The sequence below is a fragment of the Gymnogyps californianus genome, chromosome 22 (assembly GCF_018139145.2).
Source record: "Gymnogyps californianus isolate 813 chromosome 22, ASM1813914v2, whole genome shotgun sequence".
Lineage (NCBI taxonomy): Eukaryota > Metazoa > Chordata > Aves > Accipitriformes > Cathartidae > Gymnogyps > Gymnogyps californianus.
In genome coordinates, this window is record NC_059492.1 from 64193 (window position 1) to 207226 (window position 143034).

The following is a 143034-nucleotide window of genomic DNA, read 5'->3' on the forward strand; positions in this document are numbered from 1 at the left end:
TTGGAGTTGGCACTGATAACTTTCTGCTCAATAGGAAGCTATGATCACAGATTCCCAGTGAACAACCTCATGGAGTTAGTGAATTAATTCTTTTTATAATTAAAAAGATTCTGGGACCACAGAAGTTGTCTAGACATAAGGAACAAAAGAGTTTCTGCCTGGCATGGGTGAAGCTTTTCTGTGTAAAAGATAAGAACTTTACAAGTTTGCCTAAGACCGCTGGATAAATTGCCACATGAATGCAGGCTTATTGCAAATGCCTGTCTTCTCCAATGTAACTCGCAGTGCGTCTGTCTACCTGTTCTGACATGAACGTAGGGATGGGTGCACTTAAAATTCGCTGTCAAAAGCAGCAATTCAAAATGCAGGTTGTTTGGAGGTACCACGTGTCCTTGTAGTATGGCTAACGACCAAAATACAGTGTTGCAGCCTTGCCTCTCCCTTTGGAGCATAGCTTCCTACTTCCTTCTGTCAAGCTCCCAAATTATGGGTCATTTTAAAACTATGACTTTGAATAAGTTTGCATTTCTTGTATACTGTTCATATAAACTCTGCTGCAAACTTGCCACCAAAGAACTCAACAAAATCATACAAAATTACCTTTATACACCTACTGTGTTTAAGCTGTGTACTAAAGTTCTTCAGTGTTCAGCTTTCCTATTAAAAAAAATAATCCTGCCACTTGTTGTATAAACAAATCTGCATATTAAGCATGAATTTTGTGACAATTGTAGTTCTGTAATCCCACAGAACAGTTGTGTGTGAAACTTAATTCCTCGAAGGTATTCTGCTCTTACCAAATAGGAGTTACTGCATGTGTGTAAATTACCACCACTATACACAGGACAAGCTTTTACAAATTTCATTTCTGAAGTATTTTATCGATCCTTTTGAGTAGGCTGCTGCTGTTAACTTAAATTACTGCTATTTCCATAGGCTTGAATATAATGCAGGACGGGATAAAGAGACAGATGTTGTTTCTGTCTGTCAGATATGGAGACAGGTCCTGCGATATTCTTCAGTCCAAGAATTGTATTTAGAAAGTAGTGACTGGGTTTTCCTCAGTGGTCGTACATGAGCATCTTGGAGGAGTTTTCCTCTGGTGGTGTGGCATCCTGTGCACTACTGGGATTTTTAATGCTGTGTTCTCAAGTTGTATTCATATTTCTGTTGAAAGATACCAACGTTGCACTGGTCTGTCAGCTACTTCCTAGTTATAGAAATAACGTCTTACCCATTTCACGTACCAACAGTATGTTTCAGTCTTTGAACTCCACTTCTTTATCATCTACAAAATGCACTACCATCTCAGCGAGCTAATAGGTGTTACACCATCAAAACTATACAGTTTGAATCCACATCCTGATCCTGATTTCTTCTTGGGCTTGTTTGTCTGATCTTTCTAATTGCCTAGCACTGGTGGGTATCGGGGAAGGAGGCCACAAAAGGGTAAAGGTCTGAAGTTTTTAGAGTTTTTACTGTCTATTTCTGTTTTCATGTCATTGAGTAGGCCATCATTTTTCCTTCCAAGTGCTACCAGAACTTGTCTTACACTGAAAATGTAACATTTCCAGCTTCTTGCTTTCAAACATATGGGAGAAGCATTTTGTTCTGCAGTAAAGGAACACAGTCACGTTGACTTCCTAAAAAAGGATTCTTACTGTAAACAGTAGATAACTGAGAAAACGTAGGTGCGAGTTCATAATCATGGTATGTTGCTTCCATTTTTTAAATTATTGTCCTCAGGTGTATGGATTTCATAGGAAAACAACATGTTTATTGGTTGTGCATGCCTAAATTCCCCAAGGCTGTGGGCTGCCCTGCCATGTTCCCACGGGTAGTAAAAAACTGTAAATACCATTACAAAGAGAGACCACCTAGGCTGACTTCTGTACTCCTGGCAGGGCTCTCGGCAGGGCTCTCAGCAGAGCCAACAGGTTAGTTCAGTGTCTTCACTTGTCCGTTGGTTTCTGGCTGTCTTTGTTCATGCAAGATCTTTGAATTTTATGATGCTGATAAAGCCTTGTGACTCTATTTCACAAATTCTGCAGCTTGGCTGCAGTGAATTATTTGAGGGAAATTCAGTTTCCAGTTAAGTCCTAGCATGTCTTGTCAAGAATCTGAGCATGGTTATGGCAGAGAGCAGGGAAGGCTTAAATGAAACCACCTTGCCTTTGTCTGGCCCTGTCCTGTTCTCCCCTCTCTCCCCTAAAGTTTACAGCTGGTGCCCTTGAGCCCTTCTGCTCTCCTGAGTCCCCACAGCAGTATTCCCCCATTTTTTTTCCCTGTGCCCACATGAATTTGGAGGGGGTGAGAGTGGGATAGGAGAGCTGTTGCTCTTTGAAAATGTCTTAAGATTTACAATTATAGGGAAGAAGGTAGGTAAGGGATTAGTCAGGATGCAGTACAGTGCCAGGGAGGGATCTGGTTTGGCCAGCTTCGATGAATTGCTAGAGCTTCCTCTAGGCAAGGAGAAAAGTGACAGCCGGTAACAGAGCTCACTGAGAGGAGCACTGCCTTGTCTTTCGTGGCAGTTTGCAGGTGTAGCATTTCTTCTGGGGGGACATACCAGCTTACAGAAAAGATAAGGCTGGTTTTTAATTTATTTGACAGGTCATGCTGCTAAATAGTTACAAATGGTAACCGATAGAAAATGAGAAAATTAAGTTGGCATTATTTTATTAAAAATCAATGATTAAAAATCCACAAACAAGTTCTGTTATACTTTAGACCGGTAGAAGTAAGATGAATGACTGACACTAAAATGCTATCTCAAGAATTGGCTAAAAAGGAGCATTCATTAACACACTCTTACTGCGTCTCTATCAAGTTACACGTACGTTGTGCTCTGCATGGTATGTGTCCCCGGTACTGCTGTGGCAAGCTCTGTGGATTTCAGCAGCAGCTATGCTGTCTTTACTTAACATTACAGATACCAAATATGAAGAGAGTGTTTTGACTCTAAATAAATATCTGATTCCTTGTAGGGCTCTGTAACTTTATATTTCCCAAAACATTTTCAGTTTATTCTGGTTCAGAAAGGAGGGGACCTGCTTACCTTCAGAATGAACTGGGTTAGGCAAAAACCATGACAAGAAAGGCTTAGAGTATTTTAACACTGATGAGTTCTCCTTGCTACAACACCGTGTCAATGGGTGAGCACAGGAAGTGGGAGAGGGAGACAAGGGGGCTGGTGCTCTGCTTTTGATGGCGGTGCTGATACAAGTCAGCTTCAAATGCTCACAGAGATAAGTGAGGCAGTAAATGTCTCATTGCTACCAAAAGGAGTCTCTGCTTCTCCTCTGTTCCCAGCTGTGATCTCCTGCTGTTTCCTTTGTGCCGGCCCCGGCACTTCTGTGAATTTATTTAACTCCTTGAAACATTAGAAAACAAGCCCAGCAACAGTAACATACAATTGGGTACCTTTCTACCATTAACAGTGCAAAGAAATAGGGCTGCAACTCAAAGATACAAATTATTAATGCTATTGAGGCTACAGTTAACGTGAGAGATTTGTATCCCATTTGGATGCCCTTGCATCCTTGCTCAGGCCTGCTGTTCGCTTGAAGTATGGTGGCATATCTCATTACCCCAATTTCTCAAACTCCCTATCCCAGTCCTCTAAGCAGGCTTCCCCTCTTCTGTACTCTGATGCCTGTACTCCTGTTTTCTTCCTGTGCTGTAATCCATCTTGTCTTCCTTTACAAAAGTAAACTCAGGCTTCGTCTCCCTACTCAGAAGTGCAGGTCCTGCCCTTCGCTTACTCAGTGAGAACAGAATCGCCAAAAAATAACAGCTCAGACTCTGGAATCACAGCCTTCCTAACGTGAACAAGCCTGGCTGTGCTTTGCAACGGGCCCTCTACCCCCAGTTTCTTCCACTATAAGCTATCTTGGTCCTTCACATGAGTAAATTACTGTTGTGTACCAAGTTATTGCTATCTCAGCTCATCTCCGGGGATGGTCTGTAGCAGCTGCTTGTCTCTGTGGCAGATCTCTGGTGACTGGACCAGGAGGGGCCAATTACCTTGAATTCTTCTCTGTTTTTAAAAAGGAAAGAACCCACATTCTGGGAATTCCCCTGCAGCAGTATCTGTCTGTCTGCAATAGGGAGTCCCAGAGCAAGCAGCCAAATTACTTTATGGAACATGTGTTGTGCCAACCTGCTTTATTTTAAAAAGGACTTAACAGAGCTTACTCTAGTAGAATTAGAGTCAACGATACTGCATTGCAAGGAGAAAAAAAAGCAGCAGTTAGGAGACAGTCAAGGGACTTCTTGCAATATACACCAGGGGAGAAAACCAGTCAAATACTAGTTCAGTCAGTATTAATTTTTGCACTTCCCTTCTCTTAGTGTGGCTGTGAAAGGATTTGGACAAGTACTAGTGAGGCTTTATACGCATTATTGTGCACAGTCTGGGTAACTTGTACTGAAGAAAAATAATTTAAACATCTTGTGTACGGACTGCGGTACCTGGGGAATGAAAAGTCTAGTGGATGAAGAAAAACTAACGGTCCTTGGCTTGGTCAGCAAATGCACGCTGAGGAGGAGTGCCTCTCCTGTCTTCCCCTCACGTAACATAGAGAAGTTGTGTGAGCTTACAGAGAGCATTGCACAGCGCAAATCAACAGGAACACTGTACTGGAAATCAGAGAAAAAAGTTGCAAATTATTAGAGCAGTTCTGGAAGAACTTTTCTGTAGAAGCAGTGAGGAAAGAGACCTCTGTGAGCTTGTGAAAGGATGGAACAGAGATGACCGGCCTCGGTAGAAAAAATTGCATCCATCCAATAATAAAGGAACGCCCTTCAAGCTGTATGCTAAAGCAACAGGGAGGAGTCAGGAGTTTTCTCTTTTGCATTTTAGGTCACTAAGAAACTCTGCTTATCCAAGCAGGCCTTCTGCTGAAATTCTTAGTTTTACTGGGGAGCAGGGAGGGCAGGAGGGAGTATGAACAGGGAAGCAGCACCACTGTGTTTGGGAAAGGTAATTCAGCTCTAGCATGTAAGTTCTTGTGCAATACTGGGAAGAGTGGCAGATGTAAATGGATGCAGACAAGGATTGCTGAGTAATAGCAGCAGGAACCAGCAGAAACTATCAAATAGCAACGACTGGTGGAAAATTTCCTAATGTTATCAGATGGAGCCAGCTGAAAAGTATTTGGGAGAGGTGGAGTTGGAGATAGGGCAGGATTTCAGATCCGTGCGGGGTAAACAATGCAGCATGAAAAAGATATTTTGATTCCATAGGATCTGAAATGGATGAGGCTTCTTATCAATTTCAGCACGAGATGTACTTGTGTCAGAATAATACCCAGAAAACACTGAGTGGAAGAAGGGATTCCAGATTTATAGTTACAGGAGGAGCAAAACTAGGCAAAGATGAAAATGTACAGCTACTGTACACCTCTCATCTGTGATGAGCACAAGTTGCTGCATGGCACTGCTGGCACAAGCGTCAGTACTGCCCAGGAGTCCTCAGGAGCACAGCAGGATAAGTGTTGCTAAACAGTACAGACAGTAGGATGAGTTTTCTCTGGAGCCTTGCGCACCTCTTCCTTCAGAAGGGAGGGTGTTGTGTCATGTTCCTGCAGGACATACACCATGCTCCAGTCACTGAACTCATTTGTCCCTAGGGGTATAATGACCCTGCTTTTCCCCAGCCTATTTCCTTTGGGTTGGCAACGTTATACCAGGTCACCTGCTGGATCTTTGGGACTGTGAGAAAACCTGATTAATTAACCTGATTAATGCCTGTGCCCTGATGCCAGGCCCAGAAGAAGTGCAATTCCAACTATGCTTTCCTTGATGGTCTGGTTAACAGTATGTTGTGGATTTGGAGCTGATGCAGAAGGGAGTAAGGCACCCTTTCTCTCTGGAGTTCACTTGCCAGACCTGTGAGAACGGGCTCCCCATGGTCACAGAATTGTTTAGGTTGGAAGAGAGCTCTTGAGATCATCTCCCTCGCCCCTACCTGCTGCTCAAGCAGGATCAGTGAGAGCAGGTTGCCCAGGACCATGTCCAGACGGCTTCTGGATGTCTCCAAAGATGGAATATCTCCACAACCTCTCTGGACAACCTGTCCCAGTGTTTGACCAGTTTCACAGTAGAAAAGTGTTTTGTGTTCAGACGGCATTTCATGTTTTTTAATTTGTGCCCATTGCCTCTTGTCCTGCCAGTGGGCACTGCTGAGAAGAGTCTGGCTCCCCCGTCTTCATTCTCTCACATTATTTACACACATTGATAAGGTCCCCCTGAACCTTCTCTTCTCCAGGCTGAACAGACTCAGCTCTCTCAGCCTTTCCTCATATGAAAGATGCTGCAGTCCCTTCATTATCTTCATGGCCCTTCACTGGACTCGCTGCAGTAGCTCCATGTCTCCCTTGTACTGGGGAGCCCAGCACAGGAGGGCGCCAGGTGTGACCTCACCAGTGCTGAGTAGAAGGGAAGGATCACCTCCCTCGACCTGCTGGCAACAGAGATCCCCATAGATATAACTCCCTTTCACTATGGCTGAGCTCAGGATCCCTCCCATGCACGTGTACTAACAACTCTCCAGACATCAATGGGCTGACATCAAGTTTTACTGCACTTTCTAGAGTATCCTTGGTCCAAAACTCACCACTTTCTGGGTTAAGTTTGCAGCCAATAACATGCTGCTCCTGTTGGGCAGGGGTGGGGGCTGTCATAGTCTTCCTGCCCAAGCAGGGACACCTCTGCACCCTACAGAACTGGTACCCAATATTGCTCCTGAGCACAGACTACAAGATCGCTGTGAACGCTATCTCAGTGACCTCGCTCTGTGCTAGGCAACATGATTCCTCCTGACCAGACCTAGGTGGTCCCAGGTTGGAGCATCTTGGACAGCTGATTCACAACTTGCTCCACTTAGTACGTAGTGCCAGTCTGTGCTTTGCCTTGTAGCAAAGACATTTGATAGGGAGGGATGACAGCTACGCCATGGGGAAACTGCAAGAGTTTGCCTTTGAGCTCCACTATGTGAGGTTCCTATGGACACTACATGCTGCTAGAAAGTGCTTGGGCAAGTTCAGAAGTGTATTGACCTCAGATCAGGTTCACTTGGGAATTGTATTAACTTTGCCCTTGCCCAACCAATTCTACTCCATTGCTATCAAGCCACTCCTCTGCCTCTTCTGGAGGGAGAAGATGGGGCTAGTGTTCCACAAGCTGGGCCTGTTGGTGTACACTGTCAATGTTCTCTATCTGCTTCAGGATGTAGGAGACCCGGTGCATGTGGAGGCCCACAAAAAAAAATCTCAGTGTCCTCCTCCATGTTGGTCAAGCTGTGTCCTCATGGTTGGAGTCAGGTGGAGACAAACTTTTTCCTGGCTGTACTGCACATCACTGAGTGGGCCCTGGCCTACTGCTGTTTCTGAGTACCTATGTGATCCCCTCTTGCTGAGTCGAAGTGGAGGCTGGGGTGCCAGAATGGCTGCACAGATGGGACAGAACTCCTAAAGGGTCTTTCCCTTTGGAGGGATCACTGTTCACCTGGTCTTGTTCATGCTCTGCCCCAGCCTTGCAGCCCTGGCCAGCCTCCAGAAGAAATATTTATTTGTTGTGATCACAGCTACAGTTGGGTTTCTGAGTGGGCCTTGAGTCTCACTCTGGAGAGCAGGGAAACCATGGCTGCTCTGCATCACAGCTCAGTGTTAATGAAAATTTGCAACTGGCCTGTGCCGGCTGAGGAGAGCTCAGGATGCGAAGTATAGAATTACAAGAGTAAATATTTATCCATGCTCATGAGGTGACCCAGCCAAACTGGGGCACCCCGAATGTGCATTTACACAGGGTTCTTATACCCTTCAAATGTTCAGGTACAACATGATTTGACTCATCACTAACACCCACGGTACCGATCACTAATCATAGTAAAACTTTGCAAAGCAACTGTATTTCTGCAGCATTCTTGCTGCTTGTCTATTGATCCAGACATCCTTGGAGTCAGTCTTGCTAGAGTTACTTATCTCCAGACGGTACTGGGATACTATGCCAGACAATGCTGGGAGAGTTTCAAGGGTTGTCCAGGGGTATCCTTTATCCTTCATGGACAGCTCTAAGCCGCCAAGAAGCAAAATCCTTATTTCCAGGGCTAGGCTGTCCTTTAGGTTGTTTTACTTAAGCATGAACGATACCAAAGTCTCCAGTAAAATTCCACTACCTCATCACATTGCAGTGAACTAATGTACATATTAACAAAGTTAATACACTTTCATACTATAAAGACTGACATAATAGTTAGGGAAGGGAATTTCCGTCACATCAGTCCCTACATCTTTGCACCTGAGCATCAGGAGAGGCTTCTGTGCAGTGTAAGGCATCCAGCACGAACACGCTGGCGGGTGCCCTCCTTGCCTGCCGCCGATGCCTCCCAATACCACCAGCAGCTCCTGACAGCTCTCCTCCACCTTGTCAGAGTGCCCGCAGGAGCCGCGGGTCCACCAGGGCCAGCCCGGGGAGTCTCCTCGCCAGGCCTCCCCTCACACGACGCCTTCCCAGGAGCAGACTTGGACCAGTCCAGCGGGCATCTGACCGGGACGTCGACCGGGACGTCAACCGGGGCGGTCGCCCTACCCTCTCCCGCTACTCCCCGGGGAGAGGAGCCCGCCCCGCACCCGGCAGCTCCTGCGGGGAGGCCGCCCTGGCCGCGCTGCCCTGCTCTGCCCTGCCCTCTCCGCGGCGGGGCTCCCTGCGCCGGCGCTGCCCGAGGCGGCGGAGGAGCCCCGCGCCAGCAGGGGCCGGCGCCCCCCCGCCGCTGCCCGGCCCCCCGCCGCTGCCCGGCCCCCCGCCGCTGCCCGGCCCCCCGCCGCTGCCCGGCCCCCCGCCGCTGCCCGGCGCCGCCCGCCTCCCCTCAGGACCCGGCCCGGCCCCGCCCTTCCCGCGGCTCCTCCGGGCGCCAGGCGGCGCCGCAGCGCGGGCGGCGGAAGGAAGCGCGGGAGCGGCGCGGGGCCATGGCGCTGCCCGGCGAGCTGTGGGCAGAGCTGCCGGCCGAGAAGCGCATCTTCTGCTCCGTGCTGCTCTTCTCCTGGGCCGTCTACCTCTGGGAGGCCTTCCTGGCGCACCGGCAGGTCGGCGGGGGCTCCGGCGGGGACAGGCGCCTCCGGGCCGGGGGCTGTGCCGGGCCCGGCCTGGCCTCACGTGGGGGGCGGCGGGCGGCGGTCCGGGCGCGTGAGCGGCGCAGCCCCGCGGCGGGGCCGAGGCCGAGCGGCGCGGGGGCCGGCTTAGCCTGTCGCCTGCGTGGGGAGGGCTTGGCCCTCTCCGGCCGAGGCAGCGGGGCTGGGGCGCGGTGTCAGCCCTGCTCGCCCGCGACCTGTCGGTGGAAGTGGTTTGCCGCCGGCAGGCTGCGAGAGCGGCCTGAGAGGGGGAAGGGGCTTGCCGCGTCCGTCAGCGCACCCCGTGTGGGCGTTCGGAGCCGGATGGCAAAGCTCTCGGCAGCTCTGCCGAGCGGGGTCCTGCCCCACCGGGGGCCTGCGTCTGCTCACGCTTGCCCCTTCGCTGGCGCACGGCTGATCTTCTGTGGACCGGCTGCGCTCCCTCAGATGAGCCAAGGCACTGTACCTCGCTTCTTTTAGCGGGGTGGTGGGGACGCTCGCCGTCCCGTCGGTGAGTTAGGTGTGTTCACAGACGGATCTGAAAAGTGCGGGTGCGGTGAGGTAACCAGCAGCCCGGCACCCATGCAGCAGCTCGATCCTCCTCCCCTGGGACAGGTGAGAGAGCAGGAAGAGCAAAAATGAGAAAACTCAGGGGTCGAAGTAAAGACAGTTTAATAAGTGAAGGAAAGGGGGAAAAACCCCCACAAGTGCTGCAAAGGCAATTGCTCACCACCTCCCACATGCAGGCCAATGCCCGGCCAATCTCCAAGTAACAGCCACCTTGGAAGTCGAACCCTCTACCCCTCCTCTTTCATCTTCCTCTACTTCAATTTTTATTGCTGAGCATAACATACAGCATGGAATATCCCTTTGGTCAGCTCAGGTCAGCTGTCATGGCTGTGTCGCCTTCCAGCCTCTTGTCTACCCCCAGCCTGCTCACTGGGGAAGAGAGAGAGAAAGCCTTGACGCTGTTTAGCAGAAGCCAGCACACTGGTGTGTTATCAACGCTGCTTTGGCCACAAATGCAAAGCATACCACCATGCAGACTGCTATGAAAAAATTAACTCCATCCCAGCCAGACCCAGCACAGCTGGGGCAAACTCTGCCAGGAGGGCAGGAAGCAATGCTGCGTACTCTTGTGAGCCCTTAGATCAGCTAAGCCATCTGCGAGACTGCAGCCCAATAATCCGGTCAGAGGAAGAATGTATTTTGAAGTGACAAAGGGTAGGAGCTTTTCCTTTGAGAAGGGATGAATATACTGAAACAAGATAAGGCAGTGGATGGAATAAGGACTTTTAGTCTTTAAAAATTTTGAAGTGGTGAGTTCTCTACCAAAAATGAAATAACACCTCATTTATGCAGCCACATCATAGATATGTTTTCTGGTGAAGTTGCATGGTTTGCATGGGAGGATCTGGTGTTTAGTTTCAAACTCTGCATAGTCATTATTGTGGTGCAGTAAGTCATATCCGGTGGAAAAATGAGTTTGTGTGATCTTTATACAGTGACTATATTGGAAATGAATTAATAAGTAGGCAACTCAGTTTCTGGTTATAACAATAATTATGCTTCAGTTTTATATTTGGAACTTGATAGAAAACAGGAATTTAGGAATATTTGTTATTTTGTGGTTTGTTTTTTTTTAAACTTTCTGTGGTGCCCATGGGATCATGTTATGTGTTACTTTTAAATCTTATTTATCTCCTTAAAAATATTGGATGTAGACTTCAAGTTTCTTTTTCAATTTTTCAGAGACGGGTGTATAGAACAACAACACATGTACCACAGGAATTAGGACAGATCATGGATTCAGAAACATTTGAAAAATCTCGTCTGTATCAGCTGGACAAAAGTACTTTCAGCTTTTGGTCAGGCCTGTATTCAGAGGTTGAGGGCACTGTAAGTACCTAAGCTGCTCTAGCATTCATATGATACTTTTCATGTACTTAAACTGTGAAATACTTTGATTCTTAGTGGTCCTGCGCAGCTGCACTGTTGACATTCTGGCGTCTTACGTCAAACACTGAAATTTGGAAGGCCTAGGATTCTGTGTTTCTTGTTTGTGACTGTATTTGCCATATAAAAAGAAGGAATTATTCAGCACATAATTTCTCTATGCAGTGCTGAGTCATACTGCACAACTAAAACATATATTATTATGTTTTAGTGGCACAGCTGACCTATTATGGTTTCCACTGCCAAATAATTAAGCAACATTAGGGTTATTTTAAATTGTTACAAATACAGACCTTTTTCTGTGTTTAGAGGGATGCAACTACTTTCATTTTTAGATAAAATTTAAGTAGAAGGTAGAAAGAAAAGCCTGTGAGAACAGGAAGAGTACCAATGGATATTTCTTAAGTGTAAGAACAATTACACTGGGCAAGTAATGTTCGCATATATGAAAAAACAGAGCCATTGAGTTAGAACAAAGTATTTACATGTGTGATATACAAACAGTCTTAAGAGAAACCTTTTCTGACCTGCTGCTGAAATGCAGTACTCATCAGTAGCACAACTGGGTCAAAAGGAATCCAGAAATGCCTGGCATTGCAAGATATAATTAGAGTATGATGTACTACATGATGAACTTAAGGAAGCAAAAAGGTCAATTATAAAAGATAATGAAAATAGTATTGTAAAATAGTGTAAGTCATGTAACTGTATAAGTATGATGTGAAACCAGTACTTAAGAATTGTGACTCCTCTTAACTTTTGCATTTCCTGATCTCTCTTGTGCAGCCTAACCTGTACATTGTTTCATTTTGTATGAACTTGTAAAAATGTTGTTATACATGTGTCAGTATAGCTGTTATTCTTCTTGTTGGGCTTTTTGGTACGTTGAGTAGAACTCAAGGCAATTTTTGTGTGAATTTGAAAAGCTTCTGTTTTTGACTGACTTTAGAGGCAGTATTTCATTTCAAAAATGAAGCTATCCTCCAACTGTGGATTAGTGGACAGGGTGAGATGGTACCACCTAGCAAGTGCAACAAGTCAAAAGGTTCTGAAGCTTTATCTCGATTTCAAGAGCTTTAGCCAAAACAGCTTGCCTTGGTTTTTTTAAGGAAAATATACATGACTGGAATGAGCCTCTTTTGTCACTGAATTTAGTGCCCTGCTAAACAAAAAGAGCCGTATCCGCAGTCTGTGCTTATCTTCACCCAGGCCTACTATTGTTATGGTCCCCCACAACATTCTAGCTGCTAAACTGGAGAGACATGGGTTTGACAGATGGACTGTTAGATGGATAAAGAACTGGCTGGATGGCTGCATCCAAAGACTTGTAGCCAATGGCTCAATGTCCAAGTGGAAACCAGTGGTGTCCCTCAAGGGTCCATGCTTGGACGAATACTGTTTAATATCTTCATCAATAACATAGACAGTGGGACTGACGCCAGGCTCAGTGGTGGAGTTGATACGCAGGAGGGAAGGGATGCCATCCAGGGTGACCTTGCACAGGCCCACTCCTCAAGCATGTCAAACTTCACGAAGTTCAAGAAGGCCAAGCGCAAGGTCCTGCACCTGGGTCGGGGCAACCCCCAGTATCAATACAGGCTGGGGGTTGAATGGATTGAGAGCAGCCCTGCTGAGAAGGACTTGGGGGTACTGGTGGACGAAAAACTGGACATGAGCCGGCAACGTGTGCTCGCAGCCCAGAAAGCCAACCGTATCCTGGGCCACATCAAAAGAAGCATGGCCATCAGGTGGAGGGAGGTGATTCTACCCCTCTACTCTGCTCTAGTGAGACCCCACCTGGAGTAGTGCATCCAGCTCTGGGGTCCCCAGTACGAGAAAGACATGGGCCTGTCAGAGCAGGTCCAGAGGAGGGCCACAAAAACAGTCAGAGGGCTGTAACACCTCTCCTGTGAAGAAAGACTGAGAAAGTTGGGGTTGTTCAGCCTGGAGAACAAAGGCTCTGGGGAGACCTTCTTGTGGCTGTTCCGTACTTAAAGGAGGCTTATAAAAAAGACGGGGAGAGGCTGTTTACCAAGGCCTGTAGTGACAGGACAAGGGGCAACGGTTCCAAACTGAAAGAGGGTAGGTTTAGATTGGACATAAGGAAGAAATTTTTTACGATGAGGGTGGTGAGGCACTGGAACAGGTTGCCCAGAGAGGTTGTGGATGCCCCATCATTGGAAGTGTTCAAGATCAGGTTGGATGGGGCTTTGAGCAACCTGGTCTAGTGGAAGATGTCTCTGCTTATGGGAGGGGGGTTGGACCAGATGATCTTTAAAGGTCCCTTCTGACCCAAACCATTCTGTGATTATGCCTGTGTAGGAGAAGCACAGCCTTTGCTTTCTCTCATGACCTTTTCTTTCTGTTCTGTGTCTGTTACTCTAATAACAGGTCCACAATGATTTTGGCAGCTGATGGATCTGTTAAAGAAATTACTGCATCCAGCTGTCTTACACAACTGAGCCACAAAACCCAGACTATGCTGGTGCTTCCTAAGCAGCAGTCAAAAACAGTTTCTAAGTCAAGCATCTTAGCTTATATGTTGTTCCACTGTTTCAGCTGTGATGGTGATAAACAGGTGGGAAACAGATGTGTCTCAAATTGCTGCTATCGAATTGATTGTGGTGCTCTGCTTTTTGTGTTGCAGTGACACTGATGAACAAAAGCCAAGGAAAAAAACATGGAATGTGTGAGTTAAAGCTCCCAGCTAATTAATCGAGCACTGGCCTGAATAAGCAGGTCTCAGAGCAGTCAGCTGAGATACTGTATGCCCATATTCTACTAATATCATCAGTCGTTTTGATCTTCTGAACAAGAAGTTAGTGTTCCCGCTTGGGCTTGATGGGTTGTGGTCTTCGGATTCTGTATCCCAGAACTTCTTGAGTTTGGAATTGGGAGTGAGCTGTCCCAGGAGGGTTGCTAATGGGCCTGCGAGCTATTAGATGTCCAAGCTTTGCCTGCATTCGCAGATTTGCTACAGAGGTTGCAGAGCTTTGTGGAAGCAAGGTAACGCTTGCAAGTCCAGTGGCTTCTACGTGTCATTTCTTCATTATGGCTCCATTAATATCAGTTTTGCTTAGCTAGAGCTAAATAATCTACAGCCATATAGTACCCCTGATACCCAGTCACCCCTGCAGCAAGGTTTCTTCATCGAGTTCTGCAGATCATTTTACCTTACTTCTCTTGGTGCTGAGCATTGGCTGGGCACTTCCTTCTTTGCAGCATTGCTATGGACTTTTGAAAGGCTGCCGTTTGTAGAGTTTCCTTAATGAATTTTATGTTAAAGTCGCAAAATTTGTGTTTGTGGTTGAACACTCAGGTCCCATCTGGAATGATGTAAGGGAAGGATATCACAGCCAGCTGTGAGTTTTGGAACATCTCCACAGCTAGTCCTCTCTGCTGCCCTTGTGTTTAGAATTACTGTCCTTTCAAATTGTGTTCCTTGTTAACACTTCTTATCTTCCCTTCTCCCTAGGAAAGCACACCCTCAGGTTTCTCTGAGTATTTTGTTCCTGCAAAGGGAAAATTACACTTGAATCGAAATCCTGCCCCGCCCCCCACCCCCCAATACATTGTCATCCCAGGACAAGAGGTTTCCTTGGAAAATTGAGAGTTGGAAAACATCCTTATGGTACCTTTTAAAGATCAGAAAAAAATCTAGGTAATAGCACTTTCCCAGCTGCACTAACTGGTCTAAAAAAATAGACGATCTTGGAGGCATATAAAGCTGTTTCTGGTCAGTAATGTCAACTATACACTGAAAAGATAATACAAGCTTGGAATAACGTTCAGAGCTGAATTAGCAGCTGGACCACTTTAAGTGATAAAGTAGTCATTACCTTTGGAGTAGTCCAAATGGTAGGGACAGAGAACTAGGGTGATTATTTTTTGAGGTAATAGCTTGTGAAACATTGAGAACTTACAGCTGTGTACCACGGACTTAGCAGAGACACTGAGTATCCAGCTCACTCTAATCTTCTCCCATCTGCTGCTGCTAGCACCTCTAGACTTGATACGCATCTTCTTAGATTTTGAGAACTTACTTTCAATTGTACTGAAGTCTGCTGGCTTCACTTCAGACTTGAAGAAGAGCTTGTGTTTCCAAAAAAAACCTGCCTGCTTGTTCCACTTACTGTGATCAACCTAATTAAAAAAAAAAAAAAAAAGCCATAATGTACAAACCTGTTCCTGCATACCCTTATGCTGTCATGGCTACAGCGTATTTCCTAATAGGGAAAATACCTCTAGTCTGAAGGCTGCAGCAATGCTATGGTTGTAACTAAGACCATTATTGCTCGTTAGATTTCAGACAGCTTCTTCATACATTCCTCATTCCCAAGGCGAATTGTATGAGATTCAACAAGGCTCAGTGCTGGGTCCTGCACTTGGGTCACAACAACCCCATGCAACGCTACAGGCTTGGGGAAGGGTGGCTGGAAAGCTGCCCGGCGGAAAAGGACCTGGGGGTGTTGGTCGACAGTCGGCTGAACATGAGCCGGCAGAGTGCCCAGGTGGCCAAGAAGGCCAATACCATCCTGGCTTGTATCAGAAATAGCGTGGCCAGCAGGACTAGGGATGTGATCATCCCCCTGTACTTGGCCCTGGTGAGGCCGCACCTTGAATACTGTGTTCAGTTTTGGGCCCCTCACTACAAGAAAGACACTGAGGTGCTGGAGTGTGTCCAAAGAAGGGCAACAAAGCTGGTGAAGGGTCTGGAGAACAAGTCTTATGAGGAGCGGCTGAGGGAACTGGGGTTGTTTAGTCTGGAGGAAAGGAGGCTGAGGGGAGACCTTCTCGCTCTCTACAGCTACCTGAAAGGAGGCTGTAGCGAGGTGGGGGTTGGTCTCTTTTCCCAGGTAACAAGTGATAGGATGAGAGGAAATGGGCTCAAGTTGTGCCAGGGGAGGTTTAGATTGGATATAGGGAAAAATTTCTTCACCGAAAGGGTTGTCAAGCATTGGAACAGGCTGCCGAGGGAAGTGGTGGAGTCACCATCCCTGGAGGTATTGAAAAGACATGTAGATGTGGCACTTAGGGACATGGTTTAGTGGTGGACTTGGCAGTGTTAGGTTAATGGTTGGACTTGATGATCTTAAAGGTCTTTTCCAACCTAAATGATTCTGTGATTCTATTCTACAATCAAGCTGATACCCCTGATGTGTAGGGTACATGCAGCTTCTTCTCTACGTGTATGTGATGATGAGTTATTGCTCCTTTCTGTGATGTTGAGCTGTGTCTTTCCGTTTCTCAGAATCTGTCCTGAGATTATCAGATTCCAGCAGAGCTGAAGTGAGGTGGCCTCTACTCTCTGGGTTTGCCACTTCCTTAGAGGGTAAACTGCATCCTTTTTTGGCTTTGGGAGCTGCCTGAACTTGAAAGAGGCTGTCATGGCCAAAGTTGATGAAATTGGATGAGTTTTGCAACATTTGGCTTTTAGTAGGTAGAAGTATGATTCATTAACCTAGCAAGTTAATTGAAGGGGAGATGCTGTGTTAGAATTACTAGTATGGTTTGATTTATTTCAGCCATTAATTATGTGGGTTTCTTTTTAACTAATAAGTAGTATCAACATCATGCTAATAGCCGTCTTTGTTCAGGGATTGGTACTTCTGGGATTTCCAGCTCTGAAACTTACAGGTAGCCTGCAAAGGAGAAACAAGCTTGCTTTGGTCCTTTTCATCTCCTGCTGACACTCAAAATGCACCCTGATAGTTAGGTTATAAGAGTAAGCCTTTTAAAAATAAATAAGTAAATAAAACCCTGGTACTGTCCATACTGGAAGGCTGCCTACTTGAAAACTGATTTTTATATGTATAGTGATGCATCACTTGCTAAGAAAGTAAATGTGAAGCATTTGGAAGTCAAGCTGTTTAACAAACACTACCAGCCCCTGCCTTGAACTACAGTTAGCACTTGCTTCAGTAGCTCTGTCTCAAGCATTTCTTTGATGATGGTGTGTCCCAAGTATTCCACTCCCTGTTCCTTGGCAACCTGTATGGCAGGAGGCATTGCAAGGCAGGCACAAGGAGGAGAGTGTGAAGCTTTCTTAAAATGGTTGAAGCAGCACTAACACTGAAAGTGAAATTACAGCCTTACTCTGAATGCCTTTCTCTCAGTAGGGAATGCAGGCGAGATTGTCCCAGTCCAGTCAAGTTGCTGAATCTCGCATACCCCTCCTGGAGATGGTATGTTATATGACCATAAGGCAAATGAGTTTTAAGGTCTTCTGAAAAATATACCTTATGTCTGAGCCAATATAGCACCAAAGTCTACAGTAAATAGGCTTGGAAATATGCTAGTATTTCCCAGGCAAAAAAAAAAAAAAAAAAAAAAGCTTGACCTGATCTCTACTTCTGTAAAGTAAAAATGAACCATTGCCAGATATTCCAGACTTTCTTTATTCACTGCTAAGATCAGAGGGGGACAAAAAGCCTAATTATAAAACTTTTCTCATTCACCCTTAAAAGGTCCTTATCATGCTGAAATTTTAGTAGAATAAGATTACAGTCTATTTCATATTGCCTCTGTGGTATGCGTTTTTGTTTTCAAGATGATTCTCCTCTGTGGAGGAATTCCTTTTCTCTGGAATCTGTCTGGTCAGATCTCTGGTCGTGCTGGGTTTGGACCAGAATATGAGGTAAGCAGTCTTCAAATTTTAGTGAAAATATTTGGTCCATGAACTATACTGTTACAATAATTTTTATTTTTAAGCTTGCATTTAGTTAAAGTGGGATTTAGCTACAGGTACAATATGGTAAAAATAACAGATATTTTCTGGTGAACACAATGATTGGGTGAGTCTGAGAACTGATGACAGTATGTGACTTTTAAATTAGCTTACTAATTAAAATAGCCTTGTATGTTAAAAACATACAAGTCTCAAAGCTACTTGAGTCAAATGAGGTGGTGGGTTGGGTTTTTGGGGCCTTTTTTTTGGGTGTTGTCTTTTTACTAATCCTAGATGTGATCTTCCTGCACAGTAAAAGGGTAAGAAATTTGAGGCTACTGTTTATGTTGTCTTTGTGCTTTGGATGAGGCGTCTATCCAAATTCTTGTCCCAAATCCTTAGTTTTTATTTAAATCTTTCATCAGTGTATTTTTTTAATTTCTTTAACATAGTAAGCTATTCCCATGATCAGTAATCTAATTATCACAAACATGTTATTTCTGTGAATTTATCTAGCTTCATCTTCTAACCAGTTTCAGTTAAACCACTGACATAAAATCCATTTTTAACACCTGCAATATTAATGTTAGTACAGGTCAGTAAATATCAGATTTTTTTTGGTTTTTTGTAGATTGTTCAGTCATTGGTATTTCTGCTGCTTGCAACACTCTTCAGTGCAGTGACCGGTCTCCCGTGGAGTTTATATAACACGTTTGTCATAGAAGAGAAACATGGCTTCAATCAACAGGTATTACAGATAGCACTTATACTGACCTAACATCTTCAGAAGGTTTGGTTGGTTAGGTGGACTGGTGTGTCCATATCTGTGCCAAAGATCATTAGTTTTAGGAACATTTGTACTCGCACTGCATAAAAATAAGAGCAGTGACAGTTTGTGACCGTTGCAGAAGTACCCATGCCGCACCAGAATGTCTCTGCGTGAGCCCATGCCTCTGAGCAAAGAGAGGTGTGTATTCTAGCAGTGGAACAAAGAACATTTCATACCTCAGCTGTTCATTTTTGGATGGACTGTCCTTTGCCCTTCATATGCCCTTCCTGAGAAGTCTGGATCACTGCTTGACAGGGGCAGTTCTGATTCATGGACACTGAACAGATGAAACAAAAATGAGAAATTACTTTCCTCCTCATTTTGTTTCACTTATTGATTTCTCCTATCAGCCTTTACTAAATTAGAGCATTCAGCTCTTCATTTGTACTTCTGTTAGGTACTCACTTAATATCAGCCCTGGCTTTCTTAATTTCTCTCACCAACTCAGTTTAACCTGTTTCAGTATCAGTTTCTCATGAGATCAGATTTTCCTTTTGGGAGAGGAACCTCAATCTGGGACACATCGTTAGCCATTTCATGCCAGAGCATAAGACTTGTTTTCTGCTTTTGGACCCAGCCAGTGTTGTCTACAGTACTTTCTGTTCCAAGTCTACTAGGAAGTTTTTTTTTATAGTGGAATGAAATTTGGATGGGTGGCAGATGTGGGATAGAGATGTTTGGCTCATTTTAATAAGGATAGAGATGCTCTGGTATTTGCCAGTTTCATCTTCCAATTTTTGTGGAGGCAGGAAGACTGAGCTAGACCTAAAGAAATGGAATCAGTTTGTTTCTAAACTCATTATATTCCTGGTAAATTGATAAATTGATGTTTGTTATTCCTTTTTATAAAACAAGTGAAAAAATAAGTGAGAAAAAAGCTCTAAATGCAATGATCCAGTTTTCACCCTCTCTCAATCATCTTTAAAACAGAAGTGCATAGGTCCTGACACATCCTGTATTATTTTGGTTCACGTCAATTATTTAGTGGCATACTATTTGCTTTCCAGGGAAGCCCAACTATGAAAATTCTCACTGCACAGTTTTGCCTTGACATCTGTGTGTCTTCCTGCAAACTGCAAGGCTTGTTTGGTTCCCCTCCCCCCGCCCCCGATGTTTGGATGCTGTGCCAATGGCGGCTCCTGCTTCAGTCTTTGGGAAGAAAATCTGAAGATTGTTCTAGTTAGTCACAAGCCTTGAGCTTGTGACCAACTCAGAACTCTTTTTATACTCCATTTAGCTCTCTGGTCCTATGAAAAAACCTTGTGCTTCTAAGAACGTACATGTAACTTCTAACAATCACTTTTTTCTCTCACCAGCAAGTAAATACTCGTCGTCAGAATGATGGCACATGTGGCCATTCATATCCTAGGTGATTCTGAGCCATAGTCCTGGAGATCCTCTTCCCTTCTGCAGACTTCACAGGGAGCATACTGGCAGGCTAACATCCTGCTCCTATCGAGGGAGGAAGGAGTGTTCCCATGTTTCCAGAGCATGAGTCAAGCAATCTTTTCTTCAGCGAAATACCTGTTTGCTGTATTTTGTTTGTTCTCTGGCTATCACTTCTGTTCTGTAGTCCTCAAAAATTGTAAGGGCTGGCGAAGTCCTAATTCTTGCAATGTGCTTATGCCCTGGCCTAGCCTAGACATTCTTTTGATATTCAGAATCATTAAATATGGATCAAAAGCTATCTTCACTGTTGTCTCTCATGTCAATCCTGAGTAGTCGCACCAGGCCTGCACCTTGATTGTCTTTCCTACCTTAGTGAGGAGTAAGTTCCATCTTGGTGCCACATCTGCAAGCCCTTTATGTCCAGGACACAAAAGTCTAAAGACTGTCAGTATTGGGACTTGTAAAGCACTAGAATTAGAGCAAACTGGCAGACTAGCTGATGGATGGAGAGCTTGACTTGATCAGGCCTTGATCAGGCCCTGCTTCTGTGCAGAAGCAGCAGAGAGTCAAATACTCAACTTAGCAGCTTGGGCTTCTTTAAAACTGTCTTGAGAGCTTGCAGAATCCATGTGGTTTCTTTGTATGCTTTAGGGAGGGTAAGGAGGATTCTGGGTGTATCCTCCAAACATTTTCTCCTTGGAGCTGTGCTCTCTGGGTGCTTCACTGTTGTCAATGCAAGCATTGTGCCTAATCAAATGAGAAAAGGAAGACTTGGCACTGACATCTGTGGGTGCGGTTAAGTGCTTGATTGAGCTACCTGCATGATGTCTTTTACAAGGTTTTTTTCACCGCAGTGGTCCTCATGCCAAGAACTGAAGGCTGAGCCCAGCTCCAATCCAATTTGAGGTACCAAATGTCTTACAAACACAGTCAAATCTCCATCTTTCATTTCAGACTGGTGGGGTAGGTCCTTTAGTGAAATTCACACCTGGTACCAGCCCAGACTTTGGAATTTCTAGCAATGATTCTCAAATGATCTTCAGATAGACTCTTCCTTCCATGGGAGTGGCTTGCTGAAAATGAGGACTTCTCTTAAGTCACATCTGCCTTAGAAAGCAGGAAAGAGGTGGGGCAAAGATGAAAGACACCATGCAATTTTATAGCTCTACTCCTCCTAGATAGTGGAGCTGGAAGTAAAGAAAGAGTTAAAATGAAAACTTGAGCTAAGTGGATCTTAGCTGACATGTTTCAGAAAGCCCAGTGGAAACAGCGCTGGCAGCACGCTTCTGTTAAGAGTTCTTCTAGATTTTATTAAGTGACTGTTTGTTCAGCTGTTTACTAAGCTAAAAAATGAAAAAGCTATATAACAGGCCTTTTTCTGGCTGAGCTGAGGAAGTCCTAAAGGAGGAACACACTGTTGTGTATTTTGTTTTCTCTCTCCTGGCTTGTACCAGTTTAAGAGTCTTGATCAAATGGAAACAATTTTTCCTTTGTCCAGGATGACCCAGAGAGTTTCCTTCATGCTTCTCCGTACCATTTTCAGGAAGGGAGCACTGCTTAGTGTGAATGAGAGCCACAAGTCTTGCTTTTCTAGTTACAGAACTGCTTTGCTGGAAAAGGTAGCCCACACTACCTGGGAATATTAAAGGCAGGCAAGGAACAGTGTCTTCTGGAGTGCTCCATTTTTGTGGGCATGTGTCTATACAGTTGTGTTACTGCTGACATTAACGGTTGCTTGGCAAGAATATATCACCAGAGTGTGTGACCAGAGTGAATATGTCTACATAAAGAATAGTCTAAAATTGTGGGTTTATGTCTGATTTGTGTTTCCGATAGTCATGGAAGTCTGAGGCATCTATCCAAATTCTTGCCCCAAATCCTTAGTTTTTATTTAAATCTGTTTCACCAGTATTTTTTTTCTTTCCAGATGAGTTCTATATCTTTAATGTAGTATGGGCTTTTTAATACACCCTTGTTGGGAAGGATCTTTACATAATAACCCCCTCACTTCTATGCATTGCAGATAGCTGTAAGTACTGAAGTAACAATTCCTGAAAGAGCTAGTTGGGTGTCTAGTCATGTTGCAGAGTCACTAGATCAGATTCATTCAGGTAGAGGTCTTTGAAATTTCTATAGCTTCTGTTAAAGTTACGCTAATTTTAAAATCCAAGACAGCTACATGAGTAGTAACTGCATGTCAGTGGAAGCTTGGAGTAAAATGCCCAATATATATCTAAAAATCTTTAATAGGACATCTATGTATTTCCAGTTAAGACAATCAGCTTAATGGTAACTGAAAGTTAAGATGAATGGAGGCAACTGTTCAAAGACAAAATATTTTACAGTAGCTATGTTTCTTTAAGAGTTTCAGTTTCCTATTCTCTAGAAGTCCCATAATGTCTAGGATATAGATTGGTAAAGGAATTAAGGGACAAATAAGTTAAATTTTTCTTTCCTCCTTTAATGAAGTATATATGTGCAACACAAAATAAGGGTTTGGGTCAGATCTTACTAAGGAAGAGTGCATCTGCATGGGCTTGGAGTCCGTGCAGATGTAAAGAGCCACGGCTACCAGGAGAGGAGGTGAAAAAGTTCTTCCACCTTTTCTTAACTGACTCTGATTTCCTCCTTATCACATTGGTATTGCTGTTTTGCGATTTGTCTTATTTTGTTTCTCTGCATCCACTGAAGGGATCAGTTCATTAACCACTGTAGCACATCAATATTTACATTGAAAATATCACTGATATCCTTTCTTTACAGACACTGGGATTTTTTTTTAAGGATGCTATCAAGAAGTTTATCGTGACTCAGTGTATTCTGTTGCCAGTGACATCCCTTCTGCTTTACATTATTAAAATAGGAGGAGACTACTTCTTCATCTATGCCTGGCTCTTCACATTAGTTGTTTCCTTGGTGAGTATGAGAATGTGTTTGGGTTTCTTCCAAATGCTAGCTTACTTGCATGGCTCAGTGTGCTGAGGTTTGAAAACGTAACTGAAAGGAAATGGAGAAAAATCTAAATCTCCTGGAAATTTTAGTGTCTACAAAGTTTAACAGTGTGTCTTGCTCTCAGTGTACTTGTTCAGGAATAATAGCTCATATTAATTGTCCACAATAATATGATATCTTATATTTTATCTATTTAATACTGGAGTGTCTTCATCAACTGAAAAATAAACATTCAAAAAGCTTTAGAATAGATACTGGAAATACAGCACTATGTGGTGATAGGTTTTCCTTTTTCTTAAATATAGAAAGGGCACAAGGACAACTGCCAGCAGTTTGGCAAGACAAGGCAGAATGGGCTTTAGTCAGTAATGTTTCCATTGGGCTTTTCTTACAGGTTATCAAACACCAATTCTCAATTGCATTGCTTTGTATTGAGACGAGTAGCAGTAGATGAAATTTTCCATTTCTGGTTCTGCTTATCTAGCTGCTTTTATACATGGAATTGGTAACTGACATTTTTAGGGCTTATATTAAAAGGATCTTTTTGTATACATCATAAGGATTTGATGTTTTCTATTACTACTATAAGATCTGAGGTCTGTATTTTATTTTTTTTCTGTTTCAATATAGTGCTCTACTGTCTTTTTGCTCAATATACTAACCATTGCTCACCCAAGGAAGAAATCACAGAAGTAGTTGTATATATTCATTCATTTTTAGATTAAAAAAGCACCTTAACAAGTAAAAGAATTAACGTTACAGTAATGTAATAAAGCCTGCTACGTTAGCCTAACAATAAATTTGGGTCAATCAATCCCTAATTCTCGTGTCAAGTTCAGGCTTTCTGGTTGAACTGGAGTGCATCATCAAGCAAATTTTTAGGAATAGCTGGTAGGAAATCATGATTCTTTTCTTTCTTAAGCTTCTCTTTCATGACATAAGTAAGTGTTGCTTTTTATTTTTTTCTTTTCCTTCTCCCCACTGCTTCTAGATTCAGATCACTTTTATAGCTTTCTTGGACTTTCAGTTTGTCAGCTTCCTTTCTAAAGCGCAGGCATTGGCTGGCCACATTTGTACAAAAATGTGATCATAATGCTACGTGGGAGGCCATTGCAATTAACGGAGGAAAATCTGATTTCCTGCTTATATATCCAATAGCTGCACTGATTTTCTTGGACATGGCAACATGGAAGGAATTGTGGCTCAGTTTAAATAATGACGGCAAAGTCTTTTCATAATCCTGTTTTTATGGGATACAGATCTCATTATCTGAATTGTATTTGTTGCTTACTTGATTTTTGATTCATTGATGCCTAACATGGAACTAAAGTAAAACCGGTGTGGATTAGTGGATTTCTGTATGGCCACTAATTCTGGCATAGTGCAGTTACAAGCGATGCATTTCTGAGGAACTCGATGACAATAGTATAGTAGCAGAAGTGCCCCACTTAGGTGGTAAGTCTAGCTTACGATTGCTACTTTGAGTTCTTTCAAGCTTTTGTTTGTTTGTTGTCTTAATTATACAGTGTTTCCTGTTTTGTTGTGCTGGCTCCTACTTTCTGTAGTCCAGGTGTCCTTATGCTCTGACATCTTCCCTTTTTTTGTCTCTGAATGTATTCTGAAATATCACAGTGTTAGGTCTCAAAAATGTCAGTTCACATGTATTGAAATGACTGTTACAGAAAGATTTGTGCGTACTGATCAGTGCTTCTTAAAGAATTGTTCTTTTTCTGTCAAGCTTTGATCAGCAGTATACTCTTAAATCATAATTCAGCATTTGAGCTACTGCTCTGTCAACCTGAGTGAAACAGTCCATACTTACAGATTATTCTAGTGTAGCCTTATTATTTGCAAAATCGGGGAGATATTAGTTCCTCATGTATTCCGGTTCATATTTTAAGTCTTTAGTCTTAAAGGCTTTAAAGACTTGCTTTTTCATAGAAGGATTAAGTTGAAATTTTAAAAGAACTGTAGTTTCAGGATTGAAAGAAGATACAGGATTTTCTGAAATGGCCTGCTCTCATTTGTATACTGAAAGTGAAAATTTTTTTCCTTGGCTTCCTTTATACCAGTCATTGACTGCTTTTATTCTTGCCATCTTTTCTTTAAAATATGTATTGTAAAAAACGTTGTATGATCTGATAGGAGAAACTTTCTGAATGTCCATTTTATAGTCTTTATCAAGCAAGTTTAGTAGAAAGAAGAGATGTAGGTGAGTAGTACCTAACACTGAATTTCAAGGTGAGAACCAGAAGATACTCAGCTGATACCACATTTCTTTCTCTGTCGCTTTCCTATCACAAACTAGTATTTTATTTTTGCTTTGCCTGCTCCTTCCAATTGAGATGTCCATGTAGATTTTTTTCCCCGAGATTTTACAGATACTTTAGAAACTGATAAAACAGGGCTTGTCCTATCTTTTACACAACAAAAGCTAGAAAATAAAACGTGTTGTGTCAGAGCTACAGACTTTGGTACTGAAAGATTATGTAGCAAGGCCCAGTGGCTCACTTTTTTCCCCCTGCTCCCTCTCTCTTCTGTTTTTTTCCTGAGGATTAAGTGCATGCCCTGACAATTGATGCTTTTCTGGTGTCTTGCAATGTCACTGCAGCTTTACAGGGTGTTGATCATGGTTTGAGGCCTTAATGTGTAGGTTTGAACAGTCTTTGACATGCAAAATAACCTTAAGAGGTGTTAGATTTACCCTTTAGAGTTCGATTTAGGGAAAAATTCCAGTTGTAATCACATTCCATAACTCTGTAATTATAGTTAGTTGCATCCTTCTACCAGTCTGTTATGCCTGCTGATATCAAGGGATTACACAAAGATCAGAGATAAAAACTTAAAATTAGTCCACACATACTAGTTGGTCTGAGATGCTTCTCTGGACTGAAATAGACAGCTGATTTCTGCTTTATAAAATACCTTCCTACACTTGCTGCAAAATATCTGCAGAGGTTTAAACCCTTGCCTTAACAGTTCCAGTAACGAAAATAACTTTTATTTTCTAGTGTTTTTTCATATTGATGCCCTCATTTGCTATGACTTTGGAAAAGTCACTTTCCCTAGTTTTAGGTTTCATTGGACTTTTTCAACAGTGCAGATACTTTCAAAAGTCAAGGAACTTGTTTTCAGTGGAAGAAAAACTGTCAAGGTAACTTCGAAGTTAATGTTGATGTCCATTTGCCTCTCATGTCCTGTTCCTTTTTCGCTAACCAGAATTTAAACTTTTCTCCAGTCCTTTTCTTTAAAATAAATAAATCAAAATCACTTCGTGAAGGTCCAGAGCGTGAGGGAAGGGAGTTCAGCTTTCCTTCCCATCACAGTGTTATTCCAATCTGGGATTTCTCATCTGGGCTGCATCTGCTGCCAGTTTGAAGAGATCCAGGTGCATTGTAGTGATTTTTGGAACATAGCTGTTAATTGTTGTGGACCAGAGGCATCAGGCAGTTCCTTAGCCCTGCGTACAACTAGGAGAAGGGGAAGAAAATAGGGGACATGAAATTTCTTTCCTGTTTTATACTGTGGCTTTGCAAGTTAGCAGGAATTTGAAGAAGCGGCACTATCTCCTGGTTCAGTTGGCTCTGCTGCTCATTATGAAACACTTCAGAGCTTTCCAGTATCGGTGAAGTGGGTGGAAGTGACAGCCTGTCACTGATAAGACCACTGCTCCCAGCTGTGATAGTGGCTTTGCCTTGCGTGGTTTGATGAACCGTCAGAGCAAAAGCACTGTTTATGCTAATTCTGTTGAGGACTGTAGATTGTAGATTAACCTCCCCCCACCCCTATCTTGCTGTTGAATTGCCGTCAACAGACGTAAGTAGTTGTCTTCCTAGATGGGATGACCCATAGAGAGCCTTGCTATAGATCATACTTCATACAGGACTCTGCTTTATCAAGTGTTTTTTCTGAAATTGTGCCCGCTTTTTGTACCTACTCATGCTCCACCTTTAGTACTAAACACACATTTGTATGCCTTGTTTTTAATATCTGTATATGTTTGCAGGTGCTTGTTACCATCTATGCAGACTACATTGCACCTTTGTTTGATAAATTCATTCCGCTTCCTGAGGGAGAGCTCAAGCAACAAATTGAAATCATGGCAAAGAGCATTGACTTCCCATTGACTAAGGTGTATGTTGTTGAAGGTGAGATTTTTTTAATACAAAGACCTTGTAATTTTGAATTTGTGGATTTTTAGCTTTGATTGTGGATGCTGTAGTAGGGCAATTGCTTATATTCCTCAGCTACTGTAATACTTGTCAATGTCTGTACCATTTTCCTTTCTTTGCCTTGAGGTCAGAAAAGTGAAGCTGAATGTACAGCCTTAACTCAGCATCTTGTTGGAAGCATTGTATTGGCTCTGTGGAATGGAAATACATAGCACAGTCAGAAATGGAAGCAGCAATCAAGATTCCAATTTTAGAACTTTAAACAAGAGGGAAAAGTTTTTTTTATCTTTTCTAGTCTCAGTTTAGCATTAATTGTCTCAAAGTCCTTGGTGAAACAATTGAAAAAGTTATGAAAGTTAAAAACACTTATTCCTTCTTAGAGTGTTCACATGGACAGTTTCGTATGGTATGGCTGGATGGACTCATACCTTCTACTTGAGACTGTAATTTTTTCACTTTCTAGTAATGAATTTCTTGTCCTCTTTTCTTAGGTCATGGAATATAACATGGAGCATGCCAGCTGCCATGTCACTTCCTCTCCATTTCCGTGTTCATGGAGCACTTCACTGTTTGACATTTCCACTGTTAACTCATTTTGCTCCCTTCTGAACTTGATTTCAGGGACTTTACCAAATTTTGTTTTGGTTTTGTGCCCCACCTGTGAGGATCAGAGGTGTTTTTATTGCCTTGTGAAAGCAGTATGAGATGGCATAAAGAGCTGAAATGGTGGAATTTTGCTGTAAGAGAGGGTCATGAAGGCTTTATCTAGCCTGGAAGCTGTGGCTTTCAGAACTTTGGGCTGGCCAAATCCAGCCAGCGCTCTGCCTCAGTGCAGCCAGGAACTACTATTGGTATACTTGGGGCCCAAGAAACTCCTCTCTTTCCTAGCAAAGTTGAAGCTTTTCAAGCTTGAGAGTCAGTACAGAGGCTTGCCAAATAGGTTTTTCCCATATGCATTGCTGGCTGGATCCTAGCTTTTAACCATGGTGAAAGTCCTATGGGCCAGTTGTTGGTGCTCTGACAGCTGTGTAGTGTACTACTGCATTGGCTTCTTCAGCATGTCTGCGTTTAGTGGCAGTGATCTGCAGTGGAGGGAGGCTGCCAAACCCCCATTTTCTTTCCTGGCATCCTTAAGAGTGTTGAGCCAGCACCATTCCCTTCTGACATGGGGGACTGGATGTGTAAACATCTTATTGCCAGTGTTTTTCTGCGTTCTGTCTTGGCTATTCCCACTCCAGAACTGACTTGTGAGTAACACGTGCAACGAAGTCCTTTAATTTCAGGGTTCATTCTGTAACAGGCAGATTACAAAGGTTCCTTCTCTACCAACACATAGTGGAGGATGAAGTTTTTTATGATACACATATGAAAGGGAGCATTGCTACCCTGTGGCTGTTCAGATTTCTTCACTGAGAAGGGACTGGATGCTGAGGCTTCATACTCTGACCAGCCTCTTCCTCTGTTGATCTGTTTTGGTTTGGTGCTAAAGGTTACTACGACCATACCATGGGTTGGCTTGCAGTGGAACAAGGGATACTTTGTGCCCTAAGGAGTTTATGCAGCTCATACATTTATAGTGAGAGTTGAAGGCAAACGCCTTCAAGTTGAAGTATCTTACCTTTTGCTGCAAAAACCAGAGCAATCCACCTCTTCTCTGACAGACCTCTTTCAGTCCTGATGTTGCAACAGCTCCTGTCTGTAGGCAAAAATAGGCAAAGTTTTAACAGCTGCTTTGATCTAGACAGCTTTTTAATCAACTGAAACGGTCCATGTTCCATGGAAAGAGATGAGTTTCTTGGCCCAAAGTATATTGATAGTAGAAACAGTCCATGATTCACCTGATCTAGATAAAAGTAGCTGTAAAAAATTGTCTATTTCAAACAAAAATAATTTTGAGGGACTGCCCGATATCCGTAGTTCAGCTCTTCATCTTCTCCTTATCCATTTCTAACATCTTCATCCTTATCTGTTTTGAATCATCTTTGCTGGCACACTGAAAAAATTCTAAATGTATTCATTACAGGTTCTTTGCCAGGAGGGCAGCACATGTTCTATGCAGAATGCTCTTTCCACTCTGAACCTGAAATTGCAATAGAAATTGCTTTTCTTCTGGATATTAGATCTTCACATGACTGCTCTTACGTTTTTAGTGATTTTAGTGATTACATGTTACAGAGGAAAAAAATTATTTCTCTGTTGGAGTCAGTAAATGAGATCATCATTACTTAGATCATTTTAAAATATGCTTCAGCCTGCAAACTGATTTGCTTGAGTTTGTCTACTGTTCATTTGGGGACTTTGAGAATTCCTGTGGAATCTGTTCTATGTAATGTTGCATAGTCTTCAGTACATGGGATTATTCAGGTCATGCTCTTTAATGTAAATTTTCCCCATCAGGTTCTAAGCGTTCTTCTCATAGCAATGCTTATTTCTATGGATTCTTCAAGAATAAGCGGATAGTACTCTTTGACACCCTCCTGGAAGATTATTCTGCATTGAACAAAGAGCCAGCAGAAGGAGAAGATGGTGAGAATGAAGAGACAAAGTCTAAAACCAAAGTGAGTTTTCGTTGTGTTATTTACATTAACTTCGTGGTGAGATATTCCCTTGCGTTTTCTGAATGTATTTTAAAGGTCCTGAGTGAGATGCTAAAACCCCAAACCTAACAATTTCAACACCAAAGTATCCCTGAGCTGCTAACTGAATTTCTGGGGCTATGTGAGTGGTGCAGGTAGCACCAAAGAGACTGCAGAAATCCACGGGGGCTTTAGCAAAATATTGGTTCCCTGCATGTCAAAAATATACCACCTTTGTAATTGTTTGAATAAGGGACCTGTTCAGGGTTTTAGCTCCTGTTCCTTCTCTTGGGACTGCCACACCGAAGCTTCCCTTTGAAGGAAATGCTTTTGACTATCAGCGTGTCATTTGTGTGTCTTTTACTACACGCAAGAATTTTGGTGCAAGAGGCACACGTGTGCGCACACACATAGAGATTCCACACGTGCATCCTCCCCTGCCCTGGTCAAGAACAGGATGATGGCCTTTCATTGTCCTTTCCAGTGATGTGCAGCTGCACATCAAGAGTATGCTGTAACAGCTTTTGTGGCTTCAGGAGAGTGTAGGAATGGTTAAAACTGATGGAATACTTTCTGAAGAGCCTGAAGGAGTGATTTTGAGAAGAAAGAATTGCCTCGTGCAGCTTAGGGCTAGGCCAATGTACAGATTGTTGTTCAGCCCAGCTTCTGTTTCTTGTAACCGTGTTGGTGGTGGAATTCTCTTCATCCACGGTTTGGTATGGCATGCTACAGAAGTGGGTGATGAGAGGAGGGGATTTTGAGCTCACCTGCTCTAGTCATAATAAGAATCATTTGTTCCATTTCAACAGGTTCTTCAGCTATGTTCTCAGTACACAAGCCCACATGCTTGCTTCTGACTTGCTAATGTACCTTTGAAGGTACAGATGTCCATCTTTCCTAATGATAGCTTTTGTTGCGGAGGACAGGGATGTTATCATGTGTTTTTTAAAGGAACAGTAGTGCCTTGGGAGGGAGGCTACGTGTTGAGTGTTGAAGGACTTTGATCTCAGTTCTCTGTTGAAAGTCTGTGGCTCTGAATGTCTGCTTCCATTGTAATGCCTTTTCTTGAGTAAAGAAACAGGATGAGATCAAGGGATGGTAGGAGAGTTTGGAAGGCAAATCTTACAGCGTTCTTCCAGGTTTGCATAGGCACGTCTGCATACATAGAAATAAGAGAACATCACCTCATGGTAGAAATCTTGTTGAACTTAGAAGTTTATAAGAAATTATATGTGTGTATCTGCTGGTAGAAGGGAATGGCCTGATCTAGGGACACTTAAGTGACCTAGGAAAAAACAAACTAATAAGTAAGAAATTTATTCTGTTGTGTTCAGTCATACCTGATATTACTTCTGCTTTGTTATTCCGTCAGAATAAGAAACAAGGATGTAAAAATGAAGAAGTTCTGGCTGTACTTGGTCATGAATTGGGTCACTGGAAACTAGGCCACACTGTCAAAAATATTATCATCAGCCAGGTAAGTTATGATAAACTTGTGGTTTTCCTAGAGCATTCTGTAATTATTGCTGTTTCCAAATGCCTGCTTCCAGATCTGTAAGTGTACATTCATACAACACACTTATGCTCTGCGACCAAAAGTTGGTTTGGTTTTGTTGGTGGGTTTTTTTGTATCTATAGTGAACATGCATTAGCCATTCTGTCCCCTCCTTGCTCCATCTGGTTGGTAGAAAGCGTCTAAGAAAGCGTGTCTGCTGCTGTTGTCCCAAAATCAGGGTTCTTTTACCCGGTGCACAATAATCCAGTCTCACACACAGAGCCGAGATATTTATTTCATGTTTGCACGAAGATGGGTGCTAGGTGGCAGTTCCACAAAGCTAGCACACCCAGTTAACACACAGTGGACATTTTATACTGTTTCACCTTTCGTTATCAGGACAATACTGTTTACATGTAATCTTTCAAGATTCTTATTGGCGCCTGTAGTCCTCGGTTTCATTTAAAGGTACAGAGTTTCCTTTTTCTACCACGCATGCTTAGAGAGGAAGGGGCTTCTGTGAGTAAGGGGCTTCTAGCTTTGTGGGTGTGATTCTAAGTATTCTAATGAGACAGTTTGTTAGAGGGTAACTTAACTCCACAATACTGCTGAGTCTGTTTCAAAGTTATCTAAGTAATGTTGATTAACTACTGTCTGTTTGCATCTTCCTCCAAGATGCACCAAATATACCAGCCTTCAGAACATCCTGAAGTGATCAGCCGTCCTTTTGTAATCCTCTATATACATACAAGATAAGATTACTATAGGCATGACAGCTTACGCATTAAACTGCCATTTTAATTCATCTCAGCAGCCTTCTGAAGTTGGGACACATTTTTCTTGCTCTGTAACACTTCTTCCTTGTCTGTTTGAATCTCGGGGCCTTCTCTGAAGGTCTGTTTCCATCACTGTGCTAGGGATAGGATTGCATGTATCCTGTCTCCCACCCTGCATTTTTTTAGGTGTTTGTCATTATCTCTGAGAAAGCTATGTGTCTGAGAGTTTCTGTCAGTCTTGTTCCTTGGAGAGCTGAGAAGGAATGCGATTGAGGATTATGAAATCTGACACAGGAGGGCATTCTTGCTTATTTATATTGTATTCTCATACCTTGTGCATTCATTATTGGTAAATAACTTTATTGTGCCATTCTTGGTGCATGCCCAAACGGGAGTGAACACTGAAGCAATCTCTAGAGATTGCCGAACCTCCTCGCCTTTGAAGAAAAGGAGCCTAATGGTCTCTTTATTCATGCATATGCCTCTAGGCATTGCGCAATACAAGGGAATTCCTCCCCCAAACCTTCCACTTCAAATTCTTTTATTTGCAAGGCACAGCTATGTGCCTTCTGTTAAATTACTATCAGCAGTCTACTCTATGCTTTGGTGTAGATCTATCTTGTTCCAGGTATCACTCACCCTTCTTTTCTCCAAGTTCCCAGCCTTTTCTTTTTGTTGTTTCTCTTAGCTGCCCTTCTATGCACCTTCTGTAACTCCATCATGTCTTTCTTGAGATATGTGCACCATTCCAGGAATGCTCTTCTCTTCCTTTTCTAAGGCTGTTCACAAGCTTTTCAGGCTGTAAACATCACTATCAAGCTCCTGTTTAAGAAAATATCTTTCCGTTTCCATACTGGCTTTTTCTTATCCATGCAACTGAACACTTCAGTGAGGTCCTTCTCGCTTTCTGCTTTAAGGCAATTACCTTCTAACTTGTGACATCAGTGTTGATCCCTACTAACTAGCAACTATTATGATGCTTTTGCCACTCTGCTAACTCATGTAACTTTTGTCTTTGGAGCCACTTTCTAGATACTGTTATTTTGCTGTAATAGGTAGATTTTATCTTCACTTCCAGAAAGTTTCACAAATTCTTCTGCAATGTCTTCTACTTTTTCTGTTGATTGTTTGCTGTCACAGCCATCCCTCTTTTTTCTGTCCCGTGTGTTTCAATAACAAACAATATTCTGGCACCTTCCCAAACAGCCACTTGAATGGATTGAAAAGGTACTAATCACCTTCTCTAGAAAACCTGATAGGGCATGGTCCTGCCTCTTGCCTCTGAAAAGCCAGGCACGCACAGTGCTTGTACACAGTGATGCACGGCTTAGATGGAACTGTAGATTGTTTCCAGGAATAGTAGTATGACAGGGCACAGACACATTTCATTTGATCTTAAACTTTTTGGAACCTGTGCTTAATTCCAAGGAGATGGATTCTACCCTGTACTCCCTCCTTACTTACCTTGTCTTCTTGCCTCTTCATCTTCCTTCACTACTTAGAGGGGTTTTTTTAGCTCACTGACAGAAAATAGTGTTTCTTTACTACCTGTATTTACAGAAAGCAGGTAAAGGCCAGCTGTTTGTTCCTCTTTGTGTATTAGTTCTAAAGTAACCTATTTAGGGTTTTTCAGTGGCGTTTCTATGCAAGTCTGTAATATGAATAGGCCACGTTTTAGACTTAGGTGGAAAACACATCTTAATCATGAATGTTTTTTCCTTTCTCTAGATGAATTCCTTCCTCTGCTTCTTCTTGTTTGCTGTGTTAATTGGTCAAAAAGAACTCTTTGCTGCATTTGGTTTCTATGACACCCAGCCTACCCTGATAGGCTTGATGATTATTTTCCAGTTCATTTTTTCACCTTACAATGAGGTAAATTGTTTTCAAGACACAGATGCTGAAGTATCATCCTATTTAAATAATTATTTTACTTTGACTGGGGGGGGGGGAAGTTTGAAGTTTCTAGGGGCTCTATCTGGTATCTCATTTTAATAAGTAGGCTTAGTGCTCCATGTTCGGTAAGACTCCCAGTTTCAGGTGTGGCCTGGATAAACCTTAGTGAGATCATTCTACAGCCACAGTGATGTGTGGGATGTGGGAAGGTAGATACAGTAGTATTTACTGATACTGTAAGGAACTTGCAGATAGCTGAATTTTAAAATAATTTTTAATGTATTTCTCTCCACAGGTTCTCTCATTTTGTTTGACTGTATTAAGCCGACGATTTGAGTTTCAAGCAGATGCATTTGCCAAGGAACTTGGGAAAGCTAAAGACCTATATTCTGCTTTGATCAAGCTAAACAAAGATAATTTAGGATTCCCTGTTTCTGACTGGATCTTTTCAATGTGGCATTACTCCCATCCGCCCCTTTTAGAAAGACTTCAGGCCTTGAAAGATGCAAAGCAAGAGTGACAGGAATCATTGTTGGTTCAGAGACAGTGCTTCCATCTCAGAAGCAAAGTTCAGAGCTGCTTTTTAATTTCTTTTTAAAAATGGATAATGCCAATTAAGTGCAATGTTAACAGCACCACAGATCTGAGACTCCTGAAACAGGTATTAAATTATAAATGACTTTTTTTAACAAAAACAAAACTGTGGAACTTAATTTAGAAAAAGTACTGGGTGAAGACCTTCCTCACACACACACTGGCTTTTATCTCCGTATCATAGTATAGACTTGTAAAGGGAGGAAAACAAAAGTATAGACTTCAAAGCACCTGTTTCTTCAGTTTGTGTATGCCTTGAACATTGCTTTTGATCCTTTTCCCGTTCTCAGTGTTCTTTGAACCTTCCCAGTCTCAACCCTCTTCACAATGAAGAGGGTTTGAGTGACTGGGTGTCTTGTATAATAATACTTGTAGTCGCCAGTCACTGTTCTGTGTTTTAAAAAGCTGAATGCAAGTACAGGCCTTTCTCCTGGATTCATGTCTGTCGTAATTGAAAATGCTACTTAATAAAACCTCCTTTCTCTGAAGTGTGGGAAGAAGGATGAATTACAGCTGAGGAAATGTACCATGGCTTCCTTGAAAATGAACACTAGTTGGTATTTAGTAGCATTATAGTGGAATTAGGCTCCTCCTTTTCTCCACTGTGCTGCTGGGGGTGTGGAAGGATTTTATGGAGAATCAGAACAGGACCCACATGTTAAGAGAAAGTTGCTAATTCTCTCTTCTCCCTTTTGCCTGTGAGGAGAATGGTTAACAGCTTTTCCACACCTCAGTTCCTCCATTTCTGTTGTCCTTTGCCTAAATTTTTTGAGTATATAGAAGTGTCCAGTTGTTCAGACAGTGTATCAGAGCCGAACTTTCTGAGGGGGTTTGTCCTCCGATCCATGGAGGGTTTTCCATTAATATGAATCCAGCTGAAATAGCAGTGCTGGAATACTTAGAAAATATTCCTCATCGTTGTTCTGATATAAACAGCCCAAGACACAGTTTGTTCATATAGGTTAGTGAAGGACAAAGTGAATAATTGCGGAAATGGCTTCTGCATTGATTATCTCAGATTTTTCTGATGAAAAGTGGAATTAAATTTACTTTTGTTCAAATAAAGATAAAAGTTAAATATATGTTCGTATGTGCCATACAAATGTTTTGGACCAGACAATGCACATACTTCATATATAAATCAGATTTTATATCTGTGGTAAATTAAAAAGTTCTGCTGAGCTCTGTACAAAGGGAGAAGAAGTCGAAGCAAATTCTCATTGTTTCAAATGTCAGGGTATTCTCAGAGACTTTACTGTTAGCTTAAATTTGCTTTTCTGATCGTAGGGAAAAATGCCTTATAAGATGATGGGCATGATGATGTCTCAGGTGCAACAAGATACCAGATGTTGCTGGAAGCCCTTTGTATGCCTTATTCTAATTGTGTTTATACCCTAGCAAATATGAAGCTAAACTATAGATATGGACTTAGGAGACAGTTTCACAAATATGGGGAGCCTATATTTGTCATGTTAACTGCATTTAATAAATGGCCCTTAAAAGGATTAAATTGAATCTGTCAATTCAGAAGAGTAAATAAATGTGTCACGTTTTGAGTTTGAGATGTTGGTTGGTGTAAACCTATGGAAAACAGGTTAAATGTGCTCTGAGAAAACCGTTTGTCTCACCCACTAGGTAAAACTTCAAAATTAATTTTGTGGCTATTTCGGATATTTGGCTAAACACAAACAAAAGGAGAGTAAAGTAGGATAATGAAGGAAATGCCAGTTCCTATGGAAGCATGAAATACTTGAAATATGTAGGCTTACAGGCAAAGATAGTGTTATGGCAGTTGCCTGTTGCTTCCTTTTCTTCCCTGTCACTGTTGGAGTTGATCTCTGCAGTTCTCCCAGCTGGATTTCGTCATCTAACTCCTCTGAACAAGGGTTCAGAGTTGGTTTCAGTCTGCTCCAGTCGCTTCTCAGCACTGCCATTGTTTGTCAGCGTGTGCTGTTGACCTTCTGCCTGTCCACATACTGCTATGCAGACATCCGCAATGCATCAGCTACACATTGCAGACCTTCTGGAGCCTCTAGTTTGTTCCTGTGTTCCTGAGAATGGTCGAAATCACACCTAAATCTTTCTGTGCAGCTGCTGCCTTCCCACGTATCTAAATCCTACAGTGTCTACACAGCCCCATGACCAGCCAGTACAAACCAGCTTGATGACAAGGTATGTCTACTAGGATCAGCCGCATGTCCTTTCTGATTAATGACCAGTTTTGAGGAGAGGCAAGAAAATTAGCAAGAGTGGGCTTTTGTTTTCTGTTACCTTTAGCTAATGATGTTCAAATATTCAAGGCGAGGGAACCCAGAGCAGAACATCTCTGGCAGTACACTCCACACAGGCATTCATGGGGATGGTGGGCACTGATCAGCAGTGTTCTGCCCAAAGGCTGATAGCTCCAGCTTCCCGTTCCCTGCCTCACCAGCTTTTTCTGGTGGTGTAAGCAGAAGCTTGAGAGAGGACATGGCAAGGAGAAGTCCAGCCCAGACCTTGGAAGGAGACAGGACGACTAAAATTGGAATACTTTATGGAAATAGGCACAAACATCTCCCTTTCGGCAGTCTTGGCACACTTCAAGGGGCTCCATGAGTTGTGCTGTGGACATACGTATGTCCACACAGGACTGCTATGGCGACAGGGCTTCTCACTTCTCTTGGTCGCCAACAGGTCCTGCCGCTTTGTATCTGGATCGGATGTGTAGGCAGGGAAACTGTGGAAGAGATGCATGCATAGGTAAATTTCTCTGATCGTATGAAAATGAACTGATGTGCGTTGTTTCACCTTGCTACAGTGATCTAATGGAGGCACTTGGGAGGCTTGCGGGACACAGATCTGATGACGAGCTCTGCGAGGCCAGGCAAGTAACTGGGGGCTCCCCTGGAATGTGCCTGAGATAAAAATAATAATCTGTGAACTCAAGGCAACCGTTATGTCTGTAGGAACAGCAAGGGCTACAGCAGGCAGGCAGTGCCGGCAGTGAGACTGAGACATGGTTCTCGTGGCCTCCATCTTTGGGCGTCCTGCCCCGATCCCGGGAGACGCGGGTTTGAGGTGGTCTCGCAGCCGGTGTTCCGCTTCTGCTTCTTCGCCGGCTGAGCCGCTCTTCAGCGGGCGATCTCCTTCCTCCTGCCGGGCTGGAGTTCCCCTTGCTGCAACCCGGGACCGCGGGCCGTTGCCCCGTGTGCGCGCACGGCCGGGGACAGCGGCAGCGCCACCGGCCCTGCGAGCGGAGGCGGCCCGGACCCGCCTGCGCACGCGCGGCTGCGGCCGGCACGAGCGCCCCAGTGCGCGCGCGCCGCGGCCCGGAGGTGACGTCCGGAGGCGGTGCCGGCAGCCTGCTCGCGGCCTCCTTTGTGCGGGGCGGCGCGGCGCGGCCGGGGCGATGCTGTCGGGGGGGAAGAAGGCCGCGGAGGCGGCGGCGGGCGGCGAGGGCGGGCCTGAGGCGCCGGTGCCTCCGCCGGCCGCCGCGGGGGCCCTGGGCTCCTCTGCCGAGAGCGGCGGTGCTGCGGAGCGTACTCCCCGCAAGAAGGAGCCGCCGCGGGCCTCGCCCCCGGGCGGTCTGTCCGAGCCGCCGGCCGCCGGTGCCGCCCCTGCGCCCGGCGCCGAAACCACTGGCATCGCCGAGACCCCCGAGGGTCGCAGGACCAGCCGCCGCAAGCGGGCCAAAGTAGGTGTGGGGGGGCTCGGGCGACGGGCCCGGCCCCGCCGGACCCCGCTGGCCTGGAGTCGCGGCCGGAGTGGGGGGGGGTCCGGCGGGCGCCGCGGCCCCGGGCGGGACGTGCTCCGGCCGTGGGGCTGCCGGGCCCCGCCCCTGCTCGGGGCAGCTGGCGCCGCCCGGGCGGCCCCCTGGGAAGGGGCCGGTGGGGCGGGCGGCAGGCCGGGCGCCCCCGGGACCGCGCTCTGCCTGGGGGGCGCGGGGCTGAGCAGGTTCCCCGGCCTGGTCGGGCTTTACCGGGCGGCGCTGGTGTGTGGGGAGCGGGTGCTGCCCCGGGGAGGCGAGTCCTCCGGCGGGATAACATGCAGACGTGCAGGAAGCTAATGCGGATTAAGGTCTCCTATTGTTACAGCTCACCTTCATAAGGTCTGGGAAGAACTCCTGCACTCTCACAAAGGAGAGCAGTCTGCAACAGTCCTCGGAACTTTGTAGGGCTTCCTGGTCAGATACCGAGCAGTACAAAAAAAAAAACAACCAGACTAGCGTTGCACCCGAGTTCTTATGATCTTACATTTTCATGAGCGCATTCATGTTGTTACTAGAGGTATGTGGATGCAGCTTCTCTTGAGGCTTATGTGTATGGAGTGATGCTGGTATTGCAAGGTTATAAAGGTGATGGCTTCACTCAGTCCACTGTTCTTCAGCTCCCCTCAGTTGGTGTTGGAGAGTTGAGCTAATGCTGTGTTAAGGGTGAGATTTAGCAATGAAATCTAAAGGCCATAAACAGCTGCCAGTAATTTGGGCCTGTGGTATGTAATTCTCATATGTTATTCTCAACATGTCTGAACATTAGCTTTTTTTTGTGAAACTTTTTCTTGGAAACCTTGTTGCAGAAGACTTTGAACGTCTTGGTTGTGCCTGGAGCTGGGTGAGTTTGATATGGAAGCTGAAATTACTTTTAGGAACTCTGTTGTACTGTAGCTGTGGCATTGAATGCCTTGCTCTTCAGAGCTCTTGCCTCACGTCATAGCTGGACCGGTCCTTTGCATATAGGAACTGTTGGGTAGGTCAGTCTGGTGCATCTTTTAAACTGAAAGAGGGTAGATGTAGATTGGACATAAGGAAGAAATTTTTTATGATGAGGGTGGTGAGGCACTGGAACAGGTTGCCCAGAGAAGTTGTGGGTGCCCCATCATTGGAAGTGTTCAAGGCCAGGTTGGATGGGGCTTTGAGCAACCTGGTCTAGTGGAAGGTGTCCCTGCCTATGGAAGGGGAGTTGGACCAGATGATCTTTAAAGGTCCCTTCCAACCCAAACCGTTCTGTGATTCTGTGATCTTCAGAGGCAGCATACCTGGGTTTTACTTGCTTTATAGTGGTCTATTAACAAGTAGAAATTAGTGCACTATCTGTGGGTTGTATTTTGGTGATGTTTCTCTGCATTGATAATGCCCGTTTGCTAAGGGTGTTAATCTCTTTTAACACAGTATATCCCCATGATCACTCCCGGCTAGCACAAGGTCGCCTTACTGTGAATGTTTGTGGTGTGAACTCAGTTGGGGAGGGTATCCAGGTTAAAAATAAACCTAGGGAAAAGCTTAGTTTTTTATTGGACTTGATTGTTCTCTGAAAGTTGTGCGAGCTCAAGGAGGATGGGAGACTTCAGAGGGTCTTATGGCAGAACTGGTTTGTGTTAGTTTCAAATACCTGTGATACTATACTTATGATGCTGTGGGTTCATTGTAACTTGCTTCAGAGTGGGAGTTCACAAAAGATCCTGGTGGTGCAACATTTGCTCAACAGTGTGAAACACAGAATGTGCTGGACAGGATAGAATGTAAATATTTGAAAGATAGCAGATGGTGGTGTGTGTTAGTGTTTTACTGAATTTAGGCTTTCCTATACATGGGCTTCCCAATGCTACTTTGAAACGTGCCCATTGTTGCCCTTTCTTAATGACTGAACTTCGAATGTGAAAGATTTGTCATTCTTTTGATGAGAAATGCAGAGTTGCTTTTGTCATCTCATGGTAGAAGCTGACCTGTAGGCTGTTGGAGGTACACTGCTGCTTTCTTTTTATTTTTCCTATGGCTGCATATTGTGAGAAGTGCTTTTTTTCCTTTCCCATAGGTAGGGACATTCAATAGCAATTGGAATTCTTACTTTGGAAGAAAGCTTGGTTTATTAAACAGTATGAGATGCATCCCTTCTAAGTTATTTCTTGGGGTTTCCGTGTTACTTTAAGTTGGAGCGAGTCTTTTTAGCTGATATTATTTATTTTTACTGGAGAACAGAACAAAACACACATGGCAATGAAGATTTTTTTGGGTCTTATGTTGAGCCACTAGTGTGACCATACTGGAGAGGCGGCAAATGTGATCCTCTGTACCAGGGCAAGATTTCCAGTAAACAGGAGACTATCTGTGCAAGATACGTCTCTGTACAGGACACGGTTGGGATTTCCTCAGGAAATCTTGTGTACAGTTCTGGTCACCCATGTTTGACAGATAAATTCAAGTTGCAGCATATGGATTGGACACAGAGGCAATTTGTTGTCCCTGAGTTTGGTAGGGAGGTGAAGGAAGGGAAGAAAACTAGAGAGGTTAAATGATGATATAACAAATACACATAAACTGGACTCAGTATGAGTAGAAAGTTCCTACTATTGGACAGTTGGGTGCTGAAGACATTTTTTTTTAGTGGAGGTAAAAACACGTGAAACTTGTTAAGCTGTTGAAGATATTATAACGTGGTAGCTGTAATAAGACTCTGGACAAGGTAACTCAGGCCTTTTCTTTGAGCTGTAAGCAATTTTGTTGCTTGCAATGTTCGTTTTAGTAGTGAGACTTACAGACATCTTCAATGTGTTTATACTCTTGTGCTTTTTACAGGTGGAGTATAGAGAGATGGATGAGAGTCTTGCAAATCTGTCAGAAGATGAGTATTACTCTGAAGAAGAGAGAAATGCTAAAGCTGAGAAAGAGAAAAAACTACCACTACCACCTCCACCAGCTCCTGCAGAAGAAGAGAATGAAAGCGAGCCGGAGGAGCCATCTGGTGAGTAAAGAGAGACCTTCTCCTCTGACACTACTTACCTGTTTTATTGCCAGAAGTTAAGCGGGGTCAGGTGCAGCATCATGAATCCTGTGTCTGGTTTTGATCTGATTTTGAATGATTGCTCTACAGTGTTTTCTTTGCTGGCCCCATATGTGGAAGGAGGGGAAAAATGCAGAAGAGCAGCCTGATAAAACATGGGAATATGCATGATCTAATTCCAAACTAAGCCAAACTTCTCATGCTAGATTCTCTTGATCCTTATTGACTTGTCTTTGGAAGCTTATTGATCAGGATAGACTCTTTGGCACTTAGCTGCCACACCTGCTCGTGTACCAACATTCACTTATTCCTCTGAGAGAAAAGAGGTTAGATTTGCTGGGGGGATTGCTATGCAGGAGAAGAGATTTAATATACAGTGATTCCTGTGGCTTTAAACTATGACTGTGATCTTAAGTTCTGGTTGGATAGTGTTTGCTTAAACTTCAGTGCTTTCCTCATTACCTTTGACAGAGTTGTACAGCTTCAGTTTACATGGAAAGTTTTTTGGTCAGTCTTGTTCAGGAAGCAGCTTTTGAAATTTATGGTATTAGCAGTACCCTATCCATTCTTTACCTCTGTTGTGTTTACAGCTACCACCATTAGTTAGGTCTGATGTTGGTGTATCACTCTACTATCTACAAAATCATGCTTTTGCAAAGTTTAGCTGTCGGAGAGATTTCATGAGATGATGTGTGTGCTAGTTGGTTTTAGACAATAGCTGAAATCTAGTGGTTGAACTTTTGCTGGTTCATCACTGATGTGAATAACTGTTAGTCTTCAGTTTTACTGCTCTTAACTGGCTTCTTTTTGGCTGGCAGGTTTGAGAATGTAGACAATAGGACTGATGTCAGTTTGGGGATACTTACCTTTGGTTTCAGAAAATATATTAAAAGCCACCGTTGTGTTTTATCTCTTAGGATTTGCCCCCATAATCCCTCCTCAGTTGTGGCTGTTGGCTCCTGGCTTGATACAGGAATAATATAGCTCATACGCTTGACTGAAATATTTGCAATGATAAAAATCCTCCATGCCCCTAGTTGTAGTTGATCTATGAAAAATGGAATTTTAATAGGTGTAGTTAAGCAAGTATCTTAAGTTTACTATTTAATTTAGCTTAGACTTTGGGTTTAATCCTTGAGACCCCATATCAATACACTTTTGATATTTCTCTGATACCATTTTGTGCCTCTAAGAATGATTATTGAAATCAGTTTGAGGCATAATCAGTGAAGTACAGTGTTTTATCCCATGAAGGAAGAAATGTAGAAGATAGGCAGTGATAGACTCGTGCTATTTTATACACACAAGAGTCGGTTAAGCAGATACTCTGCAAGCATTATATTTAGTCATCTAAATGCAACCAATTTTAAGACAGGCTATATCTAGCTGCCTAGAAGTAAGTGGATTTCAGGTCATCATATCCTTTCTCCATTCCTAGAAATCCTGTGATATGCATGAAGCAGTGATGTAGGAAGATGACAGATTTTCAGTTGTCACTCCATAGCTAGTCTTGCTGTATTTTTAAAGGCTTCTGAAACTATATACATTGGTGGATCTCTCTATCTTTGTCTTTATTAATGCAGACGTCAAGAGCGTCAGGTCATCTTATGCTGGCTGTTAAAGCGCATTGAAACTTCTAATTCAAACAATCGTTAGCAGGAAGAGGCATGGAGTCTGCTGTGTATAGCAGCAGTGTTTATACTTGAGGTTTTCTCTCTATGTCACTTCTTTGAAGCAAAAATATAAGTGTTCAATAAGAAATATTAAATGGGACAGTAATAGTAGAGCAGGATTGCACATTAAAAATTTAACAAAATACAAAAAGTTAGCTTGTGTATTACTGTTAATTTATTCTCATTGCAGACCTTAATAATTTCCTTTGTATGTTTAAAGCCTGCAAAAAAACCCCATAGGTAACGCAGTAGAGGTGTAAAGCTGTGATGTTACAGGTTATGACCTTTAGTGTTGAAAAGCCTAATTGTGCAAACTTAAAAATCTAATAGTGACAGTAGCTGGTATTTCATTAGTCTGTCCTTACAGACAGTTTACAGTAGAAGGAGGTCATTAAGTTTCACACTTTAGGTGACAGCGAAATGCTGGTCTTATTTGGGGTGGGTTCCATTAATGTGTTCAGCTGAGGGGAATTCCGGATGTTTTGGCTATGCAGATTGTAATAGTCTGGATTTGCAAGATTTACTGCATGTTATTGCAGAGCAGTTTTAAAAGGCATAACAGTATTTCATGATTAAGATAATTTCCCTAAAGTATCCCTCCTCTTTTTTACTTGAGAAATATTGTCTGATAGCAAAAAGCTTCCAAACTCAGTGCTGAATGACATTTGTGTTCTTGTTTGCCAATATCCCTTTTGAAATTAAGGAGCTTGCTTCTTTCATTTTTCTCCTCTAAGGATCTTTTTTGTTTGCCCTCACCAAACTGGGTTTTCGGTTTTATAGCCTGAAGATTTTCTTTACCAGCTCCTGTCTTTTTAGTTTTGTCAGTATTCTTACTTTGTGGTAATCTTAGGTTTCTAGCTGCTGTTTTCCAAGGAAGTGTGAGACTGCATATGATCCAGACTAACGTCAAGTGAATAGTCAAACTTAGTGGTGCTCTGTCTCTGTCTTTCATCTGACTTGTCAGTTTTCCTAATTAAATTTAGTACTCGGTGGTAATCTTGTGCGGCTATTCTTTATTTTAAGACAGTAGATGATTGTATGAAGTGGAGCCCTTTGTAGACCTTCTTCCTTATTGCTCTTCAGCTCATGGTGCGTTATTCTGTTGCTTTGAGACTTTCAGCGGATTCTGCTCTTGCACATGTTGTATTCAGCTGCAATAATTTTACGTTAACATGGATCAGCAGTTTGCTTGCTGCTTTGTTCCTTTGCAGCTGGAACATGACTTTCTTATGGGGAAGGAGAGGGAATCTGCACTAGCAGGCCTTGTTTCCACACTTCTGTACTCAGTCTGGATAGCGTTTAGAATTGTGTCCAAGCAAGCAGTAATAGTGATGCTTTTCTTTGATCTAATATTGAAAATGGTTTAGCTGTTATTAACAGAAGAGGAAAATACTGATTTCTTTTTGTAAGTAAACTGAGAGCAATTTTGTCCCCTCTACTCATTGTCAGTGCCTAATTCAGGGATAATAAATGCCACAGGCTGGTGTCAGCATTTTTTCAATTTCTTAACTTACGGAAGGCACAAGTGTAACTTTGCCTGCAAATTAATGGCCTATGCTGGAGTGTAAATATTAATGTTTGAGTTGTGTTAGTCTCTCCCAGGATGGAATCAGGTCTTGTAATGTTCCCAGCAAAATAAAGTACTTACAGTGTAGGTGAAGTGAGGAATTTTCTCTTGCTGTTGCAGACATATTAGTTCAAAGAATCCCGACTTTGGGACTTCTGAGGCCTGTCAAAATATAATTATTTCTCACAGTCTTTCTTGTGAGTTTCTGAACTTCCCTGCTGGTAGACTGATTATATAAAAGTACTGACTATTGATCCTTTCCTGTAGCCGAATGAAAATGTCTGTCTTGTTTCAGTTCCTGTTTTTTCTTAGCTGTAGATGTGTAATGTTAAACATTGCAGATGTTAATCCAGGTTATCGAAGTATGAAAACATTTGGTTCACTTTCGGTGCCTTGCTTTAGGTGTTAAATTTGTAGTTCAGATGAAATTCTTTTAAGTTAGTGTGTGCCCTAAGAGCCTCAAATTACATTCTGGCAAAATTGTGCGCCCAATCCCAAACTCTAAAGAGTAACCTTAACAACTGTGTGTTCAGCCTCAGGTTAGGCCTTACTTTTACGTGTTTGGAGATGACACCTTGAGCAGTTGTGCTCTAGGCAGTGACTGTTCCATTTGCTACCTTGACCTCAGCAGTTTGTTTCAGTGGGGGTTTGTTTGGACTTTAGAAAATACCCAGTTTGCTGACTATTGAAGCACTTGGTTGAAGGAACCTTGGTACAGGAGCAGCTAGCCGAACAGCGCTCGGCCGTCTCTGTAGAGTTCCACGGCTTCCTGCTCTCTGGAGGTGACAAGACTTCAGGCAAACATCTGACTGTGGAAGAATATCACTTAGAAGCTAAACTCGGAGCTAGCGTCTCCTGTGAAGATTAGCAGTGTGTGAGGTGACCTATATTAGCTTTGTTCCTGCAGACATCACAGCTGTATTCATCTCTGTTCTAGACATGCTGTGTTCCTGGTTGTGTTGTAGTCCTGTCAAGGCTGCTATTTAGGACTTACATGCAGGCTAAGGTAATTTTGAGACTTCTTCAGATCTTTCAGATGAGTGCTTTGCCTTTCCTCATGTTTCCAGCCCTGGATATGTTGAAAGACCGATGTCTTTCAGTGCTGGGTATTGATCACATTACTGATCAATGGTATTGACATGTACTTGGCTTCAAAGGTGGTCTTAGTGTGTTAGAACATTGTTGGTGTATCAGGGGCGCTGAAGCCAAAATAAGTGGTCCAAGCCTTTCAAAAAAAGTTCCGTCATCAAGCTTCAAGGAAGGGTTTATGGCAAAAAAAAGAATAGGCTCTCTTGAAAGTAAGAGGCTTTTCAGAATGGTTCAAACTATCCCCTTGCATATGGGGAGACTCGGGAGTACCAAGGGCAAGATTATCAAATTCTTATGGTTTGAGATCCATAGAATCTGATGGTATCCATCCACCAGATCTTGGCAGTAAGAAACGTAATCTTATTATTCAAATCCTAGCCATTAATGAAGTTGATCATAAGTATTTAGCCACCAGGAATGCTACATATTGTGTACTTCTTTATTTCCCATAAAGTCTGATGTAAAGCGTTCCAGCAACATGGATAACACTTTAGAAGACCACAGAGTTTGGTGGCCTGAACCTAGGTTCCAGAAGATGGGATTCTCAGAAAATGGGTTTAGTTAGTTGGTGAAATTTAATACCTAAAACGCCAACTGCCGGGCCTTTATGTCCAGTATGGTTTAACTTATGGAGTAAGGTCCCTGAGTTCTCCTCTTTCCTTCCACAGGGCAAGCAGGAGGACTTCAAGACGACAATTCTGGAGGGTATGGAGACGGCCAAGCATCAGGTGAGGGTGGCGTTTGATGCTTGCCACTTAGTAGCAAGAGCCGCCAAGTTAGGGATTGATGCTTGCAAGTGCGCATGGGTGTGGTTGTCCAGAACTTAGCAAGAGATACAGGAGTTGTTTACCCACCTGTTAAAAAAGTGAGGGGTATTTTCAAACTTCAGTTGAGGTCTGTACCAACTGTGGAAAAGGACGCTAACCTATGTTGAAATGCCTCAGGCCGATCTCTCATTCCCTCCACTCCTCTCCATGTTCAGAGGAGTCCAAACGTGCAAAAAGATATTTCTTACCTAGCCAGTTTCTACCACCTAGAATGACACAGAAAGCCCTGGGCTTCAGCACAGTAGACCTTTTTTCTAATTTGCTGAAGAAACATAGCGTGGAGTACCTTTTTGCTCCTTTATTTTTGTTTTTTCTTTTGAAAGGGTTTGTATTTGAGCTGTGTGCCAGTGGTTAGCCCAGGAGATTTATATGTTGTGGAGATTCATAGTCTGCTTCTCAGTGGACTGGATTGTGAATTGCATTTGCCATTTGATCTAAGTACTGATGCTAGCAGTATGCACTTATTGCTTAATTCCCAGAATTGGTGTCTTTACTCTTAAGTACTTAGAGTGCTACTGAAAATCTTCGTCCAACTCTGCAACTTTCGCTCTCACTTGACGATTGAGGATTAGGGTTTTAAGCAAAGGAGTCGAAGGCTCCAGAACCTATTCTGTACCTCCAAGTTGCTCTTTTTGAAGCAAATAAAACTTCAAGATATTCATCTGAGAGTGGATCCTTGCTGTTTTAAGTAAAGGAGTCTAGTTATGTTTTGGATCTTACCACTTCCACAGAATTTCTGACTATGATAGATTGTGCGCTTAAGGATGCATTGCCTATTTCATTTTTAGGCAGGCATTGGCTGTTTGGAAATTCTGCATATTTTGCGTTTTACATATAAGCTGAGGGTGTGCTTTAGCAATTGTCTGATTCAGCAGCCAAATAACTTTCCTTCAGAGTGTTTTTCATCTGCAGATGTTTCAGTAAGTCTTTAAATGAGCAGCATACCTCAAGATTCCTTCTGTGGGGAAGAAGACAGAACTTCAGCACATTAGTTGCTGATGCTGAATGTCAGGAATTGGCAAGTGTGTGCGCGAATGTGTGTGGAGATGAGAATCCAGTCTAGGCAGACCCATTCCTACAGTCATTAAAGAGTTGCCTGCCCCAAGGAAAGCGTGTATAGTTCTGAACTGGTACTCCCTTTAATGTGCTGCTTTCATGAAACACAAGCAATAAGGATGTGGGATGGGGGGGATTTAATCAGCCTGAAATTGATTTAACTTTGAGCTGTGTAGTTGCAGGAGTAAATTTAAGGACATTTAGTTCTTATAAGATCTTCCGGTGGTTGGGCCAAATAAAATGATATCTTTGCTAATAATAGCTAGGCTTTTTCTAAATCCTGGTGTCAAACCTGTTGTGGGGTTTTGGTTTTTTTTTTTGTTTGGGTTTTTTTTTTTCCCTCTTAAATACCAGTACTCATCCGGAGCTATTTTGATATTTTAGTTTTAAAGTTTGGGTATTTCCACAAAAGACATGTGGCCTTAAAAAAACCAACAACAAAAAACCCCCACCTTGGAGTTCTTTCCGAGGCTGTTAGGAGCACCAGTTTCTCTGGCTTTCAATTTGAAGAAATAAATCGCAAAGCTTTTCAAGAAACTGGCGAGTTGCCTTAAATCCACGTGTCTGAGAGTTTCCTGGTAGTTGATCGCTGCATGGCAGTCAACGCTTTTTAGCAAATATCTGGAGAAGGCACACTCATTTTTAGCATAAGCCTGTAAGAGGGAGTCAGGTTCAGCATTTCAAATCTTTGTTTAATTGGCCATTCTCTGAAAATTGTGCTGCTGAGCTTTTTGCTAACACTTGATGATCTAGAACCTTAATTAAGCTTTGTTAACATTAATAAAGTATCAGAGAATTGGTAACTTTGGTTTGATTTATATGCACAGTTTTACAGAGTTCATAGTTTAGCATATACATTCATATGTAGATGTTTGCACAGTTGGTCCATTGTTAGACTGAAGGACAACAAAAGGGCTGGAGGATATTTATTACTGGAGAAGCTGACGTTCTAGCAGAGCTAAGGGTTTCTATTCCATAGCTGAATATTACTGTCAAGAAGCATTGTGGGTGTGTCAACTTTTACTATTGCTAATTTCAATTTACTTTCTTGCAGTGCTCTGTAACCTCTGTTACTAATTTCCTCTTGTAAAATTCCTGTAAATGATTTTAGACAGTTTTCTTTACCTTGAGTCATCACACAGTTAGATCTTCTAATCTTTGCTTGTGAATTAATTTTTTTAGCTTCACAACCGTTTCCTTGCTTAAATTTTTTTCTTCGCCTTTGGGATGTAAACATGCTTGGAAGTTAAAGGTGTGTGTGGTAGCACCAGAATTGAAAGAAGAGAATTCCTCTCCCCAGTACAGTGACATGTGTACCTCTGCACATGAACTTCAAACTTTCAAACAGTTGTCTTGGTTAGTGTAACGCACTGCAAGCTTATATTTTCTTTGATATTTATTATAATCTTTTGAACAATTCCAGTTTCAGCAAATGATCTTAATCTTACTGCGTTACTTGTGGTTTTTTCCCCCTTGGGATGTATTGGCTTATATCTGTCCAGATTGAATGTCCTCTCCTCTGTCTGTCCTGATCTTAAGTCACTTCCTAGGACATATGAGATTTATATTGTTCTTGCTGTATTTCACATCTCAGTATTTCATTTTGCTCGCTGTGCCTGCAAGATTTGCTTTCTGCACTCTACTTGCGCTGTAGCACTTTATGCAGCTGTGTCTTGGTTTGTTACTTTATATATAGTATAACATTCAAATGAGCTTGAGGAATGTAGGGTAAATAACTGTATTATTACTTCATTGCCAGTGTTTGAATTGATAGAACTACAGGTGCCTTTATGAATGAAGTCTTTCCATAGAGAAAATGTCTCCTGTATATTTTCAACATTAGTCTTGTACATGTGGAGCATTTAAAAGGAAAAGTCAGAAATCTGTGGTTGTTGATTGTAGGCAGCACTTGGGGAGGGGACACAGGAAAAGCATAAGTAGGATTGTATTTCATTGCACTGCCTGTTGTGAATATATAAAATACGCAAAAAGAGAGGTTAAGATGGGTTCCTCTAGCTTGAGGAGTTCAGTGCAAATGAAACCTTGAAAAGCAGGTGAGAGGGGACTGTAGGCATTGTGCTTGTATCTTATAGATCTTTTGGCTTTGAACGGGTTCCAAAATGTTTTTCCTATTCTGGTAGAAACTGGAAACCACACAAATGAAGGACGGCATCTAAAGCAGTTATGTTTTATTGATATTATATATATGTTATATATAATATATATAGTATTATATATTATATTGATCTGTGCTCCTGCCCTCCTTATTTTTCAGGGTTTTTTTGGTTTGGTTTGGTTTTTTCCCCCTGTAGTATAGCTTTTTCATTAACCCTACATGATACCTGTAATTCAAAGAACTGTTGACTTGGGACCCTGCATGTCTTGCAGAAGTAAATAAAAGGACTAAATGAAAGTATGACATGAAATTGGCCACCATATCATCTCATGGCTAGATGCACTGGCTAGGAAGGGTGTGTAAAAATACTTATTTAGCAGTTCCTTTTGCAGTGCCTGTAGACAACATGTCTTTTTATTGTAGGTGTGGAGGGTGCAGCTTTCCAGAGTAGACTTCCACATGACCGTATGACATCTCAAGAAGCTGCCTGCTTCCCTGATATAATCAGTGGGCCACAGCAGACTCAGAAGGTGTTTCTGTACATCAGGAACCGCACCGTAAGTTTATTGTAAAAGTATTGATGAAAAAAGGGTAGGACGTTTGTGTATCTTGCAAAGACTTTTCGCAGTTACCATGTCTAACAGTTGGTAGATTTTTTGGTTTTGAGATGGTGGGGTTTCATTCCTGGCATCCTGTCATGCTGTAAGTTGCTAAGGAAGGTGTTATCCAGTTCTTGATTGAGGCAATGCTGTGAGGCAGCATAAAGAATCTGTAGTATATTTACAATATCCAAAACACAGTCGTAACAACCATCAAAACTATATGATTCAGCTAATACAGCTTTTAAAAAGTAAACAAACAGAAAGCTGGTGCAAATGTTCTATTACTTGATCTCAGCTTAAAGAAGTATCTGTAGAATACTTAAAAATAATATTCAGTCAAATACATTGTTGCTTAGAATAAGGCAAACCTCTCAGCTTTTATTTTTTTTACTTTCCTTAGCATTCAGTTGCTGTAATATTGAGACATCAAGCCAGTCATGTGGCTTATTCTCAGAACAGAATAGTTACTGTGCCAGCTTTGATTTCATAAAAGAAATTGTAATGTTGAAATGAAACTCTGCTTCTGAATGTTTGTAGCATTTCTGCCCAATTCAAGACTTCCATGCAACTTAAAATATAGAAAGAAGGGGCAATATTCAAATAATTCATTGGGGAGTTCATTCACTTGAGTTCAGGCAAACATGCCTGAAGTTTAAACCTTAATAAAATTTAAACAGTAGTATTGTGTTTTGCAGATGATACTTTTAAATTGTGACAATGCTTTTAGGTTCCTCAGCACAGAAACAGGGTTCAGGGCTTTCTCGTGTACTTAGAAAAGAGTGTTTTAGAAAACTTAAGTCATGTTAGAAAAATTAACAGTAGGAAAGCAAGAAATATTTTGAAAATTGCTTTGTTACCATAGTTAAGAGAGAAAACACCTTATGCACCGTTCAATTTTTTTCATAGACTTAAGATGATCAAGGCACGTCACAGTGTATTAACCATGGTAGCATCCAATGCTTAATAACTTAAAGAAGTTATTTGAAATTTGTGCATGGTGGACATCTTCATGCTAAGAGCGTGACTTTTGCTATTCCTGTGAAATGTTGCTTTAATTAACCTAAACTGTAACTTTTGGGAAGTCATGAGATGCGTAAAAACAGACCAAGGCAAGCCAAAAAGTTTGAAAAACATTTTGCTCAAAATCTATAGTGAGTAATCCTTTTACAAACACATTAGAAGCAGAAAAGCCTTCCACTGAAATGAATAAATGACTGGGATTTAAAGAAGTGCTTGTAAGGGGTATTTGCAGGGCTGCACTAGAAAAGCTGCATTGCTGGTCTTTGGTCCTTATTCGCTATGGAGGAAACTTAGAGAAGTTCCTAAGCAGGAATCCTTTTCCGAGGAAGACTTGTGAGAGGATCTCCTCCAGTCAGGGTAGCAAAGGTTATAGAACAGCAGATGAAGCAAATGGTAATATAAACCCAGTGCTCAGCAGAGCTCTGGAAGAGCTGTGAAATGCAGTGTGCATCCTCTTACTTATAGCTGGCACAGTACCAAGGGATTTGAAAATACTGAAGAGGGCATGAACACCCAGAGTTCCCGGAGGTTAGAGGAGTGTCCTGGTTTTGGCTGGGATAGAGTTAATTGTCTTCCTAGTAGCTGGTACAGTGCTGTGTTTGGGATTTAGTGTGAGAATAATGTTGATAACACGCTGATGTGTTAGTTGTTGCTAAGTAGCGCTTCTCTTAAGTCAAGGAGTTTTCAGTTTCCCATGCTCTGCTAGCAAGCAGGTGTACAAGAAGCTGGGAGGGAGCATAGCCAGGGCAGCTGACCCCAACTAGCCAAAGGGCTATTCCATACCATGGAACGTCATGCCCAGTATATAAATGGGGGGGAGTTGGCTGGGAGGGGTGGATTGCTGCTCGGGGATCGGTCAGCAGATGATGAGCAATTGTATTGTGCATCACTGTTTGTTTTTTGGGTTTTTTTCTTTTTTTTTTTCTTACCCCCCCTTCTTTTTTTTGCTATATTCCTTTTCATTACTATTATTATATTTCATTATTATTATTGTTAGTACTGTATTTCACTTTAGTTATTAAACTGTTCTTATCTCAACCTACGAGTTTTACCTTTTTTCCCCGATTCTCCTCCCTATCCCAGTGGGAGCAGGGCAGGGAGTGAGGGAGCGGCTGTGTGGTGCTTAGCCGCTGCTGGGGTTAAACCACGACAAGGAGTTAGACTAGTAAGTCTGATATTTCCAATTAGCCTGGTAACAAATGGGGTCAAGAATTGAATGAATGACCTGGTAAGTAAAAACATATTTTGGAAGGCTCACAGTAGCTTTTATAAAGGGAAGTCATTCTTTACAGTCCATCTGAGTTCTTCAAAGGACTCATGAGAAGGCGAACAAAGGCGATCCACTTCATGTGATCTTCTACCTGAATCCCCCTCACCCCAAAACAAAAAAACCCCACAACCAACCAATGAAAAAAAAAAACAACCAAAAAACCAAAACAGTAAAAGGTCTTGCTAAATTACTGTTGGTTAAAGTAGATAATGAAAATGTACAAAGCAGAATGTAGGATAAACGATCTGTTGTGGCAGTGCAGGGCGGTTGTGGTTTGAAGCCTTTAAAAATCTTCTAAGGCCTGCACTGTTCTGTGTATTCGTAGAGGGTCTAAAAATCAGAATTTGTAAAGAAATGGTCGTTTGTTGCACATACCAAGTTATTTTAGGTAGTAAAATGAGGACTACAAAAACTACAAAAGATGAAGACTCTTATGAGTAACTGGCTGATAACATAGCAGATGAAATTAATATTAAATAAAAGAAAACTAATGTGAATAATGGAAGTAATTGTATATATGCATACATAGAGATTTATATATAAAAATATAGATTATGGGCTTTACAGTCTTCCCGCTGAGAATGGCATCTTAGCATTACAGTACATAGTACCACAAAATGGTTAGTTTCACACTCAGAAACTATCAGAAAGAACATTATTAAAAATTACTTGCTAAATGAGTAGAAGAAAGTACTATGCTAAAGATGAACTTTGCCTCAAATGGCCTCTCAAATTATATGGAAATTCTTTCTTAATCTTTCCTATTCATTATGCTTATATGATTTCCACTTTAATTTGGTGTCTGTGAGGAGCTATGAAGTTCAGTAGTGCAATTGTAGTGAAATACCCAAATAAATGACTTAACTCTGGAAAGTAAAATGGCGTGGAGATGCTGTGTATGACCTAGATCTAGGCATTGAACAGTAAAATGTTATTTATTAACTATTGCCATCCATGCCATGAAGTCATAGTTCTCTTGGGAAAACAGGTGTGATTCTATTATCCTGTGTTTTTTTCCTAGCATGAAGTGACATAATTAATACTGCACAGGCAGCTCTTCCTGCTTGGTTTTTGAACTGTAACTGTCCTCTAAATGTTCTTTCTTGTATATACGGGGCCAGTGTAGTCCATGGTAGTGTCTTATATCAGTGAAGATGGATTAGATGATTAAAGGTCTGAGATAAATAAACTTCATAAGATGACAAGTACTTCTGTACCTTTTACAAAAACAATGTGAAATTTGATGCCAAAAAGTCAGATGCTGGCTGATGTTGCATGCCCAATTAAAATATCACACATATCACACTTGCCATGCAGATGAAAGGAAAGGTGTACATATAAGCATTCTGGCGCTTCCATTTCGTAGCTTTTGTTCTTCCAGTGTATGTTTTCTTGTATGTGTGATTAGGAGATTGCTAACTTGATGCATCTCCACTTAGTTGAAACGGTGTAGGAAGTTAAAATGGACTGTGTTGCACCTTAAAGAACACTGGAAGGCTAAGTTCAGTGCAGCTTGGATAGCACTGCCAAAGTTTAACTCGTTAAGAGGGTTTCATCTCCTAACAGTATTTGGTAACAAACACGCAGATGGAAAACACCTCTTTTGTATTGCTTAATATAATGTGTCTTCTTATAATGTGTCTTGTGTTTAAATACAGCTGCAGCTCTGGTTGGATAACCCTAAGATTCAGTTGACATTTGAGGCAACTATCCAACAATTAGAAGCACCTTATAATAGTAAGTCAAGTCTTTTACTGCCAAAACCATACTGTACGTATCGTTACTATTCTTTTTCAGTTTTGGTTGGGGAAAAGCTGCTCAGAATCAAGAGAGGACTTCAGATGGGTCCTTTTGTTAGTGGAGTTCCATGAGCGTTCGTGTACAGAACGGGATATTGCAGTATGCTCATGTTTCAGATTTGTTAGAGTTCATTTGTCTGGTAAAGAAATATATCCCTAGCAGAATTCAAAAAAGCTGATAAAAAGATGGGTTGTTACAGAAGTTTCCTGCAAGTGAATTCACATGCAGCTTTTAAGGTTTGCTACAACTTCATGGTGGTTTGCAACTGTGAGATTTTCTTAATCATAATGTTTCTGGGAGGCATTAAAAAATTGCATAAGACTTGAACAGACTGGCTGTCATGAAAGAAGGCAGTAAAAGAGCGAGGAGTTACTGCTTGCAAATGTAGGCCATTCCACCCTTCTCAAAAAAGATCCCAGTAAAATGGAAAAGGGTGGAGGGGAGCCATAAAGAAAAAGTAATTAAAGAAGAAAATAATGCTGAAATGAACGCAGATACACTGTCAAGTATTGCAAAGTAGTGAATTACTCTGTTTATAAAAATGAGAATTCAGTGCTCCAGTAATGGATTGGCTTAATACTGGCAAATCGCATTACAGTTCTGTGTAAAGATCTCTGGATTTCTGCAGTCAATTTCAGAAAAGGTGTTCTTCCACGCTAGATAAATAGAAGCATTTAATGTCCTGTACAGCTTTTCAGACAGTATTCAAAACTGTAGTATAGCATGGAAAACAGCTTGTGGTTTCCAGAAAAATTTAACCTCAGCCTTCTTCAAGAAGATGGATTCTTCAGTAGAGCAGCTGGGGGTGCAGAAAGGGATGTGTTCAGTGTGACTTTTCTGGGTTGTTGCTGTGATACATTTGCTTGTGAATATGTTTTCAGTACATACGTGCTGCCGAACTTACAGAATAATTTTAAAACATTACAATTTTTTAGGTGATACGGTGCTTGTTCACAGAGTACACAGCTATTTGGAGCGGCATGGTCTAATCAACTTTGGTATCTACAAAAGAGTGAAGCCCCTTCCAAGTAAGAAACTTGAAAATTGTTTCTAATTGGAGTTTTGTTTTATTGTTCTGTGATTTCTTAGGACAAGTTTTTGAGTGGTGGGTTTTTTTTTAGGATTGCAGTGCTGAGAAAATAAAAAAAGACTGGAAAGCCATCTGGCTATAGATGTTCATGTTTTTTATTTTGGCATGGAGAAGCCATGTATTTAAGTAAATCACTGAGAGGGAAAATGTTTGCAAATCTTCTCTAGATAATTCGGTGGCTGTCACTGTTTAATGAGTTATCTTTGTTCCTCATTTGAATAACAAAAGAGAGAAACACAATACTGTACTTACATCTGTTATATGCTTATATGATGCTTGAATTTTACAAGTGCTGAACTTCTCTGTCCTTTCTAGGTTTTATTCTTCTGGGGCAGAAAGAAATAAAACTGTGATACTTTGTCCCACAGTAATTAATAATAATCAGTTTCTTCTTCAAACGATTGTCCTTCAGAAGTATTTTTCCTCCTGTTTTCTTCCTTGTCACAGATGCACTACTGGTGTATTTTTCTTGTACCTGTCTCATTAAGAAAAATTGTAAAGTGTTTTACTGTTACCCTAATTATGTACATAATTACTTCGATTTTCTTTTTGTGGCTATTTGTTTTGTTGAAGAGTTTGTTCTGTCAGAACTACTGATGAGAAGGAAGCTGCTTTTTGTTCTTGTTAAAGTTGCATTTAAGAGATACCGTGACGGCTTACAATGTAGTGATGCACATATAGAGCCTGTTACTTATTTTTCTCTTTCTTTAGCCAAGAAGACGGGAAAGGTGATCATTATCGGTTCTGGAGTCTCTGGGTTGGCAGCAGCTCGCCAGTTGCAGAGTTTTGGAATGGATGTCACGGTTCTGGAAGCCAGGGTTTGAATTTCTGTGCTATTTTACTTCTATACGGAAACTTAACCAGTAACCACATTCAGTACTAGCATAAGGCTAAGTATCCCAGCAGCATGCCCAAGATGGGTAAGCTTGTGTGTAGTTACAGGCAGCCAGGATGTATTGCTGAGTACTAAACCTGTTTCACTAGGAAGCAAGTGTATCTGTTCTCACTGGGAGTTGGCTAATGCTTTCTCAGGGGTGGACTGTATAGTCAGGTGCTAGTGTCATACGCTTACACCAGTAACAGGCTGGAATCTTCTTCCTTTCGTGATTAGGAACTGATTTTTCACTGGAAAGCAGAATGCAAGTCTGTATTTCAAGAACTTGCCTATTAAATAGAATCATTGTTTGCAATTGCCATACAACGTCAGGCAGGATATTTTTCTTGCACCTTTTAAGTCTACATTAATTCTTTCCTTGTTTATTACTGTGTGCTTAACACAGGCTTTAAAGTTATATAGAGCTACATTTTGTGGTACGTGAACTAGCTGATTTTCTTCTTTTATATCCAGCCCTAAGTGGAATCTCCTTTTTTTTTAAAGTTGAAGGTTTTTTCATATAATCTAATCAATTGAGAACAGCTTGATACTCATTTAAAATAAATAAATCCATTGACCAGTTAAATTGGAATTTATCTTATGTTTAATTCCTGACTTCATTTTGCTTGTATATTTACTTCTGACACTTTTCTAGCACAGATTAAAATAATCTGCTTAAGTTTTTTGTTGGAGTAACGTTTCAGGATCTTAATTTTGCTAGCTACTGCTCCTCTTGCTAGGGAGCAAGAGCTGCTGGCTCTGTGCTTCACATTTTCCATACCACTAGAGCAAAGGAGAGCACAATAATCCAATTGTTTAGGAGTCTCTTGCTCACCTGAATGTATTGTGGGGTTGGTTGGTTGGTTTTGGGTTTCAGTTTTGGGGTTTTTTGAGGGGGGGTGTTTGGTTTTTGTTTGTTCAGTTGGTTGGGTTTTTTTAGGCTGGAAGAAAGAGATCCGTGCTGTAACTTGGGTTTTGTTCTATGCATCTTTGTTATAACCAGTATGTAGATCTGGCAAGAGGCTATTTTAAAATAATGCACAATATTGTTCGGTCATTTTTCTCTAGACTGTTGCATCTCTGCATCCCTTCTTGAGTAGCCTGTACTTTTTTATTTTTTAAGGCTGTCTGGTGTTTTCTCGCATTATGATTTCAGCGATTCAGGTGGTAGTTTCTTTGTGTCCACTCATTTTCTGTAACTTTTAGACTATTATGCTTCTGAATTGCTGATTTAATTACTAAAAATCAAACTTTACATTTTTATATGAATTAGTAGCTGTTTGAGATCTTTGCCCAATTGTAATTGATATTTCTTTCTGATATCCTTCTAGCTGGACTGAGAATAGGGAAAGGTGGCTTTTTTTTTCCTTATTAAGTTTAAAGTGGTAGGAAAATGTGTCATCCTTACGTCAGTAGTATGTGTCAAGAATCAAAAACTTTTTTTCCTGCTTCTAAAATAGGTTGTTGATTCGTGGTTATCTTCTTGATTGATAGCTGGCTCTTCTGTGGAGAATAGATAGGAATAATTGGCTGATGGTTTTTCTAACCCTAAAATTTAGTTTTCTCAAGCACAGCTGAATCATTTCCTATGTAACTATTGGATTTTGTGGTAGGAAGTGGGAGGAGGAAATCTAGTACGTAGCTTAATCTCTATCCATGGACAATGAAGGATTGGTTTTAGAATCGCAGTAGATCCTACTGTAGATATAGTTAAATCTGTTCAAATCAGATTAGGCATCTTTTTTCTTTTTCTTTCCTTTTTTTTTTAAATGCAACTTAAACATTTTATTCCTTAACTTAGGCAAATTAATTGAGATCAGGTGTTCATTTGCAGAGGTTCTTGGAAAAGTGTACATTCTATTTATTGTACCTTTGGATAAGAGAATACATATACCACATTCTGTAGAAGTTTCAGTGATTATATTTAAGTGAGATGTATTGCAGAATGTTACCGGAGGTTTAATATATTGTGTTTTTAAAAGGACCGAGTAGGGGGAAGAGTTGCTACCTTTCGCAAAGGGAACTATGTTGCTGATCTAGGAGCAATGGTGGTAACAGGACTTGGTGAGTTTTTCAAAATAAAAACGAGCGGGGAGGAAAGTTGTGGGACAAGATGTTATAAATCTGAAACCTTATGCTATTTCCTTTCATGGCCAAAATAATGGGATATTTTTAACTATTAAAAAATAGATGTCCTAGTTCAGCCTCTTTGGCAGTTAGCATTTTTCATCAGTGAATCCTCAGAACAGATGGCAGCCCACACTAAAAGCTGGGATTTTTGTTGATGCCATAGCTCTCATTGGTCACTGAAGTCATACAGGTGCTTGTCATGTCATCAAACTATTGTAGATCCATTCTTTTACAGTTCGCTTGTGCTTAGTGGAATTCTTTGCTCTTTCCTTGGGATGCTGTCCTTTTGTTGTCTGTTCCTTTGCCCAATTCCTTTAAGGTGGTATCTGCACTAGGTTCACTGCACTTGCTGAGCCAGTCTTTCTAAAGCTGCTTTACACAGCTGCCACTGACCTCTGAGCTCAGGTCCGTGGACTGAATTTCTTGGTAACTCTCTTAGTTGTTCCCTTGGATCTTCCAAAGTATAAGCTGAAATTGAACATGGAGAAGTAGGAATGTAGTGAGGGGATTAGTTGAGTAGCTAAGAGCAAAGTAAGTAAGAGGAAATAAATAGCAAAGTTATTAGATGGGAGAGACCCCAAAGAGATGGAGTGGGTTTTTTTCATTTACACAGGAAAAAAAGGGAGGAGGGGGAATGAAGAGCAGAGCCATTCTAAAGAGAAGCCCTTCTTAAAGTCAGGATTTAACCCCAAAAGTCCTTTCTATAAGTGATTTCAAAAATAGTTGTAAAAATAATGGCAAACAAGCCATATTTCTTCCTGCTTAATGCTGGTTTATGGGATGGCATCAGTAATTGATACTGATTACTCTGCTAAGATGGGCAGGTGTTTAGTGTGGAATACCCTTCAGTAATGCAGTGAAATGATAAAATATTATAACACCTATAATAAAACCTAACTGATTTTTACTGACTGCCAAAACTCGGTGTCTGTCTTATGGTTAGTCTTTATTAAATTGCATACAGAAACTGTTTGTAGACAAAGAATGTTGAAGTTGCACAGTCCTGGTAAAAGAGATTTAAGGTTGCCTAGTGAAAGACTGTAATATTTTTATATTTAATTCATCGTGGGTGTTTCCTTTCCAAAAGAATCTACCCTTTGCGTTGAATGAGGCAGCATATGCTATGGAGAAAGAAAGATTCCTGTAGTGAAGGAGATGGTTTGAAGGGCATCCTTCGTATTTCTGAATCTGGAAGAGATGTCAGGTGGGAAGACTACTGAAGGGGTTGAGCTTGTGGTTCGAGAAGGTGAAAGACTGAAGTTATGGGTTCTTTTCTGGTTTTGTTAGTAAACTGTGGAAGAACTAAAATTTTTAGTAGGTTGTTGAACTTGAAACATGAACTTATTTATACCTGTTTCAGAACTCTGTTCTGCTTGTTCAGTCACCTCTCTAAAGACAGGCAGGTATTAGGGTGGCTGAACTTCCCCCTCTATTTTGAACTAAGGCTCTGGGTTTGATTGGATTACAGAATCGGAGAACATTGGGAAGCTAGATCTGAAAAACTTTTCCCAAAGTTAATTTTCTGGAGGACGCCCATGTTGCCTCTCCTCTGTGCCGTTTCCCATTTGTGTCCATTCTTTTCCTTTCCTCTGCTGTACTTACAGAGAGGCTTTGGTGTTTAGTGATTCTGGATTCTTAAAGTCAGTGCTTTCTGCCTTTCTCATGTTCCTACGTGGAGTCTCCTAGATTGTTTCTGATCTGTTTAGTTACACATCTTCCAGATACAGTTGGTGTCCATGGTTCATCTTCATAGATTGTATTCACTAGTGTCACTTGTTGGAGTTCCACTAATTTTTTAGGTACTGAATTCTTCGGGTTCCATCTCCATGTCGCCACACTTTCAAAAGCTCCTGAAGTTACTGTGCAACTGTGGGACCTTTCCTTGGCTTTTTAAACACTGCTTGCAAATGTTTTGAAGATATGTTTATAGCTATAAACTCTCAATTGTACCAAGGTTGCTGCCACCCTAGGACTCTGCTTTTATAATCAGCCCTTTTGACATACTGTCCTTTAAGTGTTGGTGGGCAGGTCTGGTTTTTTTCCATGATCTTGTTGCAAGATTTGCTCTGAAGAGTAGACCTTTGGCAGTGTTATACTATTTCACTGGAATGCATTTTGCACTGGAGTTGGTGTGTTTAGTCTCTGAAATAACTTTAACTGTGGAATTTTTATTTAATTGCAGACAAACTTTGCAGGAGTACTCTTGTTAACTATACAAAATGTTTTCCAGGAGGCAATCCCATGGCTGTGGTCAGCAAACAAGTGAATATGGAATTGGCTAAGATCAAACAAAAATGCCCACTTTATGAAGCAAATGGACAAGCTGTAAGTGTGATACTGTTTTCATGAACCTTTTAAAAAGAAATAGTATCTCAAGTGTATTTGTTACCAGCTAGTGGTCTAGCAGGAGATAGCTTCCAGGAAGAGGGAGAGGGAGTAATGAAAGTGTGTGTCCGTTTTTAGGCAGTATAGTAATATTGTAGTATATCTGCACCTATTCTTCTAAAAATCTGTTCTTTCCACATGAGTTTTTAACTTTGAATTTCAGAGGTTTTGTTTGTTCTTCCCAAATTCATTACTGTTTTTCCTTAGACAGTTGTCTGTTTCACTCCTCTTTGAAACAATTGTCCGCTGTGCTGGCACTCTAGCTTTTGTTGTTGTTGCTGCTACTCCTTTTTCCCTGAAATAAGCTCATTCTGGCTGTTCTACTTATCTGTTGCTTTTTAAAGAATTGACTGACCAATGTCAGCTGGTTGAATGCATGCAACAGTTCAGAAATAACATTATAGAGCTGGGATTCACAAACTTTATTAGCTTTATTTCTTTCCGCTGTAGTGTCCAGGAGCGCTGTTAGAGATAGAAATGATAGATCCTAGTTTAGTGCTGAATCTCACACATGTATTGACTGGAAGTGTTCCTACCTCCTGAATCTTAAAATATGGTACTAAGAGTAACTTCTGAAAGAATGCAGATGAGGATACTGGGCTTCTTGGTAGAGGCCTGAAAAAGTGATCCTTGGCACAAACCCGTTGTAACCTGGCACCTGCAGCTTTTCTTACTGCACATGAGTGAATAGGGTGTTATAATTAACTTGGGGAAAGCATTGTAGACAGTTCTAGCAGTCAGTCTGCTCTTGTGTTGTGAAGCCAGTCCTGCATGTAACATGCTTGCCTCTGCACTGCTGTGTTCCCCCTCTCCCACCTGTTTTCAGCGTCTGCCCAAGTAATGCTTCAGTATCTTGCAGTGGGGCAGATATATCCCTGTGCAATTTGAAGAGTCTACCTCTGTTAACACCACCCAATAAGACACACAGTTCAGCTACTTTGAACTTTAGACCATGCATTTATTGTCTCAGTAAGCACTGTGATGCCTGCAGCTTGACCACACAGCTTTCCTTTCTGTAGCCCACTTCTTTCTGTTCACAGTATGCAGCAACTAGATCACTTATATCCAGCTAAGCCCCTCAGGCATATGCAGCTCCTGTGGTCCAGGAATTTCTCTTGCTCATCAGATAGGCACTTACAGAAGAAGTCAGTGGGAGTAGAGTGTTTGTCTGAAAAGGAATATTCCTTCCAATTACTCTGTAGTGTTTCCTGTGCTGCATTCAAATGCTATTTATCCTGGGAGACCCAGTCAGGATGGAAACTGGCAGTGTGGCTGCATGCTGCCAAGCACTGGGGTAGGGAGGAATCCCTCAGCACAGAAAAGGTTCTTACTACTCCTTGGGCTAACCTGGTGGGACAGGTGACATCACCTCCTTGTGTTCGAAGGCGGTTGCTGCAGCAAGGAATTGCTGCTGTTTAGATGTGTGCATTTATTAGTGTAATGACAGGAAGGTTATAACACTAGTCATATTTTAAAAACGCATGTCACAAAATTTGTTAGCTTACCTGTTGCAAGTAAAGCTTGATATGTATAACTGGATATATTTTCCAGACCGAATTTTATCACCTCCTTGGGTTGAATGTTGTCTTGGTGACTACGTAATGAACCAGAGTGCTCTTCCTTAGTTTAAAAATAAATAATTAAATAAGATTACCTCTGTGTGCTGCTTCTTTCCTAGCATGTCTATCATGTATAGCTTCTGGAGCATTTGACTAAACTATCTAATTTGAAGCCATTTTAACTTCAGATAATTAGGAAGAGAAGTAGTAGTGTGAGTAATGATGACCAATTTTTAATCTTCTACCACCCAGATACCACAAATGCCAATATAATCTTGATTATGTGACATTCAGTATCTGTGCATGTGTTTGTGATGTATCTCTGTATTGCCTGTAGCTCATGACCATATAAACTGTTAAAGGTTGTTACTTCATATGATAAAGAGTAAGTAAATGAAAATGGAAGCTCTAGAAAGAAAATTTGAATTTGCTTGCTCAGATGTGGTGCAGTTGTACCTTGAAAGCTGTGTGTTTTGGCATGTACTGCTCATTTTGTCTTTCTCTTGTTTTCCCTTAATATACTCCTGTCCTGGTTTCGGCTGGGACAGAGTTAACTCTCTTCTTAGTAGCTGGTACAGTGCTGTGTTTTGGATTTAGTCTGAGAATAGTGTTGATAACACTCTGATGTTTTAGTTGTTGCTCAGTAGCGCTTCTCTTAAGCCAAGGACTTTTCACTTTCCCATGCTCTGCTAGCAAGCAGGTGTACGAGAAGCTGGGAGGGAGCATAGCCAGGGCAGCTGACCTGAACTAGCCAAAGGGCTATTCCATACCATGGAACGTCATGCCCAATATATAAGGGGGGGGGGGATTGGCCGGGAGGGGCGGATCGCAGCTTGGGCATCAGTCAGCAGCTGCTGAGCAATTGCATTGTGCATCGCTTGTCTTTTCTTGGGTGTTATTTCTTTTTTTGTTGTATTCCTTTTCATTACAATTATTCTTAGTTAGTAGTGTATTTTATTTTTACTTTAGTTATTAAACTGTTCTTATCTCAACCCACGAGTTTTACTTTTTTTTTCTTTCCTCCTCCCCACCCCACTGGGAGGGAGGAGGGGGAAGAGGCTGTGTGGTGCTTACTTGCTGGCTGGGGTTAAACCACGACAACTCTGTGATACAACATAAAGCTACTTATGTTGTATTTCTTTCTGCTGCAATTGTTGAAAGGACACTGTCAAAGTACTACTTCATAAACAGTGAAAAATAAGTTTAGTTTAAGCTGGAATCACTTTCTACAAGATATGCTTCTTCCAAAGGTGCATTCACATTGGGTTACTAATGAGTATTGGGCAGGTAACTTCTAAGTACCTTTTTTGGGAGCAAAAATTTTTCTCACCCTGCCAATAGAGAGTCTACTAACTTTATAGTGTCCCTTTACATTTTCGTTTCAGCTTATCCCTGAGCCCAAGTCCATTCGTTGCCCCACCCCTCCTCAAAACCTTCTCAATTTGTGTCCACCAGTAATAGCCAAGAGCACAGCCTTTCTTGTCTCAAATAAAAGAGCACTTTAAGTTCCACCTCTCCCTCTGGCATTCTGGCAAACTTCATGGCGCTTGACAGGAGGCAAGTTTAGCTTTTAAATTAGCTAATTCCCCAGCCATCCTAGGAAGTACCAAAGATCTCCTTGGAAAACAGTATACATCAGATAATTCAGACATCTAAAGCAGGGAATGCATCTAGAAGTCTAGGGACAAGTAATAATCAGATGTCCTTCATACCTTGGCCACTGTCTTGACAGCTTTACACATCTACACAAGTATCTTTTCAATGGTTAACTGTTCCTGCCAGTCTGTCTACGTCTTTTTCTGCACTATCTGTGTTTTACTGAAGGGCAAAGTTCATACGAGTTATACACTGAGTGTACATCCTCATCGTTAAGCTCTGCAGTGAAGGCATAAATCTCTCTTGCTGCTCACAACTGTATGATGACCCAAGATTGAGCAGTTTTATACCTTCAATTACCACTCCTCTAAAGTGTGGTTATTATTTTAGTCTTTGCCATGGTGTTACCTAGTTAAGAAAGCCTTCTTGCTGAAGAAGTGAAGATGGAATCAAATTCTCTGCATATAGGATGGGCTCTTAATGATTGCAAGTTTCAGATCCTTTATTTGTGGTGAGTTGGTTTCCTCCAAAGAATTTACTGATTTAGGAGTTCTGAATAGTCTTTGGGAAATTCTGCTGTCTGCACAGCTGCCTAAGCTTCTGAATGAGACATTGATGTCAGCTGTGAAAAGGTAGGCAATGTGAATATCAAAATGTCATTTCTCTTCCCTTTCTTCATCCCAACTTCACATTGCTGGGAAGTGTGCATTTTGTAATGCCATCTTCAATTTGTTGTCCACCAGGATCCTCACATCCTTTTCTTGAGAGCTGATACCCAACAGTCAGTCCTCAGACTGTCCTGAGGCATGGGGATATTCCATCACAGTTTCAAGGCTTTGTCTTTGAATTTCATGAGGTTTTTGTCAGCCCATTCCCCCAACTTCTTGAGTTTACACTGAGAGGAGAAGAGATTGGGGAGGCCTGAGAGCAGACCTTACCCACAAAGTCTGAGGCAAAGAGGAATTTAGTGCTTTAGCCTTTTCCATATCCGTTACCACTAGGTTCAGCAGCAGGTCTGCAGTCTGCATTATCCTTACTTTTTTGCTACTGCTGTGTATGTAGAGGGCCCTTCTTCTTGCCCTCTTAGGTCCAACATCTGTTTCAACTCTGGCTGACTTCTGGTTTTCCTAATGCCATCTCTGCATGCTTGGGCAGTGCTTCTTCATTCATCACAGATGAGTTGTGGTGTAATAGTAGATGCTTAAGCTGGAACTTGGAAGATGAAGCTTAAATGATAAAAGCGATTACCATCAGTTTCTTGAAACTGGGGCTCTAATTTTCATTTTCAGCCTTCAGGAGAGCTATCCTACACCTCTTCACTGAACAGTTAGATTTCAGATCTTTTCCGGATGGAGTCTGCCCCGTGGCTCTGGTGAGTCTCTGTTCAGTCTTAAGGCAGTGCTTAGTAGTAGCAAGTCCTCTGTTTTCCGCTGAGACTTCTACTGAGGATGTGTACCAAGTTCTGGCCCACAGAGACAGGGCTTTTACTTAAGCCAGAAGCTGCATCAGCATCCTGTTCGTCCCCAGGGTTTTCTCTTCAGAGGCAGAATCACTTATCCATGGATTGACTGTAAGGAAGTATCCTAGAAAACAAAGTCATTTAGATCATGCCTTTTCATTTCCAGCTCTTCCTTTTTCATGATAAAAAAAATTAAAAGGGCACAGTAGTACATACCCATGCTGTTAAAGTAGATCCTAGTGTTCAGGTGTGGTACAAGAATGCAAAGGTTAAGTCAGCAGTGGGTGTATCACTGGAATGTGACAAAAAAGTTTACATTTGGGAACTGACGTTTGAAGCTTTCCTTGTACCTCTGCTATGCTAAGTAGCCTTGTTGAAGCTTTCTGGTACATATAGGAAAACAGTCTCATAATTGTGAAATACATGTTCTACTTAGTATAAAACCCAAATCTTTTTGAATATAATAGGTACAAATTACATTGTTGCATGCCTACGGAGTTATACAATTGTTATCAAATGTGACTGGCAACAACTACTAGAGAGGATGGCATAGAGGAATCTTAAGTACAGATCTGGCTAAAGAGGAAGTTTCAGCATGTAATTCTGAAGGGGAGCAGTATCAATCAGGGAAGGTGATACAGATCTTTGGGACAGATTTTCAATTTTTACACAAATGAGCAGAAATGTAAGCATGCATCGACATCTTGAAATTGTAGTTTGGACAAGACTGGAGAGTATAGGGAAAGTTTGAAATATCTTCATATATAGCTAAAAAAAAAATCTTTAGATAGGTACTCTAGTCATCATATAATCTGTGTCTTCTATAGTGCTGTTGCATATAATATTCCAGCCTTTGAGCTGACAGTATCTCAAAACTTTTATCATGTTTTAAAAGCACATGGTCTTGAGAAATAAATAGTGGATATAGTGTAGAATATAGTAGTGTCAAAAATGAGATCATTCATTTTTGAGACCTAATAACCTTGAGTGATAGGAGAATTTCAGTAATAATCAAGAAAAAAGGAGAACCCCTTGCACTGATTGCGGAGTAGATGAGTCACTAATCTTTGGCAGCCATGGGGTGGGGGAGTATCTTCATTCTTAAGATTCTCTCAAAAAGGTAGATCCATCAGAAACAGGGAAATTCATTTCATGATTCAGTAAGTCTCCAGGGAGACGCTTCCTGCAGAACAGTATGGGATTCTAAGACATTTCACTGCAAGAATAGTGGAAGAATCAATATCTTAGTATAGGCAGTTGGAAAAGTTTGCTTGTTATGCTTATGATATGTACCCAGAGGTGAAGTATGACTATTAATTATGAACCTCAGTGTTTCAGTCTGGGAAAATGCCAGACAAGAAAGATCTACAGAGCTAGAAGATAACCATTGGCACAAGAATGAGTGGCCAGCTGCAAAGTGAAAGAGGGAATCCTAATTAGAGCAATGAGATACTGATAAAACTTCCCAGTCAACACAGGGTATACTTTGTTAGGGGTGAATAACAATTGGAAACGAGCCATCCGATAGAGTCATAGGGATAGGCTTAGCACTGTTAACAGCACCTCTCAAGCTATTTTTGTTCTGGTTAGCAATCATCCAAGAGCTTTCCCAGTCTTTCTGAAGTGTATACTTTTTTCCTCCTCCTCATGCTAATCTTTCCCTTATACTCATCAGTGTTTTCTCTCTATCCTTTGTTTAACCTAGACTGGGTTTAACAGATGTTAATAGCACGTGATGCTTGCTCTTTTCAGCACATGCAACTGTCATCGCCTAACAGATATTTCCACACTGGGCAGCAGCACACACTGTTTAAATGAGTGTCTTCAGTACAGTCAAATACCACCATTCTGAAAGTGTCCTGCAGGGCTTCCTCCATCATCCTAGAAAAGCTGGATTGCTAGTCCTTAGTCACGTTGACCACTCCAAAAGATAAGTTACTGTCTGTGTACTTCAGTGAGCTATGCCAAGCCTTCTAAAGCCTTGTGATTGCGTAGAGCCATCCTACCATCAGAGTGGTCTTTTGTCCCATTGGCAAGCTTCTGGAGCTTTGATGAACACATCTTCCAGTAAGGAAATGGTGTGCCCATAAATTGCTTTGCTTTCCTCATGCAAGAGAAGTTGGTTGTCATCGTGGTTTGCCAGTTCTTCTCATAGCTCTTTGGCCAGACATCCTGGCAAAGTGACTTTGTGTTGTACAGACCTTGATGTCTGACCATTTGAGAGAGCTAAGGGTATTAAATGTCTTTTTACAAGGGCTATTCTCAGCTACTTTTTTGTTGTACTCTTGAAGTGTCACTCTAGTTTAGGGCACCTAAACTGCACCCTGCCTTTCTCATTCCTCTGATTTGGGAAATGGTAGCATTTTGAGTTTGTTATAAGGTGTTGTGAATTTAGACTGCACTAGAGAAGGTAATCTGTGTCATTGCTCTGGTTTCTTTTAAAATTTTCTCTGTACTACTCGAGTGTCTTGTCTCTGAGGCTTTGAGCTTTGGTGACCTATGTTTTTTCTTTTTTATTTATGGATAGGTTATTAAGAAGCAAGTTTGTTCTTTTGAATCCTAGGTTCCAAAAGAGAAAGATGAAATGGTGGAGCAAGAATTTAATCGTCTGCTGGAAGCCACTTCCTATCTCAGTCATCAGCTGGATTTTAATGTTCTCAATAATAAGCCTGTATCCCTAGGTCAGGCTCTGGAGGTTGTCATACAGTAAGTGACTTCTCTCTTCATGGTAGACTTTCCTATTTTGTGGAGGATTTTCTGAAAGATACCTGAAACAATTGTGATGCTCCTAGGGTAAGCATTACCCACTTAATACAACTGTTTGGTCTCTGCTAAGTTCTCATTTGTGTATGTGTTTCTTGTTTATTGAAGGAAAATATGCCAAAAATGGTTAAAGGAGCAGACATCTTGAAAGCTTCTTGAAAATCACTACTACAGTAGCTGATAGTGGATAATTGACTTAGTATGAATTGGTGTACATACAGCCCACTTATGCTACTTGAAAGCTAATGGCATTTGTAGTATGTCTTTTAATAATAGTAGGTTACTTCAGACTCACGTTTTAACTAGTCAAGTATCCCTTATTTACAGAAACTTGTATTAATTTTCTAATTGCCATACAAGTATTTACTAAAATATCCCATGATGTGCTTTTATTGCATTGCACTAATTAGATTGTGATAACGAGTTTTCTCAGTAACGCGAGGATTTTATGCTGAACTGACTCTAACTTCTCACCTTTTCCAGATTGCAGGAGAAGCATGTGAAGGATGAGCAGATTGAACACTGGAAAAAAATTGTGAAAACACAGGAGGAATTGAAAGATCTTCTTAACAAGGTCAGATGATGACATTTCGAACAAGAGGATAGCATTGTGTTCCTCAGAAAGCTGCAAAATGTACAAAAACTTCCATGGAAGAATATCAGAAAGTTGCCATTAATGCTGTTCTTAAACATATCTGTTCATTTAAGATCTGCCTAGAAGCACTGTTATGACAAAAGAGTCTCCATTTTTGAGGAGGAGCACATAAGTGATTAGGCAGAAGACTGTAAAACATAAATACGAGAAAAGAAAGGGAGAGGACAGACATGATAAAGTGTTGTGTCATAGCTTCCTTTAGAGATGTTGATAATGACTGAGGCTTTGGGGGGATTATTTTAAAATGTTTACTTTCTTTACCACAAATCTGATTTGTAGTGTAGAAACAGCATTTTAGGCCTACTTATATTGGTTTTGGTTGTGGTAGATGACATCTTTTCCATGGAAGTTTCTCAAATTAAAAATGTCTGAGGACAGCTCTCTTATCCTAAGTTATTTGCGACATATTTTGTAAGTAGTCAACGATGTTGGGTCTAAGCCATGTTGTTTTGGGGTTGGTGGTATTTATTGTGGTTTCTTGGAGGTAGAATTGCGTATAAATAACATCTGCCAAAAGCAGGATGTCTCTTTGGTATAATGGCATAGTTTGAGATGAATATCCATTTTACACAGTCACTTGTGTGAAATCTATCGTCCCTCATCTTCTCCCCCCCCCCCCCCCTTCTTTCTCCCTTTTCCTACTCCACCTGAAAAAGATGGTGAATTTAAAAGAGAAGATTAAAGAACTTCATCAACAGTATAAGGAAGCATCAGAAGTGAAGCCACCTCGGGATATTACAGCAGAGTTCCTTGTGAAAAGCAAACACAGAGATCTGACTGCACTTTGCAAGGTAAAGGATGACATACATGCAGCACTTAAGCCAGTGGTTTCTGAGAACTTCAACAGCCACATAAAATTAGCCAATATAAGTGCTTCCACATCTCTCGCTCCAATCCAACACCCTCAAGAGAATGTGATTGATGGTAACTCTGGGTTGTAATACTGATAACAGGGCTGCATTAAGTACCTTGAGGTACCCGTCTTTCATGGCTCATGATGGGGAGTATTAACATGTTGAAGGCTCAGTTTTAGGTAACAGTCTGTGCTGGCTCATTTCAGACAGCTTTTCATGTTTTGAAGGCTAAATTTTGGATCAGACTTGGTCTTTAGTACTGCTAGGTCTCACAATAGTCTGGAAATAAAACCTGCATTTGAAGAGACGTGCTGTTTTTCTAAGATAAAAAAGGCAGTTTCCCGAATAAAAGACTTCTTAAATGACTGTACAAAGATTATAATTTACAGAGCTCTGTCCTGACAAGCAGAGTTAGTCCCCCCCTCTGTGTGTATCTTGATGCCTTAAAAACTGTTCTTTCTATGATAGTGAAAGACACCTTGCTAACCCAGGTCAGATAGAACCAATGAAAAATGATAGCTGATCGTTTTTCAGCTACGTGTTCAACAGAAGATACATACCTTTATTTGGAAGCTCAATGTGTTTGTGTATACATAAGTAGTAGCTCTTCTATTTTGTCACAAGTGAACAGCTTTGTGCTCTTGTTGCTATTATTGGACACTCCAAATTATTCTGCCTTGAAGGAAAATTGTTGCCTTTATACCTAGTTCTACTAGTGTTTTTTAAAATAAGAAAATAACCCAAACCTCTGAAAGAAGTTTGAATTAGATCATGTCTTTGCCTTTTGCATGACTGCTTCTGCCTCGGAAATCTCTATGTTTGATATTAACTGTAATCTTTTAAGAGAGAAAAGAGAATAGAAATAACATTTTGTGCAATATGAAAAAGCTCTCAGTACCATAGGAACCCTTAAAATATCAGGACTGTAATGGACCTTCATGTTCTTCAGATCTCAGTGTTTAAATTCCTGAAATATTAGCATACTAATTTTTTCTGCAGTGTGGCGTAGACTTCTGTATATTTGAACAGTACAAGGGCAAAATATGCTGGATTAAATGTTGAAAAAATAAAGAACTTGATTTAGATTCCACTAAAACCATGAATCTTCCACTGATTTCTCTTGAGATTAGGTCTAGTCTGATGCTACATGATGTCTTTAAGTCCTTTTACATGTAAACTGATTTTAATGTTAGCTTTTAATCTTAGGAGTATGATGAATTGGCAGAAACACAAGGAAAGCTGGAAGAGAAGTTACAAGAACTTGAAGCCAATCCACCAAGGTAGAGATACAAACTATAAAAATAAATACTCAGGAAAGCAGTTTTTTTACTACTTTTCACTGAGTTTCAAAAATGCTATGGTATGCTTTCTTTTAATTATGGTAACTCAAGGGGTTAGGAAGGTACAAACGTGAAGTTTGAGCTCCCTCAGCTTTAAACTCATCTTCCTCATTTTTAGAGGTGACTTGGACCTTTTTTGTCCAAGGTGGTTCTTAGCTAGGGTGTATTTCAGTAGAAGGCCTTACTGTAACCAGTGCCTGATCTCAGGAAGCCTTTGAGATTTGAAATCCCCATCAATAATGATAGCATACCAATCCTGTTTATTTTGGCAGAATATTATTATTTTGTGCTCTGTGTGATTATACTAGGTTTTTAGTCATCTTCTTTATACATGCTACTTAACTTCAGAAATAAAAAAAAGTTACATAAATAATGGCTTAAGTTTCTAGCTTTACGTGAACTCTACTTTGAAAATGTGAATTTGCTGGTTTTTGATATTCAGCTTTCATGAAGGAGGTCCGACTGTTTGAAACAGAATCTGCTTGTGTTCTTTTAAATTTTTTTTTATTTTTCCACTAAGGAGGGACTCAAACAAAAAAGACTGTGAATAAGTTTTCAAAAGCAATGCATTTGCAACATCCTACTCTAGCAAACTAAATGTTTTTGTATTATGTTCGTTTTTTTCTAGTGATGTTTATCTGTCATCAAGAGACAGGCAAATACTCGACTGGCATTTTGCAAACCTAGAATTTGCTAATGCTACACCCCTGTCTACACTTTCACTGAAGCACTGGGACCAGGTAGCCAATTAATGTATTCATGCAGCAATACACTAAAAACTTAAGCTATATTTATTTCATTCTCATGGAAGCTTCTCTGTGTTAACAGTTTCTAAACACTGAAGTGCTGTCTGCTTTTATGCAGATACTGAGCTCTTACGTGATTATTATTTGCTGATGAAATTCCAGACAGCTGTTTGTTAGTGCCAAAACAATCTCTAATAATAGTGTCTACTGAAAGCTCCTATACTTATTACTTGACTAATAAACAGAAAGGATTTCAAATTTATTCGACTCTTTGAAGAAAAGGTTTTGAAAAAATTTTGCCATTGTGTAGAGTTGCTGATTATTTTCTGTTGAATTACGTGATTTCATTATAAATGCATGCTTTTTATGCATCTTCATTTTAGGATGATGACTTTGAATTCACAGGCAGTCACTTGACTGTGAGGAATGGATATTCCTGTGTGCCTGTAGCCTTGGCAGAAGGGTTGGATATTAAATTAAACACAGCAGTTCGACAGGTTCGCTATACAGCATCAGGTAAATGAAACCACCTCTTCCGGAAAACTGCTCTGAGGGAGTATGATCATAGAAATTAGATTTCAGTGCTTCGGGAAGCAGATGTGAACACTGATCTCGTAAAAACCCTCCCGTTACACGTTCTGGGTTAGATAAACAGCCACATTTCTTATTGTGATTAATTGTGTAGGAAGCTGTTAGAAATTTATTAATCTTTAATGTGTTTTGCTTATTTCTACGGCTGGTTTGACGCCATCCTTTTCAGTTGTATTTACTGATTCACAAGTTCACATTCATTCTCCCATTTCTTTACTTCATTGATTGAAGTGTTTGAAGTAAGAGGTCTTGGACTGCTTGAGACTTGGTGCCACAGGACCTGGTATTAGAAGTATAAATGAATGTAATATGGACTCAAACAAAGGGAAGGAATATATTTTTTTGTTGTTCTTCAAAACATTGGGCTTGGGAAACTGTTAACTGGGAGAGCAACTCAATGAGAGGCTCACTTTCTACTTGCTATTTATTTATGCATATATTTAAATTTCATTTACTGGCCTAGATGAACCTTTAGGCTTATCCCAGTATGGCCATTTTCAGATGCTATGTAAATTATGCTTTCTGGAATTGAGGTATGTGGCCAGTAACATTCACTTGCCTACAGGTTAAGTAATTATTAGTGTAAAGCTGTCTCCATAAACAAAATGTTTTCTGATGTGGATACATTTTTATAGTAGTTTCTTTAATTTTTAATTGAATACTCTTGCCTCCTGGACTATTAAATTATTGTTTTTCTCTCCCCTTTCCAGGCTGTGAAGTGATAGCTGTAAATACCCGATCTACTAGCCAGACTTTCATTTACAAATGTGATGCTGTGCTGTGTACTCTTCCCTTGGGAGTATTGAAACAGCAGCCTCCAGCAGTACAGTTTGTGCCGCCTCTTCCTGAGTGGAAAACTTCTGCAGTGCAGCGTATGGGATTTGGCAACCTTAACAAGGTGACTTGGTCATTGAGGGAACTGCAGCAGACCAGGGGTTGCAATAGGTAGAATCTGAAATGTATATGGAATATGTATGGTGGATGAGAGAAAGAACGTTTTTTCCACTGCTGTCTTGCTAGATTTTGATGCTGAAAATTATCTGAAGAACTGTAAGGACCTCTTCTCTATTTCCCACACAGTTTTTAAATAGTTAGATTTCAGAAGTAGGTTTATTCAATATGTCTGCTGTAGCTTGTTAACCAGCAAATTTGTAAACTATGAGAGCACACTAACCCATGGAAGGCAGTGTAGGTATACACCTTTATGTATTATGTATATGCAGTATATATTCACCAGATTTTCCTTTCTTGACCTTTCCAGTGATAAACATCAATGAGTGTAATTGTCTTTATTCTTAGTTTTTCTGTGCACTCTTCCTAACTGTTGATTCTTCTTGTTTCTAGGTTGTGTTGTGTTTTGATCGTGTCTTCTGGGATCCGAGTGTCAATTTGTTTGGTCATGTTGGTAGCACTACTGCAAGCAGAGGAGAACTTTTCCTGTTTTGGAACCTGTACAAAGGTAGTCGTGGTGCATGTCTGCTTTTGCCAGTGTCTTATTTGTGTAGTTTCAGATCTAGAAAAGATGCTGGTAGTGTTCACATATGGATATGATAAGAAGATAGTATTTGTAGGAACACAAATGGAAGCAGAGAGCACCACTGACTTGCAAACAATTCTGTAGTAAATTAAGGCAGAACATGGACGAGTATGGGTTTACTAATGCTGAATTCCAGGCTATGTCTGTCAAATTGCATTGCTACCTATCTACTGTAACACTTGCATTTTTATAGGCTACTTTATTGTCTTGCACCTTGGTGAAGTTGTCCTGTGACTTCCTCAGTGTTATCTTGGTTGCTTCTATTAAGCATCTATTTAGTTGCCACTGGTATTCTGAAAAACTTAACTTTTTTGATTTTTATTGTGCTGTATTAAGAAAAAAAACCCAAAACCTAATCTAACATGTTTATATAGTATTTCAGAAATACAGCAAATAATGTGTGTTCTGTTTGCCAAAGAGCAGTGTTGTCTTAATTATCTACTTTGTCAGGAGGATGTATTGAGTTCTCCAAGAAAAGGGTGATTTGCCTCTGCAGCATTTCTGAATTAAAAGCTGTTTCTTAGTTCGTGAGTCTCTTTGAAATTGAGTTTCTCTCTGGCCACTCGGAACATTGTTTGAGCTCTTCCCCTCTTTCACTAAGCTTCTCATGCAAATGGGACTGGCATCCAATTCAGTCTTAGTTTTGAAAACCTCAGCTTCCTGGATGTTTTTCAAGGTGAGCTGACAATTTGAAGCCAGACCTCTTTCATGGGGCTGTCTATTTAATCTGGGATGATTCGATAACTGTAGATGAGCCCCTTTCATCTGTGACCTCAAGTCCTTTCTGATACAGGTGACTTTGCTGCCCAGGATTTCAAATTTAAGTGTCTAGGAACTAACCAAGGTAAATTACATTTTTTTCAGGTGTAAGGGGTGCTATTGACTTGTGTATTCTCTTGTGTGGCTGAGTTGCAGAACTCAGTGCTTGTAGGTTGTCCTGCTACGATTTCTCAGCGGGGTGCAGTGCAGCCTTTACAGAGTATTGAACACTCAGATTTTAGTGGAGCAGACTAGAGGCTTTGTGATAGCTCCGTTCCTCTTGCTGAGCATTACCATTCCAGCTGCAGGCCCATCCATATGGTTAAGATACAGTGTGCCCTGGAGGAAAGGCAAGCTGTGGTGTCTCCGGTTTGTTGAATGGATGACTTTGTTTCCTGTTTTAAGCAGCAAAGCGGCTGTGACTGTAGACCGTGGGTCTCAGACTAACAGATCGTTTTGGAAGTCCTCTTTAGAAAATGCTTAAGTAGGCAAAAGGTATTGCTCTGCCTGTTTCTACAGCTGGATTTTGCCATTAGCAGTTTTGTTTTATCTGCAACTGGTGTCTGCTACAAGAGGTTGTCAGAAGGTATTTTCAGTAAGCATACTGGGTTTGTTCATTGCCATTTATCATAGTAAAAGCAAAGGTGTTTATACAGTGAGCACTACTAAATGAGTTATTTTTCTTGCAGATGACTGTTTAAAGTACCAGTGGGTTTTCTACCACTCTATCATGGGCAAGCCAGGTTTTTCTTTTAACTGGAGAAAATTGCTGTGCAAGGAAGGTGCCTTTCTAGGGTATTTAATTGTTAAAATGTTTGATAACACTTGACTGGAGAAACACAAGTAATGAGTCTTGGATGACAAGGCTGTTCATGTATCTGCTTTTGTGGCTTTAAGATGGCTCTGTTACATACTTAACAAGTAGTGTTGGGGTTTTGGTTTAGATGGAAAGACCATCTCACATAGAAAGGTTTTGCTGCTAGATGCAAAGCCTTCCTTCTTATGAAAATAGGCAGAGCCACATAGAAATAAAAAAGAAATGCAATAAAATCCTATGCTAAAGCACAAGTCAGGTGGCTGAAATTGAAAAAATCAATTACCATTTCTCTGGGTAGTTAGGTGGCAGTTAACATGATTACACTGTGAAATACTAAAGTAGACCTGACTGAACTTGTGAAGCTGTTATTCTGTCATATTCTGTATTTCTGTAGCCATAGCATTTTGGGCAGAGACTATTTAAACTGAACAGATTGGAGAACAATTATTAATCCAGAAACAAAAAACCCTAGAAGTATCACAGCACATGCTGTATTAGCTCTGTGGAAGTTCTTTAAAGGTCTTGTGTTGGCAGAGACCAGCTGATAATGGAGCGAAACTCAGATGAAAAGACTACACATGTTTGTACTGCTGTTGGGCGACCTGTTGTAGCTCAGACAGGAACCCTCCCAGTGGTTTAAGTCTAGTTCTGGTAATGACTGCTGAGAAAACCTGTAGCCTCAGGAACGCTATGCATGTCCCAGAACAGCTGGCCTGTGCTGTTGGTGCCTCTTGCTCCACCGTGCTGTTGGATTATTGTCGTAGCCATGTAGACACACTTTAAGAGGGAGAGACTCCATCAGCACAGGGCAGAGGAACTCCTGGCAGAAACACTCAGTGTTTTCTGGAAGTCCAATGACATTTCAGTCTCTGTTTTCTTGCCTGGCTCTTCTGTTTTTCCTAGAGACGTGATGAAAAAGATGAGGCCCTTTCTCTGTCATAGTTTTGTGGTTACTCACTGATCTCTGGCTAAACCACATTCCCTGCTTGCTGTTTGGTATCAAGGCTCAGTAAACATCACTGCCTCAAGGAGAGAATTTTTTGTGGAGCAGTGACACATGCTCATCATGCAAAAAGCTTTTCTGAGCAGCACTTTGGTATTTGCGTAGCAAAATAGTCACTGTTCTGCTACAGCCTTCTGGCTTTCTGTTACAGTTCTGAATTAATCCAGGTGACTGAATAGGAACATTTTCAGGTCTGGATAAATGCTTACAAAACAGGGTCTCACACCTGGAAGGGCAAGATTTCCATAAAATATTTTGAGGTTGTCTGAATACAAGTTTTCACGAACAAATTCACTGGAAGCTGCATTTTGAATATGTAGTTGTTCAAGAAAAAATATGTTGACTGAATAATTGCTGAGAAGTTCAGGGATCTCATTGTGTCAAGGATGGCAAACTAGGAAAAACTTTGCTTCTGAAATGACAAAAAAAAATTCCCAATGCCTATGGATGATAGGAAACCAATTTTTTGTTCTTACCTTATATTGTTTGAAAGACTAGGTTTAATCTTGCAGAAAATGAAGTTTACCTGGAGGAGCAATCCTGTATCTTTTTTCTCTAATAAACTGCTTCTAGTCCCAGAGGTCCTGTGTATTGAAGTGTCTTAATTGTATCTTGAGTAATTGTCTTTGTAGTAATAACAGCCTTACTAGTCTAACTTCTTCAGAATTTCAAAGACTTCTGTTTTTAGCCAGAATATATTATTGGGTCTTCCAGCCTGTATATCGCAACTGAACCTCAGCCAGTTTTCTTAAAGAGCAGTAGCTTGATGGGAATGTATACCAGGAGATATCCATATATACCAGGATATAAGGAATTCACTAGTCATTTTGGAAACCTGTACAAAAGTTACAGCCAAATTTTTAACAAGGGCTTTATTTCCCATTTCAATATGCTTGATATCTGTTTCTAGCTGTAGTAGTATTTCCTTTGCTAAATTTAGGAGTTCATAAATATCTCCAGGAGGAGAAAAATCAGCTGAGAGAGTTTTCATTAAGTAACCGTGCTTGGGTCTGAGTCACTCCTTGTAAATGCATGTTTCTTGCCATTGGGTTATTTTGGTAGCTCTTCAATACTTACCTAAGATTTTCCTTGAATTTGTGACTACCAAAAATCTATGCTTAGTCTTACTATAGCTGGTCAGAGGTAAAATGACCTCATCTATTCGTTTGTGTGTCCTATATTTACATTAACACTCTTCACCACAGCATCACATGGGCAGCTATTTGATATCTGTCCATTTGGCTTCTGAATTCTTCTCAGAATTGCTGCTTTTCTGGATATTGTTCTACTGTTCATAGTTTCCACTCCACTGAGATTATTTAATGTGAATGTGCATTGGTAATGAAGAAATATAGATACTTTGTATGAGTGAAGTACTTATACAGGTAACTTAACTGCTATGCTGATGTTAATCGTACCTAAATTAGATTGTTTGGAAAGTATTGAGTTCCCTTAAATGTAGCACAGATGACTGTTAAATCCCAGTGGAAACTCCTATGTCAAACAAGTCTTCACTAAAGGAAACCTTTCCTCTCTCCTGCATGCTGTACTTCCTAATATGTGTATTTAATTTTTAATACATCAGTTCTCTTGACAATTCTAAATAGTACCATAGCATATATTAATTCATTTTCCTTTTGGTAATTTGACATGATGGTGGAAGATTTAGGACTCCTTTTGTTGGGTTATTAGTTTTTAACCTCATGACTTTGCTGCAGATCCATGCCTATTCAAGTCCAACTTGTTTCATTAAAATGTTCAATTTCAATAATTCAATTGTTTTTTCTCTCTCCTCCCCCCCGCTTCCCAGCACCAATTTTGTTGGCCTTGGTAGCAGGCGAAGCAGCAGGGATCATGGAAAATATCAGTGATGATGTCATTGTTGGCCGGTGCCTTGCCATCCTCAAAGGCATATTTGGTAGCAGTGCTGTGCCACAGGTCAGTACAGACAGCGTCTTTGGGTAACTTCTCTGCATTTCAGAATGTACTACGATTCTCAGTAGCTTGGCTGCAGTATTGAGTTGTTTGGTATATGCACCACCTTTTGGTTGTTCAGGGGTTTTTGGGAGGAGGGGTTGTTTGTGGGTTTGGGTTTTTTGGGGGGTGTTTTTTTTTTTGTTTGGGTTTTTTGGGGCTGTTTTTTTGGGGGGGGGGGCGGTGAGAAGATTGTTTTAGACTGAATAAGACTCAGTCTAAATACTTCAGTTACTTTTCTACATTTTATGTTTCTGGGGTTACAGCAGAGCTGTCCATGGCTAGTGACAGCACTGCTTAGATACTCCCTGCCATGTTCTGCACCTTCTCTAAAGTACAGTAAGGCTCTTGGCCAGCAAACTCCACAAAGAAACTGGTTTGGCTGGAAAATAACTGAAGGGGGAGGAAGGGAGTAAAGGCAATCTTTCATCTGGATCAGTTCCTTGTGCAGCTAGCCAATGGTTATTTAGGCACAATAAGTGTAGAAGGAATGGTTAGTGAAGGGGGAGTTTAGAAAATACTTAAATACTACTCAAAAAAAAGAAGCTTGTGTACTTAGGACATTGATTTGAAAAGTCTTATAGCTGTTCAACCTACAGTGTGTGTGACAGTTGAATACTTGGTCTGTTCTCCTAACAGGCAGCGTGGAAGCAGTTCTTACAAAATGGCATTGGTTGTAAATAAATAGCTCTCCTCCACTGGGATTTTGATATAGTAAAGTAACAGAAGAAATACATGGTAACTTTAATATACCAGTCTTCTCTGAGCATTTGGCCAGGTGTAAATTGGACTGTTTACTTGCTTGGGATTTCACATGAGGAATAGATTCACTTTGTTGTCTTTCTTGTAGAATAGTTTTAGAGCTCTTTTTGAACACTGCTTTATCATCCCCAGTATTTTAGTACTTTCTGTGTGATGGACAAATCTTCACAGCTGACTGTAAGCATGGATTTTTAGCTAATGAGCAGATCTCGTATTTTGGAAATGCTCAATCAGTTGAATTTTACATCTCAGACTGGAGAACGCAAGAGAAGGAAACCCCAGGCTTGCCTTTCTGATAAATCCACAGCTCCTTCTCTGAACTCTCGGAAGGCAATTTCACTTCCTAATGAGATCTCTCTCTGAGAGGAGCTTTGAGACTCTTCTGTCTACAGGTGCTGTAGAAATCATGTAGTGTGTAGAAATCACTCTAGAGTGAACCAAGAGCGGCGTGTTTTGCTGCAGCTGCTCTCTAGTAGGGTTTTCAAGTGAAAAAAACACACACTAGCAAATTGCGGAATCTTGAGAAATATGGATTGTACTGTAGATAAACATCAAATTTAGAGAACTTATTTGAACTTTTAAAATATTTCAGTGCATTGACTGATAATCCCCAGTTATGGAATGACTCTGTAGCTGGTTGGTCTTTCAGAGGAGAGAGCAGTTCTCGGTTGTGATAAGCGAGATCTCTTAAGTGAGTCTCTATTTTAACGTATTCACAGCTTAGGTGCTTATGTTCTGTGAGCACTTGATAGTGGAGAGATTTGCTGGAGGCTGTCTTCTGGACAGCCATTCATCAGTCTGGATAAACTGCACTCTCATCTGTTGTATTGGATGAACAACTATATATGAAGTGGAGCTTGCTGTGCAAGGGCAGTTACTTGTATCTGTCCAAAACAGGGAAGTAGAAAAGTTAAACAAAAGCAACACTTCATTGGAGTGTGAGCCATCCTCCTCGTTCCTGTGCTGCTGCTTGTTACTGCCTTATTTTCTCTTTCTTGTTTGGTTTTCATTCCTGAAGATAGATATAACCACTTTTTCCCCCTGCTGTTCTTCAACACACGGAAACTTTTTCAACCTTGCTGTGCAACTAACCTCTGCAAGCTTCATGTCCTCTGTAGAGTAGGATTCCAGTTTTGTACCACTTCCCTTGTAGTACATGTTTTATCCTCTAACCATCCTTCTCCTTGTTCACAGGAAATCCTAATTACAGTGTTTGCTTGTCAGGATGAAAATAAAAGTTGACTTATACCCATACGCGGCTGTGTAGGCACATGAACACCACAGTTGCTGTTTGGACTGGTGCAGTCTCAGTACTGGGGAACCGGTACTTCCATATTCAGCTCTGCAATTGTGTCTGGGTTAGCCATACCTTTGAAACTACCTCAGTGAAGTAAAATTTCTGTCTGGCTTTATTCCCTGTTAGTCTGCAATGCTTTGTGTGATTACTAGAGAGAATTAAGAAATTTAAGACACTCATACTCAGTGTCTTACCTTTTGGATAAAAAAAGTGCTGAAAATTGTGGTGAGGAATTTTCTCAATTAAGTCATCAGACCATATTGGGAAATGTGGTCTCCAACCCCCAGTGGTGTCTTACACCCTGGAACATGGCCCCAGTCCTCTGTGGCCTTTCCACAGACTCAGCAGAAGGCATCAAATATAGTCCAGCTGAGGCCAGCCTCAGAGAGATCGTCTCAGATACGTTGGTGTTGGGGTCCAGGAGACTTTCCTTGCTGTGATGAGGTATGGTGCCTGCTGGACTGGTTTCTGGATAACGCCCTCGCTAGTTAGAGCCTCTTTCTCTTCCTTTGTGGGAAGGTCTGTTCAAATAGAAACAATTTCATGAAATATCTTCATGCCCAAGGAGAGGAGATGAGGTTCCTGTCTTGATGTTTGCATTTTTACAGGGTATGATTCCTGTTAAAACTCAGTTACGCATTTAGACAGAGTCTGGGCTATTTTAAGATTCACACCCGTCACTTTTCAGTGTTATGTCTGCAGGATTATGAAGATGTCCCATTTTCTCTTGACTGCTGTTATGCCTTAGAGTGATACTGGTTTGAGTCCTGGTGATGCTCTCACTGTTGCATCTTTCAGTGGAATATCTTTCATCATGACCATTACCTTCACAAAACAGATAGATTGGAGAAATACAGGTGTTTGTGCAGGTGCCCTTCATGCAGTCATTTTCCCAGATGAGTTACAGACCTTATATAGGCCTATATCATAGTCAAATCAGAAGAGATATTCAGATGATCTGTGGCTGAAAGAAAGTAAAGGAGTAGGAAGTGTGCATTGTCATTATGTTGATAATAGGGGAAGAAACAGAACAAACAGCACACAGTGTGTATGTACAGCTGACTGCAAAGTCTGAGTTCCAGTGCAGAAGCTGTGTGCAGTAGGGTCTGTAATATATTGCAAAGAATTAAGGTATTGCCACCAAAGACAAGTTATTTACCTTAGTATGTGTTATCATGGAATATAAACTTGGGAGTTCCACCATTAACGTTAGCCTAGCCTAAGGACTTTGTGTCTTTTATTTTTACAATTTGCATCTTTTGTATTTGGCGCTAACTGTAGACCTTGCACTGTGTCAACAACTGAAGTTTCTGTCTTCTGTCAGCCTAAAGAGACTGTGGTGTCCCGCTGGCGTGCTGACCCGTGGGCCCGGGGATCGTACTCCTATGTAGCAGCTGGATCTTCTGGAAATGACTATGATTTGATGGCTCAGCCAATTACTCCAGGGCCAGCGATTCCAGGTGCTCCTCAGGTGAGAGATGTCTCAATTCTTTTTAGAAAAACCTCAAAACAGGATTATTTTTCTAAGTAATTTGCATACATATCTAAACACAAGTTTATATACCTTGCACCTTCTGATGAATGATTAGAAGCTGTAAAATAATTCAGTTTTCCATCCATGAATTCTGCCTTCCCAGGTTTGGTGTCATTTGTTTACTAGAAAAAGAGCATTTTTATTCAGAAAGTCAATTTGGTAACGTCTGAACAGAGTATTATAGTGTCATACATTTATTGTGTTTTGTACTGCATATTTATGTTGTCCATCACCATATTTAAGTGAGTTGTAGTGATTTGAAAGAGGGTGAAGGCCAGAGTGAGAGGAACAGGAATCAAAAGGTCTCTCCCAAATTGTGAGCCAACACAATGAAGACATAAATCATCTCCAGTTCACTTTGAGAGGATGAAGTTTTGAAAGCAATAGCCATTCTGAAAGCACTAGCAGGGAACAATGTATGGCTTTGGCTTTATTTAGGTTCTTTTTCTAGTGATACAAGTCATTAATAAAAATAGCTGTGGATAAAATGATTCTCTGCAGAGTATAATATATGAAAGTCTGTTTTTCTCCTACTTTTTATGACACTGTCAATAGTTGTTTCAGGTCTCAGTTTAAAGAGAGACTGCTAGTTTAAGTGAATTGCTGAAGTTTTTGTTTGCTTACTGTGGTAGAGTTCACATCCCAGGATCAGAAACCATCATTCTTCTTAAACATGTTTAACAGTTTGGCTGTAGAGTTGTAGATACAACATTCAAATGCTTTTTCGGTATACAGCTGGGGATGTTAATCTCCCTGCTTATTTGGTTCTGAAAGTATTGTTTTTCCAGTTTTATTATCTTTGTATCAAAGCAAAGATATTGGCAAATAATTGGAAAATATTTCCTCCTACTACAGTTGTTAAAAACATGAAACTCTTCGGTGAAATGAAAGGTGTATATAAAGATTTTCTTGGTAATTTGTAGGACAGGTTAAAATATTTTTAATACCGACTATTTTATATGCACCACCTTCATGTTAATGGAGACTGTGGTATGATTAGAGGACTTTTAACATTCTTCTTAAAGTATCTGTTTGCTGCAGAATCTGAAAGAATGTGAACAAGCCTTAACAGTGTTCTCTGTTTCCCCCAGCCTATTCCTCGCCTGTTTTTTGCGGGAGAACATACAATTCGCAACTACCCTGCAACTGTTCATGGTGCTTTACTGAGTGGACTGAGAGAAGCCGGTCGCATTGCAGACCAATTTCTTGGGGCTATGTATACTTTGCCTCGCCAGCCTACGCCTGGGGTCCCCCCACAACAAGCTACCAGCATGTGAGAAAAGTAGAAGGTATCAGAAGAGGAGTGACGACCACAGTGTTGCTATTGTGGACTCTTTGGGATGAAGATATTCACGTAGTCTCTAACAGTATCTGCTGAAAGGACTCAACCATGAGTTACTGTATGATACTTCCATTTAGAATGGCCTTACAAAATCTTACCTAACCTTTGGCTTGGCATCCTTTTACAAAATCTCTTGCAGCTATTTGAAGTGTCAGTGTACACAGAATCCTTTACTACCAAGCTGGTCAGGGACTTTTTTGACTCTCTGCAGATACTTTTTGAAAGTCAAGCTTATAGCTGGAGGTTTTTTTAGGTTTTTTTTTTCTACCTATACATGTATTTACAATTTGGTAATTGCACAAGGCCCTGTAGAAGCTGGTTGCTACGAATAGTAGCTTAGTGTAGAATTTATGTAAACTTCTTTGTTGTTGTTTTTTTTTATTGTTTTGTTTTGAAGAATAATATTTTTTGACCAATTCTATTCTTATCTGGCATTTGAGAATTTGATGGAACTGTTTCCCTACCAGTAACAGCAAATCACACCCCTCCAGAATGGTCCATTGGCTGCTACACCATATGCATCTTGTTTTAGAAAGAAAGCTGGTATTACTAAGAGTGTGCAAAGCATACTGTTTTATTAAATACTTTCAAGAAAAGAAATCATCAGAATTGGATATTTGTAAGTTAAAAACTAGAAAAATTATTCGTATTTGTTTATATAGAAACAGAGTTGCCTAGACAGTAAGTTAGCTGAAGTACCTAACCTCTTGACTTCTGCACGCTGCAGGTAGGCACTCTGTGTACCCGTTGATTTAATTTCTGCTAGGTTGATGAGATGATGTTGCAGCTGCCATTGTTATGCTTCTGAAAACCACTTTGGTTTGCTGCTTTTCCAAAATATTTTCCTTCTTATTAATTCAGTGCATAGAGCCTTCCTTTCATTGCACAGAGCAGTCTTATTTAAACATCTAGGTCCTTTTTCCCTCTCCTCCTTTCCCCATTTAGCATTAGACTTTTCTTATTTCTTCCAACTTTTCGTATCCTCCTCTTTCTACAGTTTATTTCTATCTCATCTAACCATGGTCTCTGTTCACGCTGTTTTTTCTACTTTTCAGTTTTTCTGTTCTCACTGTCTCTGACCCCGTGTCTGTACCTGTGCGGTCCGTCCCAGCTTCCTTCTGTCCTTGCACCTGTTCTGCTAGAGGACCAGTACCTCCTCTTGTTCCATGCTCATCCCTCTACAGTTGCATTGCCCACACTTCTTCCTGAAGAAAAAAACCCCACACAAACACGACTGTAGCCCCTACTTGTTTATAGCTGCGTTGTCTTTGGCCACAGACTCTCCATCTTCTAGCATCGTTGCTTCTACTGTTTTCTTGTGTCTCCTTCTTAGTAGCTGGAGATCATTCTTCCTCCTGACTATGTCTATTATCTTCTGGTTGCTTTCTCATTAGAAGTTGAAGTCTGTGAGGGGGTATCTCCATAGGCAGTCCTTCTGACAAGCTATGAGAAAGAGGACTCTGATGTAGCAGGGGTAATAGTCTGTGAGGGGGCACAGACTTGAGGTGTCAAGGACTAAGCCCATTTGAAGTGGCTGGATTTGGTGCCATGGGGGACCCTTTATCCCAAACCTCTGTCGAAATTAGTGCTACCTTCCCTGTATATCTAACTTTGCAAATGTTGTTGCTACTTGAGCCCTTTATTGAAAGGGGTACTCCTCAGCAACACTACTCATCCTCGCTTTCCCTTCCAGGGGACAAGAGAGACTTTGTGGCGGTTGGTCAGAAAACTGCCGCTGAAGTGGGGCAGGAATTGGAAGTCCAGCAGGGTGTGGAGGAGGGGTGTCCAGGGGTGACTGAGAGTAAGTAGAGAGTAATTTGAGACTGAAAACTCCCTGCCTTCTGTTCAGGTAAAAGCCTGTTGTGGTTTAACCCCAGCTGGCAACTCAGCACCATGCAGCCACTCGCTCACCATCCCCCCACCCAGTGGGATGGGGGAGAGAATCAAAAAAAAAAACCCCAAGAACAAAAAACAAAAAACCTCGTGGGTTGAGATAAAGACAGTTTAATGGGACAGGAAGGAAGGAAAATAATGATAATAATAATAAAATGACAATAGTAATACTGAAAGAATTAGAATATACAAAACAAGTGACGCACAATGCAGTTGCTCACTACTCGCCAACCAATGCCCCGTCAGTTCCTGGGCAGCGATCTGCCCCTCCCGGCCAGCTCCCCCCAGTTTATATACTGGGCATGACGTCATTTGGTGTGGAATATTCCTTTGGCCAGTTTGGGTCAGCTGTCCTGGCTGTGTCCCCTCCCAGCTTCTTGTGCCCCTCCAGCCTTCTTGCTGGCTGGGCGTGAGAAGCTGAAAAATCCTTGACTTAGTGTAAACACTACTTAGCAACAACTAAAAACATCAGTGTGTTATCAACATTATTCTCATACTAAATCCAAAACATAACACTGTACCAGCTACCAGGAAGAAGATTAACTCTATCCCAACTGAAACCAGGACAAAGCCTATCAGCACCACTACCCAGAGAAATCCTGTTCCAGGATGAGAGGTGTGACAGGCCTTTAAAATCCACCAGCAGCTGATCTAGTCTCTTGGCTAGTGTGACTGAAGATGGGAAAAGGATCTGAGAACTGAGGTGCTATGTTCTGTAACCAGACTTCCAGCCTCTATGGGTCCCATATTTGTGGGGTGGTTTGCTATCAGGATTAGCGATGGTGCTGTCTCTCGCCATGAAGACTGTCGTCCCACTTGCTCTAGCAAAGTGTCAAAAACTCAGAAAAGCATTTCTGGCCCGCTGGAAAATAAAATAGTCCTCAACTTAACATAGCCAAATAGTGTCTTTTCCAGACAAATATCAAGCCACTTCTGCATCAGCCTATAAATGTTATTTTCAGCTGCTTTGTTCTGCTTTATGTTTGTACTGGCTGAGACTTCTCAGATTATTCAGCAGGCTAATTCTGTCAAAAAACACGCAGTAATTTGTCAAAGACATTCAGATGTAAACAAACTTCCTTTTGCACATTGCCATTGGTTTAATTGAGTGGGTCTAATCTTTCACCTGACGACCAGACTGTCCTGTTTCCCCTTTTCAAAAAGGCATCTGAAAACTATGGTGACTACTGAAATAAGGTGGAGATGAAGCCCTGACAGTTCCCACCCTTTTTGAAGGCGTGCAAGGAGTTGGTGGGTGTTAGCTGATGGTGGTGATGGGCGTGAGCAAAGGAATGGGAATGCCAGGAGGAGACGAGGAGGCCCTGTGACTTGATGTAGCCGGTTTGTTGCTTTTAGAGTCTTCACTGGAAGATGCAGACCATGATCTGTGGCCTGTTGCACCCTGCCCTCTCCATTATCTCTGGGGACTCTGGACCTATTCCTCAGCCAGTCCCTGCTAACAAGCCCTAGCAGGTATTAGAGAGCAAACAACTTTCAGCTCTTAGGGGTGTTTGAGGCTCAGCAAAGACACAGATAAGGCTGTGCGGCTAGTTGCTGGACACCTCAGAGCTGCTCTGCTGCAGCTCCTGCCCTGCATGGCCCAGTTTCTCGTGGTCAGTGGCATTGGTTGCACCCTAAGCAGAGGGGAGCAGTGGCTGGGTGAAGGTCAAAGACTGCTCCCTTTGTTCTGGTTGTATGCTGTGGAATTGCTGGATGGAGGGGGGAAGCTTAGGGGGAAGCACTGTCACCCCAAGGCCAGCTGGAGCTTGCAGACTTGGAAAAGGTGGCCTGAGCACGTAGTGATGAGTCAACTTAGTGTTGGGGTTCAGCTCTGCCAGGCCACATGGTGAAACTTCCATTGTTTGTCCAGGAGCAGGATGGTCTCGCGCTCTTTGCAGCACTACCAGCGTGTGATATTCCTCGAGCAGGTACTCTCCCAGCAGTTAGCAGCTCTTGCCCCGCTGCTTCTGTCATCTGAGGAGTGCCTTCTGCTGTGCCTCAGATGGTGGCTCTGAGTCCAGACTATCAGTGTATGTGTTTAGGAGCGTATTGCTCTCTGCTCCCTGTGCCAGGGTCTGTTAGATGGACCTTTGGTCTGACCCGTAATGGCTGGTCCTGTTTAAGTGCTGCCTGTGCAGTCTTCCTACCACTGTGACCTACGGAGGAGGAGATGGCATTGTAACTAAATGGGTCACCAGGCCCTCTTCATCTCAGCATCCTTCCTCCTGGTGTAGCCATTCTCCCCCTTGCTGCTGTTTGCTTGCCCTAACTTCCCTGTAGGGATTGCCTGATCTGTTTCAGCAGATCGTGGATGACCTTTACCACAGATTCGAGGCTGCTGGGCACAGTCACAAAACCTTGTGATCGAGTCTGGTTGCACCCTCTGTAGCGTACCTTTCCACCTATTCTCAGGGACTTGCCGCTTCTCACCCTACTGCGTGGGTAGGTGAATTGCATTTCTGACAACAAAAGTGACTGGTGCCCATTTTGGAAAGAAAAATGTTCTTCCCTGGTTGGACCTCCCTTTCTGTATTGACGATGAAGGACCACAGTAATCTGCCATGGGGTTCTGAATCCTGAGCGAATGCGTGCATTCACTAGTCAGATTGTGATTTGGGATGGAGTGAATCTGCAGAAGATTTGCATTTCTCAGTTCCCCAAATGCTTGTGGTTTTGTCAGGTGCTAGCATCTACTTTGCAATAAACTACTGTTAGCTCAGGGTCTTTGTGTTCAGTCTTTGTATGGAATTTAAAATGTTTGCTATGGTCTTGCCTGTAGTGGAAATTAATTGCAAAGCATGGGTTCTCCCTGTTTTGCTATCTTAGTAATTGACTGGGTCATAAACCTAGAGGAACAACTTCACTGGGGTGTTTCAGTTTCTTTTTTTTTTATTATGAATCTTTTCATCTGACTAGGTCTCTTGCTATATTTCTAAAAAAGTTCAACTGAGAGTACTATGGTCAGCAAGGTGCTTAGAGTTCATCTTGTAGTCTTTAAGCCATGAAGTGGCTCCATAAAGTGAGGTGACTAAACTTAATTTATTTGTATACTTCAGATTCTTTTTAAAGGTGGTGATAATTCCATGAGTTACTTTTCCCAAAAATCTTTACCAAAAGAGAATTAGATGCCATGGGCTGGTTTGTTTTCAAGTTTGCTGCTTTTACATTGGAAATTGCAAAAAATCATTGGTATCTAATTTCTCAAGGTGCAATTTTTTGTTTATTTGGAAGGAATATTGAAACCTACAGGAAATGCTTACACTGATATTCTTCCCCAAAGCACAAAGATATTACAGAACTACTGGCGTGCTTCCAGACCTTATGCTCTGGGTGTTACCAGAATACCCCAAAACCCCACAAGAAGTCACCTTTCGAAGGTCAGTGGAGAGTGAAAGCATCCCTTTAACTACCTGTGCAATATCAGTCATGGAACATGTCTTATCCAAAGAACAAATTGTCTTAAAATTAGTTTTTTCCAGCTTTGCTGATTTGTCTGCTGAAAGTTGTTGCTTCTCTACAAAGTCTGTTGGCTTGTATTAGCAAAGCTCCTACAGGGCTTGTGGAGTCTGTCCATTACTTCTAGGCGCTAACAGGCATCAAGTCAACGTGGTGTTTAGAAATTCCCTGGAGAACATCAGTCACAGAGGCTGAGAAGTGCAATAAAATATCCAATGCAAATATTCACGTCAGGAACGCAGTCCAAGCTTCGCAGTCCAAGCTTCACAGTCCTGCACTTCTGTGTGTGCAGCGTCATCACCTTCTTACGTGTGCACGTAGATATGGGGCACAGTAGCTGACCAAATTCTCTGTCGCTCATGGTTCTTCCCCATTTCCAGCCAACCAAAGACTGTGGTGATGTGGTACTGGGAGCCTTTCAGTCATATGAAGTGTGACTGTGCTTCAAAGAAACACAAAGCAGGCACATACTTTCACTGTAGGTTCAACCTTTCTGTGTCTTGCCCAATGAATCGGTAAGGAAGGCTGACATCTAGACTGGCCTTGCTTCAATGATATCATTAATGGGCCTGTTCTTGCCCTCATATACTCAGAATAATTTTTGTATTTTCTCATCCAAATATTGTCTAGTTTAGTACATGCTTCATAAAATAACAAGCAAAAAAATAGCAGCAGGGTGACTTGTTCACAAGCATCTGGAACTGCTATTGAGCTTAAGAAATCACTTGCCATGTTCACGCTGTATCAAAGTATTAGAGGTGGACTCGGCTGCACAAGTTAAGTGCAAACTTCAGACCACTGCCAAATAGAAGATGTGCAAAGGCATTTTATGGAAGATTTTGCAGAAAGAATTATGATACTGTTTGAAATACCTACGTAGGGTGGGGTTTATCTCACCTAACCTTATACATTTCCTCTGCACTAGTTGTCTAGACTCCCTCCAGCCACACTTCTCTAGAGAAACTCGTTATGTCCCTGTGTCCAAATAGTTTCAGGACCTTTGAGTCTGTTAATTAGGGCTTTGAGTTCTGGTAATGCAGGACCTAGATCAAAATCTTTCTTAGTAGTATGTGGTCAAATGTGCCACACTCACAGACCTCATGTATTAGTGCAGTTATATACCGTCAGCTCCAGGACCTTCTGGAGATGGTTTCCATTTACCACTTCCATGTTCCAGCCGCAGCTCACAGCTTTCCACTCTCTCAGACTGCTTTGGATATATCCCATGCTTGGGGGTCTGCTATCTCATGGGGTCAAAAGTTTGGATCTCTGTTTTATTAAATTGTTTGTTGGTCCCCATCAATGTAGCGTTAATTACACCGCTCCATGAAGGGACTTCTGCTCACCGTTATTCTGTTCTCTTTTCTAGACACTGTATCACCGCACCCCATTAACTTTAAGGCTGTTTCACTTGAACAAGGGTAGATTGCCTGTTTTTTAGACTTCACACTTAAAAGACAGAGAGATCTTGGCCTGTCTAACCCAGCCTGGATGATAAAGTATCTTTTCCATCTACGAGTTCATGCCTTTCAGAAGCTCCTGAATGCATTTACCTTGTTTGTGGAGAGGTCCTAGGTACGCGTGTGTCTGCAGAGACCATCTATTTAGATAATCACTTGTTTTAGATTGCAGTTATCTGAGTGTAGTCCCTGGCTATAAGCACCTCACGGCAGGGCGCTGTAATCCCTGATAGTGGTGCTCAGTGTGTCCATCCTTCCACACAGCTTCTGCAGCGTTCTCTCTTCATACCTGTGCCAAATGCTGCTCCTCTGCTTGAGCATCTGGTAATTAGTGCTAGATTTTGCAAATGGTGAAATTGCTGTTTGCTTTACTTCCAAGCCACCCCTGGGTAGCTGCAGCTATGTGGAATTGTGTTTGAAGTTACCCAAGGTTAGAATAGACGTGGACCACAACCACCTGAAAATGGACATTACTTACCTAGGTGCTGTATGACATAGGTACTCCACATACTCAATACTTCTTCCTCATAGTCCCACATACCTTCCCCCCCCCCCCCCAGATTTTTTGTTAAGCTTTGTGTGCTCATGGCTTAACACGTGGGGAGGTTCAAGTCTCAGCCATGATCCACTGTTACAGGACAGAAGTGTCTCCAATCTCAAGTTCTTGGGCAGAGTTAGAACTGATGTTTGGACAACATACTCCTGTCCTTAGTAACTTTTCCTCGCTCACAGAATCGTATCCTCGCTTCTGAATAACATGTAAAGCTTGTCAAACCGCTCAATGTGAATGCTTTTTCCTGATTCACTGAGGATACTTCAGCTTGGTGGTAAGCGTGAAAAAATATTACTGCAACTAGCCGTGTGTATATCAGACTACTGAATTCCTGTTCAGCAACAGAAGCCAACTTTTTCTGTAGCTGTCGATGGAGGATGTAATTTAGAATTGAGTGTGACTGGAGTACTCCATTTGCCTTCATTAAGCCTTACGCCCTACCTGATGTTTCATGTGTGCCCAGAGGGGCTGGAAATCTCACCATCTCCTCGGTACTCTATGCAGTGTGCTCCTGCTGTGCTCCAGTGTGCAGTTTGGTGTGGGTCAGCACAGGAGGGAACGTGCTTTTTGAGTGGATAAGGATTTAGGACATTCTTTACCTCGGTTTCAGGGTGTTCTGGTGGGTATGATCCACGCAGCATTTCCTCATAGTTGAAGTGTGAAGAGTTTGGGCACTGCACCTGTGTTCAGAAGCAGCTGAGATGCTGCAGCTTTTGAAGAAAACAAGATTCCCATTTATTGGCAACTCATCATAGTTCTGGAGGTAGCTGGTCCATTTGAGGAGACAGGATAGCCAAGCTGCTCGTGAAGGGAGGTCCTGGAATCTTGGCCTGGGATGGGAAGGGCTGCAGCTGGTAGATCTTGGTGGGCCTGAAGGCACCTGGAAAAACTCCAGCTGAGAACACTGAGCTAGCACAGATGTTTCATGAAGGAAACGGTAAGGGATGATCTTGTCCTAGTCTTCACCTCTGTCCGGTTGTCATGTTCAGCCTACTTGTTTTTATTTCGTTGTTTACCCTGTACAATCCCAGCTTTGTTGGATGCACCACAGGAGCATCCTGAGTGGGAGCTTGAAGTTAATGGCTTCAACTTTAGGGCTAATCCAGGCCTAGTTCTGTCACTGCTAGGAGGATGTTGGTTTATTCTCCGCGGCATCATAACTGAGGTGATTAGCCCCAAGTATGCAGAGGCATTACCCACGGTGCACCAGAGAAGTGAGTGCAGTGCTGGGCCCCAGTCTGGGTCACTGAGAGTTAATGTCAAATACGTTCACTGAGAGCCAGCATTGGGGCTTCCTGTGCAGAAGGAGACAGCTTGTGCTCCCAATAACATGGTGGGTTTTAAAGAAGATAAGGGGAGTCCTGGGTGCCTGAGTAAGGGAGTATCAGTAAGGTCAAAGGAAGGTATTTGGCTGGCAGTTTGGCTGTGGCCATTCCATTCGGGGGCTGGAGGGAAATGTTTGCCTTCATGTTCGTGGTGTAGGGAGGCGATGGGGTCGCGGTCTGTGAATAGGAGCCACGTGATGTATCTTGGCCTTGAGGTCCTAAGAGAGGCTTGGAACTGAGCTAGTGCAGGTGAGGCCAGGGAGGCCTTGGACCAAGTTAGGCAATTCTCCTCCCAACTGAGCTCTGCAATGGCAAAGCCTCAGCCTTCTATTTGTTAATTTATTTTCTCCTGACCTAGCTGCGTTCCTGCTTGTGCCATGACTGCTTCAGCAGGAGAGTGCCCTCCACCCTTCTCCCCCCTCGCTTTACCCTGGTCTTCTGAGGCCTGACAGATGTTGGCTTCAATCCTCAGCAAGCTGAGAAGAATGAACAGAGACCTTCCCTTTCCTGTGGTGTCTAGGCCACCAAGTGATACAAGATACGACTGCTTTATCTGGTGGTGTTTTTGAAGGGAAATAGCTGTGGCTGCTGTGCCTGACTGTGCTATCTGTGTGCGTGGACGGTGTGTGTAACAGAGAAGATGTCTTCGGGGACTGAAGGATCTACGTATCCTTAAACCTTGTTTCCAAAACCTGATGACAGCCACACAGAATTCCAGTTCAAGTTGAGTGCAGAGAACTTGAAAACAATTGTATATGTCCATCTGTGCAAATGCCAAAAGCAAGGAAGTAAGTCTGGGTTTCAGATGCCTTGGATTAAAAAGCATGTTAATAAAGATATTAACAACGATAAGCACACCAGGAAGCTGATGGAAGGAAGGCTGTTGGTGGGAACGTGAGTAGCTGGGTAACGGGCAGGCAGCGTGCCCTGTGCCAGTGAAAAGTGATGCTGCACGCTAAAGGCATCCAGAGATCAGCGGGCTGGCTCCAGAGTCGGGCAGGCGTTCCCTACCTGTCTACAAGGGTAGTGAGCATTAGGACTGTTTTTCTGGTTGGAGTGGTGGTAATGGTGATAAGCAGATCAGTTTGCAAGGTCAGGAAACCCAGCTCAGGGGAGCTGTCAGCTGCCTCTGTAGCTTGGGTAAATACTGCTTTGGATGTGATGCCAGAGTTAAAACATAGGACACTACTTAGACCTCTGAGTGGCTGATCAGCACCCACGGGAGGAGAAGCAATGCTTGATCTGTGCGTGGGCATCATACATGATCTGGCTCAAAAGCTCACCAATAAAGATGATTTACAGCAGCAACCTTCTCACAGGTACAACTAAAGCAGAAAGGTTTGCAGCTGGAGTAATAAGAGAGTACACTTGTTTGTAGGCAACATGAGAGGACTACTTAAACCCACCAAAGCAAGTAGATGTGACCGATCAAAAAGAACAGAGTAAAAAAAGGCTTCTGACAAAGAGTGAAGTTTCACGGCTAAGCGGCAACGCTATGGTAGGTGGGCTATTAGTCCATGTGCTATAATGTCCTCACGTAGGAGCGGTAAGCCTGGCCTTGAATCACAAACAAGGAAAAGATACGTGCTTAAGGTGTTGGCAGGGGAGAGACTTAGAGCAGATGTGGAAGCTATGGACAATAACTCTTCACTTACACATTTACAGATCTCTGCTGTCCTTAGCAAGCCAGACAGCAGCATTTGTGTTGTAGCTACAGTAATGGTTAAGAGGTGAAGAACCACCTCTTTAATGATGTTCAGTAGCTGCCTATGTGAACTGGGAGAGAAAGGGGTCTCAGCCAAGCCAAAAGTCAGTTTTCTTAGACAAATATTTAACAGAGGGAATCTTTGTAGGCCTTCACCTCTAGTTAATGAGCTGTACCCAGGGAGTAGCACCTGAAGTGACAGCTATGGATGGCTCCTGAAATGTCAGTCAATACCAATAACACATTTAATAGAGCTTCTGGAAATGTGTCCAGTTTCGCAGTCAAATAGAATAAATCAGATATAAGGAAAAGAGCTTTGCCTAATATAAAGTGTGGTGTCCAGGGCCCCTTACAAATCAACGTACTTCTCTCTAAATGACGTGGTTATCGTCACAGGGGCTCGTCCCGCATACGATAGGTACTAATTGTACCTGTATATTGCAAAAAGTTAGGAACTGTGAAGGAGACTTTGCCACTTATACTGACCTCTGTATCCTCCAGCTTCTTCCAGGAGATGGCCAACGGATCTTGGTTCCATTAACAGTCTATACTGGCTGAGTGAAGGAAATCTAATGAAGCGGTGGCTGGTTTCCCTCTCTAAGAACGCCGTTCCTCCAGCCCGCTCTCAGCAATGCCAAGTTCAGGTCATCCAGTCTAAGTGGAGAATGGCTGTGTTCAACTTGATTTGCCATGTGTGTACGCGCTGTCCATGCCTTAAATGCAGCCTAGGAATGGATGTATGAGATCTGCCTGCATACAGGCAAAAAACTAAGAACAAGGTAGTCAGACTCAGCACTAACACACAGTGCTGCAGACGGGAGCTGCCTCAGCACTTCACCAAGGGGCATCAGTACCTCCGAGTAATGGACACTGTGCAGGGATTCAGCCGGAGCTATAAATACCACATCACAAACATGTAAAAAGAGAAGAGTTTTTATTGGTTATATATTGTAGAGCTGACAGTGTTCGAGTCAGGAGAGACATGCAGATAAAGTGTGTGTTTACATTTGGCATGCAGACTAAGAGCACTGTGTAACTGGAAGGAGGTGAGCACCATCTGTATCCACTGCATGGGCAGCTTGGGGAGGAAAGAGCTGGCTTCCCTCTACTGAGCATGCTGAGACAGGGAGAGTTTTGAGAGGGTGGAACAGTGCTGATAGCTCTATTGGACACAAAGTTTGTTTTAGGGAAATAGGCAATACTGTAACCCTGGAAAATTTGCTTAACTTGGATGAGTCTGTGATTATGAAAGATTTCTTGCATTATTTGTCTTCTAAGCTGCCCCAGCCCAAATATATGTCTGCAAATACAAAAAAATAGATTTATTCTCTTAAAAATACATTCCATGCAGCCTGGAGTGCTGCTTCCCCAAGGCAGGAGCCTGCACTGCATGCTGGGCAGCCTAGGAAGATGATCCTTTGGGTCCTTAAGTTACTGACCATCAGAGGCGTCTGCAAACAATGGCTTCATGTTTCATCACATACAGAGCAGTCCACTGGAGGCTGGCCTTGGAGCAGTGCTTTGACCACTCCAATGATGTGCAAGGGTGGCAGAGATGAGGTCTACTATATTAGAGATGACACCAATGTGACTATTGCTTCAATCTGTAGCTAGGAAATTGCTCATGTCAAGTGTCTCTTGAAGCACCAAGGTGTGCCACCCTGCCGTGTGCTTCCTGCCCTCTTCCTTTCCTGGAGGTACGATCTGCAGGAGGACTGAGGGTCTCCCCTCGTCTGCGTCCGCTGAGCTGCAGTTTGACAATGCACGGCACTGGTGGTTGCACTGCGAAGCTGTCACCCCTCCGTGCTACCCGAGCAGCTGGAGCTGCATGCTGCAGTGGTGTTTCTGGACACAGAGGAAGCCGCTCCGCGAAGCAGCAAGCTGCTGGCCCCTCAGGCTGGCGCCAGCCATTCTGGGAAAAGCTGCTGGCTCTCCAAAAGGGACCAGTGTCTCCGTTTCCTTGGGAGAAGCGAGCACTGACACACTTCCTCTGTACAGCAAATACATTTACAACTTTGGAATTACCCAGGTGCTTGATGCGCAGCCTCGTGCCATCATCAAGCCCACTGAAAAGCCTGTTATATTTATACGCTAAAATTACAAATACTTCTTCAGCGATGGCAATATTTACACATAGACTCTATTTTACAGCTGTTCAAAAAAAGTGTGCAATTTGAGTAAAACACATTGTGTTTCCTGAAGTCATTGCTATAAGTTTAATAATACAATCAGCTCCTATTGCACTCATGATTAGAGGGCATGGCCCCTTTCAATTTTAAGGAGGGTTTTCTTTCTCAGATTTAATCTCGGTTGTGGTAAAAACAACCCAGTGTACAGTTACTGAGTGACATCTGTGTTCATTATTTACAAGCAGTGAGACTGAGCCTAGAGCAAGAGTTCAAGGTATGTGCTGTAAAATATTGAACAAACGACTGAGGCAGCTGGAGAGAGACGTCACCTGTGAGAAGCACCTGAGGAGAGCAGACTGTGCCAGAAGAGCTGCATTGCTGGGTCAGTAGCTGGGGCTCCTGCTGTGTGCTGTGAGCTGGCCGAGCAGCAGGGTGAAGCCCTCCGGTTGCCCGTGGCTAAGGAAAAGCCTGGTCCTGGCTGACAGAAGGGGAAAACCAACAGCTATTGCTGCTGGTGGTTTTTCCCTTGCACTTCGGACATGGGGTTGCGTTATTGGGCTGGGCTGTGGGGTTGAAAAGCCGATAGGTAAGCCAGAGCTTTTTCAGTAGGTACAGGGAAGCCTGTGTTAACCCAGCATGTCATGTCGTAGGGATGCAGAGCCTTCCTGGCCAGGACTGAAACCAGTTCCCTTGGAAGGAGCTTTGGAAGCACCATGCGAAGCTGGATCTGTGCCAAGAACATGAGAAGGAGAGGGCTGGTGGATGTGTACGGGCATGCAAGTGTCCTGTGGGATGTGGACCACTGTCCTGCAGCAGGATGGGGCTCATCACTGGGAGGAAAGCCATACAGTCGCTGCTCAAAGCGATGCTCGTGTTCTTCAGTGTGTATGTGCTGTCCGGCTGTTTGTAAAACTAAGGTGCAAGTCCTGGGCAGCAGTGACACAGGGCAGGGGGGAGGCCCTTCTAAATATGCTGCTTCTCTGTGAGACAACTGCAATGCCAAGCAGGTCGTCAGCAGCAGTTCTTCCGTGGTGATTGTAACTGGGTATATATTATACGGCTGGAGAGCTGCTTAGCAGCAGGTTTGGGAATGTAAACAGAGGTAAATAATTACTGTGATGTCTGAAGAGGCAGGTACATGCCAAGATGCCTCCCAGATGCGAACTCCCAGGTTAAGCAAGCAGGTACTGCAGGAGGCATTTGGGCTGCTTGCTGCAGAGCAGCTGCACTGGCTCGGAGGGGTTTTTGCAGCAGCATCTCCCATGCAATGGATGGAAGAGGACCTGAGCCAGCATATTTAGTTTTGAAGGGAAATATTTTTTTTAACATGAAAATAAGGGGCAAAGAGTCAGAACATAGCATTCTGAGGCTGGCAGAGGCTAGCAAGCAAGCCAGCCCCATGAGAGCACTGCTGAGATGTGACACTTCTGGTCAGGCTGCAATTCTGTTTATCAGCCGTGGAAAGCCTGCAAGATTGCATGATGAGGCAAGGGAAGCTGATGCCGTTGAAGCAATCGCTCTCAGTAATGTCTTTTTTTGTGTGGTGGTGGTGGTGATCCTGCCATACAGTTAACCTCTAAGAAAAGCAGGGTGCTCAGCGTGGATATTGCAATTTCACAGGCTCGTAAAAAAAAATAAAAATCCATTGTGGTTTCAAATTGCAAAATACGCACTAATTTTCAATACTTCCTGATAAACACGGGGCAAGTGGAGGCATTTCAGAAATCTGAATTTAACTTCAGAATTTCAGTTTCTTTCACTTTTAGTTTGGATTTTGAGTTTAAAAATTTTTTCCCATTATACTTGATGATATATTTATCCCATTCTCTACTAGCACTGCCATGTCATGAAATCGTAAGAGATAGCAGTTGATATAATTTAATATAATTTAATTTTAAGATTATTAGAGCTGCCACTTAGTACTAATTTAAAAGCATTATCTTTTTGTCTTGTTCTGCAACTTAACACTTATACATGTCATGAAATATAAAAGAATAAAATGAAGGGTTAAAAATATAAATTTGGGAAACCATCTAAAAATTGCAAAAGGAAACACTTTTTTTCAAAAATAATTTTTCCCTTCCTCCAAACAATCTTTATTAAAAAAAAAAAAATCACGTCATTGAAACACTTTCCTTCTTTTTATATAAATGTTTTCATAGATATTTTCCAACCAGCTCTGTTTTTTTGATTCATTTGCCTCTCAGAATTGAGGCATATAATTCCAAGGGACAGGGAGGAGATACGGCATATAGATGTGCATGTATGGCTAGTCACACGCGCACTGCTGTGGTAGCTGCTCGTCTGGAAGGTGAGATGTGGGAATGAGTGTAGGGTGCAACTCAGACATGGGAGCTGCTGGGTTGCAGCTGTTCCCGCAGCACCTCCAAAACAGATAAGGGACCTTTTCCCTTCTGCAGCATTGTCCTTGTTCCTCCGCAGAGAGGGGCGTCTGTTTCCAACAGGCAGAAGAAAGCACTGGGGGAGGTCATGGTGTTTGTGTACAGGACAGGAAAACTGTGGGCCAGCCCTGCAGCTGGGTGGTGGGATGTAAAGAAGGACTGGCGGAGCTCTGACTGTGTGAGCCAGATGCAATCACCTTGCTCAGGGCAGATGCTGCTCCAACACCTGAGCACCTCTTGGAGCTGCGGGGGTGGTGTCTCCCCTGGCAGCGATGCCATCTGCACTCGGTGGCCTGTGGGCACTGACAGGGTAACGTACCTCTGTATTTGGAGCAGTCTCTGACCATACCTGGGTCCCAGACACGGCAGATGATAGGGTGGTCCTGAAGAAGGGCACCGACTGAGGCTGCCTAGATAGCCATACTGGAGCTCAGCTTAGGGTCCAATCCTGCTGTCTCCACCCTGTTTTTGGAAGGAACAAGGACATTCTGCTTGTCTGCGAGGAAAAGCACTTGTTTCTTTTTCCCTTAGAGCTCAACTGCTGAGAACGAGCAGCAGAGTTGTTGCCTGCAGAGCGTGATGGACATAAAGCTTCAGGTAAAAAAGCACCCCAGTCCAAGTCAGGAGTAAGTTTCACTGCTGCGTGAACTGCTGTTGGTTTGGCTCAGTGGATGACTTCTTGGTGCAAGATCTCAGCTGGTGATGAGTAGGTCATGCAAAGCTTGTTGCAGAGACTGACAGCAATAGGGAAGAAACTGCTTCTAAACAACGTTTTCTGCTCTCCTTCCCTCTTAATGTGTAAAGCAACCAGTGGGGAATGGTTTCCTCCTGCCTGGAGACAGAGGGTGCTGGGAACACAGGTACTGAGGTGACCACAACCCAAGCCAACAAGGGTGTATTAGGAGAATGCAAACTCTCCCTAGGAACTGAAAGCTTTCAGTTGTGGAGCCATGTAGGACAGCTGTCATGGGCTGGTGGACTGTAGTCACAGGGATACTTCTGGGATCTTGTCTAAATGCAAGTGATTAACAAGAAGTTCTCTCTTGTCCAGGGAGTACCATCGTTCAGAGTGGCTATGCAGTCAAGGTTTCCATATGGAGACAGACCTGTCATCCTATGGAGAAGATTAAGATTGCAGGTACAGAGATGAGAAGTGGGAGTCCCCTGAGCAAAGTCTCTGCAGCTGCCTCTTCAGCAAAGAAGAAAAAGAATTCACTGGTAAAGCTCCTGTACCTTGCAAATCGCATTAGAAAACTGGTTTCAGGCTAGCTGAAGCCACTGGAGAGGTTACAAACAGGTGTGATGCCCATGAGCTTGGTACTATCCTGCCTCTTGCTCCACTGTGCAGCGTGTTCATTGAGTGGAAGGGAATACAACTCATCTCCGAGATGTTGTCCGGCAGGCACGGGAAGCACCCTGTAAGACACAACCCCACAGCATCACAGACTGGCCAGGACCTGCAGCGGCCCCTGGCAGCATTTTTGCTCTGGGGAAGAGTGTCGTGATTGCCCTTAGGCAGCCATCCTAAAGCCCATCAGGATCCTAGCCCGATGGTGGGGCAGGGGAGGGCAGTGGCAGGATCAGTTTGGAAGATACAGGCTCTGTCGGTGTTTACAGCGGAGTAAGCCCAAAGCAGAATGACCCGGCCCTGCCCCACATAGGCAGGGCCTATTATCTTTTTTTATGCTGTAGCGTACCCTGCACCCACTTCCACACATGGCATGTGGATCTTGCAAGTGAGATGCATAACACCTGACAACACAGAGGAGATGGAGCTGATCTAATGTCAGAGCACATCTCCATATGCAAGGTGTTCAGGATCCTGTTACAGTCAGTGGAGGTCTGGGCAAGACAGAAGATCCAAATGATGGCGTGTATGTTACGGGGACCTGACTCTACTCAAGTTTTTATTTGCTGTTGAGCCAGCCTGTGCAGACAAAGGAAGCACAGCACAGCCTGAGGTACAGGAGTCTGCATCTGGCCAGATGAATGTCACTGTGGGTAACACCTCTCGGTGACTACACAGAGCATCACTGTGGTGTCCCTTTCCTCAGCTACCAACAAGGACAGTGTCAGTTCACTACTCTCTACTGCAAACATTACCTATCTCTAAATGCCAGTCTGCAAAGCTCAGCTGCGACCATGTCCCTCTGGGCTCTTTTAATTTTGTGCAACTTCGCCACGAGGTATGACTATGTAGGGCTCTCAGCTGCCTCACTGCAGTCCTGCTGCTCTCACATCAAGACTCAGCAACTCCTGTGCATGTCCAGTAAGATACACTGATGACAGGTTTGAGGTCTTAAGATACTTGCTGCTGTGGGTGATCCATAAATGGAAAGATGCACTTTGCTCTGGGCAGCTGCACAGGCAAAGAGGGAATGCCAGGAGAAAAAGGAAGTCTTTTGTACAGACATAAGCATGGTTGTGCACCTAGGAAGTAAAGTCTGCCCAGACCCCTATCTCCTCTGAAGGGAGCTCCCTGTGAAGAGGCTGGAATACTCTTTTTTTTCATATTTCAGACAATAAGTCATAGTCACTATAATGTGGGCCATTTTCCACTTCTTTGTGTGTCCAGAAAGATGTGTTTTGGGAGGCAGAGCAGCAGGTATGTAGCAGCAGACAAGCACCCTAGTAGTACAGCAGCCAGCTGAAGCAGGTAAGACAGGGGCTCTGATTTTGTCTCTCCAAATGTTTTTTTTCCATCCCTGATTGTCAAGTGTGTGCCAGAGGATGACTAGATGCCGTGCCTCTTATTCCCTGGAGAATGTTTTTAGCCATAAAGCTAGCTGAAACAAGTTTAGAACAGAAAAATAAGGTAGTACTTCTTTACCGGTATAGGAAATTAGTAGAATAATTTACTGAGGCAATACAGTAGACACTCCACCTCTGGGCAGTGCTAATTTAAGACTGGATTTCTCCTAAAAGATTTACATTCACTTTGGACAAGTTCTCTAAGTTATGTTACTGGGAGGTCAGTTCAGATATTGGCTTCTTGCCTTGTAACTCTCTTTTCTGGATGGTCCTTGAACTCACATACCTGCTCCTCCACTTGGAGACCCAGTGTGTGGGGGTTGGATTTTGGGTCCTGCAGCTCCATCTTGATGGCTGGCCTTTTCCCTGGTGTGTCAACCTGTGAAAGGTACTCCGAAGAGCCGTATTGTTTTCTTCTGGAACTGGGCACAAAATCTTTGTTTTCATCCTGTGCGAAGGAAAATAAAGAAGGTTGGGACTCAAGGACTGTGAAGGGGTCTGGAATAGCACTGGGTTCCTGGTCCTGGGTTTGCACTGCGAGGTGCTGGCTTGAGTCCCTTTGGCAAGGAGGGAATTGGGCCACCAGGCCAGCTCTGGCATGTCCTCACTTATGTGCTATTTCATAAAGTTGGTTTTTTTTAAAACCATCCAGTAATTTTAACCCAAGTTATGGATGCGAAGTCTTCTGTTCAGCTGAATAACCAGTGCACAAATCTGTGCTCAGCCTGCGTGGCTCGCTGGGCCCAGAGAGCTTGTATCCATGAGGGACTATCAGCAGAAAATCCCACGGTTTAGTGACTGAAGCAGTTTCTTAAAAGTATTAACTCTGAGTTTTAACTACCATGGGTGGGGGGTGGTCAGCAACCTGCATCTCCCATTTTCTTGGCAATGAGGATGTGATGTGGGAGTGTCCTACGCTGTTTTCCTGCTACAGGCATCTAACTGGCACTTTTAAACTCACTCATGTTTTCTTGAATGTCTGCAGAGACATTTCTGGGATCATACCCTGGGATTCAGACGCCTATGGTCTGCCTTAGGGCTGGTTGGGGCACCCGTGTCTTTTACGGAGGCTGCACCCTGCTGTGAGTCGCAGGGGTGAGGTGTCCCAGCCACCCTCCAGCTCGCAGAAAGATGGCAGTACTTTTGCTGATGCTGTTGCTGGCTGGAAAACCTCCTTATCCACAAGTTCCAGCACGTTGCAAGGCACCATCACGTCAACATCAGAAACAAAAAAAAATCATTACAGCGGTGAACTTACAATTGCAATAACGTAATCAGCTACTGGGCAAAGCGCAACGGCTGCACTGCACTACTGAAGGCTTTATCAGCTCTGCTTGCTTTGGGGATGGCATCGTGTTTGCTGAAACACGCAGTACACAGCCCTGTGAAGGGGCTGCGGGCACTGGTGGAACAGATTTGGTCCCTGCCCTGTGACAAAAGGGATAGCAGGGAAGGGACAGGCAGCAGCCCCTGTGCCTGGCAAAAAAGCATCTCTGAGATGGACACCAGGCTTTGATGGGCTCTTGGAAAGAAGCTGTGACATCTGGTGGGTCTGGATGGACAAACATCTGTCCTGAGCTGGCCCTGCTGTGGATGACATCCAGCAAACACTGGGCCTGACCTCCCCCTTGTGATCCAAGCCCTACAACAGAAGTGAGACGTGAGCAGCAGCAGCAGGACCTTGGTGAATAGGCATAACACAGGGACAGGTCCCACAGGGACCTCCAGTCAACCATGGGCCAGAGATAACCATGGTGGGCCAGGCTGCTCATAAAAGTGAGGTGATAATTTCAATTTAATGAATGGCAGTCATCTTGATGGACCTGGACAGCTTAGCAAGGGCTAGGCACCTCTGTATTTCTGATACAGTAGTTTTCATTAGAGATGAGGCCACTGGGTGAGCATATAGGAGCTCCATCCCCTTGGGCATCTGACAGTGTCAGTCCATCTCTGCTGTCAGGCAGCATGAATTTATGACTATCAACCCAGATGACACACTGGTCTCAAAGAGTTTCATAGGTAAAGAGCTGAGCCAGGGCCATCAGGCTGGCCACCCCCCATGTGTCGGTGATGCAGACCAGTACCTCCTGGTACCGCACCAGAGCCAGGTCAGTGTGGAGCTCGGCATCCTCCATGGCACCCCAAAGGACAATCAGCTGGTCACTGACAAGCACCTCGGAAGCTGCTCCAAACAGACTGTGACCCCCAGGATTCGCACAAAACAGAACGGAACCCTTGGACAAAGTTACTGAGGTCCAAGGAAAGATGAAAACACTAATGTGGCATGGCTGGCTACTTAAGTAGAAGCTTACGTGGAGTCAGCCAGGGTGAAATGCTGATGGATGCACTTTACATCAGTCCCTAAAGCAGAGAGAAGGGGCGAGAGGCAGCCCATACCTGGATACTGTCAGGGAGACTTTCTGACAAGACCCGCCCACCATAAGAAGGTACACATAGCTTCACTTGAAGAAAAGCCTACCTTTAGTTTTTTTACCTAATTTATGCAGCACACAGCCCAGCTCCAGTCGTATTAATGTCACAGCCACAAGAAAAACGAATTAAGTGCACTGATCTTGCATTGCTGCCTGCTCGTCTGCTTGCTGCCTGCCAGTGCCTTTGGACTAATTCGGGCATTGCAAATTTTCAGCAGTCAAACGTCACACCAGAGAAATACCGACTTCATTATCTGAAACACGAAGCCCAACAGAATGACTGCTTGAGGTCTTGCATCTCCTCAGGTCTTTTATGGGAGCCCGAGAAAGACTGGCTGCAAGCACTAGAGGGAGCTGGTCCTCAGGCTGCAGCATCCATCCATCAGCACCTACTGCTTTCTGGGTCTCCCAAAGCAGCGCTCCAAAGAGCTGCTGCTTCCGTAGCACAAGAATTGCTACGAGCTGCCGATACCTCCTGTAGCTTCATTAGGGACATTTGCCTACATCAGCAGTACAAAAACGGAAGGCTGAAATTACACCTTGTGCCTTGGCATCTCCTTGCAAGAATTATTTCCAGGTGCTCAGTTTGTGTCTGTCCTGAAGGCTAGGCTGAGGCAGGGGCCGAGCCTCCAGCTTGCTTTAGCCTCCTGCTGTGCTGCAGCAAATGGTCAGACATCATGAGTATTCACGGAGGAGAGGAAGACGTATTTTGGCAAAACCAGCACAGGCCCTGTGTTTCCCAAATAGGATTAATAAGGCAATCTCAGACTTTGGATAGCAGAGCTGGGAAGAGGTGACAGTGATGCCTTCACAGGAGAGCTGAATGTGCAAAGTTAGCATAGATCAGTGCCAAGTCTTCTGCCAGAGAAATAGCTACATCTTTATCTGAACACAAATCCCAGCAGAAACAGACTGCTTGTGATATGAGGCATATTATAAGCCTGAAGTTACCCTTTGAAGACAGATACTTTGGTTTTTTTCCAAGGGCATATGCAGTAATTTGAGCTGCCCAAATACATAAAATTTAGTATATCTGGTGTATCTGCAGTCTTTCAGGGTAACTTCATGCTCCTCATTTACAAGCTAAAAATATACTTAATTTATGACCAAGAAATCAGATTTGTGACTATGTAGTATCAGGGTGATTTTATTTCAAAGTATGATACACAGAGATACCTAATTCAATACTCAACAGCCCTGTGTGAACTAACCACGTGGTTGCTTTCCTGACTGCTTGTCACTGCAGACACAGGCAAGGCTGGAAGCCAGCTAATTCATCAGGGATACACAGGATGACCACACAGCGGCCAGGTTGCTCTGTCAGGTACACTTCAGCAGCTGTTGTAGGCACACCGCATAGCTAGCAAATTTGATCTGACAGTGACCTTGAGACCACCCGTAGAACATACTACAGAGCTACACTCAGGCCTGGGTGGGCTGCTAGGGGGAAGATGGAAAAGAAATATGTGAGTGCCTACTATTTAGGGCTCCATGACTGACCACACGTAAGCCCAGCTGCAAGAGGAGACCTCTTCAGCTCTGAGACTCAAGGTTGTGGGTGGTGTGAATTCAAACTCCTGGGATAAAGGGAGGCCCAGGGATGGATCTCCCGTTTCCCAAGCACATAAGCTGCTGTTATGCAAAAGGACAACCTCAGTCATGTCAGTTCTTCCTGGATTCATGAAAGAGAAGTACAGACTGCCTGAGACCCACGAGTGACCGTGGCCAGGGAGATGATGTATTCTCAGTGTCCAAATGTAGCTGGAAGGCCAACCTGCCCTTCGTAACTCAGGCAACAGACTCTCTGCAAAGCAAAGCAACGATGCAAATTCTTCTGTGCTTCTCATTGCCAGAGAAGTGGAAGAGAAGTTTTGCAAATGTAAAGCTCCTTTCACATCTTCACCTCATCTTTGTCAATGCCAGAGTCATTTGGTTATGAATCTGTCCCTTCTGCCACCAGCCCTGTCAGATTATCCAGCTGGGCTCCTCCTGGAGACTGGCAATAGCAGCAGCTGCTTAGAGCAGCTCTAAGTAAAGAGCAGAGGTAGGAGCTGCAGCAGGAACCAGCGTGTGGTTCAATGGACTGGAGAGGCACTTGGTGCCAGCGAGCTCGCTTGAAATATGCTGGAGCCTGCAGCTCCGGTGGCAAGTATAGCTCACCAGACCAACTGTCTGTGTGTGTCAGCCCTGCTTTGAGGGACTCCCCTCACTGGTACCAGCCAGAGGAACAGAAAAAGAGCACAGCCATCCCCGTGGCTCTTGCTTCTTTTCAGGTGGCATATTGACACAGACCAAGGAGGGAGCAGCCCTGTGTAACCAGCCACCACTCATCTGTTTAGGAGATGCCTGGGAAGCATTTCCAGACCAGAGTCTGGTTTCATATGGGGAAACCATGCAGCTCTTACCAAAAGGAGCTATATCTCTACAGCTGCTGTTAGAGCTACAGCTCTGCCTGAGGCACAACCCTATTAAAATCTGCTCATATCCATCATTTTTTCATTACTACTCCAAGTTGCCAGTGCCAAAGCTGTGACTATGTCTTCTCTGATCTTGGCAAGACCAAATGCTACTATATAGTTATTCATATGGCATTACAAGACCCAAGCAGATGGATCTAATTTCAAGAAGTCTAAATCGGGTACTTAACATACGAGATGCTGCACTGAAGATAGCAGGAGCTGGGAGAGGGCAGCACTTCAGGAAGTAAGCTGCAAGAATTTCAAATCAGGTACCCTACAACTAACAGGAAACTTGGAAAACCTCATCAACTGAAAGACAAGAGTGTTTAACATAGGATACTTACAGGTAGCGTGGTCCGGTGCCAAGCAGAAGCCGCTGTAGGCTCACTTGCATAGCTCTTGCGTGTTAGCAGTTCAGACGCACTTAAGTTACTTTTGGTCCTTCGGGACCCCAGTTCAGGGGCGCTCCAGGAATTAGCCGTGGCACTGGTCCTTGCTGAGATCTGCTCCAGGGAGTTTGTTCTTGCGCTGTTCCCTTCCATTTCTGAGAGGTCCACTGAGGACCTACACATGTTTGTAGTACTGGAAGCTGCACTTTTCTCCACTTTGGTTTGAGAGTCCTCCAGGGAATGTAAGCCTTGTCTTGTTCTCCAGGAACTTCTCACAGTGACATGTTTTGTTTCGGATGAAGCCGCATCTGAAGAGCCATGGCTCTTCCAGCTGATTGTCTCCGAAGGCAGCTCACTGTTCCTCTCCGTGAGTTCAGAAGTCTTTATCATAATGCTGCTTCTGGAGACCACTGTTTCCGCTTTACTTCTCGGTGCTGCCTCTCCAATTCTGTCCATCTCAGATAATTTCAGAGCACTTTTATTAATCGATATCTCAAAGGGTGTGGGGAGATTGTTTGTTATTGGTGAAGGCTCATTTGGAGCAACTATGATGTTGCTGGTGGTAACATGCCTTTCCTTTGCTGCTATATCTGCACTGGTCCTTGGAGCTGTTGGCTCAGAAGGGAAGATTGTGATGCTGCTTGTCATTTTATTTGTTACCGTTTTAAAAACAGACTTCTGTTTTTCTGACTCTGCCTCAGAAACAGTCCCTCCCATGACTGCCTTCATATCCTTTTCAACAATTGCAGGTTTAATGACAGCTTTTGATCTCAGAGCTTCTCTCGGGCTGAATGACCTTCTGGATTTAAATCCTCCAGTGCTGGCATCTGATGGTTTTATACACTTGGTGGAGTCTTCATCATTTACAGTGTTTTTGTCATTTTCAAAAAGTGATGCTCTAAAAACTCCCCTGGAATTGGAGAACTGCTTGGAACTGACTTTCTTTCTTGTTTCAAAATCTGACTGAGTGGTTGTTTTTTTGCTTCTTCCCGATTCTTCATCTGAATTAAGTTTTTCCTGGTTGCTCTGGATGGTTTTGGAGTCCGTTTTTAAGCCAGCATTTACATGATCTGTTGCTGAAGTTGAAGACTGCTCCGTGTCTTCTTTATCAAGACCCGTGAGAATCTGCAGAATGTCTTCCTGACTCCTGGAGCGATGGGAACGCTTTGTTAGTGTTGAAGGCTTCACACTTCCAAGTGATGTGTCTGCGAATTCTTTTTCCTGGGAGATTATTGCTCTTTTAGCCCTCCCCTCCGAGGGCTGTCTGTGTGATGCAGCAAAAGTGTTCACTGCTTCTGCTTTAGAGCCAGTGGAGTCCGATGCCGACACCTGGGAGGAGAGGTGGTACCTGTACGTCGAAGCTGTGCCGTTGGAAGAGGCGTGATTCCCCCTGGCGAGCAGCGTGTCCCCTGAGCAGTCACTGACTTCTGCCTGAATTGTTTTCAGCTTCTCAGCCAAAGCAGCCACTGATTCTCCTCTGCCTGACTTTTCATCCCGTGCGTCAGCACCAGTTTGGCAGTTGCCACGGAGCACCTGAGATGGCTTTTCAGCCTTGGATCTCAGGCCTGTGTCACCAACAGGTTTGGAAGGTGCTTTCCAAGATTTCTGCTCCTGTGCAGCAGGAGGATATCGGCTGAGGACAGATGGCTGCTCTTTTGATCTCTTCCCCTCGTTCTGTGTGATGCAGCCTTCCTTCTGACCAGAAGAAAAAGTGGAAACTAAAGATTTCTCTTCCAGTCTTTTTGCATCTGTCACAGCAGTGTCTGAAAGGGCAGACGCACCAGATGCTTTTCCTGCTTTTCTGTTCATTAAGCTTGGACTGGGCACCTGCTTACCACCGTGGCTGTAGCTGTCATTACTGACAGAGAAATCTCTGTTCCGTGCTCTTTCCCGGCGCTGCTGCGGTGAGAGCTCCCTTGGCTTGTGCTTGGCAGCTGTCAAATCAGCTGTGACACCTCTGTATTTAGGTCTGTCATGTTTTCCCCTGCTAGAAAAGCTTGTATCTTCATTTTCGACCTCTCCATTCTCCAGATCTTTCTGTTTCTTTATTTGCATTTTTATTTCTTCTAGCTGACCCGTTAAGAGTTTGTTTTTATTCTGTTCACTCAAGTAACTGTCTTGCAGGTCATTGTTTTTGGCTCTCATTTTTTTAAGTTCTTCTTCTAAGGATTCAAAACGTTTGATCTGAGTTTTAAGTTTCTCAATTTCTTGGGTGAGATCTTTCACTTTGTTGTCTTCCTGATTTTTATTCTTTTGGTTTTCTGATTTATTCCTGGTTTCATTTTCTACATGTTTCAGGTAATCCACACTTCCCTTCCTCCGGGACTCCTTAGAGGGCAATGCAGAAGTCAAGTCATCTTCAATTCTCAAATCATTTCTGTCCAGGAGATTATTTGATGACCTTTCTAGCAAGTTGGATGCATTTCTAGTTTGATCTGCCCTATTTAGTTTATTGTTTTGTTCTAGTTTCTGTGTTAGCTCCTGGATTATTTTTTCATTCTGCTTTTCTCTTTCATTAAAATGTTTTCTTTCAGTGATAAAGCTCAGCGCTAAGGATTTCAGTTTTTCTAACTCGCCCGTTAAGCTCTGCTCGGTTTTATCCAGCCTGTCCTCAGATGCTTCCAGTTCTTTCACTTTCACTCTAAGTATTTCTAGTTCTGTAGATATCTTTTTGGTCAAGTTCTTTTCTTCATTGAGGCTAAGACACAGCTGTGTACAGTCGTTCTTGCTCCTGCCGAAGGCCTCCTCCAGCTTCTCCAGCTCTGCCATTCTCCTCTGAAGGTGTTCAATTTCTGACTTCAGCTCTCGGGTGAGGCTCTCTTCCTCTTCAAGTTTTTCTTTCATTAACCGGCAAAGCTCTTCAGCCTTCCTAATTTCTTCATCCTTGCCTTCGATCTTCAGCACTCTTTTCCGCAGGGCTTCAACGTCAGCCAGCATGCTGGAATTGCTGCCTTCTGCCTGAATAACTTTGTCCTGGAGGTCAAGCAGCTCATCCTCTGCTTTCTGCAGATTTTTGGTTGCTTCCTCCAGTTCATCAAGGCGGCGACTAAGACTCTGCAGTTTGAATCGTAGGTGCCGATTTGAGGTTTCCTTGTAACCTGTAAATTCTGCCATGTTTATTTTTTATTCCTTTTAGGTGAAAGCTTTGCTTAGTCTGGGTGAATGGTGTGGTCTTTAACACCTGGTGTATTCCTGGTACGTTACCGTTTCTTTGAACAGAGGCAATCTCACCCTGAAAGAAAAAATGCTTAAAATCAATACAAGAGCTCAGAATATAAATATTCTCACTGTATGAGTTAGACTAGAAATGTTTATATAAATAACTTGTTAATTAAACACATTTCTGAGTGCTAAATTAGGAGAAATGAAACTGTGGAGAAAAGCCACAGTCCATTTACTTTGGTTCCAAAAATAGCCTGTTCCCAATAGCTGAGAGAAGGAAGTGCCCTCCTCTGCTGGTCTGCACAGGCGGTGTGTGCACAACTGACCCTCACCCCAGTGCTAAACAGTCACTACAAGCTGCCCATGTGCAAGCTCTTGGGCTACGGAGCTTCCTGCACATGCAGGACTCGGGTCCCTGTACACGGACATGCCCACGCAGCAGACACCTCTCTTTTCAGCACTGCACCAGTCTCCTGAAGACGCCTTAGAGATGAAGATTCAGGAACCATAAACAAGACCTGGAAACTAGAAAATGCAACCCCCAGCCATTTGGTGGCCACTGAGGTGAGGGGTGAGCCCCGACACACCCAGCTCGCAGACGGAGGGTGTGAGAGCTGCTGCCAGTCAGCACTGCCCATCGCTGCCAGTATTTCTCCCGCAGCCCAGGCTGCTCGGCAGAAATCTTCACCTGGGTTGTAGTCACATCCTGAGGACACTGTGCCAGTGGAGTTTCAAGTTTCTCCCTTCTGTTTCAAAAGCTATCGTTGCCCTTGGCTGCCACCCACTCGCCCACCCAGGAGATGAGCAGTTGCGAACAATTACGCCTCTCCTCCTTGCTGCCGCTGACAATGAGCAGTGATTATAACACATGGGCACGCTCTGACATACTAAATGTAGATCTCTTCCCAACTCAGCTCAGAGGTGGCAGGGCTTTTTTTAAACAGCCCCTCTGTGTTTGGCAGGGAGTAGCAGGGAGGGGGACCCGAGTGGGCCAGAATGGCTGCTGGGAGGATCTGAAGTCCCTCTTTGGCGCTCAGCATTAGCATCGTCCTGTCCTGGGCCTGAGGCACGTCCCCAACATGTGCGAGGGCTACTGCAAACTTGAGGGGAAGGAGGTGACTGCAGCTCTTTGACCTGCGCCCTTGCTCAGGCTGTCTGCCTTGAAGCAGAACTTGGCCTCCAGCATTTTTGTGGAGCTCCCTGCAGAGGAAACACTCAGGAGTTTCCTATTTCACAGCGCCAAGAAGCGAAGAGCAGGATGTGGGGAGGAGACAGCGCCGGTAAGGGAGACTGCAGCGCCCTGACACGAAGCCTTTGACTGAAGGTGATTCATTTCCTGCCGGGCAGGGGGGCCCGGGCTGCCAACAGGCACCCGCCACGCACACCAGGCACCCTGCAACCCCTCTCCCGAGGGACCTCCTTCACTCTGGGCGGGGGGGTCACCAACCTATTTCCTTGGCCTCATACACCTCAGGCAGCTGAAAGGAGCACTGCAAAGAGCACCCGGAGAGGAACCTCAGTGCCCCATGCACAGTGGTGCGCCTGGCCTTGGCCACACGCCTGTCCCCTCCCTCCCCACCATGATCACATCCCGCTCCTAGGCCACCCTCCCCTCGCACTGCCCACAGACTGTAAAGGCCATGCGGGCCACGGCCCTGCCCCACGGCTGTCTGCAGAAAGGAAAGGCTGTTCAGACCCCGGCAGATCCCATCAAGAAACGTCACCAGAGTGTCACAGGAAAGGCCCAAGCGAGGAGCTTCGCAGTGCCCTGAAAACAAAGCCCTGTCCCCAGCAGGCCTCAGAGCAGAGAGTTAATGGTTAACCCGGCATCGGCCACTGGTTGGGAAGTGAGAGCGGCCTCCTCCCCAGGACACAGCTGGCGGAGCATGACACAGGCAGACGCGCAGCAGGGCTGTTGTGCAGCGCTGGTTTTCAGGCCACAGCTCCTGCAGGTTGTTTCCTCAGAGCTCAGGGGAGAGGGCTGTGTGTGGCCCGCGAGCGTCGTGCCAGCCGGGAGGGGGGCGGCTCTGGCTCCCAAGCAGCAGGCTCCTCACCACAGTGAGACCGTGGTGGCTCAGCAAGCTCTGCCAGTGGGACCAGTCCCACAGCCCCCTTCCTGGGAAGGGGTGGGAAATGGAGAGCTACCTCCACAGGTGGGTGGGCAGTGGGGTGAGGCAGAGGGGCCGCTCTTCCCTTTCCTCCCTCTCCTTCTACATCCCAAACATTCCTGCAGCATCAGCTGCCACCTGGGTGGAGTAGGACCCCCCCACACACACACTTGCCGCCCTGGGGAAGCCCCACCGTGGAGGCCAGTAGATGTTCAAGCTCAGTGAGCAACTGGGTGCAGAGGGGTGACTTTGCCCTGAAGACAATGGGCTTCTGCAGACAGAAGAAACAATCGCCCAGTATTGCTCGCGAACCACCCATCTTGTTGCTCCACCAAACCACGCTCCTAAAGTTGGTTCCTAAGGGTCTGGACCACAGCTAATAACATGCCTTTGTGACTGTACAGGATAATGCTGGATGAAGAGCTCGGGGTGGGCCATGCGTCAGGATTTAGACCCTCTGGCTACATTGTCACAGCTCATGGGTCATAAAGAGCAGGAGAGGGATGTTGGGATTGAGTCACTGACCTCAGAAGCTGCTCAGAGGCCCAGAGGAGAACCTGATTTAGGAGGAAACACTCAAATCTTCGAATGAAGCAAAAAATTGAACTCAGCAATTCATTGCATGAATGAATTACTAGTGGTGTCCCTCAGGGGCTGATGATGTTTAATGTCTTTATTAACGACAGAGATGACGGGATGGAGCATGCTCTCAGTGAGTTCATGGATGATACTAGACTGGTAGGTAGGGGGAAGCACGGCTGATACGCTAGAGGGCAGGGCTGCTATTCAGAGGGACCTTGACAGGCTGGAGAAAGGGGTGGACAGCAGCCCCAGCAAAAAGAAGTCTGAGTCCTGCTCCTGTGGCACCAGGACAGGCTAGGGATGATGGCTAGAAACCAGCTTCACAGAAAAGGATCTGGGGAGTCCTGGAGGATGAAAAGTTGAACAGAGGTCAGCAGTGTGTCCTTCTGGCTAAGAAGGCCAACCATAGACTGGGCTGGCTGTGTCAGCAAGTGTGCAGCCAGTGGGTCGAGGGATGTGATCATTCCTCTCTGTTTGGCTCTTGTGAGGCCACATCTAGAGTGCAGTGTCTAGTTTGGGACTGCCCGGTACAAGAAAGACAGATGTACTGGGCTGAGTCCAGCAGAGGCCACCAAGATGGCCATGGGCTGGAGCAGTGGACATACAAGGAGACACTGAAGGAACTGGGTTTACTCAGCCTGAAGAAGAGAAGGCAAAGACCTTTTGCTGCCTGCAGCTACCGAACGGGAGGGTGTAGAGAAGACAGAGTCAGGCTCTCCTCTGAGGCACACAGTGAAAGAAGAAAAAGATACGAGCTGCAAGAAGAAAAATTCCAAGTAGATATTAGGACTTCTTTTTTTCCCCCCACCGTAAGAGCGGTCAAACACTGGCACAGGGTCCCAGAGAGGCTGTGGGACCTCCATCCATGGAGGTACTCAGAGCTCTACCAGAGGCAGCCCTGGAACTCCCCAATACCTCCCCAGCTGACGTGATTTACTGCAAGACATGAAAGAGGCTCAATCTAATCAGCTTAATAAGGAGAAGAAGGAGACGTAAAGCAACATCTTCAACAAACAAATATGTTGAGAGAACGTATCCATGAGAAGTCTTCTAGCAGAAGGCCCTTTAACTTCTTGGCATAGCCAGAACTAACCCCAGTGCTTGGAAACAGAACCTAAACAAATTAGTATTACAAATAAAGTGCACATTTATAAGATTGAGCGGAATCAGCCAATATAAAATATTATCTTAGATGTAGTGGCTGCTTTAAGCTGGTCATGCTTTGAGTGAGGGCTTGGACCAGAGACCTCCAGGGGTACTTCCAGCCTAAATTACTCTGGCTGTTCATGACTGTTCTTCTCCAGTCTGTCACTGATATGAAAATATCAGAAGGAATGGTGCAGGATTCAAACACTGGGACTATTATTAATGCTAATTAATATTGTTGGGGGATGTTTAAACAGGACTTGTTAAATAAATCTGATAAGGCAATAACTTGCTCAGCTTGGAAAGGTACTGAACAATCTGACATGGATGTATGGACTTCAGATTTCTCTCTCTCTCTTTTTGGAAAGTGAGCAGTTCTCATCCTAGCTCTACTTTACATTTGTTTAAAAAACAGGAAGAAAATAAGATTATAATCTTATTTTCACAAATAGCAAAAAAAATGTGGCAGTGGCAAATATAATAAGGACAGTTCAGTTAAACAGAACCATGTGAGTCACTGATAAAGTGGGATCAAATACTCTGAGGGGCTGTATCCTGGAAACACTGAAAAGGCTTAAATGGTCACAGCAGAAATCTTATCTACAGAAGCAGCTGATGTACTGCTGCAGCTCAGAGGCAGACCCTCTTGGCTGTATCAGCAGGAAATACTGAGTAGAAGTATGACAGTAGAAATTACATTATTTTGTATGCAGTACTGGACTGTGTATTTACACACCCAAGTCTGACACATCTCACCTTGCTTAAGTAGTGACACAGAGCAAGAGAGACACCTACAAATTGCTCTTGAGTCTTCTAGATTCAAAGAGAAAAAGACACTCAAGTGTCTTCATCTGACCTTCCCAGGGAGACAGGACTTCCCACAGGAGGAGAGGAATCACCCCTTGAGGGATCATACTCTGCCCACTAACGATGAAGGGAACCTAGACATGGGCTCAGGCACAGATATCTGGATGGCAATTGTCTCCCCTGGGAATGATGCCCCTCTCTCTCCAGGGGCCATGCATCAAAAACACAAGCTGAAAGTTTCGGAAAAGCTGAGGGAAGTTTTGGGAAAGCTCAGAAAAGTAGTCATGAGTGCTTTTTTACCTTTTAAAACTCTAAGAAATCACTGATTTCACCTGAACAACAAGGGCAATCCTGCATTCGAGTTCTTGAAAAAATGCCCTTCCGATGAGACATGTAGGAAGCCTGGGGAATCTCAAAACTGTTATTCAAAGCAAATATCAAGGCAAAAAGTATGGCCAGTAAATACATACATGCAGAAAAGATGTTGTCTGATCTAAAAGGTTCCTTATTATAGCACTTTAAGTCAAAACCCAATTTCACAAGAGAAATGTGGCACACAATTTAAGTGATTCAAAGCAGTAACTTACTAACAAACACTGCAGTGAATTTACCAGGATTCACTATTTAAATGACTCATTCTGATTATACTTTTCCCCGTGGATTTGTCACTGGGTTTTCTGGTCTTCCGCAACATGTGTGTGTATCTCCTAACTTTATTTATATTTATTATTATCAATTGCATCCTCTCCCTGTTTAGTACAGATTGTCTTTCAGAGCTCTTCTGACTGTGCGTGGTTTTGAATCATAGAATGAATCACAGAATGGTTTGGGTTGGAAGGGACCTTAAAGATCATCTAGTTCCAAACCCCCTGCCATGGGCAGGGACACCTTCTGCTAGACCAGGTTGCTCAAAGCCCCATCCAACCTGGCCTTGAACACTGCCAGGGATGGGGCATCCACAGCCTCTCTGGGCAACCTGTGCCAGTGCCTCACCACCCTCACAGTGGTGCAGCACCCTCACACCTTCCTTACATCTAATCTAAACCTACCCTCTTTTTAAATCTACCCTTAAATCTTCCTTACATCTAATCTAAATCTACCCTGCTGTTTTGGCCACGGCATCCTGTTAAACAGCTGTGAGAATTCAGTATGCGGGACATTTACTAGAGTACTTTCATAACTCTCAATTACCCTTCACGTTCTTAAATTTAATTTTTTCTGCACACTCAGTTTTGCTCATCATTATCTACAGTTATATGAAAACATTTCTATAGCACCATCATTGGATATAACCTTCCACTGGGACTATATTATCTTGTCTGCACAAAACACACACAGTCAATTCACAGCTGTGCATGGAGGCAAAAAACCTCTAACTAGAAACATTTGTGCTAGCTGAAACTCTTTATGAATTGGGAGATAACCATCTTTTATTTCAGGAACAGCAATTAGATGACTACTACTTGAGACCTACACAGATAATCTCTGCCAGAAGTCCTTAGGACCATGACGCTGTTCCTCTCCAGATGCACAGAAGCATCAGAAGCATCTTACCCTACATGTTGTGTTCCTTGCTCTGATTTGGTTGTTGGTAAGGGTCCCACAAGCACCCACTGCTCTGGGTTTCAGGATGTCCCCAACACGCCCATGTGGGAATAACTGTTGGCACCCACTCCTACTGTGCGCTCTGCTATGCCAAGATAAAAATGCTGCCAGCTGCCATGCGTGTCTGTCAAGTGCTAGAAGACTCTGCTATCTCTCATGAGCACATTTTGCACTTAATCTTTGGGTTTTTATCTTTTTGCTTGTGCTTTTATACTAACAATGCAACATCCCTCACTGTGGCTGGGGGAGCCCGGGCCCCCAGTGATGGCACTGCTGGTCTTCCACAGTACCCATCATCAAAAGGGTAACGTCACATCATATACGTTAAGTTTCAGCCTTTCCCAATCCTAAAGATGAATGAGAATTACTAACGCCTTGGCCTACAGCCGCTTTTTATTAATTTCTTCTTTTGCTCTTGAAGCTGTAGGGGGTTCCAGTAGACCCTGGAGAGCAGCATTCATCACAGGCAATAGAAAATCAATAGATTCAAACACAGCTATAATCAAAGATAAGAATAGCAATTTGCCCCATTGTAGTTGGAGTCCTTGGGGTCCTCCGCACTGTCAAATCCATACAGGCTAAGAGTTTTGCATTCCTCAGCTGACAGGTGATCTAGTTTCAGGGGAGGAGCAGAGTGGGGCTATTATCCATGCTCTTGTGGATGGGGTGTACACCTGGTACTACTCGCTCCACCTCCCCAAATGCTGGGGTGAGTTTAGATCCTCCCTGTTCTGTTTTCTGCTAAATTATTACTCAGAATACCCGTGGGAACTGTATTTTTGCACTGAGCACAATGCTGGGAGTGTTTGCACACACCTGGGGAAAGGGAGCCTTAGGCAACGCAGGTCTCCAGACTGTGTGTTCAAATTGCATTAGGAGGCTGACAGTCACTTCAGGCATAAGGACAGCTCTGGAGATGTACATCAACAAAACCTGGAGTAGCAAGGGGGTTCCTCTTAGCAGTCGCAGATGGCCAAGCATCTGGGGTCGGGGGGAGTTGATTAGACTATGCTCTGGTTCTAATGCATACTCTTCCAGCTGAAGTATAGGTTAGGTGTGTTTGTTGGATTCTGTCCTGTGTGCATATACATCTGCAGTTTTAATTAAAGGGTTTCTGGTGTTGCATACATATGCAAGTGAGTGTGAACACGTCATGCTCAAATGCGGTAATGCTGCTGACGATTCATGCTTGTGTCACAGCTCAACATGGTAAGAGCATCAGCGGGATTTTTCTTCCCTGCCCCAGGGTGGAATGGGCTGGGAGGAGTCCACCATGTCATTCTTCATTTGTAAAGAAAAATTTCTCTGCCATTTATACAGAAAAAGGACATAGGTGTCACAAATTGCAGCAGATGAGGATACTGTGGCCAGAGCCTTCAGTCAGTTAAAGAGAGAAGGAAGGAAAGTTTTTCTTAATTTGATTTTGCCTTTTATGAGCTCCTTCCAGCACCCGGTTCTTGATCCCACACAATGATACATAGTCGTGGGAATAGGAGAAAAATACTCCAGAAAAAAAAGGGTATAAAACAAGATATTCAGACTAAATAAGAGCCAGAGTCCACTACGTGTCATCAACCCTGCATGCCACCTGCAGGCGCCTAACAACCTCCTGGGGCAGCTGAAGTGTGGCCCCACTGAACACAAAGGCAAAATGCTAAGTGACTTTTAGGGATGTCTGTATTTTGAGGGATGAACTGTCTCAGAAACGTCAGCATTTTGTGGGAGAGGAAATTTTCAAAGTCAGAACAAGCTAAACAATCTGCAAGTGGTTTGAATATTGACTAATACAATGCTAGACTAGAGACATGTGAAATAATGAGACAGCAGCCAAAAATAACCACAGCGACCACAATGTTCAAGGAGACTAAAACAAAGACACCAAACAGCATCTACAGCAAGTGTGGGAGACTGCAGCAGGCTCTGCAGATGCAGGAGAGGATCTGGCACGTCACCGAGTCACACCGACCCTACACCAACACTCCACTCACCCACCAAACTCCTCAGTGCTGCTCTGCTGCCAGCATTATAAAAGGAATTTCTCTACACGGAGCTGGCAAGGCCAATGTGAAAGAAGCAGAGCATAAAGCCACCCCCAGTTGCTCGCAGCAGATGCTTTGAGCAGTACTGGCATTTGAGCAGAGACAGTTGCTGTTGCTTTACTATACACAGCAGAGATTTTGCTTTTCTCTACAAAGCTGCTGCTGCTCTCCTCTGGCTCCCCTTCAAAATCACTGCTTGCCTCACACTTGAAAGACTCACAAGCAAAGGCTCACTGAGACCAGGTCTGAGCATTTGGTGACTAGGTGCAGCATCTTCCTTCCAGCAATACACAATGGTGTTAACTTGCATAAGCGCCAAACAGAGCCCTGCAGGTTCCTGCCTGGGAACCCCATGGCAAGGAGGATGTTACCTGTACTCTGGAGCTCTTGATCAGAAATGGATTGATACTCTCAAAGCCTTCAGCATGCTCCTCCTATCTGCCAGGTATCAAAAAATGCCTTGTACATGCAGCAGACAAGTTACCTATTTTGACAAGCTCGATATTTGCCTTATATTTGAATTAAGCAACGCATTTTTATGTATCGTAGGCAAGCAGAAGAGTTGGGGGGACAGCTGGGGACCTCATCACATCATAGGCCTCAAGAATTACCTTCCTGCCTTCTTCACGCTGTTTCAAGAAAAATGCCCCATCCTGCACTGGAATCAAAGCTGAGGAAGATGTTTTTCTTCTCTGACTCAGTGTCCCATGCTGCTACTTGTACTGTCCTCAGAAACAGATTTTTCTGTCACATTTGATTTCACAAATACTATGCGGGCATCTCTCCAGCAAGTCACAAACTTGGCAGCATCCTGCGGATGGCATGGGAAAAACAGCCCCAGCTCAGTGATGCCTTTGTAATATTTATTCGACATGGAGGTCTTCCACCTCCTTCACCCCTCCATCCCTCCCTCCCACCTCCATCAGGCTCAGCATTGCAAGGGCTTCAGGGACCACGGCTGTCACCATCACTTCTCTTCACCCCCATAACATGTGCTAGTGTCAAGGTGCCGCCTGGAGCTGAACCACCCACAGGCTGGCTGAAAGCCACAGGATCCAAACTTTAGGGGACCCTCAGACTAACTGAAGTTTCCCAACTGTCCTGCCATGAGGCCAGCACTTTGTCTGTTACTATTGTCTACTTTGTACCCAGTTGTCATTGTTTTTTATCTGTAATTCTCCATCATTGCCCCTTTCAAGGAAAGGGGCCTTGGACTCATCAGGGATACTGCAGTATTTATGAAGACATTGGTTCAATGTTAATAGCAGTACAAAAACCAAACAGAGTATTACAGGAGGAATGTAAACCAGGAGGGAAAACTACCGCTCAGTCTCGAGTGCTGTGGGCTTCTGGCTTGTCCATGTCAGAAAGGCTGCATGTAAGGTGACTGCCAAGGATCAGCCCCTCCAGCCTGAAACAGAGACAGCTGATGGGGGGGAGGAGTTACTAATACAGAGCCATAAAAGTCCAGAGAGGAGTAAAGGAAGCTGATGTTTGCTGCCATCCATAAAACACAAACAGATGGGCATCAGCTGGAACAACTGTGGGGAGGTTCAGAGCAAGCAGCAAAACCATGGAAATCACCACTTGCAGGACATTATGGATGCCAAAAGTTTACACAGATCCAGAAAATTATTAGAATAATTCATGGAAGAAAATTTCGAAGATTATTGAATGCAAGGAACACTAAGTCCTGTGACTCAGAAAGTCCCTGGAAATGGCAGGGGGAGAAATCATACCGTATATTAGCTATTCTCATGCTCCTCCCCAGCATCTGCTTTTGGCCACTGGTGCAGCTAGGACGCTGAGGAGACAGGCACCTTGGTCTGACCTACAGTGCCCTCTCCTCTGTTCCTTTTCTCTTCTCCCGCATCACTTCCATCTACCACTCTCCACTTCTCAAACTTCCATTTTCCCCAGATATTTAGCATACAGTAAAAGCCCTTCTGAGACCTATCTTCCACATTGTCACTTTAACAAGCTTGCCTCCTACATTTGTACAGCTCTATTGCCTCCACCCTCTTCTGTCATGCTTGTGCCGAAGGCTGGGACAGTAATATTGGCTCCAGTTCCTGCTGGTGTTTTCATGCTGTCTTCCTATCCTGTTGCCTTCCGCTCATCTCTGTTTGGGCTCACTCTGTTCAGTGCTCTGCTTCTGCTTGTACATGGTGTTACACTGGGGAACTCCTTGCTGCAGGATGTTGTGGAAGCTAAAAGTCCTCCTGGGTTCATAAAGCAGCAACTAGACAAATTCATGGAAGAAAAATCCCTCAAGGCCATACATACAGGGACAGGGACCCACTCCTAGCTTAGCAAGTCTCTAAGCCAAAACTTGGAGGTTGGGAGAATCCTCTGGCCTGCATCATTGCACGCTTCCCGTGTCCCTATCCTACTGTCTGGGAGTCCATTTCTAACTATTGCTGGAGATGGGATACGGGGTAGGTAAACCTTTGCTCTCATCCAGTAGAGCTCTTATCATCTTCTTGGGCTTTTGTATTGTCCTGTCCCAAACACTTATGCAGGTCAGACAGGACTAACACTGCGCATCTGACAAGTGCCACACTACAAATGGGCTAAGTACCCAAAACCATAAACCCACACAATTTATCGTCCAGCAACATCTACAGAGCTGGGAAAGGTATACCTGGTACAATACACCTAATAAGATCAGCTTCAAGTAGTCATAACCATCTCTGAATCATTTTGCTCATTAGGCGTAGGCAGCTTTAACCTTCACATTCTTCCTAGCATTATACCTGAGAGCCACATGGGCACTGATATATCCCTGTTGGCATGAAAATTAAAGGGTATTGTATGTTTCTCGACACCCGATCTGATACAGGGTATACTCCACTCTCCTAACAGTGGTGGAAGGACATCCGAGCCAGCTCCTTTGCAGGAATGCTCCTTTGATTGCTGTGAGCTTTCCTGGCCAAAAGCCTGGCTCAGCCATTCAGATGTTTCCACACAGATCCCTACAAACCCTGCAGAAAATGGGGATTGCTCCAAAAGCCCTCCCAAAAAAATGAGCTCATGGACCCAGTAGCACAGAAAACTGGTTATTCTTGCGACTTTCTTCGTGGAAGAACTCAATCAATGAAGTTTGTAAGTGCTAAAATGAAAGCTTTTTAGCTCCCTTACACCCGCCACACGAACAGCTTGGGGAGTTGCCATAGCTACTGAGTGCCCTGAACTACTGCAGCTACTGAACCATCTGTTTTCTGCCTTGGACAGAAATGAAAGGACAGGCAGGCAACTAGCCTGTGTGTGGGTGCATGCCCAGCCTTGGCACAGAAATGCAATTCAGCAAACTCCCAGCAGATCTCAAAAGCTGGGACAGAGCAGAGTTTTGGAAAAAGGAGGAGTACAGGCCCTAAAGAAGCTACACTTCACACCTGCACCAGTGTCTGGAGGCCAAGACAGCAATGTGGCTGCAGGGCAAAGCCATGTGGGGAGACTAGGCAGAAAACAACCACCTAACATCTCCCAGTGTGCCGTTCAACAGTGCAATTAGAGAACAACAGGATGCACCTCTCATCCTCACCCACGCAGTCCCAGCTATCCCCAGTGTTCATCGTGACAGTGCGTGCTCATAGCTTTCCAATGCATGCCCCAATTTTTTTTCTCTAGGACAAGCAGGGCTGCTGTCCTCATAGTTTGAAGTTTATTTCAGAAGAAAGCAGCAGCTCTGCTAATCATCCTGAAGTGCGGGGTCCCAGGCTGCCTGCTGCTGCCAGGGAGCAACTCCGAAAGCCACGGTGGCGTGTTTGATTCACCCAAAAAGGGCGGTAGGGCATCACACTGAACCCCAACCCACTGCTACTGGGCTTCCCCAGCAGCCCTGGCTGGTCTTTTGATGCACTGCTGCACAGCTAGTCCCATGGCCTATTTGCAACATTGTTTTGGACATCCCGCTGAAATAAAGCAGCATTTGAAAAATCTGTTGCCACAGCAATGGCTCTCTGGCCCTCAGAAAATGCTCCAGAAGGAAGCTGACAATTTCCAGGTTTTTTGAGCTAGTCTACCCAAGGAGGTACCCTTTGATAGTATTTGTTCAAGGATTCCCCCAGGTCCTCTTTCTTGTGCTGCCCATCTGTCACAAGGTTTACAAGTTGTCTTTCCTGAGGTCCATACTCTGATGAAAACACAAGTTTCCTTGCTTGTGTTGCAATTTGGATTCCTACGCTTTGCTCTGCTTCTGCCATTTAAACAAGTCCTGGGTCTGTTGCTGCTTGCTCAGGGATGTCCCAAACTGTCCTAACACTGCAGCTGCTGGAGCAGTGTGTGCTAGCTGAGTTGGATCTGATGCCTTCTCACTCCCAGCTACATATTGCCCCCTGCTACGCACACTCACACACTCCTATCCCAAGCATTCATGCAGGACTTATCTTGGCTAAAACTAACGTCATTAAGGTAAGAAATAGCAGACAGAAAAATGTTTGTCCCAGCACAACGGAGCACAAGGTATGAAGAAGGGTGAAAGTGAGCAGCACAGGAGCAAGGAAGGAAGAGGCAGAAGGCGGCACCAATTCTCCATCAGTGAGACTTCCGACTGCCCACAGCTGCCAGGAGCATTTCTTAAGGAAAACAGTGACAGAGCTCTTATTAGCCCCCACCTATATAAGCACTTCAGCAGAAATGGGGTTACCTCCAGAAAGCTTCCTGCATCTGCACTTCAACTTTGAACTCGCACCTTCCCAGAGAAGCTAGTGCCCCCACGTGACACCGGCAATGCAGGACCTGCCCTCACTGCCACCCTACATCAACGTGTTCCTCCACCACGTTAGTAAAAGCAGCTGAAGACACTCTGAGCTCGGGGTCATAAAGGCAAAGGCTAACTCTGAATATCTATGGAAGGACCTTCCAAGTCTTATCAGGTAAATGACAGATGACATTCAGTGTAGATCAGCATTAAGTTACAGACATGGAAAAAAAAATCCTAACTTTACATGTAAAATAACAAGCTTTCAGCTTACCGCAACCATTCAGGAAAATACCACCTCTTTGTTCCACAGTGGTCAAAAATCAAGTCTAATACTATGAGTTACTGGGAAATAAGTACATCGCAAAAAAAAGAAAACATTAATTTGCCACTGTATCAGTCCACGGTGTGCCAGAATCTCCAAAGCTGTTTGCAATTCTAGTCCCATCTCAGCCTCTGCTGCCAGCTAGAAAAGATATGCAACAAAGATGGTCAAAAGTATGAGTTCTGCAGAGGAAATCACTGACAAACGAGAACTATTTAATATGGAAAATGAAATGACTCAGGAGGAATATGACAGATCTATAAAACTGTGAATAGTTTGGAGAAGAGGGATATGATCAAATGTTCACTGTCTCTGCAGTCACAACAAACAAGGAGAGATGCTGCTCCTCATGACATGCAGATAAGCTGTTTGACTCTGCCACAGGACGCTGTGGATGCTAAAAGTTTCCATGGGTTTGGGGCAAATGGATAAAGTAACACCATAGATGTCTTTTGAGGGTTAGTAAATCCACAGAAGCCACATCCAGCTCTGTAAGTGCCTGTGCCACAAGGGGCCGGAGGCTGGGAGAGCACGCAGGAACTACTTACCGCAGGTTTTCCCTGTTTCTACTCTCTTCCCTAGGGCCCTGTTCTTGGCCACTGCAAAAATACTGGGCTAGATACGCTTGTGGTCTGATCCAGGACAAACGTAATGGCCTTGGGTAGGAAAGTCAAGCCCAGCTTATAATCACAAAAGAAGGAAAAGATCTGTCCTGCTAGATTTGCATCAGGAGCTGGGTGAAACAAGGATTATGGCAGAGATGGAAACCACGGATAGTGGCTCTTCATTGACAGGTCTCTGCCCTCTCTGGCAGGCCAGGCAAAGCAGCAGCTACGCTTTGCTTTATGACTTTGACCAGATGTAAAAACCTTGGAACCCACATTGCACAACAGCGTAGCTTAACAGTAAGGGTAAAGAATGGGTTCATCTCATCCACACGTCAGCCTTCAGCACACTCCTGGAGGCGGGCAGAGCTACAAGGTGAAGCCAAAGCAAACCCAGCATCCAGGTCTGCTGGCAAATCCTCTGATCCTGAAGCTGACACACAAGGTGACACAGGTGACCTGCTCCCGTCCTTGGTGTTTTAAATCCCAAGAGGACTGTGCATGGCTAGACAACTCAAATACACAGTCCGGGGCTGGACATGGGTAGCTCCGTGCTTGTTTCCGTGTTGTTCAGTGTCTGGTGTTTCAGAAGGGCTTTGACTCCACACTTGCCTGGAGGTGGAGGCCCTGCAAGGAGGCAGCAACATGTAATTTTACAGAGGGAATGTTCTGGTCTCGTGTCACAACCCAAGACAGAGCTGTCAACAGATTATTTAACAACCTAATTTGCATTTTTTTTTTTTTAAGTAGGTAGTTTTGTGCCAGCCTCAATGAACAAGACTCTGCTCATCATCAAGAGCAACATATACTCCTGCTAACTAGCCTAAACTCTGATAAAGGAGACCCATTCCAGGTTAGGGAGGTTCTCATCTCTAAAACCAAGCTGAAGGCAGAGTCTGAAGTATGAACATAAGTTTTTGAAAATGGAGAAAGAACTGGGACATTCAAATTCATAGCTGTGCTAGTAACTTCTTTAATCCTTGTCAAACTGGGTAAGAGTTACACTGAATAGCTGAAGAAGCAGTAGATGTAAGGTATCTTGACATTATTAAGGCTTCTGACACTGTCTCCCACGTGGACTCCCATAAGCAGAGTAGGGAAACACATGTCTAGATGAAACCACAATGAGCCAGAAAGCCCAAGACTCTCTGAAACTGTCCCCTGATTCAGTGTGAAAATGAGAGGCCTTTTCAATAATAAAAAAAGAGAGATGGTAAGAACTCCTATGGGAGGTCAGGCAAAAGTCTGTGTAGCCCAAAATCTGTCTCTGAACATCGCCAGCAATTGTTGTTGGGGGAAGAATATAATAAACATGACAAACAGTGATCTTTCCTCTCTTATGTTTTCCTAGCACAACCCTTCAATTGGGTCTGTTGAGTAGTCTCATTAGCAGCACGGGTAATGGAATGGAAAGGAGACTGAGACAACATAGCGATGTCACCAAGCTGAGAGCAATGGTGAGCCCAGAACTGAGAATAATCCTGACACACAGGAAAAATACTTCAGAACCCAAACTGAAACTCACCCCAAGTCCTGCACCACAGGCAAGTGAACCACCTAAACAGAGAATGGGTGGACTCCCAGCAGAAAGCAGATACAGAGATGAGAGCGAGCTTCCACCTACCTACAAGGCCATCTTTTGTGAAAAAGGCAAGTCATGCTCTGGACACATTAAGAGAGGAGCTGTACACACAGCAGGTGAAGTAATTTTTCTGTTTTTCTGAGGACTTTGGGGCCTGAGACACGATACTGTCTTCAGGGCTCGGCTATAGGGCCACACTCTTGAGTACATGACCACACGAAGGGATCACCAAGGCATCACCATGTTATCCAGGAATCGGCCAGAGACAGCAGGCAGCTCCGTGGTGCGCTGAAGATGCAACTGCAGCGCCGGACGGGGCTCAGAGGCACAGCTCTCCTCACAAGCCGCCTGTGCGGCTCCTTGCTGGCTCACTCCCATGTCCTGCTCACAGTCTACCTGTACGCAGGGCTCAGCCACCCGTGGCAGGGAGCACAACCTCAGCACCGAGTACCCAGCTCAGCTGCAGTGCCACACCGTCACGGGTAGCCAAGCGACTGCTGAAAACCAAAGGTGAGCAGGGCAGCCCTTTGGCATCCCGCCCAGCTCTCCTACACTGGGAAATCCGACTGCCTGACCTCAAGGTCCTACCCAGCCCTACCTTTGTACGGTTTAAGGAAAGAACCTGGCTTAGCTCTCTGCTTGAACGGTCCATCTCCTTGGACAGTACCCGTGTCCCCAAAATTCAGCCTTCTAAAGCTGTGCATTCAATATAAAAGAGTCCAGGCACCCTCCACAGATAAAAAAAAGAAAGTGGGCAGCACTGTCAGATAATTGTTCACCTGATCCCAGTTTGCTGCCTAAGGCTGGGTGGATGAATGGCCCCTTGGAGACTGCACTGTCAACCTGCTGACCAAAGACAGCACTTAAGGGTACACCTATATAAGTACATGAGCCTTGCTTAGGTAAGTCTTCTGCCCCAAGGCCAACTAGTATGGAATGAGCCCCCCTGCCCTATTAAACCTGCCTTGCCTCCAAACTGGACAGTCCTTGCTAACTCCTGAGCCATCCCCAGGAGATGCCTGGGAAGGTCCAGGCCAAGCCATGCCAAGAACCATACAAACATAAAGCAGCATTGATGATGGTGATCCATGGCTCAGGATTGTCCTCTAGCACTCCTTAGTACTAGTAGGGAAAATCTTTTGGGAACAGCTTAGACAAACAGCCAACTTTTAGCTACATTTTGGGAAAGGTGCCCTGTCCTCTCCGCACACCTTGCCCTGCACTTCCTTCCACTCTGTGCACGCAGGAACTCGTTCTGAGCAGGCCCAGCAGGCACCGCACAGACCCTCAGACAAACAGTACAGCAGCACAAGGAAATAAAATGTGACCTGAATTAAAAATGATCATTCAGATTTAAATAAATGTCTAAATTTTAATTTTTCATTAATCTTTACTAAATAGCCCTTTAACTCAATAACCCTCAGCAGACATCTAAGACTAATTACTCTCATAAAATTCAATATTCAAGCATAAGCCCAATTTTAACTGCTCTCTTGTAGGTCTACTTTATAAACGATTAGCATTGCTATCCATCCACTGAACAGAACAGCCCTGCCACTAGAAAGAAACATGATCATCAAAATCCCCCAAATCAGTAAAAGTTTTACCCCAAGGCTCTGGGAAGTTGCTCTTGCTGGGGGGATCCCTCTTCAGGGTATGCTGCTGTTTCCCTTGGCTTGTCTGTGAGAAGCTTGCCCTGGCCTAGCTGACATTTGACACAGCCCCCCCAATGCAAATTCAACACTTGCCCTGCTTAGTGCAGATGCAGAAGATGAAATTGCTGGGACCATGTTAGGACACTACACTGGGATGTATGGACAGCAGTGCTTCCGCAGGCATGCTCGGCAGCCTGCCCTGCCCTGCGCTTGCAGCCAAAATGCACAGCCCCGTGCAACGAAGGCTGCAATTAGTAGCAAGTAGACTTGTGGAAGGGCCCTTGAGGAAGCCAGGGAAGATGAATGAGGTTACAGGTGCCACTGCTGTTGCTCCTGGAGCAAACCAGGGTTTAAACTTGAACTGTAAACTTCTAGTGGCAGGGCTGTGTCTTTATGGGAGCCTGCAGTGCACTGCGTGCATGCATGCTGGCAGTGGCAGGACTGCAGCAGCTCACACACGTGCTGGAGCCCAGTGGCACCAGAAACGCTGTGCAACTGCAGCTTTTGGACAAGCATTTGTTAGAGAGGGGAGAGACTAGCAGCATCCCTCAGCTCAGCTGGCTGGGGAAGAGCAGGGGTTAATGCCACTGGCACGAGGAAGCGGTCAGCCATTTGAAATGCCTCTGGCATGAAGGCTGGCCAGCTTGGGTTACACCATGCAGCCCGCCTGCAGGACTCCCCTGCACTGGCAGCATTGTTGTGGGCTCGAAGCGAACTTTTCATTCGGTCCAGGGAGGAGACTGTCTCCTATCTGCTCCTTTTGCAATCCATGAAATCCACACTCTGCTCTCAAGAAAGACCTCGGGTGCTGTGACTAAACCGAGGCTCCACTGCCAGCTCGGGGTCTCTTCCAGAGGCGCTAGGGGTGCTCTATGGGGAGCAGCTGGCTGAGCCAAGCGAGGGGCCAGGAGCCGGCAGGACAGCAGGCAGGCAAGACGAGGCACGATGCACCAGCAGGAAGCACTGCCGTTAGCGGTGCAGGAGCGGCGGATACCCCACCCACAGCACGCACTGACTCACAGACAGGCAACAACGCAGCCAAAGCCTGCGTGATTTCTCCCTGAAGTCATTTGAACTAGGTGGACCTCAGGTACAGCGTTTCACAACGACTTGCGCAGGTAAATGTAGGCTGGCTGGCTAACTAACGCACTGCGAGTAATCTCCAAATCCTTCATGGCCTCCTAACACAAACCCTCGGGAACCCTGTCGCCTGGCTGTACCACAAATATTGTGATCTTGGACTCCCTTATAACGACAGGCATTTTTTTCCCCCCGAGCTCCCACCCTTCAGCTTCTTTTTTGTTCACTGGCAAGTGCGAAGTCAAATGAAAGGAGGTATTCAGGAGCTTACGTCCTTATGAATAAATGTGATTTATTCAATGAAGACAGCTGGGTGGATTGGAAGACTCTAACAGGAGTCTTTTGTGTTCAATTTATTGCTGAAAATACCCTCAGGTAACAAAAAAGTAAATAAAATCACATTTACAAACAGGTCACAGCCTGGATTTTTTAAGGAACACGCTGCCTTTGTGAGAGCACACTTGTAGCTGTGGGGACTTAAACACATTAACCTCAAAATTAATGCTGCATGGACAATGGGGAGGCTCCAAGACAAGCTGCCAGGATGGTGTTATGACACTGTGCAGTCGGTGCCATTGAAAATAGCCCACTCAAAACCCTCGATGAATTTATGGACAGAATATTTTCACCTGCAGGCTGAGCATCTCAAAAGGACAATGGGCATTTCACACATGGGACATACAGCATTGTGCCAGAAGCTGGGCAAATGGGCCAAAAAGGTGAGCGTGTCTCACTGCACTGGCAGGCAGAGACCAGCTACATGCACTGCGCTAGAGACCCTGCTCTGGGCTAAGAGCTGTGAGGGAAGACTCGATGCTCTCCATGAGTTAGAGGTCCAAGGTCTGGTGACTGGCGGGGGGATTCAGCAGCCACTGTTGGGATTCTCCTTAATGCAGAAAGAGATGGCAGAGGGATACCTGGCCTCTGCTCCCTCTTCCCAGAAATGGGCTGGAGTTATTCCCCATTCGCTTGCATAAAGTGACTCCTTTGACTAGGGTGGGCACTGACACAGCAGAAAAATAGGCATAACTTCCCAGGGAGAAGATCATACTGAGCATCCAGCTGCCTCCTTCAGTGTGCAGTGAAGAAGCTGTTTGGGGTCAGAAGTGTGGGACAGGATTTCCCAGCTGAGCAGTAATTCTCCCACAGACAGGGCTGAATACATCACCAGCTTCGAAGTTCATCCAGCTCCTACCAGCCTCTTGTCCATAGGGCATGAAAGGGTTAAAGATGCCAACCAACTCATGACCATCATGGGAAAACTTTGTTCCAAATTCTCAGTTTCATGCTGCTAGAAAACCAACAATCTTGAAATACCCTATATTAACAAGAAAGAGGCAGTTCTACTGGGCAGCCTGCATTTGCTTTTAAGTCCACTGCTATCTAATGGACAACGGACAACAGGTACTCTGGACAGAAGACAGACAAATTCTATTGCTCTTGAAGCACACGTATTCCTGCAAGCATTACACAAGATGCTAATGATGAAATCTGCAGGCTTAATGCCAAGCATTAATTTATCTGAATCCCATCCTAAATGAAGATCACAGCCAAGAGGGCATATGCTTTTCTTACAGCACGTTTAAGAAGTAGAGAGTAAAAAATTGAGCATAAGCCACAAATGGCAGCAGAGGGTCTCCCTTCAGCACTTTTCCAGGGCATGGCTGGCTAACCTCACTCCCTTGCTTTGTTATTTATGTGTCCTTTTTCCCCTTGTACTCCCTGGACTGAAGGAAGGAAGGATGTTTCACAGGAAGGAAGGACTGGCTTGGCTGTACCGAGACAGGACCACGCCGCCTCCCCTACCATGCTGTTCCTTTCTACAGAAGAGGGAAGGAGTGGGAAATCCACATTTTCTGTCTCATCTCGGTTGCCAGTAAGGGGATGAAGTTAACCCCAAGTGTCACAGAACCTAGTCCAGCTCCCGCTCCAAGCAGGGTTAGTGACAAAGGCTGGAGCAGGTTGCTCAGAACTGCATCAAGTTGTGAAAATCTCCAAGGTCAGAGATGCCACAACCCCCAGGGCCCTGTTCCCATGTCAGACCAATCTCATGGTGAAAATTATTTTCCTTTACGTCCAGTCAGAATTTACCACGTTGTAACTTCCTGCACCTGGGTCGTGGCAATCCCCAGCATCGGTACAGACTGGGGGATGAATGGATTGAGAGCAGCCCTGCAGAGGAGGACTTGGGGGTACTAATGGACAAAAAACTGGATATGAGCTGGCAACGTGCGCTCGCAGCCCAGAAAGCCAACCATATCCTGGGCTGCATCAAAAGAAGCGTGGCCAGCAGGTAGAGGGAAGTAATTCTGCCCCTCTACTCCACTCTGATGAGACCCCACCTGGGGTACTGCATCCAGCTCTGGAGTCCCCAGAAAAACTAGAGTGGGTCCACAGAAGGCCACAAAAATGAGGGCTGGAACACCTCTCCTGTGGAGAAGTCTGAGAGAGTTGGGGTTGCTCAGCCTGGAGAAGAGAAGGTTCTCGGGAGACCTTATTGTAGCCTTTCAATATATAAATGGGGTTTATAAGAAAGACAGAGAGAGACTTTTTACCACAGCCTGTAGTGACAGGACAAGGGGCAACGGTTCCAAACTGAAAGAGGGTAGGTTTAGATTGGACATAAGGAAGACATTTTTTACGATGAGGGTGGTGAGGCACTGGAACAAGTTGCCCAGAGAAGTTGTGGATGCCCCATCATTGGAAGTGTTCAAGGTCAGGTTGGATGGGGCTTTGAGCAACCTGGTCTAGTGGAAGATCCACCCAACTCTCATGGCACTTCAGACACCACCTCACCAGTACTGAGCAGAAGAGAACAACCTTCTTCCCTTGACCTGCCCGCTGTGCTGTTACTCACATAGCCCCACATGCATCGCTGCCATGCCGCCGATGCTTTGCTGACCTTGTCCAGCTTGTTGCCGCCAGACCTGCTTTTGCAGAGGAGAGGTGCTCTGTGCTCCACCAGCTCATGCACAGCACAGCTGGGCTCCGAGGCAAGGACTGTGCTGAGCACTCTCAGCCACATACTCCAGCAGTCACAGCAGTCACTGGAGGCACACAAGGCAGAGATCTCTAAAAAAAGAAGAAAGGAAGAAAAAAAGAAGGGGGTGGGGGGAAGAGCCCTGCTCTGCAAATCAGCTCAAAATGTAGGCAGCAGAGGAAAAAGTGAATGGAGATGATCTATGGGTAAGGGCTTGGGAGCACGTTTCTGTTGTAAGACAGTTAGGGAAAGAAAGCTAGAGAACGGGGCTTGCCACCGCTGCTGCTCAGGGGAGATGCAGGGAAGGTGACCTAGGCTCAAGGAGTGCCATACAGCAATCAAGGCAGTCAACAGGGCACAACTGTTTTTCTGCACTCTGCAGTTGATGTTTTACTCTGCCTGTGCCTAAAGCAAGCCTCACATCCGTAGCTATTTAACACTCAGCTATCAGGAGCTCCTTTGCTGCCTACGCTCTGCAGAGACTCAGCACCTGAAGAGCACCCCCCATCTTCCAATCACCGCAGGAGAACAGTCCCCCCGCCTCCACAGCAGGTTATAGCATTGCTCCCACATTCACCTTCAAGCACACAGTTTCATAGCTTTCCCAAAACACTTGCTCTCCCCTTCACAGCGCCTCTGTGACAGTTCGTTTCAGACAAAAAGAAATGCCCTATTCCAAACTGTGCTTCTTGTTGCTGCGCTCTGCCCAATGCAAAAAGCTACCTGAAGGCAACATCCAGAGAATTTAAGAGCATATGCAGGCAGTTTATAATATACTACAGCCAAATCTCACATAGAAACATCAACACCCACGTTACACAGGATACTAATGCTAAGACATTAATCACACTCAACAATAACACTAAAAGCAATCCCAAACAGTAGCTATACAGAATGGTATACAAACAATGGAGTGAGAAGCTTCATTAGGATTTCTCGACTGCTCCAAGTTCAAATTCTCACCACAATGCAGTACTAACAGTTATTTATTATCACACAGGAATTATTATTCTCCAGTAAAAACAGATTTCCAAATGATTCACACTACCTGAGGAATTAATGTTTTTGCAGCTCTGTTCCAGATCCTAGGTCAGGAATCTCCTTTCTATTCTGGTAAATTCCACTAAGATATCACATGTAACAACAAGTTCTTGAAGCCGTTTCATCAGATTTTCCCTTTAAGGTAACCCACTGCACTCCCACGTGAGGCACAGGCACCTCAAAGGCAGAAGCAGCTGAAAGTGCTGCAGTGGAATCAGATGATCAGTGCAAGCTTGGAGCCTCTGCAGCCTCCTTTCAGCTTTGGAAACATATCCTGCGATTTTCAAACTGACCCAACGGGGAAGCCACAAGCCAGTGCTGTAGCTTAAAACCCAGATAATGCATATAAAAACAATTTTGAGGATGAATGTGAAAACAAAGTCTGACAGATTCTGCTGCAACACGTAACGAGGGTGCAGCACTGCAGCAAAATCTGTCATTCCCAGCTGTACGATGCTGTGCTGCATGCAGCATGGTGTGGCAGAGCTGACGACACCAGGAAGCAGAGAGCTACGCTGCCAGGAGTCCGCACTGCACAGCCTTGAGCTGTTTTACCTTTCTGCAAGTGTCTGCATTGCATGCGACAACAGAGGAAAATGTGAAAAGTAAACATTCAAGGTAAAGAGAAACATGCTTGAGCTAATCAAAGAGTTGCTTGAGCTTATGTTCATTGTAATCAGTCATGTAGAAAGGCACATTTTCAGCTTAGGATGAAGCTACCACTTTAGAGGTCAATTAGAACACTGCAACACATACATGAGAAGTACGGACACAGGTCTGACCACGTCACACAATAATGTGCTCACTCTTTTGCCCCTACTCCACCTTTTCCTACCGTGGCCCTTGCACTTCCAATGCAGCATGCTTGCTGTCGCCCGCTCCTGCACCCTTGGAGTAGATGCGAGCGGTTGATGGGATGACCTGCTACATGTTGCCCGCTGGCTCCCAGAGTGGGAGAGGTGCTGTCCTGCAGCAAAGGTGGTGTGCCACCGGAAAGCACATTCCTCAGCTGCCTGGCAGGACTGCTATGCCGTGAGGCAGGTCAGGCAGCCCTCTCACATCACCTGCCTACAGAAGCAGATGCTTTTCTCTCCTACTGTGCAGCCTGACACATGAGCCCCAAGCTTCAGGGGTTTTGTAATATTAACCACCAAAGCTGATTCCTACCAGGGCTAAGAAAGCCTCACTTCTCATCTCCTCCTGCTGCTCTGTTTTTTCAGAAGCACACTCAAGGATGCGTGTCTGGTCTTGGTCACAATGCTGTTTGCAGTGTGTCCGAATGAAATCCGTCCTGCTACTTCTGAGCCAAACGATCACAAATCCAACCAAGGAACATGGGTTTTCATGGCAAAAAATTGTATTTATATTCACCAATGCCCCCCCAACCATCAAGTTTGCAATTTGAAATCGCAAACCTCAAAAATGGCTAAGTTAATGAGTTAATTTGATACTAAGTGAGGTTTGATACTATGGCCTGGGCTGTACGGCAGGTCAAACTATGACTTAATCTATGACTTAAAAACCAATTAGCTAAGTAAATTCAGAACTATAAATGTTTACATGCAGGGGCTAGTCCACACAGTACTGATTAAAATCATTAAAGCCTACACTTACACCTTCGTGACTGGAAGGGGCAAAACCACCACACATTCTTCCCACACCAGGGCAGACGGCGAGGGGGTGGTGAGGAAGTGCCCACACTTGGCAGCACAAGTCCCTCCCTGCTTCATCCTGGAGTGCCCAGAAGCCCAGCAGTGAGAAGTGGGATCTGCCCACGGAGCCGGGCCAGCGCGCCCATGCCTGCTGCCAAGGGAGGACGAGGGCTGGCACTGAGCATGGCTGGGTTGTGGACAAACGGTTCCCTGAGGGCCAGGGCAGCGCAGGAGATGAGGCGATCAGGATGGCTGGTGTTACGCTGTGGCGGGCCAAGGAGCAGCAATACAAAAGTTTCCAGCTTACACAAAGTACACAAGCGAGACCAATGCATTTTGCTGGAAGACCAGTGCATTTTGCTGGCCCAAGTTCAATACAGCTGACCAGACCCCAGATGATACAGCTCCGAAGTTACTTTGAGAAGAAGATATTTGAGGTTTGCCCAATCCAGTGAAGCTCTGACAAACAGGGCCAAAACAGGACTTAATAAATACAGGAACTTGTCCACTGAAGTCCTCTAAACGTGGCATCTGTACTCCTGCTGCCCAAACCTGGGCAGCGCTTTGTGCAAGCAGGAACTTTGCAAAGGCAGCACATCCAAAGTCACCATGAAAGCAAGGTGGTGGCAGAGATACAAACACAGGCAGCGATGCTTAATATGCTCAGGGGATGCTATCACTGCACAACCGACCTCACAGACTTTGGACCAGATCCTCAGACTGAAGTTTTACAGTCATTTTTAGGTGGCCCTGCAGTGCGCCTGCCCCCTTGTAGCCCTGCGCTCCCCTCCCCTGGCCAGACAAAAGCAACCCTGCAGCCAGGCTGGGAATTAGGCAGGGTTAAAGGGGGCGGGGAGGAAGCTGATGGTTAATTTTCACCCAGATCAGCTCCCTCCACATGGCTGCACGGAGTTTGTGTCAGCTGGGGTAGGGCTGGAAAGGGCACCCGGAGGAGAAAGTGGCCAGGACAAGGGGAAAGGCAAACCCACCTCCTCTGGCCACAGTGCCCACCTGCACTGACGTAGCACTTCTCAAAACCGCGACCAGAGAGGATGTGAAAATCCCTCTCTCCTCCAAGTTGACAGAGTTGCATCAGCGAGCAGCAGCTCTCCTCTGCCCACTGTCACACAGAAACAAACTTATCAGCTGATGTTTCCTTACACTTTATAGCTGTGTATTTTGGCAACTTTGTTCCTAAGTGAATAAATGATCCATTTCGTTCCTGGGGCTATTGGTGTGGATCCTAATGGGTTCCACCATCGGCAGAGCTTATCCAGCTCTCATGGCAAAAGACTGCATAGCAGGTTGATTGCTAAGTATAACATTAAAACTCACATTTTCTAAACATCTTCTCTCCTTTCAGCCCTTTACTGTAACAGTGTATTCACCTTTCTGGATTGCGTTTCTATGAGAATCTCAAACATTCAGGAATGCAAATGTTAAATTTGCTGTACAACCACTGCAAGAAAGCACCAAAATAGTCTCAGCTCTGTTTTACAGAGAAGGAAACAGAAACTGCTTGTGCATGGTGTTTATGCTCCTGTGCATACTGCCAGCGCGCTTAGGTAAGGCTGCTTGTTGCACCTGCGTATCTTACTCCACCCTGGCGAGGGTTAAAGAACACAGGGCCGAACTGTGCCTTACAACCCCTTATCTGCCGAGATTAAGGGCTAGGCAGGGGAACATCACTGCCAAAACCTAAGAAGACAAAGCCAGAGACACAAAAAGATTAAGGCCTAAACTGCCACATTTTGGTGGCTGACATCCAATGCCACACTTCATATTTGATCATCTCAAAAAGTGCTCTGATTTTCAGGCTGCTGAATCAATCCAAACCCCACCGACACCATGGGAATGGCATGCCCACAGTGCGTTCTCAGAGTCAGGGTGGTTATGAAGGCTCCTAAATTTGGACAATTAAAGGCAAACGGTTTGTGGGTTTTCCACCAAACTGATTCTGTCACCAGCTCTAAACCCTCAAATCCAGAGAGATGTGACTGTCCACAGTGTCTGCAGTGGGTGGCCGCAGTCACCACCAGGAGAAGGCTGCCTTCCCCTGTTACCCTGGCAAACAGCTGAGCTGGGACGGGGAGATGAATCCCACCTTCGATGACCACGGAGAGAAGAGGAGATCAAATTAAAGGACTCAAAGCCCTCCAAAGATGCAGCCTGCCTAAAGCAGAGGGAATAACAGTATGGAAGGATGAAGCAGACCACGAGCGCCAGGGATGAAGGAAATGCTGGCAAGCAACACTTGCCCATCAGCTGTTACCAAGTGTTTGAAAACACTCGTGCTTTCTACTTCACATGTGCAGATCCAAACATTACCCAAGGCAAAAAGACTGTACAACAGGCCTTAGACTTGTGAAGACGTAACTTACAAAGCCATAACCACCACAACTAGTGCTCTCCCCTCCAATACGTTTTAAGGGTTCCTATGACCTGCGTTGCACTAGTTAGTGCAAAACATATTACTCCTACTAATCATCACCATCATGTGACTCTTCCAATCCAAATGGCCTCCTAAAAAGATTATTTGCTTCATTTTAGTGTAACAGCTGTATCAAAATTGTCCTGTTTTGTCATTTGGCTCAGTCATGCCAGCCACACTTTCTGAAAAGCTTCCATGAGGAAGGAGGCACATATCGTCTGGTTCCTCAGTGACCACATCCCTCGGCGGAAAGAAAAGGTTTCGCGGAGGATGAGCACAACCTCAGAGTGCCTGTGTACAATACTATGGTAAGGTCATGCTCAAAGATGTAATCACCAACCCATTTTAACAAACAAAATAACGTGGTCTAGATTGTAAGGCATACCAGGCTTTTAAACATTACCATTTCTGGTAATAGCCACATTTGAGAGTACTCTTTTTTAACAAGAGCTATTTTTGTCTACACTTCCTAGCTCATGTTAAATAAATAAATTCAGTAGCTTATTCTCAGTTGGGCCAAATTTTCAGAGCACCGAGAAAGCCAGAGGGCTAGTGAAGAGCCCACATTGCCGTAACTTATTTTGACTTGTTAGAAAGCAGAAATCGGTCAGGTTGCCCTGTACTGGAGTGAAGAAACTTTACCATTTATAGGATTATGGGGAAGCTGAGGCTGAAGGGCTGCTCAGACCAGAAGAGAGGCATATGGGTTAGTTAATGGGGACCTGCCTACTCTTGAATTGCTCCGTTCTCCCACACCCCCTTACCCCCATTCAATCGTGCCCGCAGGAACTTTCAGCCACATGTTCAAAAGAAACAGCAACCACGTCTCCACGTCCTCCTCCTCCCTGCAGTGCCTGGCCTGGTACAGAGGGCTGGCTGCCCCAACCAGCCCCAGCTGCCAGGGCGCAATCCCAGCAAGGGGGCCCCATACCCGGGAGGAGTCCTGCACCCCAGGCCCCCGCACAACCATCGCTCCCTCAGGCCTCTTGGAGCCCCGGGGTGGGGGGGTCAGCCTGGCAGGCAGTGCCGACTGTTTTCTGCCATCCTTACCGCCGTGGAGCTGACACAATGGAGGAATTATGCTTCTGCGAGTGCCACAGACACAAAACAGCCACGGAGCACGCTGCCCCTGCCGAAATGCACCGGCTGGCCATGGGCTGCATTAACTGACCAGAGCACATAGCTGTCGGTTTTGTACTCGCAGAGAGAGCAGAAACACTGAGGAACACTGTCCCTCCTCACTATCCAGCAGGCCAGGAGATGCGTATCTCTGCCAAGAGACTGTAGGCATGTGGTAAGTAACTGCATTTTTTCCCTAAACTCTGAATGCCTGAGACTACTCCAGGGTTGTAAAAATACTTCCCCCTTTCACTGTCATCGCTGTGTGGTACCGCTTGGAGAGGCGCTCGCCCGCCCAGGCGGCTCTCAGCTAGAGACTTGATAAGAAACAACCCCAACGCACACTGCAATGACTAGCACTCTTTCCTGTGATTTTTGTGGAAGATTTTAACAGAATTTACGCACCAATGAAAATGTAATCCCACTGCACCTAACTCGAATGTGCTGATTAGTTGGGACGGTCACTTTAACTTGTGTTTAATTGGTTTAAAGGCTTCAGATGTAGCATTACAAGAAAAAAAAAATGCAGATTTGCAATGAAAGTGCGGTCACCAAGGTCAACCACCAAAGGTCTGGTATTCCACTTGCTTCGCATACCAGCACGTGGGACACCTGGCAAAGCCAAATGCGGTACTTTAAAGCCATTTTATGAAGAGAAAAAGAAAGGTTTCATGACACTCCATCAATGAATTCCCTCACGACAGGGGAGCAAAGAAGGCTAAAGTAATTCACAAAGGCAGAGCATCGGAAAAGCTCACATATAAAAGGGAGAACATTATTAAGTGTATGATAAATGTGGGTGGGCTGGGGAAAGAAGGGGGAATTCAGAAAAAATAAGCAACAGGAAAGGGAGTCTGTGGCTGCAGCAAGAAAAAAAAAAAAAAAAAAGGTTATTCACAGAAATCCCATGCTTTGAGCGCCTGGAAACCTCCAAAATCTCAGCTACCCCAAAACCCAACGATGCACACCGACGGGTTTTAGACCTTCCTTGAAGGCAGCTCGCAGCAGCCCCTGAGGGACCGTGCCCTTCCCGGGCGGGGACCGGGCGCTGGCGGGGCCGCTCTCCGGTCAGGAAAGCGGCTGTTCCGGTCACGTCGGAAGGAGCCCGACGGCGGCTCCATTTCCGAGCGGGAGCCGAGGCCCCGGCGGGCGCCGCAGGGCCGGGTCGCCCGCGGTGTGGCGGCGGCGGGGACCCCGCCGCCGCCACACCGCGGGCGACCCGGCCCTGCGGCGCCCGCCCGGGCAGGGAAGGCGGTCTGCCGTCCGCGGAGACAAAGCGGATGCCTCAAATTCCTCCCCGCCCCGCCGGTCTGGCGGGGCTGCGGCACCCCCCGCCCGCACCCTCGTCGCCCACCTCTGCCTACCTGGGCAGCGGGAGCGGCCGGGCCTCCCTCCCGCCCGCGGCGCGCTCTAGCCGGCGGGACAGCCCGGGCTTGGGCAGCCGCAGCCCGCGGGGGGCTCCGGGCTCGGGCGGCGGGTGCGGGCGCTGACAATGAGGGGAGGGACACGGTACCGGGCGGTGCTTGACGTCAACGGGAGCGGGGCGGGGGCTGCCGGGCCCGGCCCGGACGCGGTGCAGCTCCGCGGCGCCCTCCCCCGGCTCTGGGAGAGGGCGGTGAGGGAGTGTCGGCCATTTTGGGGGGGAACGGGCCGGGCCGCGCTCGGCGGGCGCGGGGCGGGGGGGTGTAACCTTGTGTTAGGGCCGAGGGGCTGCTGCCTTCCGAAGGGCCCCGGGAGGGAAACGGGGAGGCCGGGCGGGGGGGGGGTGACCAGCTCGCCGGCGGTGGCTGTCGTGGGACGGCTGCGGGACGGAGCGCAGGGTGCAGGTGAGGCCCTCTGATGACTGGTTTCACGGTGGGTGTGTGCACGAGAGCCCTCCAGACCGAGTGCCTCGGTGGTTCCTCCCGGGGCTGTCACCGGCTTGGGCTCCGCCACTGCCTCAGGGCTCTGGAGGGGCTGGTGGCAGGGCCGGCGGCGGGGTGGACACTGCGGGTGCCTTTGCAGGCGCTCCCTCCCTGTCCGATAACACGAGGCATTTACAAGACACCCGTCTCCCTAAGAACAGGGCAGAGAGCCGTATGCCAGGTGGCACAGAGAGGTTTGTCCTCCAGGGCCTTCATTACATCTCCCCTTCTGTGTCATCTCTTGGAAAGTTTGGGACTTAGTGTTGAATCAAGTCAGGACCCAGCTGTGGTTGTTTCCACCTCTGGTATGTGCAGCCCAAAGATGTTTAGATGGGATCAGAGACTAAAGACCTTCCAGCACTAACCGGGAAAAGCTGCTCCAAGTGTTACTCGGCTGTGAGCAAAGCCTCAGGACTCATGTGACGCTGACCTGGAGGGTGGTACAGTGACGGACACGGAGGAGCGATGGCTCAATGCTTTTGTACAGTGCTGGGCTGCAGTTGCCCAGCTGAGTCAACAGAGGATCCAGTCAGCAGCTGGTGAGCGCTTCCAGCCTCCTGGCCGTGCAGCTGGACGTGGCAGTCTTAGAATGCATCGTCCCCTTTTGCCAGTAGGTATGTTAGCTAAAATTGTATTTCCAACGCTGTTTTATTTCAGACAATGCCAAAGGAAGATGCTTCGAGCGCTAGGTGATTTGGCTTGTAACGCTCTGATAGAATATTGTCCATGCTGTCATACTGAGTTAAAATACTGCTCTTTAGTCCTGTTTCCATAGCACAGTCTGAAATATACTTGTTCTGAATGAAGTATCAACACTTTAAAGTGAATTTTCTAGGTTTACAGCTAAAATCCAAGCTCACACAAAGATACAGAATGAACAAGACCTTACTTGTAGGCAAACTGAGGAGGGCTTGCGTACAGTCATTCTAACTGGGGAAAGTATTTGCTTTCCTGAAACTCCACCTGCGCACCAGCGTTCAGCAGCAGAGGCACATGTTACGCGCTCTGCAGTGCAACTACATTCAGCAGTTTTTTGGTTTTCTGCTTTACACATGCTACTTCTAGTTTCCAAACTGGTATGAGTGAGGTTTGCTACTATAATGCCAGCTCTTGAAATCCATCTGGCAGTGGCATAACTGCGTGTAACTGGGAGATGAAATGGAAAAAAAAGTTAGTTTTTTATTTCAGCATGTGCTAAATGCATGTGCTCGAAGCTTGCTGGGAGTTGTGTACATTAGAGCCTAGAGTGCCTTCCATGTGCTTCTTGGACTTGCTGTGTTGGGAGAGGAATGGAGCTGTGCTTGGGTACTTTTTTGTAGAGATTTTATGGTGAAACTCATTGCTGCAGCATGATATTGGCACCAAAGGTTCATAAGTGTTTCAAAAAAGCATGAAACAAATGAAGGAAACAAAATTCTGTCAGGGGCTGCCAGGGGATCACAACAATGCCTCCTCTGACTAAAGAAGAACCTGAAGAGATGTTGGGAAAGTGTTGTTATGTGTTTGGCATATTTTTATACCCTTCCTCAGGCATAATCTACTTGCCGTTGTCCTCATTGGTTTCCACAATGAAAACAGCTGAAAGTGTATCAAAAGCCTAAATGCCTTCCTGGATGTGGATGGGTGCAGCCAAATAGAGAAGATCCAATTCCATATCAAGTTTAGAACATCGAGATGTTTGGAGGCCAAAACCTCTGGTTATGAGGCCAGAGGTGAAGGTGGCTTGGATAGCATTGCTCCTGCGGAACCTGCTCGCAGTAGGAGCAAAATAGGGGATGTGGGACACACTCATCTTCTGGATCAATTAGTTGAGAGATGCTGTGGGTGGACCACCCCATAAGCAAAGTCAGCATAATGAGATCTACTTGATCTTGCTGACTGTAGTTCAGGAAGTATCCAATGTTGATGACACTGGCTGGGTCCAGCGTCAGTCTTCCAGGGACAACCACCACTTGGGTATGAAGGTAGGATTTTATAATGGGATTCTTTAAGAAAATCTCTCCATCCCATTTTGTGGCTGTAGCAGAACTGAATCTAAAGAGTACTTCAGCATTCTGAAGAGGTCTGAAAGGATGCGTTCTCAGGACAGGTCTTTCAGGTGGATGCAAAATGGCTGCCAGGCTCTGGCATGTGGTTAAAGAAAGGCAAATACCAGCATGCTCTATACAGGCTGTCTGCAGTAGATAGATCTTTATGGCAGTGTCTGAAAGTGCAGACCTGATGGTGACTGCAAACACAGCCTTAGTGAGCCCTGGTCAGAAAAAAATACAGCATTTTCTTTCTGGATAGAAAGAGCACTGTGCAAAGCCCATGATTTTCAATGGCTTTAAGTGCCAAGAGATGGCATCTGCCTGGCCTGAAGTTACAGCAGCCTTCGTGGGCACCAGGTGGGGCCCATGAGACAAGCCACCCTTGCACTAGAGAGGTTTAAACATCTTGCAAGATGTTTGAGCCTAAAATATAAATGTACTCCAGTTGGTAGAAAATGGATGTGTTTGTCTCCATCCAAATATGGGTGTTCAAGTCTGGTTAGGCCAACATGCCCCAGAGACCAGTCACCCATGAGAGATCGTGAGTGTGTGGTGGCCAAGCATTTCTCCCCCAGTGCAGTCCTGTTGACGCACCATGATAAAACCCCTATGCAGGTTCCATGTGGATCCAAACATCTGTGGAAGGTGGACACCTGCTGAAGTGCACGTACCCTGGGCCTAGCACTGAGGTGTAAGTATGTAAATAACAGCGCACCTTTGTCCCTAGGTATGAGGAAAATATGTTCTCCACTTCCTCACAGAGATTTTGGTGGAAGTGGCTTCTCTCACCCTCTAGCCTCCCCCTCTTAGGCTCCCTGAGACACTGCACTGACATTAGTGTCCTGCAAGAATGCAATGCTGAGAGCATGATAGTTATGGGACGTATCTTGTTAGTACAAAGAATCACCTGAGACCCTGAGGTGTTTAGTGATGCTGGTTTTTGACGTTTCATGGTGTACCCTTGTGACCAGGAAAAGCATTCAGCCACCTGAACTGCTCCCCAAGGGGAAGGAAGGCATTGTGAAAGCTGTGTGCCTTCTGCTACCTGACAGCATGCCATGTGTTGGCTCTTTGCTGGTGGTGGGGCGCCTCGGGGATCCAGGCTAGGACAGGGGCTAGGCAAAGGGCCTGTCTCTGCCAGCAGGCTCAGCACCACCATCATGTGTACCAGGTGTAGAAGGCTGTATGTAATGAGCGGGACCAGCAGCAGGGCTTGGTTGGCACCCTTAACCATTGGCAGGCTCAGCTGGTATGTGCTGGATGCTCACCAAAAGGCTTCAGCATTCAGGGACATCCTGAAGGCCCAAAGCTCTGCTCCTGGGCCCTGGTTGCACTATCGAAAGTTCCCCCTGGTTGGCAGAAGTCAGACTTTGGAAATAGCAGCTAAGTCACAACTCTTGAAGAGGAGTCCTGCCTGGAGCCCAGGGGTGAACCCTGTTCCAGCACTGACCAAGGATTTTGAGACCACCTGCACCATGGCCTCCAGAAGGATGAGGACAGTGACCTCCTCACAGCTTCACTCTTCTGATGTGCTGTGGAGAAAGCCTCGTCCCAGGGCAGAAGGGAGTCATGGGTCTCACAGTGTGCATTCACCATCCTTGTTCATAGTTCAGCCCCCATCATGAAGATGGAAGTTTGGGCGCTGAGGTGGACTCAAGGGCTCCAGGGGACAATGTTCAGGAGAAGATGAGATGAGAAAGCACAGAAGAGGGAATGTGTCTCCCCAAGGCAGGCCCTCTCCTTGGTGTATCCTTCATACCATCTGTGTGGATCCCACCTGGTCATTGTCATTAGCAGTGTCCACTGGCTGCAGCAGTCTGTGCAGGATCTTTCCTGGCACCCAGGTGGGCTACTTAGCAGCCATTGAGGGGACATCTGGGCAAGACAGGTTTCTACCAGTGGTGCTGGCACCCTGCTTTGGGTTTTGGAAACCCAGCACCTGTCCTTCCAAGCCAAGAGACAGCCATTGCGACCATGCCCCAGGCCTTGGCGAGTCCTCATCATGCAGTAATGCAATCAAGAGCAGAACACTCCCTATGGACGGTGAAAGATGCTCCTCAGCCTCCTGTGCCACAAGGTGCCAGCAGCATTTGGACAATGAACTGCTGCTGGAAGGAAGAGGGTAAAGTCCTTACCACCCAGCACAAGTGATGGGAGGCAGACAAGGGAGGTGTGGGGGAACAAACTGAGCTGAGGAGAAGTAAAGGGGGAGAAAGAAGCCCTTCACCAAGGTGGCATCTGAACCAACTTCCAGGTGGGGACTCCAGTGCGAGG

The 143034-nt window shown here is 44.1% G+C and overlaps 3 protein-coding genes across 4 annotated transcripts; 2 read left to right on the top strand and 1 right to left on the bottom strand.

Moving 5' to 3' along the window:
* Positions 1-8969: 8969 nt before the first annotated feature.
* ZMPSTE24 (zinc metallopeptidase STE24) lies at positions 8970-35971 on the top strand. Its single transcript, XM_050909801.1, has 10 exons — positions 8970-9086; positions 10863-11009; positions 17617-17703; positions 18365-18481; positions 22715-22867; positions 26910-27051; positions 29473-29633; positions 31024-31128; positions 33651-33794; positions 34111-35971. Exons 1-10 carry the CDS (start codon positions 8970-8972, stop codon positions 34333-34335), a joined length of 1398 nt encoding a protein of 465 aa, XP_050765758.1. The 3' UTR covers positions 34336-35971.
* A 1811-nt stretch (positions 35972-37782) lies between these two features.
* On the top strand, positions 37783-83672 carry KDM1A (lysine demethylase 1A). The gene is made up of 20 exons (XM_050909776.1): positions 37783-38082; positions 40960-41125; positions 46162-46221; positions 49916-50049; positions 54043-54121; positions 55120-55212; positions 55986-56092; positions 58131-58212; positions 60509-60603; positions 67841-67983; positions 68524-68614; positions 69352-69486; positions 70756-70829; positions 71518-71629; positions 72019-72151; positions 72937-73124; positions 73571-73685; positions 78153-78280; positions 81700-81846; positions 83001-83672. The coding sequence occupies exons 1-20, from the start codon at positions 37798-37800 to the stop codon at positions 83184-83186; spliced, it is 2553 nt and encodes an 850-aa protein (XP_050765733.1). The 5' UTR covers positions 37783-37797; the 3' UTR covers positions 83187-83672.
* A 15627-nt stretch (positions 83673-99299) lies between these two features.
* On the bottom strand, positions 99300-109382 carry LUZP1 (leucine zipper protein 1). 2 transcript variants are annotated; one of them, XM_050909843.1, is made up of 3 exons: positions 106161-109382; positions 101212-101373; positions 99300-99590 (listed from the first exon to the last, which is right to left on the bottom strand). In XM_050909843.1, exons 1-3 carry the CDS (start codon positions 109317-109319, stop codon positions 99552-99554), a joined length of 3360 nt encoding a protein of 1119 aa, XP_050765800.1. In that variant the 5' UTR covers positions 109320-109382; the 3' UTR covers positions 99300-99551. The 2 variants fall into 2 exon arrangements, with proteins under 2 accessions (XP_050765800.1, XP_050765801.1); XM_050909844.1 differs by lacking the exons at positions 99300-99590; positions 101212-101373 and adding an exon at positions 104927-105161.
* Between the last annotated feature and the right edge of the window lie 33652 nt (positions 109383-143034).

Bases quoted from the DNA above. Each gene is read 5' to 3' on its own strand.
- ZMPSTE24 (XM_050909801.1), top strand. From the start codon at position 8,970: ATGGCGCTGCCCGGCGAGCTGTGGGCAGAGCTGCCGGCCGAGAAGCGC. The intron at 18,482-22,714 runs GTATTACAGATA...CTTTCTTTACAG, and splicing joins AACATGGCTTCAATCAACAG to ACACTGGGATTTTTTTTTAA. The intron at 31,129-33,650 runs GTAAGTTATGAT...TCCTTTCTCTAG, and splicing joins AAAATATTATCATCAGCCAG to ATGAATTCCTTCCTCTGCTT.
- KDM1A (XM_050909776.1), top strand. From the start codon at position 37,798: ATGCTGTCGGGGGGGAAGAAGGCCGCGGAGGCGGCGGCGGGCGGCGAG. The intron at 54,122-55,119 runs GTAAGTCAAGTC...ACAATTTTTTAG, and splicing joins ATTAGAAGCACCTTATAATA to GTGATACGGTGCTTGTTCAC. The intron at 69,487-70,755 runs GTAAAGGATGAC...TTTTAATCTTAG, and splicing joins ATCTGACTGCACTTTGCAAG to GAGTATGATGAATTGGCAGA.
- LUZP1 (XM_050909843.1), bottom strand. From the start codon at position 109,319: ATGGCAGAATTTACAGGTTACAAGGAAACCTCAAATCGGCACCTACGA. The intron at 101,374-106,160 runs GTAAGTATCCTA...TCCTTCGCACAG, and splicing joins GGCACCGGACCACGCTACCT to GATGAAAACAAAGATTTTGT. The intron at 99,591-101,211 runs GTATGTGAGTTC...TGTGTCTTACAG, and splicing joins GTCTCCAAGTGGAGGAGCAG to GGTGCTTCCCGTGCCTGCCG.